Raw genomic sequence first — 144,179 nt, 5'->3', positions numbered from 1 at the left:
CTGCGGCTGGCCGGAGCACGCCGTCCCCGTCTTCGACGTGCACTCGCGGAGCCTCACCCTCGGCCCTCGCCCCCACAGCCGGACGTGCCCGCACACCCCAATCTACATGCCGGTCGGCCGCAACGTGGTCTCCGTGGACGCCGGGTCCTCGACCAAGCTCCTCTACCCTCCCCCGCCGGAGCGCAGCAGCTTCGCGTGGTCGTGGCTGTGTTTTGAATTTGTGCCGAAAAAACGGATTTCGGCCGAATTTCGGCCATCTCGGCCCGGGGCGAAATCTATCTTTCAGCCGAAATTGGTCGAATTTGGTAAATCTTGGTCAATTTTTAGTCAAACTAAAGTCAAACTTTGGTCAAATTTCGGCTGAAATTTTGAAATTTTGAAAATGGCCGAAATTCGGTCATCTCGGTCTGCGGCGAGAAAAATCTCAAACCGAAAATCAAAACGCTGGGTCGTGGGACAAGCTGGCCGACAAGCCGCCGTTCAGGCGCGTCGACGTCACCTGCCACGCGGCGCATCCCGACGGCCGGACGCTGTTCGTCAGCACCGTGAGCAAAGGCGCCCCCGCTACCTTCACCCTCGACACCGGCGCCGAGGACGGCGTCGGCGTGTGGAAGCAGCACGGCAGCTGGAAGCTGCCGTTCAAAGGCCAAGCCCTCTTTGACCCCGCGCTCGATGCCTGGGTTGGCCTCTCCGGGGACAAGGACACCCTCGGCCACCTCTGCTCCTCCGACGTGCCGCCCGTCGACGCCGACGATGCCGGCAGTGAGACGGCCCCCATGTGGCGGCTCAGCAAGGAGAAGCTGTTCTGCAGGGACCCCGGCGAGGAGCACCTTGGTGCAGAGCTCGTCTACATGGGAGGCAGAAGCAAGTTCTGCATCCTGCAGTGCTTCTCCATTGTGTATGATGAAAAGGACGACGACGACGACGAGGGCGACTCTTACCAGGAAGATGACATCGACGACGAGAGCGACCCTTACAAGGAGGAGGTGAATGAGGAGAACCTACCTCGTCGCCATCTGCTCCAGCTTATTACGTTCACCCTCAAGTATGACAAGAACGGAGAACTGACTACTGCCAAGCGCCGCCGGGTTCGATGCTTCGAGCTGCTGCGTCATGCTGATCCGCTTTTTGATGATGTCCGAGCCTTCTGGATATAAAACTAGCCATGACCATTATATGCAAGTTGTATCATGATAATACTATTATGGATGTGAGTTCTTGATACAAGTTAGTACGATCTTATCATCATGTATGAACTACGTACATAGTACCTGCGTGTCCTGGATGCTTTCTTTGAATCTTTGTTTATGATCCACGGTTTCTGTAGATGGAATAAGTTTCTCCCCGTCTAGCCCCCAGTGCTTCTTGCATCGTCAAAGGGTGTGTGAAGGTCTGTCTTCAATGGATCCCGTGGGATTCTGTCGGTGTTTGTCTATCAGTGGTCGTGTGTCTACAGGTTAGATCCTTCCGATCTACACTTCTCTTTATCAGCGGCGGTTGTTGTTATGGTGCGCTGGTCCTATAGGGCTATAGCATGACGACTTCCCGACTGTCTAGTACAACAAAGTTTGCCTGGCTCTGGTGAGGGAGGGGCGATGATGGAGGGTTGTCTTCGACTTGCTCCGGTGCTTGTAGTCATGGCTAGGTTGTCCTCTCGCCAAAAAAAGTATCCTCTAATGTTTTGTTTCTTCACTTTGTACTTTTGACCCTTTTTTCCTGTCATTTTGAAATTAGTGGGCAATTCTCTGATACCTGTGAAATTAGTTATTACTTTCACATCATTTGTGCACAATGATTACAAGTTTTTTGCGTGTGTGGCACAGGAACATCCTTTTGGATTGATGTAAGCATCTTTTTTGTGGTTGGTTGCAAATATAGTGTAGGTGTCATGGAAAAGGGTGTCTTGGTTAAAGATTTAGCAATCCCGCATGGAAAAATAGGGACCTCTGTCTCAGATATTCTCGATTTGATTTTACAAATGTATTCATACAAATCCAAAAACAATGCATTCATATTAGTTGACTGAGAATTAACTAATTCTCGATCGATTTTATATATGTTCATAGATATCTAAAATATTTTTTTGGTGATGCAATAATTTGTTCATCTAGTTTGTTTTCTAGATTTTTAATAATTCAAAAAAATGAAGTTTTGCGCGAATCTCATAGCTAGAACAACGATCATCAGTGTCGTGTTCATTGCTTTTTAGTGCTTTGGAAATAACTTCCGTCAAAACAACTTTCGCCCAAAAGGTACCCAAATTGTAGGAAAACTTAATCCAAATTATGGAATCCTCTGCCTCAAACAAAAATTGGGGACATACAAAAGGAAGGGGCCCCAGTATACATCTAATGCCAGATTTTTAGCGCTAAAAGCCTGACGCCCCCGGGTACATCGGATCCTGACCGTACGCATGACAATTACTCGCCATAACATGGCAATTTTTCTGAGAATTTTACACTATATGACAATTTTCACTTTAGAACGACAAATCCTAGTACACGAGAAGGCAAACTTATCTATTTTCTCATGGCAAATCTGGGCATTCGCTGGAAACGTTAAAAACCTGACTCATATTTTTAACATTCCCGGAAGGAAAACACCCCACCTTTGGAGCGCGCCCTATCCCATGTTTCATTTTAGTAGGTTGACTAGTAAGCATGCACGTGCAACGCACGTCTCGACTAAAATATACTGCATTATGAAACATACTTTCTGCAAAGCTGAAATCTCATACAAAGAGCAGATAATTTGTAAGTCCTTAAAACGACCGAAAAATATCATGCTTTATGAATACATTTCCAAGTCCATTGCGTAACAACTACCAAATATCGTTAACTAATTGATACAAATTCAGTCCATGAAGAAAATTAAATTGTGGCCAAGTATATTTGCATTATGCGCCCCCCGGTACTGCATCTTGGCAACCAACGCCATCACCAACACCTTGCCGGCAACCATGGTACTATATAGATGTTCATGTAATGCAGATATAATTGTTTGTCATATATTGCAGCCATGACCTCTTAAACTGCATAACTGACATAATTCACGTTTTATTATCATTTGATCTAAACTGAATTAAATTTGAGGTACAATATTCCCAACCAAAGAAAAATATTTTTTCAATCTTATTTTCTTCTAGCTGGTACCTACAAATGTGCCACTGCCAATAGGTACTGCGAAAAAAGAATATGTAAGTGTGTATATAGAGGCAACGGAAATTAGTAGTTTCCACCGAAGCGGATCAAATGACATAATTCATCAAAGTTCTGAGATACAAGTTTGCGCATCTAAGAAACAAAACATTGCTAGTTCATACAGAAGCAAACCATCAAGTTGTATCAATAAGACATCCTCGCCCCTGCGGTTGTACCAAGCAATGTCAAGAACACGTGAAACCAGTCACAAGAATCGCAACGGACAAATCAGATGCACATGTTGGGTAACGTAGCAGAAATTCAAAATTTTCTACGCATCACCAAGATCAATCTATGGAGTTTACTAGCAACGAAAGGGAAGGAGTGCATCTACATACCCTTGTAGATCGCGAGCGGAAGCGTTCAAGAGAACGGGGTTGATGGAGTCGTACTCGTCGTGATCCAAATCACCGATGATCCTAGCGCCGAACGGACGGCACCTCCGCGTTCAACACACGTACGGAGCAGCAACGTCTCCTCCTTCTTGATCCAGCAAGGGGGGAGGAGAGGTTGATGGAGATCCAGCAGCACGACGGCGTGGTGGTGGAAGTAGCGGGATTCCAACAGGGCTTCACCAAGCGCTGCGGGAGGAGGGAGATGTGTCACGGGAGGGAGAGGGAGGCGCCAGGGCTTAGGTGTTGCTGCCCTCCCTTCCCCCCACTATATATAGGGCCAAGGGAGAGGGGGGGCGCAGCCTTGGCCCTTCCTCCAAGGAAGGGTGCGGCCAGGGAGGAGTCCATCCTCCCCAAGGCACCTCGGAGGTGCCTTCCCCCTTTAGGACTCTTCCTTTCCCTTATCTCCTGGCGCATGGGCCTCTTGGGGCTGGTGCCCTTGGCCCATATAGGCCAAGGCGCACACCCCTACAGCCCATGTGCCCCCCCGGGGCAGGTGGACCCCCTTGGTGGACCCCCGGACCCCTTTCGGCACTCCCGGTACAATACCGATAAAGTGCGAAACTTTTCCGGCGACCAAAATAAGACTTCCCATATATAAATCTTTACCTCCGGACCATTCCGGAACTCCTCGTGACGTCCGGGATCTCATCCGGGACTCCGAACAATTTTCGGGTTACCGCATACTAATATCTCTACAACCCTAGCGTCACCGAACCTTAAGTGTGTAGACCCTACGGGTTCGGGAACCATGCAGACATGACCGAGACGTTCTCCGGCCAATAACCAACAGCGTGATCTGGATACCCATGTTGGCTCCCACATGTTCCACGATAATCTCATCGGATGAACCACGATGTCAGGGATTCAATCAATCCCGTATTCAATTCCCTTTGTCTATCGGTATGTTACTTGCCCGAGATTCGATCGTCGGTATCCCGATACCTTGTTCAATCTCGTTACCGGCAAGTCTCTTTACTCGTTCCGTAACTCACATCATCCCGTGATCAACTCCTTGGTCACATTGTGCACATTATGATGATGTCCTACCGAGTGGGCCCAGAGATACCTCTCCGTTTACACGGAGTGACAAATCCCAGTCTCGATTCGTGCCAACCCAACAGACACTTTCGGAGATACCTGTAGTGCACCTTTATAGCCACCCAGTTACGTTGTGACGTTTGGTACACCCAAAGCATTCCTATGGTATCCGGGAGTTGCACAATCTCATGGTCTAAGGAAATGATACTTGACATTAGAAAAGCTCTGAGCAAACGAACTACACGATCTTGTGCTAGGCTTAGGATTGGGTCTTGTCCATCACATCATTCTCCTAATGATGTGATCCCGTTATCAATGATATCCAATGTCCATGGTCAGGAAACCGTAACCATCTATTGATCAATGAGCTAGTCAACTAGAGGCTTACTAGGGACATGGTGTTGTCTATGTATCCACACATGTATCTGAGTTTCCTATCAATACAATTTTAGCATGGATAATAAACGATTATCATGAACAAGGAAATATAATAATAACCAATTTATTATTGCCTCTAGGGCATATTTCCAACAGTCTCCCACTTGCACTAGAGTCAATAATCTAGTTCACATCACCATGTGATTAACACTCACCGGTCACATCACCATGTGACCAACATCCAAAGAGTTTACTAGAGTCAACAATCTAGTTCACATCACTATGTGATTAACACTCAATGAGTTCTGGTTTGATCATGTTATGCTTGTGAGAGAGGTTATTAGTCAACGGGTCTGAACCTTTCAGATCCGTGTGTGCTTTACGAATATCTATGTCATCTTGTGGATGCTACCACGCGCTATTTGGAGCCATTTCAAATAACTGCTCTACTATACGAATCCGGTTTACTACTCAGAGTCATCCGGATTAGTGTCAAAGTTCGCATCGACGTAACCCTTTACGACGAACTCCTTTTCACCTCCATAATCGAGAAAATTCCTTAGTCCACTAGATACTAAGGATAAGTTCGACCGCTGTCATGTGATCCATTCCCGGATCACTATTGTACCCCTTGACCAACTCATGGCAAGGCACACTTCATGTGTGGTACACAGCATAGCATACTGTAGAGCCTACGTCTAAAGCATAGGGGACGACCTTCGTCCTTTCTGTCTCTTCTATTGTGGTCAGGTCTTGAGTCTTACTCAATACTCACACCTTGTAACACAGCCAAGAACTCCTTCTTTGGTGATCTATTTTGAACTCTTTCAAAATCATGTCAAGGTGTGCGTTCTTTGAAAGTATCATCAGGCGTCTTGATCTATCTCTATAGATCTTGATGCCCAATATGTAAGCAGCTTTATCCAGGTCTTCCTTTGAAAAACTCCTTTCAAACAACCCTTTATGCTTTCCAGAAATTCTACATCATTCCGGATCAACAATATGTCATTCACATATACTCATCAGAAATGTTGTAGCGCTCCCACTCACTTTATTGTAAATACAAGTTTCTAACAAACTTTGTATAAACCCAAAAACATTGATCACTCCATCAAAGCGTATATTCTGACTCCGAGATGCTTGCTCTCCATGGAAGGATCGCTGGAGCTAGCATACCTTTTAGCATCCTTAGGATCGACAAAACCTTTCTGATTGTATCACATACAACCTTTCCTTACGAAAACTGGTAAGGAAACTTGTTTTGACATCCATCTACCAGATTTCATAAATGCAGCTAATGCTAATATGATTCCGACGGACTTAAGCATCGCTACGAATGAGAAAATCTCATCGTAGTCAACTCCTTGAACTTGTGAAAATTCTCTTTGCCACAAGTCGAGCTTCATAGACGGTAACATTACCATCCATGTCCGTCTTCTTCTTAAAGATCCATTTATCTCAATGGCTTGCCGATCATCAGGCAAGTTCACCAAAGTCCATGATTTGTTCTGATACATGGATCCTATCTCGGATTTCATGGCTTCTAACCATTTGTCGGAATATGGGCCCACCATCGCTTCTCCATAGCTCGTAGGTTCATTGTTGTCTAGCAACATGACTTCCAAGACAGGATTACGTACCACTCTGAAGTAGTACGCATCCTTGTCGACCTACGAGGTTTGGTAGTGACTTGATCCGAAGTTTCATGATCAATATCATAAGCTTCCACTTCAATTGGTGTAGGTGCCACAGGAACAACTTCCTATGCCCTGCTACACACTAGTTGAAGTGACGGTTCAATAACCTTATCAAGTCTCCACCATCCTCCCACTCAATTCTTTCGAGAGAAACTTTTCCTCGAGAAAGGACCTGTTTCTAGAAACAAACACCTTGCTTCCGGATCTGAAATAGGAGGTATACCCAACTGTTTTGGGTATTCTATGAAGATGCATTTATCCGCTTTGGGTTCGAGCTTATCAGCCTGAAACATTTTCACATAAGCGTCTCAGCCCCAAACTTTTAAGAAACGACAACTTAGGTTTCTCTAAACGGTGTCGTCTCAACAGAATTGCATGGTGCCCTATTTAAAGTGAATGCGGTTGTCTCTAATGCCTAACCCATAAACGATAGTGGTAAAGAGACATCATGGTATGCACCATATCCAATAGGGTGCAGTTATGATGTTCGAACACACCATCACATTGTGGTGTTCCAGGCGGTATTAATTGTGAAACACTTTCCACAATGTCTTAATTGTGTGCCAAACTCGTAACTCAGATATCTCTATGATCATATCATAGACATTTTATCCTCTTGTCACGACGATCTTCAACTTCACTCTGAAATTACTTGAACCTTTCAATAATTCAGACTTGTGTTTCATCAAGTAAATAATCTCAGCATCTACTCAAATCATCTATGAAGTAAGAACATATCGATATCCACTGCGTGCCTCAGCACTCATTGGACTGTACACATTAAATGTATTACTTCCAACAAGTTGCTCTCTTGTTCCATCTTACTGAAAACGAGGCTTTTCAGTCATCTTGCCCATGTGGTATGATTTGCATGTCTCAAGTGATTCAAAATCAAGTGAGTCCAAACGATCCATCTGCATGGAGTTTCTTCATGCATATATACCAATAGACATGGTTCGCATGTCTCAATCTTTTCAAAAATGAGTGAGTCCAAAGATCCATCTACATGGAGCTTCTTCATGCGTTCTATACCAATATGACTCAAATGGCAGTGCCACAAGTATGTGGTACTATCATCACTACTTTATATCTTTTGGCATGAACATGTGTATCACTGCGATCGAGATTCATTTTAGGTGCAAGACCATTGAAGGTATTATTCAAATAAACAGAGTAACCATTATTCTCCTTAAATGAATAACCGTATTGTGATAAACATAATCCAATCATGTTTATGCTCAACGCAAACACCAAATAACAATTATTTAGGTTTAACACCAATCTCGATGGTAGAGGGAGCATGCGATGCTTGATCACATCAACCTTGGAAACACTTCCAACACATATCGTCATCTCACCTTTAGCTAGTCTCCGTTTATTCCGCAGCTTTTATTTCGAGTTACTAACACTTAGCAACCGAACCGGTATCTAATACCCTGGTGCTGCTAGGAGTACTAGTAAAGTACACATTCATATAATGTATATCCAATATACTTCTGTCGACCTTGCCTGTCTTCTCATCTACCAAGTATCTAGGGTAGTTCTGCTTCAGTGACCGTTCCCCTCATTACAGAAGCACTTAGTCTCGGGTTTGGGTTCAACCTTGGGATTCTTCACTGGAGCAGCAAATGATTTGCTGTTTCATGAAGTATCCCTTCTTCCCTTGCCCTTCTTGAAACTAGTGGTTTTACTAACCATCAACAATTGATGCTCCTTCTTGATTTCTACTTTCGCGGTGTCAAACATCACGAGTTGCTCAAGGATCATCATGTCTATCCCTGATATGTTATAGTTCATCACGAAGCTCTAATAGCTTGGTGGCAGTGACTATGGAGAACCATCACTATCTCATCTGGAAGATTAACTCCCACTCGATTCAAGCGATTGTGGTACTCAGACAATCTGATCACATGCTCAACGATTGAGCTTTTCTCCCTTAGTTTGCAGGCTTAAGAAACTTGTCAGAGGTCTCATACCTCTTGACGTGGGCACTAGTCTGAAATCCCAATTTCAGTCTTCGGAACATCTCATATGTTCTGTGACGTTTCAAAAACGTCTTTGGTGCCACAATTCTAAACCGTTAGCATTACGCACCGAACTATCATGTAGTCATCAAAACGTGTATGCCAGATGTTTCGCAACATCTACAGACGACGCTGAGGTTCAGCACACCAAGCGGTGCATTAAGGACATGAGCCTTCTGTGCAGCAATGAGGACAATCCTCAGTTCACGGACCCAGTCCGCATAATTGCTACTATCAACTTTCAACTAAATTTTCTCTAGGAACATATCTTAAACAGTAGAACTAAAGCGTAAGCTATGACATAATTTGCAAAGACCTTTTGACTATGTTCATGATAATTAAGTTCATCTGATTAATGAACTCCCACTCAGATTGACATCCCTCTAGTCATCTAAGTGATACATGATCCGAGTCAAACTAGGCCGTGTCCGATCATCACGTGAGACGGACTAGTCATCATCGGTGAACATCTCCATGTTGATCGCATCTACTATACGACTCATGTTCGACCTTTCGATCTCTTGTGTTCCGAGGCCATGTCTGTACATGCTAGGCTCGTCAAGTCAACCTAAGTGTTTCGCATGTGTTCCGAGGCCATGTCTATACATGCTAGGCTCGTCAACACCCGTTGTATTCGAACGTTAGAATCTATCACACCCGATCATCACGTGGTGCTTCGAAACAACGGACCTTCGCAACGGTGCACAGTTAGGGGGAACACGTCTCTTGAAATTTTAGTGAGGGATCATCTTATTTATACTACCGTCGTTCTAAGCAAATAAGATGTAAACATGACAAACATCACATGCAAATCATAAAGTGACGTGATATGGCCAATATCATCTTGCGCCTTAGATCTCCATCTTCGAGGCGCGGCATGATCACCTTCGTCACCGGCTCCATCATCATGATCTCCATCATCGTGTCTTCATGAAGTTGTCTCGCCAACTATTACTTCTACTACTATGGCTAACGGTTAGCAATAAAGTAAAGTAATTACATGGCGTTTTCATTGACACGCAGGTCATACAATAAATTAAGACAACTCCTATGGCTCCTGCCGGTTGTCATACTCATCGACATGCAAGTCGTGATTCCTATTACAAGAACATGATCAATCTCATACATCACATATATCATTCATCACATCCTTTTGGCCATATCACATCACATAGCATACCCTGCAAAAACAAGTTAGACGTCCTCTAATTGTTGTTGCATGTTTTGCGTGGCTGCTATGGGTTTCTAGCAAGAACGTTTCTTACCTACGCAAAAGCCACAACGTGATATGCCAATTTCTATTTACCCTTCATAAGGACCCTTTTCATCGAATCCGATCCGACTAAAGTGGGAGAGACAGACACCCGCTAGCCACCTTATGCAACTAGTGCATGTCAGTCGGTGGAACCTGTCTCACGTAAGAGTACGTGTAAGGTCGGTCCGGGCCGCTTCATCCCACGATGCCGCCGAATCAAGATAAGACTAGTAACGGCAAGTAAATTGACAAAATCGACGCCCACAACTACTTTCTGTTCTACTCGTGCATAGAAACTACGCATAGACCTAGCTCATGATGCCACTGTTGGGTAACGTAACAGAAATTCAAAATTTTCTACGCATCACCAAGATCAATCTATGGAGTTTACTAGCAACGAAAGGGAAGGAGTGCATCTACATACCCTTGTAGATCGCGAGCGGAAGCGTTCAAGAGAACGGGGTTGATGGAGACGTACTCGTCGTGATCCAAATCACCGATGATCCTAGCGCCGAACGGACGGCACCTCCGCGTTCAACACACGTACGGAGCAGCAACGTCTCCTCCTTCTTGATCCAGCAAGGGAGGAGGAGAGGTTGATGGAGATCCAGCAGCACGACGGCGTGGTGGTGGAAGTAGCGGGATTCCAACAGGGCTTCGCCAAGCGCTGCGGGAGAAGGGAGATGTGTCACAGGAGGGAGAGGGAGGCGCCAGGGCTTAGGTGTTGCTGCCCTCCCTTCCCCCCACTATATATAGGGCCAAGGCAGAGGGGGGCGCAGCCTTGGCCCTTCCTCCAAGGAAGGGTGCGGCCAGGGAGGAGTCCATCCTCCCCAAGGCACCTCGGAGGTGCCTTCCCCCTTTAGGACTCTTCCTTTCCCTTATCTCCTGGCGCATGGGCCTCTTGGGGCTGGTGCCCTTGGCCCATATAGGCCAAGGCGCACACCCCTACAGCCCATGTGGCCCCCCGGGGCAGGTGGACCCCCGGACCCCTTTCGGCACTCCCGGTACAATACCGATAAAGTGCGAAACTTTTCCGGCGACCAAAATAAGACTTCCCATATATAAATCTTTACCTCCGGACCATTCCGGAACTCCTCGTGACGTCCGGGATCTCATCCGGGACTCCGAACAACTTTCGGGTTACCGCATACTAATACGTCTACAACCCTAGCATCACCGAACCTTAAGTGTGTAGACCCTACGGGTTCGGGAACCATGCAGACATGACCGAGACGTTCTCCGGCCAATAACCAACAGCGGGATCTGGATACCCATGTTGGCTCCCACATGTTCCACGATGATCTCATCGGATGAACCACGATGTCGGGGATTCAATCAATCCCGTATTCAATTCCCTTTGTCTATCGGTATGTTACTTGCCCGAGATTCGATCGTCGGTATCCCGATACCTTGTTCAATCTCGTTACCGGCAAGTCTCTTTACTCGTTCCGTAACTCACATCATCCCGTGATCAACTCCTTGGTCACATTGTGCACATTATGATGATGTAGTCCTACCGAGTGGGCCCAGAGATACCTCTCCGTTTACACGGAGTGACAAATCCCAGTCTCGATTCGTGCCAACCCAACAGACACTTTCGGAGATACCTGTAGTGCACCTTTATAGCCACCCAGTTACGTTGTGACGTTTGGTACACCCAAAGCATTCCTACGGTATCCGGGAGTTGCACAATCTCATGGTCTAAGGAAATGATACTTGACATTAGAAAAGCTCTGAGCAAACGAACTACACGATCTTGTGCTAGGCTTAGGATTGGGTCTTGTCCATCACATCATTCTCCTAATGATGTGATCCCGTTATCAACGACATCCAATGTCCATGGTCAGGAAACCGTAACCATCTATTGATCAATGAGCTAGTCAACTAGAGGCTTACTAGGGACATGGTGTTGTCCATGTATCCACACATGTATCTGAGTTTCCTATCAATACAATTTTAGCATGGATAATAAACGATTATCATGAACAAGGAAATATAATAATAACCAATTTATTATTGCCTCTAGGGCATATTTCCAACAGCACAAACCACTAAAGGTGGGACGACGCTTACTCATAATCTGAAGGTCCTGGCCAATGCAATTCATTTATAGTCATTTAGTGTTAATCCTTCCATGACAAGGTCCAGAGCAACGAAGGTATTTGCAACCTGTTATTTCAAATATTAAGCTTCTCTTGTGAATGTTCACAATAAAGCACATACCCAATTTTTAATAGTTTGGAAAATAACAACAGAACATTGGGATTATAAGTCGAATAACTCTTAGTGAGAAACAACAAAATCCAATAGTAATATGAAACCGAAAAGAAAAACAATAAAAATATCCAAACCATGATGACCTCCTAATTTCAATAATCTCCTCGTTCCCCTAGAATCCCCGTTCTCCCTCTCAAAAAAAATTCCAATTCTCCATCGTGGTAGAATGAGCTCTCAGCGCGTCCCCATCGTCACCAAAGGAGCGGTGGACGCAGAACAACACGTGAAGCCGGAGCCCGAGTGGTCAGCGGCGGACGGGAAACAAAGCAACACGTGCAGAGGGAGCCCTCGCTGTCCGCGGTGGCCGGGATACAAAGCAACACATCGCTAGAGCCCCCCTGGTCGGAGGCGGCCGGGAAACACGTGCAGCCGGAGCCCCCGTGGTCGGCGGCGTCCAGGATACAGGGCAACCAGAGCAACGCGTGCTACATGGCCTCCCCCCCCCCCCCCGCCATGCCAGTCCAAGAGCGTCCTATTCGTCGGCCTCCTCGAGTCGTCGCCCGTGATGAACACCTCGGCATACGCACGCAGCAACCCCATGATCGACGACCTGCACACCCATCTCCATGCTGGTGGTCGGCTGCGCCACGCCATCATTGTCGCTGTTCCGCAACTCCGCCGGCGAGTCCGGTCCGAGGTTGCGGAGCGAGAGCGAGCGTCGTAGACGAAGTAGTCGAAGTAGTCGAAGTATGCGAAAGTAAAATGACACAGAGAGATGGAGGAGACCAGCTTTATTAATCAATGATCAGGGATTACAATGATGGCTCCTCGTTGCTTTATATAGGGGGTATGGGTCAAGGGATAAGTACCTACTTAACGTAAACTGGGGGAAACGGGAGGGGCTAGCCCGTGCGATACGCACGAGGCCGCCGCCACACTCGGTCGCCCCGGTTTCCCAACACTCCCCCTTGGGTAATTATCCGTATATCCATGCCTCAAAACTCCGAAAAACCCAGTCGGAAAAAATGTGGAGAAAGAGCACACAGTATACGTTGTTGTATTGCACGAATTGCCTCGTCAAAAACCTCGTGTGAGAAACATCAGGAAAACTCACTCAAGGGAAAAAGAGTACAATCCACTCAACCATCAAGTTGAGTACTCGATCATCAGGATTGAGATTTTAGCGACGAGTTTGTGAAGTTTCTCCCCCTGAACCTTGCATCTCTCTAAGTCTCATCATACCGATTCCACGCACACACCTATCTAAGGTTGATGCCGGTAATGATTTAGTGAACATATCAGCAAGATTGTCACAGGACTTAGTATGCAAAACTCTCACCTCGTTCAACTGTTGCAGCTCATGCGCATAGAAGAACTTGGGACTAATATGCTTTGTGAGGTTACTCTTCACATAACCCATCTGGACTTGTGCAACACAAGCAGCATTATCTTCATAGATAATGGTAGGGGTTTGTACGGTGTTCAGCCCACATGTCTGCTGAATGTGGCCGATCATCCGCCGAAGCGATACACACTCTTTTGACGCTTTGAATAGTGCCATGATTTCCGAGTGGTTCGTGGAAGTCGACACAAGTGTTTGCTTGGACGATTTCCAGGAAAACGCAGTTCCACCACAAACGAAAACATATCCAGTCTGCGATTTGCAATCATGCGGGTCCGACGGGTACCCAGCATCGGCATAGCCTATAATAGATAGGTCTTGATTCCTCTTATAAAATAGACCAAGATCTTTGGTCCCTTGCAGGTAACGGAAGACGTCCTTGACACTTTTCCAATGTCTTTTGGTAGGTTTAGAACTGTACCGAGCAAGCAAACTGACGGCGAACGCAATGTCTGGCCGTGTACAATTTGCGAGGTACATGAGTGCTCGAACTGCACTCAGGTAAGGAACCTCTGGTCCCAGAGTTTCCTCCCCCTCTTCCTTTGGCCTGAACGGGTCCTTGTCTGGCTGTAAAGATCTTCCGACCATCGGGGTCTTAGAAGGATATGCCTTATCAAATCCAAATCTTTCCAACACCTTCTGGGTGTAGGCCGACTGGTGCACTAGAATCCCATTAGGGGAATGTTCAAGTTGCAGACCTAGACAGAACTTAGTTTTACCCAAATCCTTCATCTCGAATTCCGACATCAGGTAGGAACTCGCTTCCTCAATATCCTCAGGCGTACCGATTATGTTTAAATCGTCCACGTACACCGAGATTATACAGAATTCATCTTGGGATCGCCGTATAAAAACACATGGGCAATCTTTATTGCTCGTGTAGCCCTTCTCATGAAGGAAATCACTTAAACGATTGTACCACATTCTACCAGACTGTCTGAGTCCATACAGTGCCTTTTGAAGTTGAACACTGTATAGACCCCTATTTGCTCTATCATGGTTCGGAACAGGGATACCTTCTGGAACCTTCATGTATATGTTCGAATCCAAGTTACCATATAGGTAAGCAGTGACAACATCCATTAGTTTCATTTTCAAGCCCATGTTTACTGCCATCGAGATCAAGTATCTAAAGGTAACTCCATCCATGACTGGGGAATAAGTCTCCTCAAAATCGACACCTGGTCGTTGAGTGAACCCTTGAGCAACGAGCCTTGCTTTGTATCATACTACCTTATTATTTTCATCTCTCTTTCGAACAAAAACCCACCTATGGCCAACAGGGCGAATGTGGGGAGGAGTTCGACAAACTGGTCCGAACACCTTCCTTTTGTTGAGAGATAATAATTCGGCAGTAATTGCCTGCTGCCAATCTTTCCAATCCAACCTTTTCTTGCAATCAGCGAGCGTGTTAGGCTCAGGGTCAAGATCTATGATTGAGGCAATTTTCGTAGCAAATTTGATGTCGACAATCACCGTTGCTCGGTTCAGGGACTCCCCCGTATAAATATAATTTATGGCAATTTCTTCATGGAGCGCATCAGGCGCAAACACTTGCTCTACCAAATTTCCCATTATGGGAGCAAGGTCCTTTAGATTTCCCGCGCCGATGTGTGCGCTCACATCTCCGCTGGGTGTTTCCCCTATGGGAAAGTTTAAGTCCGGAATTTCGTGCACTGAATTTTCCGTACTTGTGCCAGGTCTCGACTGGCTCCCTGTTTCAATTTGGGGTACTTTGGCGACAGGCTGTGATAAATCTCTCTTATCCTTTTTCGTCGGGCGTCCCCGAGTACTTGGGATTTGAGAAGCCGGATTTCTCGTCCTTTTAGGCCTTTGGACGGGAGCGGGCATACCATCATTTTTCTTCGGTATTTCAACCCTTTCCGGTGCATTGCGCGCGTGCACATGCGATTTTGTCACAGTCTTTAAGTCACTAAAGTGGTCGGGCAGTTGATTTGCTAAAGACTGCAAATCTATTATCTTTTGGACTTCTCTCTCAGTCTCAGCAGTGCGCGGGTCATGAGCGTGGATCCCCGTGGCTTGCCACGTGATTTCTCGACTTTTAGCATCAAGGGGTTGATTCTCTCCCCCTAAAGTCGGGAAAAGATCCTCGTCAAAAATGCAATCAGCAAAACGAGCCGTGTGACAGTCTCCTGTCATGGGGTCCAGATACCTGATTATGGACACAGTCTCATAACCAACGTATATCCCCGACTTACGGAGCGGGCCCATCGCCGATCGCTGAGGGGGTGGTATTGGTACATATACCTGGCAACCGAACCTACGAAGGTGGGAAATTTTCGGTGCCGACCCTTGCGCAAGTTGAACAGGAGAGTGGATGTTGTAGGCCGACGGTCGAAAGTTGATGAGATTAGCCGCGTGTAACACCGCGTGGCCCCAACATGTAGTTGGTAAATTACAACCCTGAAGGAGCGGTCGGGCAATGAATTTAATTCTTTTAATCAATGCCTCGGCAAGTCCATTTTGTGTATGAACATGTGGTACCGAGTGCTCAACTTTGATTCCCATTGCCATGCAATAATCATCGAACGCCTTTGAAGTAAATTCTCCGGCGTTGTCCATTCGAATAGACTTTATACGATAATCCGGGAAATTATTCCGCATTTGTATGATCTGTGAGATCAATTTTGCAAAGGCATGGTTCCTTGTTGACAGCAGGCAAACATTGGACCATTTAGAGGAAGCATTAATGAGCACCATGAAGTACCGAAACGGCCCCGTGAGGGGCTGAATTGGACCGCATATGTCCCCTTGGATACGTTCCAAGAACGCGGGGATTTCATCCCTCACCTTGAGGGGTGATGGCCTAATGACTAACTTCCCCTTAGCGCATGCAGAGCACACGAAATCATCAGGATTCGGGAAGTTCTTCACGTTAACATTATGGCCATGCGAGTTGTTAATTATATTTCTCATCATCCTAAGTCCGGGGTGGCCTAACCTATCGTGCCAGAGGCAGAAGAGTTCAGAGCTTCTAAAGACGGTCTTGAGGGTAGTGTACACGGGCGGTGCTACTATCTTAGTGTAGTATATCCCTGTGTCAAACGAAGGAAGCCTTTCGATAACATGTTTACCACCTGCATCCCGCTTTGCGATGAGTAGGCATTCCTTGCCGTTTTCATCATCGGTCTCAACATGGAAACCATTAGCGCGGATGTCTCTAAAGCTCAATAGAGTACGAGTCGACTCCGGGTACAACAACGCATCATTAATGATCAAAGTTGTTCCCATGGGGAGTATAATAGTGGCTCGTCCGGAGCCAACTATGTGAGAACCGCAGCCGGCGATTGTCATAATACTTCCCGGAGATTTTTTAATGGACTCAAAGTACTTAGTTTCTTGTAAAATGGTATGAGTGGTGGCGCTATCGGCAAGGCACGTTTCCTCCATTCGGGCGCCACACGCGTTCTAAAATATGACATCTAATTAATGTAATGAGGAAGAAAATACATTAAAAATAAATGCACACATCTCAGAACATAACATGCTATCATGTATAAATAATGGAATAAATGAATAAATGTCATCCAATCACCAAAGTAAAGAATAAGTTTATGCTCTCATAGAGCTTACAACCAAATCGAATTTATTCAATTTTATTGTATCAAAGCACGGAATCATGATAACCAAAGAGGTATGCTAAGTGGACTCGGTGAAGAAGCCATTCACTTCCGCCGCAATCTCCATACTAGTGAGCTGATCCTCCTCAAAAATTATCTTGGAGGCAGCATCAATGTCTAGTGGCGGCGCCGCCGAGGCGGCCATGTGGTCAACCTCCATGGCGACGTGGGCGTCGGTAGAGACCGCCAAAGCTGCCGCGATGGGCACCACGGGGGTCGCCTCTATAGGCGCAGCAGGGGGAGTAGCAATCATCACGGGTGCCGCCATGGGCGCCGGTGGAGCTCCCTCCTGAACCAAGGCGAGGTGCGTCTCACGTGCCTTCCGAGCCTTATATGCATCAACGACCTCCGGTGGTGCGCGGCACTGGCGGGAGAAATGCTCCACCGAGCCACAACGGAAGCAGTCCTGAGGCCTTTGCCCTCCCTTGCCCGGCTTGTTCTGCTTAGCCGGGGCGGGGGGGTGAGGGCCCTTCTTCTTGCCCTTCCGGCCCCTCTTCTTCTGTTGAGGCTTGCGGACTTTGAGAGCGTTCACCTCCTGGCGAGAACTCCCCCCAAGTGGTTGCGCGACAAAGTTCTTTTTGAGAACCTCGTCTTGCGCCTCGCCACCTGGAGGACGTCAATCAACTCTGAATACCTCGTGTAGTTCCCCTGGCGGTAGTTCCGTGAGGACTGGACCGCGTCGGGGTGGAAAGTGGATAGGGTTTTCTCAATCTTCTGGGAGTCGGTAATCTCAGTACCACACAACCGAAGAGTCGTACAAATCCGGTGCAGGGCCGAATTGTACTCCCCAACCGTCTTGAAGTCCGCAAACCTCAGACGGATCCACTCTGCCTCTGCACGTGGCTTCACAGTGTACTTCAGCCGTTCAAACCGCTGCTTAAGAGCGGTCCAGAGGCCAGAAGCACTGCTCTCAGCCATATACTCATCTTTCAGAGTAGGTGACAGGTGATGACGGAGAAAGTGCAGAGCCTGCGCATTCTCAGTCTCGAACTTGGGATCAGTAACGGCCAGCTGGGCCCCCTTACCGATCGCCCTCAGGAGGGTTTTGCCCTGGAGAAAGATCTCGCAGTCCGAGGACCATGACAGGTAGTTCAGCCCTGTCTGGGCCAACTCAGGAAACTCCTTGTGGACAATTCCGGCCATCTGCGATTTATGCAAAAATCATGAGATTACAGCAGGTAATCTTTTGCACAAAGCGATGTTGATAAACTTATTCAATAAAATGACATTTCAATATTTAAAACATGCTATTATATGACTTACTAAATGATTAAGAGTGCTAAACAATTAATCTACAGCAGTAAAATCATACAATAATATCATGTTACAAAAAATAGCATGTTAAGCGCATCTAGTATGTGAAAACTAGCCCAAAAATTGAATTCCCGAGGTATTTTTAAGCCCAAATTCGCATTTTCAGCGAAAACAGACAGTTCCAGGGGGTCTACGCGAAATATTGCTGCAGGAATAAAAATCGCGCGAAAACTGAAAACTACAGGGGCTAAACCGCAATTTTTTTACGCGACAGCCGGCGCCCCTCTTCATTTTTTTTATGGAGGGATCCCACGGCCACGGCCCATCCGGCCCAACAGCCAGCGGGCCGGCCCAGGCACTGCGCTCAGCTCTTGCCCGCAGCGACGCTAGGGTTTCCCCTAGCGCCCAGGGTGCGGCGGCGGCCTGGGGCCGGCCAGTTCGCGCGGCGGGGGCTGGCGCCACCCGGCGGCGGCCAAGGCACGCGCCGGCGGCGGCCTGGGGCCGGCCAGCTCGCGCGGCGGGGCCTGGCGCCACCCGACGGCGGCCTGGGGCCGGCCAGCTCGCGCGGCGGGGCCTGGCGCCACCCGACGGCGGCCAAGGCACGCGCCGGCGGCGGCCTAGGGCCGGCCAGCTCGCGCGGCGGGGCCTGCACGCGGGGGCGGCCGGGGCTGGCCATGGCCAGTGGCGCGGCGCGGCCACGGGGCGCGGCACGGCCACGGGACGGCGCGCGGCTACGGCGACGTCCACGGCGGGCAGCACGGCCACGGGACGGCGCGGCCACGGTGCGTGGCGCGCGGCTACGGCGACGTCCACGGCGGGCAGCACAGCGTCATCTGGACGCCGGCCTCGGGATGCGGATCTTCGTCGTGTTCGTCCGGAACTCCGACGGCGCATGGCACAGCTGGTGCTTTTGCGGCGGTACCGTGATCATCTGGGTCGCGATCTGTGCCGACTCCCTATAGTGCAGTCAACAAGTCCCTCGTGGTCCAAGAACATCGACATTGGTCGGCGACATGTTCGTCCGCTCGGTTCTTGGGAGGAAAATCTGCACCATAGGTAGATCAAATCCGAATAATAATCTAATCGCAAAAACGGAATCGTAGTAACGAGAGGAATCCATTTTTGCAAAAAGTGGGGATCGGATCTTATACCTCCGCGGGATCGACGAAAACCTGCGTGATGCAGGCTTGACGCAGGCTTGACGCAGGCTTGACGGAGAGTTGATGGAGCGAAGCGTGCTGATAACGTGTTCCGCAACTCCGCCGGCGAGTCCGGTCCGAGGTTGCGGAGCGAGAGCGAGCGTCGTAGACGAAGTAGTCGATGTAGTCGAAGTATGCGAAAGTAAAATGACACAGAGAGATGGAGGAGACCAGCTTTATTAATCAATGATCAAGGATTACAATGATAGCTCCTCGTTGCTTTATATAGGGGGTAGGGGTCAAGGGATAAGTACCCACTTAACGTAAACTGGGGGAAACGGGAGGGGCTAGCCCGTGCGATACGCACGAGGCCGCCGCCACACTCGGTCGCCCCGGTTTCCCAACAGTCGCACCGCTGCCGGCCGATTAGCTGATAACCGAATTTAGTTTTTCAGACTTGTTAACTGAATTAGCCCATGTAGCCCTTGCTACTTGTACATTTTCAGACTTGATAACTGAAATTACTTTGGGAAAAGAGATTAAGCATTCCATTTCCTTGCACAAATAAATCGACATGAGGTTACCTTGCCATCTGCGGACCTTTTGTTCGTATACCTTTTTCGGACGTCAAAGCCCTTTTGACCACCACAGCTAAGCGAAAATGCCCAAGCTTCATCTGAATTTTTTAATTTCATGCCAATATGAGGTACCAAACTGGACAATATAGCTCTGCAATTGAAAAGTAATCATGAACACAAAAAACTTGTGCAAGTGCCATATTTCAGGACGAGAGAAAAGTAAATGTGAAAGGGAAAGCTTGGTAGCTCATGTTGGATGGTACGATGGTACGATGTGTTAGCCTCTTCTTCCATCTCAATATACAAAATACAACCCCGGCTGATTCTTCTTTTTATAAAAGGGAAAGCTTGATCAAGTTGAAAGCAGTCTTACGATCAAAATTCTGTCAGTTCTAGTGAGCTATTCATAGGAACATGGCATGAGAAAGGGAAACTTCAGACTTACGCACCGGATTGAAAAGGAGAGCAGGTCGTCCTCACCGGCTGCTTCTTCCACGAATAAAAGGCAGAGGTTGATCAAGTTGAAAGCAATCTGATGTTCCTAATTTCAGTTAGCGATTCATGGGGAAGATAGCAGGAGAAAAGCAAACAGACGTACAAGATTGAGCATGTCGTTCACCAGAACGCAATTGAAGAACAGAGTAGGTCATTCTCCAGCGATCCAATCCTTCACCAGAGTGGGCTTACCCTGCGGCTCGACTCTAGGGCCTTCCTCCGGGAGGAGCAGGGCCGGCACCAGAGCTACAGGTCCCATGTGCTCGCCCGCCTAGGCCGCGACTCCCCGGGCCGCCGACGCGATCTCCCGCGCCGACCTGAAGCCGGCCAACACCACGCCGGTCTTTGAGTCGTCGACAACAGAGATACAGGGGCCGTGGTGTCCGGCGCCGGGCAGGGCAGCGGCGAGTACTTCTCGCGCGGCAGCTCTCCATGGTGCTCGGCGGCGGTAGCGACGTCACCTGGCCGCAGTGCCAGCCCTGGGACACCTTATGTAGATCCACTGGCACGTACAGGCCCGCCATCGCCTGCTGCCCTTTCGCCCTGCCATCCATGATCCAGCGGCAGCGCGGGTGAGGGTGGCGTGCCTCTCAAAGCAAAGAAGATAGGGGATTGGTGGCGGGGGGGGGGGGGGGGGGGGGGGGGGGGGCAGGGGCGGCGGTAGGGGTATTCTTGGGTCTTCATGTGAATACCCATGATTTTTACAAAACAGTGTTGATTTTGGCAAAAGAGTGACAATTTTTAAAAAAACAGCAATGATTTTGGCAAAATGAATACACATGATACCCGGTTGCAAATTCCTGAAGCTGCCACTGGTGGGGGCGGACTTGTAGTTGGGTGCGCGCTCGCCGCACCGATGTGCCCTTCGGTGTGTTGGGGCTGCTTTTCTCTTCGGCAGCGACACCTAGGACCTGCGGGGTTCAACCTATCCTTCCACCATCGATTCCTTTTCTGCGGAGGCGCAACCGGCTAGGGTTAGGAGGCTATGTCATTAGGATTCGGGAAGGATGTGAGGGACAGAGCAGGCGGAGTACGAAAAAAACAACGCCTTAGTATTGAATCGTTACTTTTCACTTACTGGTGGCATGGTGGGTAATTTTCTTCAAAGGTGGAGTACGGTCAGTCAATGCAATTTACTAAGTGCACACAGAGTATGACAGATTAACGTTAGCTGTTAGATTAAGTTTAGTGGGCCTAATCATGCGGCGGTAATGGGTCCGTGTACATTTCGTGGGGTGCGTTTAGAAAAGTTCTTGTTTGATTGTTTAATATTATTATTAATTATTAATAGTAGTGAAGTGAAGTGAAGATGAAGATTAATCAGGCGGATGAGATCAACACATGTCGCAGGCTCTCGAATGTCAACAAGTCATCTATCGACGTAGAATGATGCGTGGTCCAAGAACAATCAAGCTGCCTCTCGTTACCGCCGCCGCCCTTCGTCCGTCATTTTGTTCACGGAGGAGCTTGTGGGTCATGAACTCTCTGTCATCAACAAGGCAACCATCGACATAGAAGAGTGCATGGTCCAAGCGCACTCAACGCAGTTAGTTTTTTTTTTTTTTTTGCGTGGTTAGCTGGAAGCAACAACGTGATGGCCATTGGATCGGATTGTACACAGAGCTGATCCGACGCTAAGTTAAATAAAACGATTGTACACAGAGGTCAGTTCTGGTGGCCGATCGGGCGAGGCGTCGGGTCGGTTCGTGCTTCCCACGGAAACAGCGTGGGCTTGGGCCGTCGGATGGTTATTAGTGAGGACCGAGATCGAGTGATCGACGGTCCAGAGGCACATCGAGGGCGACGAAGAATCGGACTGCGGGACTGAGTTGAGTAGAACGCCTTCCCCGGTATATCTCCCGGCCCCGACCCCGGCCAGGGCCTACGAACTCGACGGAAAATCTCCCCCTCGTCCCTGCAATCAATCTCCGGCGTGCCGCCGGCCGAGTTATTTTCGTCCCTGCGTGCGTTTGTTAAGTAATATTGTACGACCGCGCGTGATCTCCAAACCCTCCCCCCTCCCCCGTTGGAACGGCCGCTCCCTGGTCGGTCGACTCGATCGACCCTCGCCGGCCGGCGGCATGAGCCGCGCATCACCGTGGACGCCGACAAACGCCCAGCCAGGTCTCCCTCTCGATCGGACGATCAATGCCCTCGATCGCTACTCTACCTTTCAGGATTATTAATATAATTGCTACCGCCGTACCCAGGCCTCGGGTAACTTCTTGATCGAGTAGGGTTGTCCGCCCGTGTGAGACTAAGCTCTCGATGATGCTTGTCCATTTGATACTCCAACGAATTTCGTACATGTCGTTTGCGTCGCTTGTCACTTGTCAGTACATGCAACGGCTTCAGTTTTATCAAAGCTAGTTCGATTTTGGTATACTAGTTTGTTAGGCCTGAATTGATGTTACATTGATGTTTCTGAACTGAAACATTGTGCATCACTCTCTTTTATTCCAGCAGGTTATCGCGAGGATAAGAAGAGGAGGTTACCCCAAGGACACGCTGGAGAGTTAAGCAGCAGATCAGCACATGAAGATCTGGATGACATGTTTGCATCGCTGTCGATTGATAGCGTCCTCGCCCATGAAAATTCAGGTTGTGCTGCTACTTCCATTTGTCGGCGATCCCATTTATAGCTGTTTAATATCAAATGAATTTTGTCTTCACAAAAGCAAATAATCTTGTCTCGGGCCATCATTGATATGGTGTTCAAATGTTGTCTCTGCTGGTCAAAATTTCTATATCCAGGCTTGATGCTTCGTACGGGAAATCCACATTCTACCGCTCTTATTAGGAGTCACAAATTGCTATTATATTACTGAGCTCTCTATTCCTTTTATCTATTTTTTACCGTAATATTCCTTTTATGTTTGGAACGATAAATCTATTTTGTATTTATTTCAGGAGACCGTCCCAAGGATAGGAAGAGAAAAGCATGCCAACAAAATGCTGGAAATTTGACTAACACTTTACCAGATGATGTTTTCGAAAATATGTTTGCATCGCTTGCAATCGAAGATGCTAGGGTGACTAGTACTGCTTCCACGAGATCGTGGAAACGCGGACCTATTATTCTTGATGACAAAATTCTTGCTGAAGGCAATTCAGATTGCACCACTTCCACTGACTCTAGGAGGCCAAGATCAGAGGTATTCATTGAAAGAGCAAATGAACTGTTGCTGCACCATGATGGAACTGGCGTTCGAGTGTTTCAGGTTCGTTTTGATTTGAACTCCACTCATGCTGCCCACCTTGACAAATGGGTCCAGTTTGCGTCAGAGGTGGGTGCAAAATATCTGAAACTTAGCTTGGGTAAAAACAAGACATCTTGTCCGGAGCATTTGGTGACTGCAAATCGTTATACCTTCCCTTTGCATTGCTCCGGCGATGCACAAAGGACCTCGATACGGAAGCTAGACCTAAGGAATTGCAAATTCACTCCACCGCTGGATTCCAGTGCCTTTTCGTCCATCTTATACCTTTTTCTAATACGTGTCACAATAACCGACTCCGGCATTCAGAACATTTGCTCGTGTTGCCCTTTTCTCAGCTTTTTGAGACTGGGGCGCTGTGACGATTTGGTTAATGTAAGGATTTCCCATGAATTACTGTTTCATTTGGATATATTTCATTGCAACAAGCTGGTGAGTATTGAGATTCACGCCAGCAGACTTCTCGGCTTTGAGTATGATGGACATGAGGTACACATCAATTATGCTAGTACCCCAAATATGAGGTTCTTGGTAAATAAGTTCGGGAACAGAAATTGTTCTCTTCCGAATAATTTAGATGCCATGAAATGGATCAGCAGAATCACCTTGACATTTTTTTCGCCATTGGAGGTCAGTTCAGATCTATTTTTTTTGTTCCTCTATCTTCAAATGTTATGCAATCACTCAGTTGGCAGTTTCAGTGTTGTAGTAATAATCAATTTCCATAACTGTTTCTTTTTTCCCTTAAAAAAATGACTGTTTCATTTGCTCTTCTGCAGGAGCCCGATTTTATGCTTTACGCGGAGAAATTCATGGCATTACAGTCCATCCATCTGTTTATTTTGCCATCTTGGAATAATGTTCTCGCAATAGCTAATCTCCTTAAAGCAACTCCTGATCTTAAAAGACTTCGTCTAGAAGTATGTCCTAAATGCTCTCCTTTTTGTTGTTCTTTGCATAATTTTTTTATTCGAATGCAGATGTTTTTTCATAGATATACAAAAATTAATTATCTTGTTAGCCCTCTGTTTGCAAAAGTACTGGCTTACAAGGTTAGGATAAATGAAACTACTTCATCCAACATACTTGTGATAACAGATCAAATGTACTAGTGGCTTCCACTATGGTTATTTTCCGTTAACACAATGAATTTAGTTGTGGGGTAATTTTTCTTATGTACTCCCTCCGTAAAGAAATATAAAAGCGTTTAGATTACTAAAGTAGTGATCTAAACAGTCTTATATTTCTTTACAGAGGGAGTATACATCAAATCCTTCTTTCGGTCTGTAAACGGCCCGTGTTTTGTTTCCAAGAAAGCACTTATTATGTGGTGTCTTCTCATAGAATAATTTACCAAAAATAGCATGAAGAATTTATATTAAATCACATCCATGCAAGTTATCAAATTTGAATACAGCTCCATGCTGACAAGGATTGAGATGTCAATTTCTTAGACATAACCTGCACTGGTGGCCAAACCAGTGTAGTAGTATTACTTTATATGAGTTGAGGGCAATGCTATACCCAACAGATTGAATCACTTGCTTTTGGATCATGTAGCTTATGCTGGTGGCTGCCACTATGGTTGTTTTTGTAAGTCGAGATTGAAACCCTGCAAAAGGAGCCTGGAAACATTTGCATCTTTCAATCTGTTGCATCACTACATCATGAACTCACCACACCTTGGGCCTTGCATGCAGGCACGCAGCGGAGACCACCATTATCGGGATGACGTCCAACTCCAAGTCAGCTGGCCCGAGGGTATCTCCCTCAAGAGTCTCCGTTTCATCACCGTGGGCGGTTTCACCGCGCAGGCCCCGCTGGTCGAGCTCTTGGTGTTCATGGTGCACGCGAGCACTGGTTCCGGGAGGACATATCTCCAGATCGACCCGCACCACCATCTCTGCAAAGGGCTGGGCAGGTGGGTCAGGGAGGACGTCGGCGACGAGCCGGCGAGGGACCGCGCGAGGAAGGCCGCCAAGGAGATCCTCCACTCTCGGCTCCCGCCGTCCGTGAAGCTCGTCATGAAATGATTCGCTTGGGATCTTCTTGTAGCTGGGAGAAGGGCTTCGTTCAGGATGATGATTTTTCGTGTTCTTTTTCATTCTGTTGGCCTGGCTAGTGTCATGTGCCGGCAACGGTTGGATTCAGATGGTTTGGAAAGCTCAGGACTGACGAGTTGTGTGAAAACATGGGAAATGCACATGCTTACAGTAACAAGACCCTCCTCTTGTCTCTATATATAGTTTATATAGACTGCTGAGACCCTCCTCCTCTTGTCTCTTTTCTTTTTATCTCTAGAATATCAGGACCTGTATATCTGAACCTTAAGCTATCGGGGACAAGTTTCCATCTTGTTTTTACCCTCCACTCAACCGTGTGCAGGTACGCGTCCGTCTATCGAGTTGCGAGATTAAAGGTGTATTTGCTCTATCCGGATATATAGGCCTAATATGTATTTAGAGATTTACATTGACCATTGAGATAAATATTGTATGAGATAGGGCTACAAACAAGTCGAGTTCGAGCGAGTTGGACTTAGCTCAGCTCAACTCATATTAAAATTCGAGCTTTCTCATACTGAGTGAAGCTCAAGGTCAAGTTGTAGAACATAACTCGTGCTCAGCTTGTAACAATCTTAAGTCGATCTCGACCTAGTTTCGAGCTAAATGAAATGATAAAAGTTATAAAATCTACGACTATTATTCCAACTATATAAGGCACAACAAAACATAAAAAAGCATTAGAAAATATTATTCCAATCCAAATATTATTCAAAGATCCTTTGTTTATTTATAAACTATAGTACCAATTAGATGTCGTGAAAGTAAAGAAAAAAGAAAAAAAAAGCTTACTTCAACTAAAGATACATCCATCTCATCATGCTGGGCAAAGAAAAGAAAAACGAAGGTGCATATGTTTGGGAACTTTTGCTAGAAATGATATGATATTTAACACACAGCCGACCACATACCATAATAAGGCCTAAATTTTCTCTACACTTAATTAATCTTCCATGTTTACTGGTAAATAAAAATGAGAAAATCTTGGACGACCTATATGTTAATAAATTATCTTATTTCCATTTAATATATGACATTATCATTTAAAAAATAATGATATTATGTCCAGCTATCGAGCTAAAATCGAGCGAGCCAGTATTGGCTTAAGATCGGCTTGTTTCTTGACCGGGCTACAGAAAATGTTCGTACTCAGGTCGTTTCTTTTCGAGTCGTGTCGAAAACCGAGCCGATCTCGAGCGGCTCACGAGCCTCGAGCTTTTCTTGCAGCCCAAATGAGATGTATGATAAAAAAAAGGTATACCGTCGAATTCATATTTGAAAGAAAATTCCATTGGTCTAATTTTTATATCATACATGTCATATGTTATTTATCTAATGAATGGTCAAACAAAGGGAGTACGAAAGGTAGAAGCTGGGCCTGAAAGATGTCCACCCGTAGTCTTTGCTCAGCTTTGTGGTTTCTCGCATGTCGTCTTCCATCATGATCATGACTAATTCCTTTTTTTTTTGAAATGGCCGCGGGGGGGGGGGGGGGGGGGGGGGGGGGGGAAGGCTCCCCATCTGAATATATTTCAAAAGGCCATAATGCCATGAGATTGATCCAGTTTATAAGGAAAACCGGATCGAAAACCTGAACAAGTTGACCCCGTTTATGAAGAAAACCGAGTCGAAAACCATACAAGAGAAGGTAGAACAAGAAGAGAAACAAAAAGAGAGGACGCCCCAGACAAGGCGCGCCTAGCTAGCAGACCAAGGACAACAGCACGAGAGGCACAAGTAGATGAGGGGAGTCGTCAAGGGATCACAATACCAAGACTTTGCAAGCAGCCTAACGCACCGCACCGGCGTGCGTACCGAACACCACGGCGCAACAGAGGAGCATCCACACTCAACGAGTGACAAGCATGAACCTTGACTGGGAGCTCCGCCATGAAAATTCAGGAACGATTAGCAAGTTGGGGAGGCATCTTGCGACATCATTGAGCAAAAATGAACCGAGATAACACCAAGAGCACGAAGCTCGCCGCACCACAACGGCAGCCATGGGATGTCTTGAGCATGCATAGCAACAGGGACGACACCGAAGAACACCACCATAAACAAGCACATACCACCATCGGCCCATTCGGCCGCACCACCACCACCACCATCCCGCAGCAAGCACCACCGCACGTCACCCAAGCAGACCCCAAGATGATGCCTTCAAGAAGGGTCGCGATGCCAGCTGTGCCGCCATCATCCGCACCAGGAGTACCTGGGCTAGGGGTTTCCCCCAGGATCTCATCTTCCATCTTCATCTGACCAAGCAAGGTGAGCCTTGAACGTTGGCCGTCTGGTCGCCACCCAACAACACCCCGCAAAGGGAAGAGGTGCCGTACAGGAACGAGGTGTTGGGGAACGTAGTAATTTCAAAAAAATTCCTACGCACACGCAAGATCATGGTGATGCATAGCAACGAGAGGGGAGAGTGTTGTCCACGTACCCTCGTAGACCGACAGTGGAAGCGTTATCACAACGCGGTTGATGTAGTCGTACGTCTTCACGATCCGACCGATCAAGTACCGAACGCACGGCACCTCCGAGTTCTACACACGTTCAGCTCGATGACGTCCCTCGAACTCCGATCCAGCCGAGTGTTGGGGGAGAGTTTCGTCAGCACGACGGCGTGGTGACGATGATGATGTTCCACCGACGCAGGGCTTCGCTTAAGCTCCGCAACGGTATTATCGAGGTGTAATATGGTGGAGGGGGGCACCGCACACGGCTAAGAGATCTCAAGGATCAATTGTTGTGTCTCTGGGGTGCCCCCCTGCCCCCGTATATAAAGGAGCAAGGGAGGAGGAGGCCGGCCCTAGGAGGGGGCGCACCAAGTGTGGAGTCCTACTAGGACTCCCTAGTCCTAGTAGGATTCCACCTCCCATATGGAATAGGAAAAGAGGAAGGGAAAAAGAGAAGGAAGGAAGGGGGCGCCCCCCTTCCCTAGTCCAATTCGGACCAGACCAAGGGAAGGGGTGCGGCCACCCTTGAGGCCCTTTTCCTTCTTTCCCGTATGGCCCAATAAGGCCCAATACGTATTCCCGTAACTCTCCGGTACTCCGAAAAATACCCGAATCACTCGGAACCTTTCCGAAGTCCGAATATAGTCGTCCAATATATCGATCTTTACGTCTCGACCATTTCGAGACTCCTCGTCATGTCCCCGATCTCATCCGGGACTCCGAACTCCTTCGGTACATCAAAACTCAATAAAATTGTCATCGTAACGTTAAGCGTGCGGACCCTACGGGTTCGAGAACTATGTAGACATGACCGAGACACCTCTCCGGTCAATAACCAATAGCGGGACCTGGATGCCCATATTGGCTCCCACATATTCTACGAAGATCTTTATCGGTCAGACCGCATAACAACATACGTTGTTCCCTTTGTCATCGGTATGTTACTTGCCCGAGATTCGATCGTCGGTATCTCGATACCTAGTTCAATCTCGTTACTGGCAAGTCTCTTTACTCGTTTCGTAATACATCATCCCGCAACTAACTCATTAGTCACAATGCTTGCAAGGCTTATAGTGATGTGCATTACCGAGTGGGCCCAGAGATACCTCTCCGACAATCGGAGTTACAAATCCTAATCTCGAAATACGCCAACCCAACAAGTACCTTTGGAGACACCTGTACAGCACCTTTATAATCACCCATTTACGTTGTGACGTTTGGTAGCACACAAAGTGTTCCTCCGGTAAACGGGAGTTGCATAATCTCATAGTCATAGGAACATGTATAAGTCATGAAGAAAGCAATAGCAACATACTAAACGATCGGGTGCTAAGCTAACGGAATGGGTCAAGTCAATCACGTCATTCTCCTAATGAGGTGATCCCGTTAATCAAATGACAACTCATGTCTATGGCTAGGAAACATAACCATCTTTGATTAACGAGCTAGTCAAGTAGAGGCATACTAGTGACACTCTGTTTGTCTATGTATTCACACATGTATTATGTTTCCGGTTAATACAATTCTAGCATGAATAATAAACATTTATCATGATATAAGAAAATATATAATACTTTATTATTGCCTCTAGGGCATATTTCCTTCAGTCTCCCACTTGCACTAGAGTCAATAATCTAGTTCACATCGCCATGTGATTTAACATCAATAATTCACATCACCATGTGATTAACACCCATAGTTCACATCTCTATGTGACCAACACTCAAAGGGTTTACTAGAGTCAATAATCTAGTTCACATCGCTATGTGATTAACACCCAAAGAGTACTAAGGTGTGATCATGTTTTGATTCTGAGATAATTTTAGTCAACGGGTCTGTCACATCCAGATCCGTAAGTATTTTGCAAATTTCTATGTCTACAATGCTCTGCACGGAGCTACTCTAGCTAATTGCTCCCACTTTCAATATGTATCTAGACCGAGACTTAGAGTCATCTAGATTTAGTGTCAAAACTTGCATCGACGTAACCCTTTACGACGAACCTTTTGTCACTTCCATAATCGATAAACATATCCTTATTCCACTAAGGATAATTTTGACCGCTGTCCAGTGATCTACTCCTAGATCACTATTGTACTCCCTTGCCAAAATCAGTGTAGGGTATACAATAGATCTGGTACATAGCATGGCATACTTTATAGAACCTATGGCCAAGGCATAGGGAATGACTTTCATTCTCTTTCTATCTTCTGCCGTGGTCGGGCTTTGAGTCTTACTCAATTTCACACCTTGTAACACAGGCAAGAACTCTTTCTTTGACTGTTCTATTTTGAACTACTTCAAAATCTTGTTAAGGTATGTACTCATTGAAAAAACTTATCAAGTGTTTTGATCTATCTCTATAGATCTTGATGCTCAATATGTAAGCAGCTTCACCGAGGTCTATCTTTGAAAAACTTCTTTCAAACACTCCTTTATGCTTTGCAGAATAATTCTACATTATTTCCGATCAACAATATGTCATTCACATATACTTATCAGAAATGCTGTAGTGCTCCCACTCACTTTCTTGTAAATACAGGCTTCACCGCAAGTCTGTATAACACTATATTCTTTGATCAACTTATCAAAGTGTATATTCCAACTCCGAGATGCTTGCACCAGTCCATAGATGGATCGCTGGAGCTTGCATATTTTGTTAGCACCTTTAGGATTGACAAAACCTTCTGGTTGCATCATATACAACTCTTCTTTAATAAATCCATTAAGGAATGTAGTTTTGTTTATCCATTTGCCATATTTCATAAAATGCGGCAATTGCTAACATGATTCAGACAGACTTAAGCATATATACGAGTGAGAAACTCTCATCGTAGTCAACATCTTGAACTTGTCGAAAACCTTTTTGCGACAATTCTAGCTTTGTAGATAGTGACACTACTATCAACATCCGTCTTCCTCTTGAAGATCCATTTATTCTCAATGACTCGCCGATCATTGGGCAAGTCAATCAAAGTCCATACTTTGTTCTTATACATGGATCTCATCTCAGATTTCATGGCCTCAAGCCATTTTGCGGAATCTGGGCTCATCATCGCTTCCTCATAGTTCGTAGGTTCGTCATGGTCTAGTAACATAACCTCCAGAACAGGATTACCGTACCACTCTGGTGCGGATCTTACTCTGGTTTACCTACGAGGTTTGGTAGTAACTTGATCTGAAGTTACATGATCATCATCATTAACTTCCTCAATAATTGGTGTAGGAGTCACAGGAACAGATTTCTGTGATGAACTACTTTCCAATAAGGGAGCAGGTACAGTTACCTCATCAAGTTCTACTTTCCCCCCACCCACTTCTTTCGAGAGAAACTCCTTCTCTAGAAAGGATCCATTCTTAGCAACAAATGTCTTGCCTTCGGATCTGTGATAGAAGGTGTACCCAACTGTCTCCTTTGGGTATCCTATGAAGACACATTTCTCCGATTTGGGTTTTGAGCTTATCAGGATGAAGCTTTTTCACATAAGCATCGCAACCCCAAAATTTTAAGAAACGACAACTTTGGTTTCTTGCCAAACCACAGTTCATAAGGCGTCGTCTCAACGGATTTTGATGGTGCCCTATTTAACGTGAATGTAGCTGTCTCTAATGCATAACCCAAAACGATAGTGGTAAATTGGTAAGAGACATCATAGATTGCACTATATCCAATAAAGTACGGTTATGACGTTCGGACACACCATTACACTGTGGTGTTCCTGGTGGCGTGAGTAGTGAAACTATTTCACATTGTTTTAACTGAAGGCCAAACTCGTAACTCAAATATTTTACCTCTGCGATCATATCGTAGAAACTTTTATTTTCTTGTTACGATGATTCTCCACTTCACTCTGAAATTCTTTGAACTTTTCAAATGTTTCAGACTTTGTGTTTCATCAAGTAGATATACCCATATCTGCTCAAATCATCTGTGAAGGTCAGAAAATAATGATACCTGCTACGAGCCTCAATATTCATCGGACCACATACATCTGTATGTATGATTTCCAACAAATCTGTTGCTCTCTCCATAGTTCCGGAGAACGGCGTTTTAGTCATCTTGCCCATGAGGCACGGTTCGCAAGCATCAAGTGATTCATAATCAAGTGATTCCAAAATCCCATCAGTATGGAGTTTCTTCATGCGCTTTACACCAATATGACCTAAACGGCAGTACCACAAATAAGTTGCACTATCATTATTAACTTTGCATCTTTTGGCTTCAATATTATGAATATGTGTATCACTACGATTGAGATCCAACAAACCATTTTCGTTGGTGTGTATGACCATAAAGGTTTTATTCATGTAAACAGAACAACAATTGTTCTCTAACTTAAATGAATAACCGTATTGCAATAAACATGATCAGATCATATTCATGCTCAACGCAAACACCAAATAACACTTATTTAGTTTCAACACTAATCCCGAAAGTACAGGGAGTGTGCGATGATGATCATATCAATCTTGGAACTACTTCCAACACACATCGTCACCTCGCCTTTTACTAGTCTCTGTTTATTCTGCAACTCCCGTTTTCGAGTTACTACTCTTTAGCAACTGAACCAGTATCAATTACCGAGGGGTTGCTATAAACACTAGTAAAGTACACATCAATAATCTGTATATCAAATATACCTTTGTTCACTTTTCCTAGTCTCTGTTTATTCTGCCACTCCCGTTTCGAGTTACTACTCTTAGCAACTGAACCAGTATCAATTACCGAGGGATTGCTATAAACACTAGTAAAGTACACATCAATAATCTGTATATCAAATATACCTTTGTTCACTTTGCCATCCTTCTTATCCACCAAATAGTTGGGGTAGTTCCGCTTCCAGTGACCAGTCCCTTTGCAGTAGAAGCACTTAGTCTCAGGCTTAGGACCAGACTTAGGCTTCTTCACTTGAGCAGCAACTTGCTTGCCGTTCTTTTTGAAGTTCCCCTTTTTCCCTTTGCCCTTTTCTTGAAACTAGCGGTCTCGTCAACCATCAACACTTGATGTTTTTCTTGATTTCTACCTTCGTCGATTTCAGCATCACGAAGAGCTCGGGAATTACTTTCGTCATCCCTTGCATACCATAGTTCATCACGAAGTTCTACTAACTTGGTGATGGTGACTAGAGAATTCTGTCAATCACTATTTTATCTGGAAGATAAACTCTCACTTGATTCAAGCGATTGTAGTACCCAGACAATCTGACCACATGCTCACTAGTTGAGCGATTCTCCTCCATCTTTTTGCTATAGAACTTGTTGGAGATTTCATATCTCTCAACTCGGGTATTTGCTTGAAATATTAACTTCAACTCCTGGAACATCTCATATGGTCCATGACGTTCAAAACGTCTTCGAAGTCCCGATTCTAAGCCGTTAAGCATGGTGCACTAAACTATCAAGTAGTCATCATATTGAGCTAGCCAAACGTTCATAACGTCTGCATCTGCTCCTGCAATAGGTCTGTCACCTAGCGGTGCATCAAGGACATAATTTTTCTGTGCAGCAATGAGGATAATCCTCAGATCACGGATCCAATCCGCATCTTTGCTACTAACATCTTTCAACATAATTTTTCTCTAGGAACAAAAAATAAACACAGGGAAGCAACAACGCGAGCTATTGATCTACAACATAATTTGCAAAATACTATCAGGACTAAGTTCATGATAAATTTAAGTTTAATTAATTATATTACTTAAGAACTCCCACTTAGATAGACATCTCTCTAATCATCTAAGTGATTACGTGATCCAAAGCAACTAAACCATGTCCGATTAACACGTGAGATGGAGTAGTTTCAATGGTGAACATCACTATGTTGATCATATCTACTATATGATTCACGCTCGACCTTTCGGTCTCTGTGTTCCGATGCCATATCTGTATATGCTAGGCTCGTCAAGTTTAAACTGAGTATTCCGCGTGTGCAACTGTTTTGCACCCGTTGTATTTGAACGTAGAGCCTATCACACCCGATTAACACGTGATGTCTCAGCACAAAGAACTTTTGCAACGGTGCATACTCAGGGAGAACACTTTTATCTTGAAATTTTAGTGAGAGATCATCTTATAATGCTACCGTCAATCAAAGCAAGATAAGATGCATAAAGGATTAATATCACATGCAATCAATATAAGTGATATGTGTTGGGAATCGTAGCATAATTTAAAATTTTCCTACGCTCACCAAGATGCATCTATGGAGTCTACTAGCAACGAGGGGAAAGGAGTGGATCTACATACCCTTGTAGATCGCGAGCGGAAGCGTTCCAATGAACGTGGATGACGGAGTCGTACTCGCCGTGATCCAAATCACCGATGACCGAGTGCCGAACGGACGGCACCTCCGCGTTCAACACACGTACGGTGCAGCGACGTCTCCTCCTTTCTTGATCCAGCAAGGGGGGAGGAGAGGTTGATGGAGATCCAACAGCACGACGGCGTGGTGGTGGATGTAGCGGCTCTCCGGCAAGGCTTCGCTGAGCTTCTGCGCGCGAGAGAGAGGTGTTGCAGGGGAGGAGGGAGGCGCCAAAGGCTGTAGTCTGCTGCCCTCCCTCCCCCCCCCCTTTATATAGGCCCCCAAGGGGGGGTGCGCAGCCCTTGGAGATGGGATCTCCAAGGGGGGGGCGGCGGCCAAGGGGGAAGGGGTTGCCTTGCCCCCCAAGGCAAGGGGAAACTCCCCCCCCTAGGGTTCCCAACCCTAGGCGCATGGGGGGAGGCCCAAAGTGGCGCCCCAGCCCATTAGGGGCTGGTTCCCCTCCACTTTCAGCCCACGGGGCCCTCCGGGACAGGTGGCCCCACCCGGTGGACCCCCGGGACCCTTCCGGTGGTCCCGGTACAATACCGATAACCCCCGAAACTTTCCCGGTGGCCAAAACTGGACTTCCTATATATAATTCTTCACCTCCGGACCATTCCGGAACCTCTCGTGACGTCCAGGATCTCATCCGGGACTCCGAACAACTTTCGGGTTTCCGCATACATATATCTCTACAACCCTAGCGTCACCGGACCTTAAGTGTGTAGACCCTACGGGTTCGGGAGACATGCAGACATGACCGAGACGCCTCTCCGGTCAATAACCAACAGCGGGATCTGGATACCCATGTTGGCTCCCACATGTTCCACGATGATATCATCGGGTGAACCACGGTGTCGAGGATTCAATCAATCCGTATGCAATTCCCTTTGTCAATCGGTATGTTACTTGCCCGAGATTCGATCGTCGGTATCCCAATACCTTGTTCAATCTCGTTACCGGCAAGTCTCTTTACTCGTACCGCAATGCATGATCCCGTGACTAACGCCTTAGTCACATTGAGCTCATTATGATGATGCATTACCGAGTGGGCCCAGAGATACCTCTCCGTTTACACGGAGTGACAAATCCCAGTCTCGATCCGTGCCAACCCAACAGACACTTTCGGAGATACCCGTAATGCACCTTTATAGTCACCCAGTTACGTTGTGACGTTTGGCACACCCAAAGCACTCCTACGGTATCCGGGAGTTGCACGATCTCATGGTCTAAGGAAAAGATACTTGACATTGGAAAAGCTCTAGCAAACAAAACTACACGATCTTTTATGCTATGCTTAAGTTGGGTCTTGTCCATCACATCATTCTCCTAATGATGTGATCCCGTTATCAATGACATCCTATGTCCATAGTCAGGAAACCATGACTATCTGTTGATCAACGAGCTAGTCAACTAGAGGCTTACTAGGGACAGGTTGTGGTCTATGTATTCACACATGTATTACGATTTCCGGACAATACAATTATAGCATGAATAATAGACTATTATCATGAACACAGAAATATAATAATAACCATTTATTATTGCCTCTAGGGCATATTTCCAACAGTCTCCCACTTGCACTAGAGTCAATAATCTAGTTACATTGTGATGAATCGAACACCCATTGCGTCCTGGTGTTGATCATGTTTTGCCCTAGGGAGAGGTTTAGTCAACGGATCTGCTACATTCAGGTCCGTGTGTACTTTACAAATATCTATGTCTCCATTTTGAACACTTTCACGAATGGAGTTGAAGCGACGCTTGATATGCCTGGTCTTCCTGTGAAACCTGGGCTCCTTCGCAAGGGCAATAGCTCCAGTGTTGTCACAGAAGAGAGTCATTGGGCCCGACGCATTGGGAATCACCCCTAGGTCAGACTGCTTCCTGTGCTGCCTCCGAGGCTGCCATGTATTCCGCTTCACATGTAGATCCCGCCACGACGCTTTGCTTGCAACTGCACCAGCTTACTGCTCCTCTATTCAAAATATACACGTATCCGGTCTGTGACTTTGAGTCATCCGGATCTGTGTCGAAGCTAGCGTCGACGTAACCCTTTACGACGAGCTCTTCGTCACCTCCATAGACGAGAAACATATCCTTAGTCCTCTTCAGGTACTTCAGGATATTCTTGACCGCTGTCCAGTGTTCCTTGCCGGGATTACTTTGGTACCTTCCTACCAAACTTACGGCAAGGTTTACATCAGGTTTGGTACACAGCATGGCATACATAATAGACCCTATGGCCGAGGCATAGGGGATGACACTCATCTCTTCTATATCTTCTGCCGTGGTTGGGCATTGAGCCGTGCTCAATTGCACACCTTGCAATACAGGCAAGAACCCCTTCTTGGACTGATCCATACTGAACTTCTTCAATATTTTGTCAAGGTATGTACTCTGTGAAAGACCAATGAGGCGTCTTGATCTATCTCTATAGATCTTGATGCCTAATATATAAGCAGCTTCTCCAAGGTCCTTCATTGAAAAACATTTATTCAAATAGGCCTTTATACTTTCCAAGAATTCTATATCATTTCCCATCAATAATATGTCATCCACATATAATATGAGAAATGCTACAGAGCTCCCACTCACTTTCTTGTAAACACAGGCTTCTCCATAAGTCTGTGTAAACCCAAACGCTTTGATCATCTCATCAAAGCGAACGTTCCAACTCCGAGATGCTTGCACCAGCCCATAGATTGAGCGCTGGAGCTTGCATACTTTGTTAGCATTCTTAGGATCGACAAAACCTTCCGGCTGCATCATATACAACTCTTCCTTAAGGAAGCCGTTAAGGAATGCCGTTTTGACGTCCATCTGCCATATCTCATAATCATAGTATGCGGCAATTGCTAACATGATTCGGACGGACTTCAGCTTCGCTACGGGTGAGAAAGTCTCATCGTAGTCAACCCCTTGAACTTGTCGATAACCCTTAGCGACAAGTCGAGCTTTGTAGATGGTCACATTACCATCTGCGTCCGTCTTCTTCTTAAAGATCCATTTGTTTTCTATGGCTCGCCGCTCATCGGGCAAGTCAGTCAAAGTCCATACTTTGTTTTCATACATGGATTCTATCTCAGATTTCATGGCTTCTAGCCATTTGTCGGAATCCGGGCCCGCCATTGCTTCTTCATAGTTCGAAGGTTCACCGTTGTCTAACAACATGATTTCCAGGACAGGGTTGCCGTACCACTCTGGTGCGGAACGTGTCCTTGTGGACCTACGAAGTTCAGTAACTTGATCTGAAGCTTCATGATCATCATCATTAACTTCCTCCCCAGTCGGTGTAGGCACCACAGGAACATTTTCCCGCGCTGCGCTACTTTCCGGTTCGGAAGGGGTGACTATCACCTCATCAAGTTCCACTTTCCTCCCACTCAATTCTTTCGAGAGAAACTCCTTCTCTAGAAAGGACCCGTTCTTGGCAACGAAGATCTTGCCTTCGGATCTGAGGTAGAAGGTATACCCAATAGTTTCCTTAGGGTATCCTATGAAGACGCATTTTTCCGATTTGGGTTCGAGCTTTTCAGGTTGAAGTTTCTTGACATAAGCATCGCATCCCCAAACTTTTAGAAACGACAGCTTAGGTTTCTTCCCAAACCATAATTCATACGGTGTCGTCTCAACGGATTTAGACGGTGCCCTATTTAAAGTGAATGCGGCAGTCTCTAAAGCATAACCCCAAAATGAGAGCGGTAAATCGGTAAGAGACATCATAGATCGCACCATATCCAATAGAGTGCGATTACGACGTTCGGACACACCATTTCTCTGAGGTGTTCCAGGCGGCGTGAGTTGTGAAACTATTCCACATTTCCTTAAGTGTGTACCAAATTCGTGACTTAAATATTCTCCACCACGATCTGATCGTAAGAATTTTATTTTCCTGTCACGTTGATTCTCGACTTCACTCTGAAATTCCTTGAACTTTTCAAAGGTTTCAGACTTGTGTTTCATTAGGTAGACATACCCATATCTACTTAAATCATCAGTGAGAGTGAGAACATAACGATATCCTCCGCGAGCCTCAACGCTTATTGGACCGCACACATCGGTATGTATGATTTCCAATAAGTTGGTCGCTCGCTCCATTGTTCCGGAGAACGGAGTCTTGGTCATCTTACCCATGAGGCATGGTTCGCACGTGTCAAATGATTCGTAATCAAGAGACTCCAAAAGTCCATCTGCATGGAGCTTCTTCATGCGCTTGACACCAATGTGACCAAGGCGGCAGTGCCACAAGTATGTGGGACTATCGTTATCAACTTTACATCTTTTGGTATTCACACTATGAACATGTGTAGCATCACGTTCGAGATTCATCAAGAATAAACCATTGACCAGCGGGGCATGACCATAAAACATATCTCTCAAATAAATAGAACAACCATTATTCTCAGATTTAAATGAGTAGCCATCTCGAATTAAACGAGATCCAGATACAATGTTCATGCTCAAAGCTGGCACTAAATAACAATTATTGAGGTTTATAACTAATCCCGTGGGTAGATGCAGAGGTAGCGTGCCGACGGCGATCACATCGACCTTGGAACCATTCCCGACGCGCATCGTCACCTCGTCTTTTGCCAGTCTCCGTTTATTCCGTAGTTCCTGATTTGAGTTACAAATATGAGCAATCGCACCGGTATCAAATACCCAGGAGCTACTGCGAGTACTGGTAAGGTACACATCAATTACTTGTATATCACATATACCTTGGGTGTTGCCGGCCTTCTTCTTGTCCGCTAAATATTTGGGGCAGTTCCGCTTCCAGTGACCACTTCCCTTGCAATAAAAGCACTCAGTCTCGGGCTTGGGTCCATTCTTTGACTTCTTCCCGGTAACTGGCTTACCGGGCGCGGCAACTCCCTTGCCGTCCTTCTTGAAGTTCTTCTTACCCTTGCCCTTCTTGAACTTAGTGGTTTTATTCACCATCAACACTTGATGTTCTTTTCTGATCTCTACCTCAGCTGATTTCAGCATTGAATACACCTCGGGAATGGTCTTTTCCATCCCCTGCATATTGTAGTTCATCACAAAGCTCTTGTAGCTTGGTGGAAGCGACTGGAGGATTCTGTCAATGACCGCGTCATCCGGGAGATTAACTCCCAGCTGAGACAACCGGTTGTGCAACCCAGACATTCTGAGTATGTGCTCACTAAGAGAACTGTTCTCCTCCATTTTACAGCTGAAGAACTTGTCGGAGACATCATATCTCTCGACCCGGGCATGAGCTTGAAAAACCAGTTTCAGCTCCTCGAACATCTCATATGCTCCATGTTTCTCAAAACGCTTTTGGAGACCCGGTTCTAAGCTGTAAAGCATGCCGCACTGAACGAGGGAGTAATCATCAGCACGCTGCTGCCAAGCGTTCATAACGTCTTGGTTCTCAGGGATTGGTGCTTCACCTAGCGGTGCTTCTAAGACATAATCTTTCTTGGCTGCTATGAGGATGATCCTCAGGTTTCGGACCCAGTCCGTATAGTTGCTGCCATCATCTTTCAGCTTGGTTTTCTCTAGGAACGCGTTGAAATTGAGGACAACATGGGCCATTTGATCTACAATACATAGTGTAAAGATTTAGACTAAGTTCATGATAATTAAGTTCATATAATCAAATTATTTAATGAACTCCCACTCAGATAGACATCCCTCTAGTTATCTAAGTGAAACATGATCCGAACTCAACTAGGCCGTGTCCGATCATCACGTGAGACGGACTAGTCAAGATCGGTGAACATCTCCATGTTGATCGTATCTTCTATACGACTCATGCTCGACCTTTCGGTCCTCCGTGTTCCGAGGCCATGTCTGTACATGCTAGGCTCGTCAAGTCAACCTAAGTGTATTGCGTGTGTTCCGAGGCCATGTCTGTACATGCTAGGCTCGTCAACACCCGTTGTATGCGAACGTAAGAATCTATCACACCCGATCATCACGTGGTGCTTCGAAACGACGAACCTTCGCAACGGTGCACAGTTAGGGTGAACACTTTCTTGAAATTATTATAAGGGATCATCCTACTTGCTACCGTCGTTCTAAGCAAATAAGATGCAAAAACATGATAAACATCACATGCAATCGAATAGTGACATGATATGGCCAATATCATCATGCTCCTTTGATCTCCATCTTCGGGGCACCATGATCATCTTCGTCACCGGCATGACACCATGATCTCCATCATCATGATCTCCATCATTGTGTCTTCATGAAGTTGTCACGCCAACGATTACTTCTACTTCTATGGCTAACCGTTTAGCAACAAAGTAAAGTAAATTACATGGCGTTATTCAAATGACACGCAGGTCATGCAAAATAATAAAGACAACTCCTATGGCTCCTGCCGGTTGTCATACTCATCGACATGCAAGTCGTGATTCCTATTACAAGAATATGATCAATCTCATACATCACATATATCATTCATCACATCTTCTGGCCATATCATATCACATATATCACTTGCTGCAAAAACAAGTTAGACGTCCTCTAATTGTTGTTGCAAGTTTTTTACGTGGTTTGTAGGTTTCTAGCAAGAACGATTTCTTACCTACGTATGACCACAACGTGATTTGCCAATTTCTATTTACCCTTCATAAGGACCCTTTTCATCGAATCCGTTCCGACTAAAGTAGGAGAGACAGACACCCGCTAGCCACCTTATGCAACTAGTGCATGTCAGTCGGTGGAACCTGTCTCACGTAAGCGTACGTGTAAGGTCGGTCCGGGCCGCTTCATCCTACAATGCCGCCGAAACAAGAAACGACTAGTAGCGGCAAGAAGAATTGGCAACATCAACGCCCACAACTTCTTTGTGTTCTACTCGTGCATAGTAACTACGCATAGGACTGGCTCTGATACCACTGTTGGGAATCGTAGCATAATTTAAAATTTTCCTACGCTCACCAAGATGCATCTATGGAGTCTACTAGCAACGAGGGGAAAGGAGTGGATCTACATACCCTTGTAGATCGCGAGCGGAAGCGTTCCAATGAACGTGGATGACGGAGTCGTACTCGCCGTGATCCAAATCACCGATGACCGAGTGCCGAACGGACGGCACCTCCGCGTTCAACACACGTACGGTGCAGCGACGTCTCCTCCTTTCTTGATCCAGCAAGGGGGGAGGAGAGGTTGATGGAGATCCAACAGCACGACGGCGTGGTGGTGGATGTAGCGGCTCTCCGGCAAGGCTTCGCCGAGCTTCTGCGCGCGAGAGAGAGGTGTTGCAGGGGAGGAGGGAGGCGCCAAAGGCTGTAGTCTGCTGCCCTCCCTCCCCCCCCCTTTATATAGGCCCCCAAGGGGGGTGCGCAGCCCTTGGAGATGGGATCTCCAAGGGGGGGGCGGCGGCCAAGGGGGAAGGGGTTGCCTTGCCCCCCAAGGCAAGGGGAAACTCCCCCCCCCTAGGGTTCCCAACCCTAGGCGCATGGGGGGGAGGCCCAAAGTGGCGCCCCAGCCCATTAGGGGCTGGTTCCCCTCCACTTTCAGCCCACGGGGCCCTCCGGGACAGGTGGCCCCACCCGGTGGACCCCCGGGACCCTTCCGGTGGTCCCGGTACAATACCGATAACCCCCGAAACTTTCCCGGTGGCCAAAACTGGACTTCCTATATATAATTCTTCACCTCCGGACCATTCCGGAACCTCTCGTGACGTCCGGGATCTCATCCGGGACTCCGAACAACTTTCGGGTTTCCGCATACATATATCTCTACAACCCTAGCGTCACCGGACCTTAAGTGTGTAGACCCTACGGGTTCGGGAGACATGCAGACATGACCGAGACGCCTCTCCGGTCAATAACCAACAGCGGGATCTGGATACCCATGTTGGCTCCCACATGTTCCACGATGATATCATCGGGTGAACCACGGTGTCGAGGATTCAATCAATCCGTATGCAATTCCCTTTGTCAATCGGTATGTTACTTGCCCGAGATTCGATCGTCGGTATCCCAATACCTTGTTCAATCTCGTTACCGGCAAGTCTCTTTACTCGTACCGCAATGCATGATCCCGTGACTAACGCCTTAGTCACATTGAGCTCATTATGATGATGCATTACCGAGTGGGCCCAGAGATACCTCTCCGTTTACACGGAGTGACAAATCCCAGTCTCGATCCGTGCCAACCCAACAGACACTTTCGGAGATACCCGTAATGCACCTTTATAGTCACCCAGTTACGTTGTGACGTTTGGCACACCCAAAGCACTCCTACGGTATCCGGGAGTTGCACGATCTCATGGTCTAAGGAAAAGATACTTGACATTGGAAAAGCTCTAGCAAACAAAACTACACGATCTTTTATGCTATGCTTAAGTTGGGTCTTGTCCATCACATCATTCTCCTAATGATGTGATCCCGTTATCAATGACATCCTATGTCCATAGTCAGGAAACCATGACTATCTGTTGATCAACGAGCTAGTCAACTAGAGGCTTACTAGGGACAGGTTGTGGTCTATGTATTCACACATGTATTACGATTTCCGGACAATACAATTATAGCATGAATAATAGACTATTATCATGAACACAGAAATATAATAATAACCATTTATTATTGCCTCTAGGGCATATTTCCAACAATATGATATGGCCATCATCATCTTGTGCTTGTGATCTCCATCTCCGAAGCACCGTGCTTGTGATCTCCATCTCCGAAGCACCGTCATGATCACCATCGTCATCGGCGCGACACCTTCATCTCCATCGTAGCATCGTTGTCGTCTCGCCAACTTATTGCTTTTACGACTATCGCTACCGCTTAGTGATAAAGTAAAACTATTACATGGCGATTGCATCTCATACAATAAAGCGACAACCATATGGCTCCTGCCAGTTGTCGAGAACTCGGTTACAAAACATGATCATCTCATACAACACATTATATCACATCATGTCTTGACCATATCACATCACAACATGCCCTGCAAAAACAAGTTAGACGTCCTCTACTTTGTTGTTGCAAATTTTACGTGGCTGCTACGGGCTTAGCAAGAACCGTTCTTACCTACGCATCAAAACCACAACGATAGTTTGTCAAGTTGGTGTTGTTTTAACCTTCGCAAGGACCGGGCGTAGCCACACTCGGTTCAACTAAAGTGAGAGAGACAGACACCCGCCAGTCACCTTTAAGCAACGAGTGCTCCAAACGGTGAAACCAGTCTCGCGTAAGCGTACGCGTAATGTCGGTCCGGGCCGCTTCATCTCACAATACTGCTGAACCAAAGTATGACATGCTGGTAAGCAGTATGACTTATATCGCCCACAACTCACTTGTGTTCTACTCGTGCATAGCATCAACGCATAAAACCTGGCTTTGATACCACTGTTGGGGAACGTAGTAATTTCAAAAAAATTCCTACGCACACGCAAGATCATGGTGATGCATAGCAACGAGAGGGGAGAGTGTTGTCCACGTACCCTCGTAGACCGACAGCGGAAGCGTTATCACAACGCGGTTGATGTAGTCGTGCGTCTTCACGATCCGACCGATCAAGTACCGAACGCACGGCACCTCCGAGTTCTACACACGTTCAACTCGATGACGTCCCTTGAACTCCGATCCATCCGAGTGTTGGGGGAGAGTTTCGTCAGCACGACGGCGTGGTGACGATGATGATGTTCCACCGACGCAGGGCTTCGCTTAAGCTCCGCAACGGTATTATCGAGGTGTAATATGGTGGAGGGGGGCACCGCACACGGCTAAGAGATCTCAAGGATCAATTGTTGTGTCTCTGGGGTGCCCTCCTGCCCCCGTATATAAAGGAGCAAGGGAGGAGGAGGCCGGCCCTAGGAGGGGGCGCACCAAATGTGGAGTCCTACTAGGACTCCCTAGTCCTAGTAGGATTCCACCTCCCATATGGAATAGGAAAAGAGGAAGGGAAAAAGAGAAGGAAGGAAGGGGGCGCCCCCCTTCCCTAGTCCAATTCGGACCAGACCAAGGGAAGGGGTGCGGCCACCCTTGAGGCCCTTTTCCTTCTTTCCCGTATGGCCCAATAAGGCCCAATACGTATTCCCGTAACATTCCGGTACTCCAAAAATACCCGAATCACTCGGAACCTTTCCGAAGTCCGAATATAGTCGTCCAATATATCGATCTTTATGTCTCGACCATTTCGAGACTCCTCGTCATGTCCCCGATCTCATCCGGGACTCCGAACTCCTTCGGTACATCAAAACTCAATAAAACTGTCATCGTAACGTTAAGCGTGCGGACCCTACGGGTTCGAGAACTATGTAGACATGACCGAGACACCTCTCCGGTCAATAACCAATAGCGGGACCTGGATGCCCATATTGGCTCCCACATATTCTACGAAGATCTTTATCGGTCAGGCCGCATAACAACATACGTTGTTCCCTTTGTCATCGGTATGTTACTTGCCCAAGATTCGATCGTCGGTATCTCGATACCTAGTTCAATCTCGTTACTGGCAAGTCTCTTTACTCGTTCCGTAATACATCATCCCGCAACTAACTCATTAGTCACAATGCTTGCAAGGCTTATAGTGATGTGCATTACCGAGTGGGCCCAGAGATACCTCTCCGACAATCGGAGTGACAAATCCTAATCTCGAAATACGCCAACCCAACAAGTACCTTTGGAGACACCTGTACAGCACCTTTATAATCACTCATTTATGTTGTGACGTTTGGTAGCACACAAAGTGTTCCTCCGGTAAACGGGAGTTGCATAATCTCATAGTCATAGGAACATGTATAAGTCATGAAGAAAGCAATAGCAACATACTAAACGATCGGGTGCTAAGCTAACGGAATGGGTCAAGTCAATCACGTCATTCTCCTAATGAGGTGATCCCGTTAATCAAATGACAACTCATGTCTATGGCTAGGAAACATAACCATCTTTGATTAACGAGCTAGTCAAGTAGAGGCATAGTAGTGACACTCTGTTTGTCTATGTATTCACACATGTATTATGTTTCCGGTTAATACAATTCTAGCATGAATAATAAACATTTATCATGATATAAGGAAATATATAATACTTTATTATTGCCTCTAGGGCATATTTCCTTCACGAGGTGGTCCAGGGAGGATCACACCCCGCTAACCCGGCTTCGGATGGAAGAATCGGAACCACTCCAAGGAGTGGCCGAGCCAAGATGACGCCACCGTCGACCCCAGCCAGCCGCAAGACCACCATCAACAACCCCGCAGTGAGCAGCCACCAAACGAATCCACCGTGTCGACGCCTTCAAGAAGGAATGCGACGCGAAACGCGGCGCCATCGACCGTTCTGGGCGGACCAAGAACAAGGGCTTCCCCTGGTGCCTCGAAGGTGAAGTCACCATGGCAGCGATGCCTCCAAGGAGGTAAGCGGCACCCGTGGGAGTCACCATCGCTGGCTCCGGCCGGAGCATAGGCTTTCGCCGATGTGAGCCGACCACCTTCGAGAGGCACTGGTAGACCGTGAATTGTTGCTCCCTGCACCACCACATAACAAGGGCCACTGCAGCCCGCCGCCGCACGTGACCAGATCCGGGCCACCGCAGACCAGACCCGATGGATCCAGCCTGCCCACGCCGCCCTCCTCCGCCAGATTCGTGCCAAGCCGTAGCCGGCAGGCACGTCTATCACCTGTGCGTGCCAGCAGGCAGCAGCACCAGCAGACACGCCGCAGGGGAGGTGGAGGGCGAGCACCACCATGCGCGCCTCGCAGAGGCCACCCCCACCGGTAAGATCCAATCTGGCGCGAAGCAGCCCACCCCGACGCCCGCAGCAGGGAGGCGGCACCGAAACGAAGGAGGCCACCGGCAGGGAGCTACGAGCGCATCCTCACCACCGTCCCCGACCACCACCCGCAGAACCGCCGCGCGCCGGAGTCACGCATGCCGGCCGCCGCCACACGGAGCTCCCCCAGCTTGTGAGCGCATCCCACGAGGAACGAGTGCCCGCCGCCGCCAGAACCGCGCGGGCTTCGCCCGGTGGTGGCTATTGGCGGCGGCGGGGGAGGGAGTACAATGGGGAGGGTAGGTTTAGCTGGGGGAGGGGGCGCCGCCGCCCGAGCCGCCCTGGGGAGGACCATGACTAATTCCTTCAAGTATCTTCTTATGAAATTCTCCCACCGATTTCTTTTGACATCATGTGCGGACTTTATTTTTCCGCTATGCACCAATGCTTCTGGAGTCTATGTTGTATGAGCTCAAACCATCTCAGACGCTAGCTGTTGGACATGTCATTTTTTAGTTGGCAAACATTCCTTGCCGTACAACATCGCAGGTCGATCGTCGTCCAATAGAACTTGCATTTTGGTTTTTATGGCACCAGAAGCTCGGCACCACTTGACACATCCGACTTTGATTCGATGACTAAAATCTTCATTGATATTAGAACGTTATAAAATGCGTTCATATTATCTTAGTTGGCTGGGAATTAACCAATTCCGATTGATTTTACATCTATTCATATACATATCTAAAATAACGTTTGCCGTAACGCAATAACTCGCTCACAAAGTGACTTTTTTTAGTTTCTCCTTCGTCAACAAGGAAGCTATTAACGTAGAACGCTGCATGGTCCAAGAAGAATCAAGTTACCACCAGTTCCAACCACCGATCGGTGTGCCTCGTCATCATCCCCGCCCTTCATTTGTCATGATGCCTAAAGAGATTGTTCACGAATGATCTTGATGTGGGCCGCAAGCTTTGCGTCGTCGACAAAGGCAATCGTTGACTTACAAGAGTGACTGGTGCAAGCAGTGTTCTTTTTCTTGTGAAAATGGTGCAAGAAATTTCCCTACTTGCCACCATGCCACCTACTTGCTGCTGCATCCAACAATGGCTACTTCTGCATGGCACAACTGTTGATGCCATTCTCGTCATCTCGTGTTGCTACTGTGTTGTGCGCCATGCACTAAACTCCGCCATTGGTCATGAGTAAACCAACTTTCCTCCCAGCCCAAATTAATACAATGACACACTCTCAGCCTCTCATGCTTGTCTCTCCCTTCCCCAAATCGATTGGAACTGCATCTCTCTTTCGGTGACTTGCCTCCATGCCACCTACTTGCTGCTGCATCCAACAATGGCTACTTCTGCATGCCACAACTGTTGATGCCATTCGCGTCAGCTCGTGTGCTACTGTGTTGTGCGCCACCGATCATCAGTGGCGGCTTGCTACTGCATCCATATGTCACCGCTACTGCTGCCCTTCTCATGTTGTTGCATCTGCACCGCCCAATACGATGACAGTCGATGAGCTGGGCAGTAAAGTGCCGCTGAAGAACTAAAGATGCAAAGCAACATATATATATGCTTCAAATTCAGTTAAGAAAATAGATTCAGAGATGTTCAGATGGTCAGAAGGTGTGTAAATTTTGATTGCCATGTAAACTTGATGCACAAGGTTAACCCATTAAGTCATGTTTTGATTGTACACATGCATGTAACTAGCTGGATGCCCATAAAAACATATCATATGCAGTAAACGAAGGCAGGAAGCTTGGCTAGCTAGAAGCAATAACGAGCGTGTTTGGTTGGTCACATTGATTTTGCATGCATTGCATACTTGTGTCGATTGGGTGTGGTTGAGAAAAAATAGGCTAAAACCAACATTTGCACATTGTTTGGTTGTCTGCATGTCACAGCCCAGGCTCCTGAGAATGTAGCCGTGCAGATCCTTGTGCGTCGAGGGCGCGGGGAGGTTAGGGTTTGGGGATAACCGGAGGCAAGCCTCCTCTTTTCTTCTCTATTGATTCTTTTATGTCCACGTACTAGGCCTAGGTCCCTTTATATATAGGGCTGGTTGATTACAAACTCAACTTAACTTTCCAACTAACACAATATTTATCTATGGAAATAATTAACTAACTTGATATGCAAGCAAACTAAAGATAAAGCCTATCTCTAAGCAGATTTGGGACCCTCCTTGTTCCTGCGCCTGAAGTGGTGGCCCCACATGACATCACTCCCCCCCTCGACAAGCAACTCGTCCTCGACCTGGAATTCTGGATAGCGAGCTCGAAAGTCAGTGACATCCACCCAAGAGGTGTCAGAAGCTACAGTCCCTGTCCACTGTACCAGGAGCTGACGCACACCACGGCATAGACGGGCCTTCAGAACTTGATGTGGAGTCGGGAACACTCTGCCTTGGTGGATTGCTGGTAAAACTGGAGGTTCAGTCAGTGGTTCACCATGGAAGATCTTCAACTGGCTGACATGGAAAACATTGTGGAGTCGAGCCTTTGGTGGAAGCTGGAGACGGTAAGCTACATCACCAATGCACTCAAGAATCTTGTATGGTTGTAGAAGCGAGGAGCCAGCTTACCACGAGTAACGCCAGGGAGGGAAGTTGTAGGCCTATGGTGGAGACGGTGCCATACCCATTGGTTGACACCAAAATTGACCTCCCTGTGCTTGGCATCATAGAAACGCCCGTCGCGTTGTTGAGCTTGGAGCAGCCGGTCACGAACATTAGCAAGGAACTCGTCGCGGGACTTGGCAAGAGCACCCACTGCCTGGACTCGTGCGTACCAGGGTTATAGGAGTGCAATGAAGGAGGGTCACGGCCGTAGACCACCCTGAATGGAGTTTCTTTTAAAGTTGTTTGGAAGGAGGTGTTGTAGCAAAACTCAGCCCAAGGAAGCCACTGGAGCCAATTGTGTGGCCGGTCACCAGTGAGACACCGCAGGTACATGCCAATGATGCAGTTGACAGATTCTGTCTGGCCATCAGACTGCGGGTGGAATGCTGAGTTCATGTGAGAAGAGGTCAAAATAATTATTTGTAGGACAACGGTTTGGCTGTATGCACGGACCTATTCTGCTCACCCCTATCAAATGTGGTGGCCTTACCACCCAAATGTAGCACAAGAATAGCATGCATCACAATCACATAAGAACACACTACACAATTAGCATGAAGACACAAGAACAACATGCATCATATAAGAACATACTACACAATTAACAACACATGACACAAGAAAAACAGCTAAACAATGCATAATACCTTAAGACGAAGCATAATTTTAAGACCGTAGGGGCATGGGATGCCCTTGCGCGACCCTAGGGTACTGATCTCTGGGTAAAATATACAGTTCAACGCAAGTTCGAACAACTATGCCAAACTGACTAAACCCAGAGGGCACGCTGGATGTCGCCCTGGCAACAGTGCCTCTGGCCCCTCACCCCTGCACATGATAGAGTTGTTGTTATTGTAGATCTGGACCTTGATCGAAGTCAAGGCCGGAGAGGTGCGGGACGAGGAGGTCGCTGGGGACGATCCTGTGATGGCGACAAAAGTACTGCCAGCCCCTCCGGAGGACCATCTGCCCAATTGTTAGATCATAGCACTGCTCAAGTGCAATTGCCACTTATCAATGGCGGTCACAAATGATTAGTGCTATGATCTGATCATAGCACTGCCCAAGTGCAACTGCCACTGATCGGTGATGTCACATCCCTAGTTCTGGTTTGCTCTAGGCTAGCTAGTCATGTGTGCATCATGTTTAAGTTTCAAATGAATTTGAAATGGGGATTGCCTAAACCCTAGCATTAAAGGAATTCACTAGGTTCAACTAAAATATTCTCAGTGACTCCAAATGGCTTTCAAAAATGTTCATCATTTCTGGGAAATGCTGGAAGCAATAACCAGACGTGTTGCACATTTTTCCATGACATATTTGGGCTCTGAATTAAATCATATAGTATTTGCATTTGGGCATTTAAATGCTATTAAATATTTTAAATGCTCAAATAATCATGAACTAAAATGTTTGCTGTTGGTTATATTCCAAAAAGTGGCATTGAGCAGTTTGATGATTTTTGGATCTGTCTAAGTATTTTTAATAAAGCCCTAAAGACTACAGAACAATAGAAAACAGAAACTAAATTAGGAAAGAGAGAGAGAGAAGTACCTGGCCACTTACCTGGCACAGCCCACCAGATAGCCCAACACTGTGCGGCCCAACCCAGCTGGCCGACGCCAGTCGTCGTCTCCACCGCGCCAGAAGGACGCCGAGCGTGTGCTCGCCGCGCGCGCCCACGCGCCGAGCCACCTCCTGCTTCCGCCGCTTCTGGACGCCTCCACGAGTGCCACGGCACCTCCCCGACCCCCTCTCACTTCTCCCTCGCTCTCTGGACCCCTCCTCCTCCTCTGGTTCTCTCCCCTGCACCGCCCGAACGCCGCTCGCCGTCGCCGTAGCTACTGCCCTCGTCGAGCCCCGTTGCCGTGTCCCACTGGTCCGCCGTCGATCACCGCTTCACCAAGCCGAAGGACGCACCCGCGGGACGCCTGAAACGACGCCACCGTCTTCGTTTCCACCGCCGGCCGCCGGAGATCCCCTCGATGCTCTGCTCGCTCCGGTGCCTCCCCGAGCTCGCCGAGGCCACCGCTGCACCCGCTGTGAGCTTCTGTGTCGTTTCCCCCTCTCCCCTTGCTCGTTTTCTTCCTCTAACATCGATGCCCGTCGGAGCCGAGAGCTCTTCGCCGCCGGCCATGTCGCCGTCGTGGCCACCGTTGCCTAGAGCTGCAACCGAGCACACATGCGTGCTCAGTGCACCCCCAGGAGGCCGTAGCACCCCTCCTTGCCTCCTGCCGTGCTCCCCAACACCGAAACCGAGTGCGCCCGAGCTCCGGCCGCCGCGGTCGAGCTCCTCGCCATCGCCTCCGGCCACCCCAGGCCCGACTGGCGCCACCGCCCGACGCGCGCTGGTCTGGGCTCTCGAACGAGCCCAGCCACGCTGCGAACGGGGCACCACAGCCCACACCCGAGTGCCCCGCCGCGTCTGCTGCCGCCGGCGGCTAAACGCCGGCGTTTTAACCCCGGTTGACCAGGGGGTTTGACCTCCCCTGGCTCACTAACATGCGGGCCCAGCCCGCCTAGTTAACCCAGGTTAGCTTAAGCTAAATGCTAATTAACCCAGTTAGTTAGTTTAGTCACTGACACGCGGGACCCACTGGTCAGGTTTGACCTGGACCGCGCTGTTGACCTGCTGACGTCACAGTGACGCAATGCTGACGCAGTATTACATTTTCTGGATTTATTTTAATCAGGAAATTCCAGAAAATAGTATAAACTTCTAAAAGTCATATAAAATCAACCATAACTCCAAATGAAATAATTTATATATGAAAAATGATCAGAAAAATCCAATCTATCCATTTGTACCATCTCCATACATGTTAGAACAACTTATGACTACTGTTTAGGACAACTCAATTAAATGGCACTTAAGAAATCACATATGGAGTTTGAATTTGAATCTTTGATTCAAGCCAACTCCATTTAACTTGCTGCTAGTTGCATTAGCCCAAACCACAGCATATTGCCATGTCATAGCATGCATCATATTGTGCATTGCATTGATCGTGTTCTTCTCTGTTTGCCGGTATTTGTCCCCTCTCGGTAGACGATGTTCCGGCGTTGTGATCGTTGACACTAATGAAGACTCAATGCTATCTTCAGAAGTGCCAGGCAAGCAAAACCCCCTTGCTCATTCCGATACAATCCCACTCTCTCGCTCCTGCTCTCTTTTACTGCATTAGGACAACAACGATCTATCTGTTACTTGTTGCGGTAGCTGAACCCCTTTATCCTCTGCATGACCTGTCATTGCCACAGTAAATAGATGAAACCCACTAGCATGAGTAGGAATTGTTTGAGCCCTGCTGTGCCTACTCATTCATGCTTGTTTGTCATGCCTGCTATTGCTTAGAGTTGTGTCAGGTCTGATTCATCGGGGATGAATTGGAAAGTGGTGAACATGTCCTACTGTTGAGAGCTAAGTGTGTGAACACGATTTGGTAAAGGTAGCGGTGAGAGGCCATGTAGGAGTACATGGTGGGTTGTCTCATTGAAACCGTCCTCAGGAACTGAGTTCTGTGTTTGTGATCCATGAACAGTTACTACCACACATTGGGCTCCGGGCGCTCCAAGCTCTCTCAACTTATTAATCAACCTAATCTCTGTCCAGGAGTTGCAACTAGTTTCTGGTGTTTGTAGGTAGTGTTAGTAGTCTACCAAGTGGCACCCGGTACAGGTGGGCTTGGGACAGACTAGGCACACGTGGCCTGGTGTACCGAGTGGCACCCGGATGGTGGGCTCGGGAACCCTGCACACATCGTTTGGGGCCGTGAGCGACACCCCGGCCGGATCTCCTTGCGGATGGAACCCGAATAGGCGATAAACCTGGACTAGAGACTTGTGTGGTTAGTCAGGTCGTGGCCGACTCCCTCGCCAGGCCTCCGCTTGAAGGTTGCCGAGGTACACGACGTGTACATGGTGGTAAGTGGCGAGAGCGTGTGTGACGAAGTACACCCCTGCAGGGTTAATATGATCTATTCGAATAGCCGTGTCCGCGGTAAAGGACTTCTGGGTCGCCTGTACAGTTCATAGACAAGTGAAAGTGGATACTCTAAAATGCGCAAGATAAGCGTGAGTGCTATGGATGGCGTTCTCGTAGGGAGACGGGAGCGGATCCATAGTGGTGTATTAATATGGTGAATATGTGGACTCGTGTGCGCCACCTCAAAAGAGTTACTTGCAGTCGTAGTTCAGGATAGCCACCGAGTCAAAGCTGGCTTGCTGCAGTTAAACTCCACCACCCCCTTTGTTGATACCGATGCATATGTAGCTAGTTCTGATGTAAGTCTTGCTGGGTACATTTGTACTCACGTTTGCCTATTTTATGTTTTGCAGAGAGACGTCAGTCTCGCTAGTAGTTCCGTGTGGACTTCGACGTTTAGCTTGATACCTCAGCTACGATCTTGTGCCCTCGGCAGGGTCTGGTAGATAGTCAGGCTTCTCAGCCTTTTTCATTTGTAGATGTCTGTACTCAGACATGTTAAGCTTCCGCATGTGCTTTGACTTGTATGCTCTGAATGTTGGGTCATGAGACCCATGTTTGTAATATCTGGCTCTTCGGAGCCTAATGAATAAATACTCTGAGTCGTAGAGTCTTGTTGTGATGCCATGTTGTATTTGCACATATCGAGCATATTGTGTGTATGATTGAAATGCTTGGTATGTGTGGGATCCGACAATCTAGTTGTCTATCCTTAGCAGCCTCTCTTATGGGGAAATGTAGTCTAGTGCCTCCTTGAGCTATAGTAGTCCGCTACAGCCCGGTTCACCGGAGTCCTGCTAGCCCAGCACTACTGCTCTGGACACTTGACTGGCCGGCATGTGTTTCATATCGTTCCTGTGTCTGTCCCTTCGGGGAAATGTCACGCGGTGACATCCGGAGTCCTGCCTAGCCTGCTACAGCCCGGGTTCCCGGAGTCCTGTTAGCCTAGTGCTACAGCCCGGATTCGCACGCTGCTGACCGACACGTTCGATGTTGATTCATGTATGCCTGTCCCCATACGTTAGTGCCGCTTTGGGTTCACGACTAGCCATGTCGGCCCGGGTTCTCTGTCATATGGATGCTAGCGACATTGTCATATACGTGAGCCAAAAGGCGCAAACGGTCCCGGGCCATGGTAAGGCGACACCCGTGGGAGTACCGTGCGTGAGGCCGCAAAGTGATATGAGGTGTTACAGGCTAGATCGGTGTGACTCGGAATCGGGGTCCCGACAGGTGATGCCCAAAATGATTCAAATTTGGCCTACTCCTATTTGTAGCATGTACATTTATCCTACTAGTATTTTGAGCATGCACATGCATTGTCTTTTTTTTGTGATCATGCAAGCACGTACTACAATCATGCACACATCCTAACTATCAACAACATCAATCTACCACTGTTAATAAACCAAGAACAAGACGAACACCACCAATCTAGCATCAACACCCTAAACAGTAACAATCTTGCATTAACACCACCAATCTAGCATCAAGTCCACCAATCTAGCAATCTACCATTATCACTGTAGCAAGAACAACACTAACATCAATAATCTTGCCTTAACACCCTAAGAACAACATCATCCGTAATTGACTGGATTCGAATCAATTGGATTTGAATTCATTGGATCCAAATCGAATCGAATCGGATCCAATCCAAACCTACCTAGTCAGCAGTAAGAAAAAAACCCCAACTCCAACTACGAGCATGGGGAACAAACTACACGTACCGGTTGCCGTTGGAGCATAGGCCGGCTGCGGAGCAAACCCTGGCGGGAGCAGGGGCTGGCCGAAGAGGATGAGCCATCCAATCCGAGGGCCGTCGCCACTGGGCATGTGGTCCTCGTCATGCACGGGGTGGACGGAGTGGTCGGCCCCTTCTTTGCGTCTGCCCTGCTACCCTCGCCTTGCACTGGAGAAAACCCTCAAATGGGGGTAAAAAAAATTCCGTCCACGGATGCCGTCTTCGCAACCAACGGGGTCCTCGGCGCCGCCGTAGTCGAATCCAGCACGGCTAGCTAGGTCCGGAATCGGAGGCGGAGGCGGGGCGACCGGTTGGGCATTGACCGGTGCCCACGACTTGATGTAGAAGGGGGATGGCGCCTGGATGGTCGCTATGAGGTCAATGCCACTAGAGGAGTGGCCGGTCACCCAACGGTCTTGGATCGGATTGTTGCCGGCGAGGATGAGGGTGAGGGGTGGAACGGCTGCGGGTGTGCCATCGGAGAGCACGAAGGGGCCGTGAGGGAGAGAGAGAGAGAGAGAGAGAGAGAGAGAGAGAGAGTGGTGTGAATGGGCATGGGAGCTGACTGGAGAGAGGAGGGAGTTATAAGTCGTCTCCTCGTGCTTTCAAACGCGTGCAGGCGACCACGCGTGGCTTGAGCGAGTCTGGCCCACCAACACCGGCCGATTTGATCATTCTCCGCATGCAGGCTCAAAGATGTTTTATGTTCCGTGCAGCCCGAGAAGTAGATGCAAACCGGTAACCAAACAAATGGCAACGTTGATCCTCAAAAAAAAGAAAAAATCCGCGCGAGGCTGATTATAATTGGCCTATATACACGGGCAAGCAAACGCGCCTGTACCAACGTGACGGCCATCGGATATTGTACGCACGCACAGCTAGCTCATCGGGTGGCCTAACCACTATGCCGTCTCCGTTGAGGGCGGAGATGGTCTCGGGGCCGAGCAGGCACCGTCGCGTCGGTTCGTGCTTCCCACGGAAACTGCAGCTTGGCTATGTATATATACTACTCCTATATGGATAGGGTTTGGGCCGTTGGATGGGGAGCCGGGGCCGGGATCGACGGCGCAGAGGCGCACCGAGCGCGACAAAGAATCGGAGTGCGGGACGGAATTGAGTTGAGTACAACTTGCCTTCCCCCATATATCCCCCGGCCCCGACCCCGGCCAACGAATCAGACGGAAAATCTGTTGCCATTGCCAATTCCCTCCCCTGCCCAGTGCGATCTCCGGCCGGTGTCGGTGTCGGTGTGTGTGCCGCCTTGTTTCCGCCCCGTCCCCCCCGTCCCCGCGTTTGTATCGTGGTCTCTCCCAAGTCCAAACCCTCCTCCGCCTCCCCCTCGGAACCGCCGCTCCCTGGTCGGCCGGCGGCATGAGCCGCGCATCACCGTGGACGCCGGCGAACCTCCAACCAGGTCTCCCTCTCCCTCTCGATCGCCCGATCAATGCCCTCGACTCGATCGCAACTCTATTTTTAGTACAGTAGGATTATTAATTAAATGCTAATCGAATAGCCACCCAAACACGGTTTGCTTACCCTAGCTTGCCGGGGCCTAGGGTTGTCCGCCGGTGTGAGATTAAGGCAGTCCCCTCGTTCGAATAGATGATGGTTGAGGTAATTTCGCGCATGTCGGTCTCGTGGGTTGTCACTTGTCAGTTAATATAGCACTACAACGATGCTTCTAAGATGTAACTACTAACTACTACTCCCTCCGTTCCTAAATACTTGTCTTTCTAGACATTTCAAATGAATATCACATACGGATGTATGTAGACATATTTTAGAGTGTAGATTCACTCATTTTACTCCGTATGTAGTCACTTGTTGAAATGCCTAGAAAGACAAGTATTTAGGAACGGAGGGAGTAGTTGAATTTGGTGTGCTTAGGCCTGAACTGAAATCACATTATTCATGGTTCTCAACTGAACCAATGCGGATTAATTGCTCTGATTTCAAGCAGATTGTCGCGAGGATAAGAAGAGGAGATTACCCCGAGGTCACACCGGAGAGGTAAACAGCAGCAGATCAGCACATGAAGATCTTGACGACATGTTTGCGTCGCTGTCCATCGACAGCGTCCTCGCTCAAGAAAATTCAGGTTGCGCTGCTACTTCCATTTGCCCGTGATCCCATTTATATATAGCCGTTTAATGTCAAATGAATTGTTTCTTAAAAAGGTAAATAATCGTATATCTTGTGCCATCATAATATTGTGTTCAAAGGTTGTCTCTGCTGGTCAAATTTTCCATATCTAGGCTTATGCCCAATTGATGCTTGGTGCAGGAAATCTAACTCCTACCTCTCTAATTTGGAGTCACAAATATGATACTCGTATTATATTATTATTAGGCTGTCTATTCCTTTGATGTTAGCAATGATAAATCTATTTTATATTTCTTTCAGGAGAGCGTCCCAAGGACAGGAAGAGAAAATCATGCCAAGAAAATGCTGGAAATTTGACTAACGCTTTACCGGATGATGTTTTGGAAAACATGTTTGCGTCGCTTTCGATTGATTCTAGAGTGACAAGTACTGCTTCCATGAGATCGGGGAAAGGATCTTTTATTATTCTTGATGACAATATTCTTGCTGGAGGTAATTCAGATTGCACCACCACTTCCACTGACTCTAGGAGGCCAAGGTCAGAGGTATTCATTGAAAGGGTAAATGACCTGTTGCTGCGCCATGTTGGAACTCGTGTTCGAGTGTTCGAGGTTCGTTTTGATTTGAACTCCACTCATGCTGCCCACCTTGACAAATGGGTCCAGTTTGCGTCAGAGGCGGGTGCACAAGATGTGAAACTTAGCTTGTGTAAAAACACGACATCTTGTCCGGAGCATTTTGTGACTGCAAATCGTTATAACTTCCCTTTGCATTGCTTTGGCGATGGGCGACAAAGATCCTCGATGCGGAAGCTAGACCTGACGAATTGCATATTCACGCCACCGCCGGATTCCGGTGCCTTTTCCTCCCTTGTATGCCTTTATCTAGTACGTGTCACAATAACCGACTCCGGCATCCAGAACATTTGCTCTTGCTGCCCTATTCTCCGCCATTTGAGACTGGCACGATGCGACAATCTGGTTAATGTAAGGATTTCCCATGAAGTGCTGATATGCTTGGATATATTTCGTTGCAAAAAGCTGGTGAGTGTTGAGATTCACGCCACCTGCCTACTCATCTTCGAGTATGATGGACGTGAGGTACACATCAATTATGCTAGTACCCCCAGTATGAGGTTTTTGGTAAATAAGTTCGGGCATCAAAATGGTTATCTTTCGGACGGTGTAGAAGGCATGAAAAGGATCAGAAAAATCACCTTGACATTTCTTTGGCCATCGGAGGTTAGTTCAGATCTACTCCCTCCGTTCGGAATTACTAGTCCAAGAAATGAATTTATCTAGATGTATTTTAGTTGTAGATACATCCATTTTTATTCATTTTTGTGACAAGTAATTCCGAACGGAGGGAGTATGTGTTTTGTTCCCCTATCTTCAAATGTTATGTAGTCACTCAGTTAGCAGTTTCTAACTCTTGTTGTAATAATGAATTTGCATAACTGCTTCATTTGCTCTTGTGCAGAAGCCCAGTTATACACTCTACGCGATCAAATTCACAGCAATACAGTTCATCAACCTATTTATTTTGCCATCTTGGAATAATGTTCGTGGAGTAGCTTATCTCGTCAAGGCAACTCCTTATCTTAAAAGACTCCGGCTAGAAGTATGTCCTAAATGCTCTCCTTGTTGTTCTTCTTCAGATAAATTATTAGAATGTAATTTTCCTTTTTACATACAGATAAAAGAATGAATTATCTTAGTCATCTCTTTGTTACACTAGTTGCCTGCTAGGATACTATAAACGAAACTACTTCATGCAACATACTTGGGCCAACGGATCAAATACTAGCACTTATCATCAGTTTTACATTCTCCATGTTAACACAAAAAAATTAGTGGTGGAGTATGTACATCAGATCCTTCTTTAGGTCTGTATAAACAACCCTTGTTCTGTGTCCAAGTCCTGAAATGAAGTCATCTAAAATTATAAAGCCATGGCATAATTTACTTAAGATGGTATCAAGCATTTGATTCGAAGCCATGTAATTCGTCAAATTTGAAGTGAGCTTCATACTAGGTTGTGCCCCACAATTTCCTACACATACCTATAATATACTGATGCCAAACCAGCGCAGTATAGGTTTATGAGCTGCGGGCAATGCTATGTGGTAGTACAACATATTGAATCATTCACCTGTTTTTTGGACCTTGTAGCTTATGCTAGTGAGTGCCAGAAGAGCTTTGGAATATTTGGATCTTTGAATCTCACATCAGTAACATCATGGACTCACTGTCCTTGGGCCTTCCTTGCATGCAGGCACGCAGCGGAGACCACCATTACCGGGACGACGTCCAGGTCAGCTGGCCTGAGGGCATCTCTCTCAAGAGGCTCCGTTTCATCACCGTGGGCGGTTTCGCCGCCCAGGCCCCGCTGGTCGAGCTCTTGGTGTGCATGGTGCACGCGGGCGCCCGGTCGAGGAGGACGTATCTCCAGATCGACCCGCACCACCATCTCTGCAAAGGGCTGGGCCGGTGGGTCAGGGAGGACGTCGGCGACAAGCCCGCGAGGGACCGCGTGAGGGAGGCCGCCAGGGAGACCCTCCGCTCCAGGCTCCCGCCGTCCGTGAAGCTTGTCATCAAATGATTCGCGTGTGATCTTCCTGTGATTGGTAGAAGCGCGCCTCAGGGTGATGATTTTTCGTGCTCTTTTTCGTTCTGTTGGCCTGGCTAGTGTCGTGTGCCGGCAACAGTTGGATTCAGTTGGCTTGGAAAGCTCAGGACTGACTGACGAATTATGGAGAAACATGGGACGTGCACATTCTTGTCTGTATGGTTTATGTAGACTGCAGAGACTGAATTGAGCTGTGAAATCCGAGGCAGGCGACGGTGCGAACCGCGCGTGTCTTTTTTTTCCATCTCTATATATATAATATCAGGACGTGCATATCTGAAACCTGAAGCTAGCGGATACGAGTTCCCGTCTTAAGCTTGGTCTCACTCGAGCTCAGAGGAAGCTCCATAATACGCAGCTCTACAAGAATGTTGAGACATGAAGAAATTAGCCTAGAACAGAGTAGCTTCTGCCCCTCTATCGAACCGTGTGCAGGTGCGCGCTTGTCTGCCTGTCGAGTTGCAAGATGAAATGTGCACTTCCTCTATCCGGATATATAGGCATAATATGCACTCCCTCCGTACCATAACATAAAATGTTACTACAGCCAATTTATGAGCATATCAACAGAAAGAACATCTTATATTATGGGACAGAGGGAGTATTTTGCAACCCAAGATATATCCTTGATCTTGTCGATGGTCAAACCAAGGGAGTACAAAAGGTAGAAGCTGAGCTTGAAAGAGGTTTTTGGCTCTGTTAGATGTCCGTCCTCACTCTTTGCTCGGCTATGTGGGCTGGTTTCTCGCGTGTCATCATGGATGATAGATTGTTTCCGCACGACGTTTCTCTTTCAGTCGCTGCACCCATCCTTCGGGAACAAGGGAGAGATCTTCCAGTTTTTCAAGCAAGCATGTTACTAGTAGGATTGTCAATATCCCGCAAAAAAAAAAGAGTAGGATTGTCTTATTTATTTATTTATTTATTTGCGGAATAAAGAGTAGGAGTGTCAATAGCTCTGCACATGTGTGTACCAAGCTTTGCTTGCACACTCACTGTGACTGAGAGCTGACTAGAAGTTTTTTTTTTTTTTTAGTGGTAGCTGGCTAGAAGTTCCTTGTGGACAGCCAGTAGGCTGACTGTAATCGTCTGTTAACTTTGTAATCGTGCCGTACGTAAACGTTTCCCAAAAATGAAAGATGCCCACCCTCTCCTGTCCGAAATTTGCGCCAATTTACTGAACCTGTAGCTCCTTTCTTTCATGATTGTTATGCAAATATATCCGTTGATGATCGAGACATAACAGTCAAGGTTTCGTGGTGTAGTTGGTTATCACGTCAGTCTAACACACTGAAGGTCTCCGGTTCGAACCCGGGCGAAGCCAATTTTATTTTTTTTATTTTTTTTGCAAAATCAAAATCTATTTTTATTTTTAGCAATACAAGAGTGATCATGATCTCCGACTCACCAATCTTTGAAGTATAATTGCTCAACTTTGCACTGCAGATTGTCAGTAGCATCGCTTGTTCATCCAACACATATCCACAGTTCCAGACACAGGCAATACCCGTCCTACCACGACGCATGCAAGTGACAAACTGTACAAATTTCAGGAAAACAACGGCACAGCACAAGGAGAGACAAATTGTTCTGCTCAAACACGCGATCGAAGCGCGTCATCTTCATCCAGAAGAAAGCGCCGAGATAGCAACAGGTGAGCAGCAAGTTCCAGGGAATCCGGCATTTTACCAGTTGCGGTAGGCAGGAAAGCTCAGGGGATACGATCCAACGGCCAGTTGCACCGGGCAGGCCCCGGTGAGCAGCATCTGAATCTGGTCGTTGCCAGGAGGACCATGTAACAACAGCAGCGTGCACTTGGCTGGGCTGGGTGCCGTAGACATCAGGCAAAAGCAAGACAGAAACCGCAACCCTTGCATCACCACAGAACCCTCCCCCAGGCTGTGAGCCACAGGAGCGAGGATGCCGAGAGGAACTTTGTCGATAAGCATAACGCCGGAGTGACTGTGCGCACACGCAGCAGCGCTTGCGGGCCGGCACGGCGAAGCGGACAGCTCCGTGGCGGCCCGGCGAGTTCGTTCTTCCCCTGCAGACCAAATCTTGCCACAAAAAGGAAGTGATGGTGTTAAAAGAGTGATGCAACATAGGTAAGAGACCACTGTGGTAGGCAACCTTGATTGATATGTAATACCTTGGCTTTAAAGAAGAGTAAGGTTTGATATCATGATTGTTTTGACCCCTTCTGTTCCTTCCCCCCTGGATCTGGTTGGTTGGATGTTGGCCATTTGACAACAAGAACTTAAACCTTTTCTTTTCCATTCTCTCGAATAAACCAGACGTCTCGGAGACGATAATACCAATAAAACAAAAACAAAGGTAAAGTTTGCCATATAACTATATTTTCGAATGGCTGAACCTAATACTACTATGATTAGTACATTTTTCTATGGAAAGTTATGATTAGTATGTACAGAGGGAGTTGGAGTTAGACACGTACTGATAATATACTTTTCTGACATAAACGGGAGGGAACAGTGTTATCAGCATTTACAAATACTTCTAGTATTTATGTCAGACGCATATTGATCGAGACATATAACAGCTATATGGGTACTATCTGCTGCTCATCATGTTGGTATTTTCAGAAAATTCCAGAAAGATGGCCCATGTGCAGGTTGTCGACACAGTCCATACCCTGTGAATGTCAAGAAAGGGATGGTTAAACCAAGTGGTTCTGAGTTCTCAAGTTATCCACACCTTCACTGATGATGAAATGGACGCGCAACTGTAAAACTTTATGGACAGTGTTGAAAGATGTCAAAACTAGAAAGATTGGCACCAACGCATAGTCTATTATATCACAGATCAGATGAAAACAACTGGTCAGCTTTCATGAGAAAGGTTAAGCTAAAAGAGGATCGCTTTGCATACACTCATCCAGAGTCTTCTTTTTTTGATAAAATGTGAAACGGTATACAACTCTGGTTCCATATACAAGATGAATAATGATAGGCATAAATCGGTGAGTTTTTGTTTTATTTAGGTTGGCTACCGCAAGAGCTTAATAAGCAGTCAAAGAATGATCAGCGCCGATGTGCTGATATGCAGCTCAAGTTATCTAGACATCACAAATGCCATTGAATAAGAAACATGTGTGGATTAGTACAACTTCTTACCAGTTCAAGGTCACTCTAAATTCCATCAGGTGCAGGTGGTTGTCCGGGCCCAGAAATTGGCGCGACAGTACAATCCGGCACTTCCGGTATCTGGCTTTTTGGTGCTACTTGTGGTGTATAAGCATATGGTCCTGCTACCTGCAAAGAATTGAAACCTAAGCTAGGTGAACAAATGAAAGAGGGCTGAGAAGTCCCTTGCACCAAAATTAAGAACATAGGAGAAGTGGTCAGTTTATACCTGAGGTGCCGTTGCCTGCCCACCATCTAGGTGAAGGAAATGGTTACTTGCTGCTTCTCTCAGCTGTATGTTTTGCATCTGGTTTGCAATGTACATAGGGTTCATGGCTGGAGATGGGTTCATAGGGATGTGATTTGACAAGGAATGGTTCATGTATGGCACTCTTGCCATCTGATTTAGACCCTGTGCCGCAGGCATGCATGCCGAGTTCATGCCCACGGCCATCGGCGGCATGAACTGGTGAGAACCAGGAAACATCATTGGCGCCATCCCGGTGGTCATCCACATAATCTGAGGTAGATTTCAGTCTCAATTAGGTACCAATAATTGATGCCGTATTTCTCTCAAACAAAAATTGATGTCATATGGGGTTATGTCTGTGGGTTCAGGTAGAGGAAGCAGTAAACTCCTAACCTGAACTTGCATTTGGAGGGACTTTAAGTACTCGATCGCCTCATCTAATATTGATGCTTTGTCAGCCTGAAATTCAATAATAAAGATTAGAAATGAAAGAAACATATGTAAATGATAAATAAGATATGTCACCATTAACCGACAGAAATGAATCAAACCAAGGACTTGCACCTGATCAGAAAAGATGCATAATACTACTCATTTCTTACCTTGTTGCAGTGGGGTATGAGTTCTTGCAACGACCGCATCTTTTCGTTGATCCGGTCCCTTCGCCTCTGCATCATGAGCACAAATTACATTACACCATAAGAAACAATCCAACAAACAACAAGCCACCTTGCTCAATTGTAATAAGATTACAACACAAGTAGCATCTGACTCTGATCTCACCCTCTCTGACTGGTTATGAACCTCAGCTGCCCTGCTCCTCCGCTTCGACCCGTGCCGCCTCGACGATTTGGTCTCCTCGGTCGCCTCACACTCCACATCCTGCAATTTCCTCTTGAATTCCATTATTCAGTTTCAGCTCAAGCAAATTTTGTACAGGAAAAAAATTGCAACTGAACGATACAGGGACAAACCGGAGCAAGAAACGCACCTCGCTGCGGCTATCGGAGTCGTCTTTGCCCCTCCCCTTCCTCTTGTGGGCATGGCCGCCGCTCTCGCTCGGCAGGCCGGAGCCCCCGAAGTTGCTCCCGGACCCGCCGGACGACGAGGTGCCGGCGCCGCCGTCGCGCGTGCTCGCCCCGCGCGTCCCCTCCGACGGCGGCGCGGCGCTCGCCTCCTCTCTGTCCCCCGCCGGCACCTCCGGGACCAGGTTGCTGCCGCAGAAGGTGGAGCCGATGTCGCCCCCGGTCCAGCTGGAGGCGATGCCGCTCCGCATCGGCGGCGGCGGCAGCTGCGGCGGGGGAGGGTGGGAGCTGGGCCCCGGGAGCGCCGCGCACGCGACCTCCGGGGCGGCGCCCACCGCAATGCTGTTCCAGAGCTGTGCGTAGACGTCGTTCCCCAGCGCGTCGACGTCGTCCTGGAACCACGCGGCCGTCTCCCCGCCACCGCCGGCGAGGCCGCTGGGCGCCGGCCTCGGGTGCGTCTGCGGCTGCGCGACGACCGCCCCGTTGTGCCACAGCAGCTCCACCAGGTCGTTGTCCGCGCTGCGGATGCCATGGCCCATGGATCAATCGATGGATGCCCGGAAGAACTAAAAAGGGGGAAATTTCTGGCAAGAAGAAAAGAGAAAATCCTTACACGAGAGGCTTCTTGTGGCTCGCCGCCGATCTCCCATTGCCGTCCATGCCGCCACGGCCGCTGGGACTGCAAGGAAGATCAACGCTCCATTATCCGTTCATCCAAGAGAGCCGAAGCAAGAAGCTTGGGCGTGGAAAGCCATCCATCAATCCCCGAAAGGAAACAGAAGCCATCCATGGAAAACAAACCTGGAAGATGAGCGGCAAAGCAGACCTTGCCTGGAAGGAAGCAGAAAGGGGAAGGAGCAAGCCAGGCTACCCCGCTCCTTCTTCTAGCTCCAGCCTCAAGGCAGCAGACCCACTGGAGGGATCACTTCCAAAAAGGAATTAATGGAGAAGAGAGAGCACCTCGTGCGTGCGTGCACACGGAGAGAAAGAGAGAGGGAGATAATCAATCCACTGCTCCGAGCTCCTGACCACTGAGCTGACCTCTCGGCTGAGCGCCAGCACCACTGTTCTCCACTCGATCAGGAGGAGCAAACCCAGCGTGCCGAGAGTGAGAACCGAGAAGTGACAAGACAAGTCTCCTCCCCTTCCCCTTTTTCTTGGCGAACGGAAGCAGAGCAGGCGAGCAGCTTTAGACAGTGAGTCGAGGTATATGTACGGAGCACTCGGCTCCTCCCTCACTCGGAAAGGGAGGAGGAAGAAGAGGAGCAGAGCAGCACTGCGGCAGCGGCAGTGGCAGGACCCGTGGGCGACTTGGCTTGGATTTTCCTCGCCGAGAAACCGAGATTTTTTCGCGGGGTTGGATGGCGGAGCGGCAGCGGCGCTCGGCGTCCTTGTCGGGTCTCCTTGGCGCCGGGGGCCAGTGCCGGTCCTCGGAATCGGCGGCTTTGGACTCGAACTGGACCAGAAACCAACCCCGATGGATGTACCGCCGGATTCGATGGATCTTTTCCTTGCTTCTTTACGCGAACTTCATTCATGCGTTTGGGGTACGAATCTTCTTCTGACCACTACACGGGCAAGTAGGTGATGTCGCATGTGCCGCGGGTTAGCTGAATGGTCTTTCTTAATCCAGTGGACTGCTAGGCAGTTCAGTTGGGAAAAAAAGTATATTAGGTAAAAGCATCCACAGCCAACTCCTCAAACACCATTGTATGTTGCGGCGGACGGCCTGATCAGTGACCGGTCAATCAATAAATCACGAATCGGCTGCATCCCTTATATTGGCCCTCCGAGCTAACCGGCATCCTTTATATCCTGATCATATCTGGGACGAAACATCCGCCACGTCAAATCCGGACGCATGGGGCCACCTAGACCCCAAATACATTCGTTCATATCAGCATCCGGGACCAAACCCTAGCGACTCCACTCCGTTCCCAACCTCTTGTCCGGCCTTCTCTGACATGACATGCAGCGGATCCGACTCTGAGATCTCTTTATCCGTCGAGTGGGACCTCATCCCGTGCGGGAACGTGGAGGAGTTGGTCGTCCAGATGGGTCTCCGTCGGTCTCGGGAGAAAATCCTAGCTCTACGGTCCGAGTCGCTTCGGTGCAAATCCACTACGTCCGCACGAATGGCGCTTGGACTACCACCCAAAGAGAAGAAGGAGGAAGCCAGTGACGGATCAGACGGCTTTGATAGTGAGCAGATTCGGCTCAATCCATTTTGCATCTTCGACCGCTGCTTTGGCAACAAAGACAGCAACGATAGGGGCAAGGGCAGCCTTGGCTGAACTTTCTCCATAGCTCTAATATTTAGAACATGCCAGTCTTGGCAGTTTGATGGCATGTATGATGAAGCAGGTGTATGCTACGTGTGTGTTCGATATGTAGTAGTACGTGAATTTAGTTTACGCTGCATGATATTGTATGGATTAAGAATATACTAATGAGGTATCCGGTTGTGGACGCGGACATTTGTGGGGTTACGGATCACTGCCAAAGAATGTGTTCCGTGAATGTTCGGAAGGCCGGATTTGCAAGGTCCGACTGTAACGCCCGTAAAGGTCCAGACCACATGGTCAGGACACTTTTTTGTCGTCCAATAAGGGATCTCAAACGTCCACGGTTCAGTTCACATGTCCAAATTTCACTAAATGAGAAGCAAACTTAGGAAGCTTTACAGGAGTCCGGACACCATACGAGAGTTGCGAGGGTTTCACTTGGTCCAATGTTAGTTAAACCACATGTCCTTGTACCATTTGTTTTGTATTCTAGATTCGCCTGGCCTACCCCTGCTATCCGGATTTGATGCACACCGTTGGATGACCGGCATTTATATTTGCGTCTGTGGATGGATAGTGGGTCCGATATAAGGGTCGGAGATGCCCTTAGTACAGTGGACAGTCATGTCATCGTCGGATAACATTTTGTGAGAAGATCGTTAACCGGTGGTTTGGGGCGTTCCTGTCCTTTGGAACCTGAAAATGATGGTATTTGGTGCTTGATGGGCGCCATGCCGAGCGGTGCGCACCACACACACACAGAGCACCGCCGCGCCCGACACGCATCCTTGCGGTTGCGGACCGGGAATGCTCGCACATGATTCTTCCTTGGGCAGCTCAGACTGTTCAACTGCGGTGCAAGTGCGACATGATTCCTACTTGGCCAGCTCGGACTGCTCGGCTGCAGTCTGAGTGTCACACTTGGTTAGTTGGTAATAACAGTCCTAATCGAATTAATGGAAACTAGGTGAGAACATGCAGCGTGGACTCCGTGGCCCAATGGATTAGGCGCTGGTCTACCAAGCCAGAGATTCTGGGTTCCGTCCCCAGCGGAGTCGTATTTTTTTGGTGTTTATGTGATTGAAGGAATGCAGATTAGTGAGCTCGTGTTTTTTCTTTTCCTTGTGCAAAACAGGCACACAACTTCATCTGGAGATGAACTGTCGTGGCCATTTCTCACTTCGAATAAATTCTACTCCCTCAGATTCAAATTGATTTCTATTTTTGTTACGACAAAATAGTCGTTTCTTTCCATTTCATTGAGATGGGGAAAACCAGAGGGTGTATAAATGGTGATTTAAACACCAAAGAGAGGAAAACGATGGCTCGTTGACGCAAGGTGTCCTCATGCGTCCTCGGCCCTTTTCAACGACTTAGGCTTTCGTCTAGAAACTACATTCGACTACCCCACCTAACCTTGGGGAAGAGCTCGACCACACCAGCATCCACCAACGGCCGCCCCAAATTTGACTAGACACGGTCCATGTAGAGGAATTACTATTCGACCGTGTTTCCAAAATAAAGAAAACGTCTAAGAGTGTCATCATTGCAGGCATCGACCTCCGTCTTCACATAGAACCCTATTCCTTCCTACCTATCCGGAGAAATGTTTTGGTTTTGTTAAGTTGCAATTGTAATCGAGAGGAAACTATCCTCTCTCTTTTTTGTCGGGAAGGGAAAGCCCTCTGGCGCACTTTATTGCATAGTTCCTTCACTACCAAGGAAATGGACTAATGCCATGATTTCTCTCTAGAGATGAGTACTTCTGAGAAGATGTCAGTTTATCGTTTTTGGTTGAGTTTTTTTTGACTATTTACTATAGAGCAACAGCCCCACAGTCCTTTTTATTTCAGAAAAAATTTCCCAGGCCTGTTTAAATCCGCTCCCACCGGGAGTCGAACCCAGGACCTCGGGTGCTACTAAGGTCGCCGCAACCATATCATCGTCGGATAACATTTTGTGAGAAGATCGTTAACCGGTGGTTTGGGTCGTTCCTGTCCTTGTCATGCAGACCTTTGGAACAGTCCGAGGGGAAGGGAATAGTGTGGCTTTTCTCTTTCTTTCTTCTTCCTTCTTTTAGGAGTGGAACGCATTTTTGAGATGGAATGGAAGCGGGATGCATTAGAGGTAGCTAGCATGAAAATGATGGTGCTTGATGGGCGCCCGGCGGAGCGCCGCGCAACACACACACACAAAGTATATATTAGGTAAAAGCATCTACAGCCAGACTCCTCAAACATCACTGTATGTTCTGATGGATGGCCTGATCAGTGACCGGTCAAGAAATCACGAATCAGCCGCATCTCTTGTATTGGCCCGTCTGAGCTGACCGACATCATTCATATATAGACTATATATGGGGTGGATGTTCGGACGCATCCGCCACGTCGGATCTGGCACACCAAACCATAGCGATTCCACTCTGTTCTGAAGCTCTTGTCTAGCCTTCTCGGACATGACAGGCAGCGGATCTGACTCTGAGATCTCTTGATCTGTCGAATAGGACCTCATCCCATGCGGGGACGAGGAGGAGTTTGTCGTCCAAATGGGTCTTCGCTGGTCTCGGGAGAAAATCCGAGCTCAATGGCCGGAGTCGCTTCAGTGCAAATCCATTGTGTCCGTGCATATGGCGCTTGGACTGCCCCCCAAAGAGGAGAAAGAGGAAGCCAGTGACGGACCAGACAGCTTCGACAGTGAGCAGATTCAGCTCAATCCATTTTGCATCTTTGACCGCTACTTCCGCAATAACGACGGCAACACCAAGGGCAAGGCCAGCCTTGGCTCAACTTTCTCCATAGCTCTAGTATTTAGAACATGTCAATCTTTCATAGCCTGATGACATGTACGATGAAGTAGCTATATGCTATGTGTGCAATCGATATGTAGTGTGTGAGTTTAGTTTACGTTGTATGGATTTAAGGATATACTAATAAGGTACCCTGTCGTGGACACGGACATTTGAGGGATGACCGTCACTGCCCATAAATGCGTTCCATGAACGTTTAGAAGGCCGGATTTGCCAGGTCTGGCAGTAACGCTCGTAAAGGAGACCATGTTGGAATATTAGGCAAGTTCATGATTAATTCCAGTAAATAATTCATGACTAGAAAAGATACTAGCATGCAATAATCTAGCAAACTAAAAGAACAGCAAGACATGCATAACAGCAGCAAACACGTAACAATAGCTGTAGAAACAGACATGAACAGAGGATGTTGGACGTACTGATCGTTAGCTATTATGGGTGCGATAGTGTTGATGACGATGTTGGCGACGATCTGCTGCTGACGGCGATGAATACGACGATGAGTAGCACCACCCGACTTGGACGGAAGACGACCCGTGATGACGAATTTGAGCAGTCGCGCACAGCGCTTCCCAAAAACCTAATTCGTCCTCCCCCGGTGCAGGATCGCAAAGACGAACGGTTCCGGAGACCTGCTCTCCCACGCGCCGATGCACGCCGGCGTTTGGGATGGAGTAGTCTACGATGGCGGCGCAAGTTGTGAATGAGGCAAAACCCTAGGTGTTTTTCGGTGTGTGCCTGGCCGCAGCCGGTAGCTGTATATATATTAGGACCAGAGGCGGTATTGTGTCGCGACCACAATCCCAAACCGACTCGGTTTCTAATTCGTATACTTACCGGACAAGAAATCAAAAACTTGTCTGCCAAGACATAAAAATAAAACGGCAAAAGGAAGCTGCGCTCCTGCAAGGAGACGGACCAGATTTCGGTGGACCATTCACGCGTGTGGTTTTCCCTTTCTCTTCTCACACACCACTTAGAGTGGTGGAGAGAACCCACTATATAAAGAGGTCAAACTCTTCTTCAACTTCCGGTGTGGGACTAAACTTAGCATCACCACTTGCCATTTTACACATGGGCTTTAAGATTTCAGAAATTGCTATGGGCCTAGCCCATTAATTCTAACAGACCATGTGGTCCGGACAAATTTTATCTTCATACAAGGGGCCCCAAATGTCCACAAAGCAGTGTGCATGTCCAAATTTTACTAAATTAGGAGTAAACTTGGGGAGTTTTGCGGGAGTCCGGGCACCATGCAAGGGTTGCGGGATTCCGCTTGGTCCACTGTTAGTTGTACCACATGTCCTCATGATCCATGTGCTTTATCCTCTAGATTCGCTTGGCCCATCCCTGGTATCTGAATTTGATGCACATGGTTGGATGATCGGCTTTTAAATTTGTGTCTCCGGACACATCCAAAAGTGTCCGCGGATGGATAGTGAGTCCGTTTTAAAGGACGCCGTGTTGGAGATGCCCTGAATACATTGGACAGTCATATCATCGTTGGGTAACATTTTGTGAGAAGATCGTTAACTGGTGATTTGGAGCGTTCCTGTCCTTGTCCTGCAGGCCTTTGGAACCGCCCGAGGGGAATAGTGTGGCTTTTCTCTTTCTTTCTTTCTTCTTTCTTCTTCCTTCTTTTAGAAGTGGAACACATTTTTTGAGATGGAAGCGGGATGCATTTGGGGTAGCATGAGAATGATGGTATTTGGTGCTTGATGGGCGCCCGGTCGAGCGCTGCGCAACACACACACACATACGGAGCACCGCCGCGCCCGACACGCATCCTTGCGGTTGCGGACCGGGAATTCTCGCACATGATTCTTACTTGGGCAGCTCAGACTGTTGAACCGCAGTCTGAGTGTCACGCTTGGTTGGTACTAATAACAATAGCTGGGGAGTTAATCGACTCTAGGTGAGACCATTCGTCAAGGACTCCGTGGCCCAATGGATAAGGCGCTGGTCTACGAAACCAGAGATTTTGGGTTCGATCCCCAGCGGAGTCGTTTTTTTTTTGTGTTTACGTGATCGAAGGAATTACTATTCGACCGTGTTTTTCTTTTCGTTGTGCAAAACTGTCGTGGCTGTTTTTTACTTCGAATAAATAAATGTTTCTCCCTCCAATTCAAATTGATTTCGATTTTTCTTTTACAGCAAAATTTGACTAGCCACGATCCATGTGGAGGAATTACTATTCAACCGTATTTCCAAAGTAAAGAAAAACGTCTAAGAGTGTCATCATTGTAGGTATCGTCCTCCGTCTTCGCCCAGAACCCTATGCCTTCCTACCTATCTGGAGAAATGTTTCGGTTTTGTTAAGTTGCATTTGTATTAGAGAGGAAACTGTCCTCTCTCTCTCTCTCTCTCTCTCTCTCTCTCTCTCTCTCTCTCTCTCTCTCTCTCTCTCTCTCTCTCTCGTCGAGAAAGCCCTCTGGCGCACTTTATTGCAATGCGGTGATTTCTCTCTAGAGATGAGTACTTTAGAGAAGATGTCAGTTATCATTTTCTGTTGAGTTGGAATAGATAGATGGAAGATTATCTTTGTTAGGTACAAAAAATATCTCCTCACAATTTTTCTAAGTGTCTATCCCGTAAGAGGTTATTTGTCTTCCATTCTAGATAGGGGCGGATGCAAAATAGGCCAAGCCCCAAGGAGGATATATTCTCGTAAATTTATTTGTTTGCATTAAATCATGTGGTCCTTTGATCCCAAGCCCATGGTTATGGTAGGCTTTGGTGTACATCTGAATATGTAAAAAAAAATGTCATCTCTTCATCATATATTTTCCAAGTAAATTAATTATCATACTTTTTGTTTATTGCGTGTAATTAGTGCGAAGTAGATCCCTCAATAATCCATAATGTCAAACTTTTGCATTTTCTTCTATATCTGACATGAGAGACATACCAGCAGACTTTCCTATAATTCTACCCTAAATAATATAGCATTTTTTATAGCATAGGCGACTGCTTTCCGTGGCCTCTTCACTCTCAAGGAAATGGACTAATGACGTGATTTCTCTCTACAGATGAGTACTTCATAGAATATGCCACGCGTCGTTTTCTGCCGATTCGGAAACAGATAGATGGAAGATTATCTTTGCCTGTTGAAAGAATATCTCCTCACTCTTTTTTTTAAGTGTCTATATCCCTTCACACATGAGAAGCTACTTGTCTTCCAGTCTAGAAAGGGCGGATCCAAACTAGGCCCAAGCCCAAGGAGGACATATTTCTCATAAATGTATTTATCTCCATCAAATCATGTGGTCCTTTGATCCCAAGCCCATGGTTATGGTCCTGTTAAACCTAGACTTTGGTTATGTTAAAAAAACCTAGACTTTGGTCTGCATCTGTTTATGTAACAAAAAGATGTCATCTCTTCATCATATGTTTTGTAATTTATTTATTTTGCGGGTATTTTGTAATTTAAATTAATTGTTGTTATTTTGTTTCATGTGAGAAATTAGTGCCAAATAAAAAGCTACAAAACCCATTATGCAACAGTTTTAATTATGTTCTATATGTGACATGAGGGACATACCAACAAACTATCCTATAATCTTATCCTAAATAATATAGCATTATCTATAGCCACTAGTAGAAAACTGGGCTTTGGTCACAGGGCAATATTCAAATTAGTCCCGGTTCAGTCACGAACCGGGACTAATGTGAGCATTGGTCCCGGTTCGTGCGGCCAGGGGCCTGCCGGGCCTCGTGGGGGCATTGGTCCCGGTTCGTCCGGCCCCTTTCATCCCGGTTGGTGGGACAAACCGGGACCAACGGGCCTCGCTCCTGGCCCACCACCATTGGTCCCGGTTGGTGGCTTGAACCGGGACCAGAGGCTCACCCTTTAGTCCTGGTTCATACCACAAACCGGGACTAAAGGATTGGTCCTAGTTGCGGTCAGAGTTTAATCCCACCTCGCCAACCGAAGGGCGCTCACACCAGTTTATAAGCCCGTCCCTCTCTGCCTTGTTGAGCTCCTCTCAAAGTGAAAATAGATGCCCTTATACAGGGAATTTGACCTAAATACAGAGTAAATTTCTTTGAATTTCATAGAAATTTATTATGAATTTAGGTTGAATTTTCTCTATAGGCGCATCTATGTTCATTTTTTATAGTAAATAAAATAAATAAACCTTAATAAACTAAATAAAAATAAATAAACCTTAATAAAATTAAATAAAATAAACTATAGTAAATAAAATAAATAAACCTTAATAAAATAAATAAAAATAGCAACAGTAAAATAAATAAAAATAGCAGCAGTAAAATAAATAAAAATAAAATAAGTAAAGTAAAATACATAAGTAATTAGAAACAAAATGGAATAAAATAAATAATTTTTTTGTTGTAAGTAGAAACAAAACAAAATAAATAAAGCAAAAGAGAAAACAAAAAACAGGGGAAAAATTATGCCACCTACTGGGCCACCAAGGCCTCAATACGACTTGAAACCCATCCATGGGCCAGGATTCAGGCTCGCAGAAGGCCCAGTAGGCCCCACAGGCAAAGAGAACGGTTAGGCCCGAAAGCCTGCAGTTGAGAGGAGCTCGAGAGGGTGGGCGCAGCAGTGCTTATAAACCACTCTCGAGCTCTCTCAACTAGCGAGGTGGGACTAAACTTTTGACGCGGGGCAGCACAAGGACTTTGGTCCCGGTTGGTGCCACCAACCGGGACTAAAGGGGGCATTGGTCCCGGTTCGTGGCACAAACCGGGACCAAAGGCCTTTAGTCCCGGTTGGTGCCACGAACCGGGACCAATGAGTTGCCTATATATACCCCATCGCCACAGCAGAGCACTCCACGGTGCTCTGTTTTTTCTGGCCGGCGAGGGGAGGGCATTTGGGTGCTCTAGCTCACCTCCTATGCACATGAGGTGTTCGATGAAATGTCTGAGCCACACTAGTTAATCTTTCTCCTCTCGAAACTCGACCTCCGAGCTCCATTTTCCCCGAGATTTGTCTAGGTTTAGCGGTCCGTCACGTCCCGTCCCCGTCTTCACCGCCGTCGATCGCCCGCTCCGATCTCGTCGCCAACACCACCGTGGTGAGCCTCTTGTTCTTATCTTCTTTCTGAAAGAAAAAAATTCTTACTTTAGATAGATACTTGTCTAATTTTGTTACTTTTATTATTCCTTCTTATTACATAGTGCGATGGTTTTGGTATCCGCCCCCGTCGGCCCTCGTCCTGTCTATGATTCGGATGTGGTATATATTATCTTTTTATAACTATTTGGTTCATTTATTGTTTATGACAAATATGCCGACCAACGTGACATAGATTTTATTTATCTAGGAGGTGGTTGAACCGGAAATTCTAACCGACCCTATTGTCAAGAGGTTAAATTTAGTTGAAGAAGAAAACAATTACTTGAAGAAAAAATAAAAAAAATTGAGGAGGAGAAGATGATATTGGAGTTGCATGTTGCGGATGTCGTCGATGATCACAAGATCAAGATGGATGCAATGCGCTTGAAGATTAGAAAGATTAGAAAATATGCCATTCATACCGAGGCTTGGTATCATTATGCCGTTGGATCAATTGATACCTTGGTTGCGATTATGATCGCATTTGTTTTCGCATTGAAATGTTTTACATAGTTTCAATGTATGGTTTAATTAATTAGATGCTCTGGAGAGCTATATATATGTTGTTAGATGAGAACTATGTATGTACTTTGGTTTTAATGTGATGATGAATTTCTATTAATTTGGTCACTTAATTATCTATTCATGATGTTCTGTAATGGTTTTTGACACACTTAATTATATATAATGCACGCAGATGAACCGGCAATGGATGTACGGTGACAGACACACCTCCGAGTACATTAAGGGCGTGCATGATTTTCTCGAAGTGGCTGAGGCAAACAAGCAGAATGGTTTTATGTGTTGTCCATGCCCTATATGTGGGAATACGAAGTCTTACTCTGACCGGAAAATCCTTCACACCCACCTGCTTTACAAGGGTTTCATGCCACACTATAATGTTTGGACGAGGCACGGAGAAATAGGGGTTATGATGGAAGACGGCGAAGAAGAAGAGGACGATGACAACTATGTGCCCCCTGAATACGGTGATGCTGCAACGGGGGAAGCTGCTGAAGATCAAGAGGAACCAGACGATGTGCCCAATGATGCTGCAAGGGGGGAAGCTGCTGAAGATCAAGAGGAACCAGTGCCCGATGATGATGATCTCCGCCGGGTCATTGTCGATGCAAGGACGCAATGCGAAAGTCAAAAGGAGAAGCTGAAGTTCGATCGCATGTTAAAGGATCACAAAAAAGGGTTGTACCCCAATTGCGAAGATGGCAACACAAAGCTCGGTACCGTACTGGAATTGCTGCAGTGGAAGGCAGAGAATGCTGTGCCTGACAAAGGATTTGAGAAGCTATTGAAAATATTGAAGAAGAAGCTTCGAAAGGATAACGAATTGCCCGACAGTACATACGCAGCAAAGAAGGTCGTATGCCCTCTAGGATTGGAGGTGCAGAAGATACATGCATGCCCTAATGACTGCATCCTCTACCGCGGTGCGTACAAGGATCTGAACGCATGCCCGGTATGTGGTGCATTGCGGTATAAGATCAGACGAGATGACCCTGGTGATGTTGACGGCGAGCCCCCCAGGAAGAGGGTTCCTGCGAAGGTGATGTGGTATGCTCCTATAATACCACGGTTGAAACGTCTGTTCAGAAACGAAGAGCATGCCAAGTTGATGCGATGGCACAGTGAGGACCGTAAGAAAGACGGGAAGTTGAGAGCACCCGCTGACGGGTCGCAGTGGAGAAAAATCCAGAGAAAGTACTGGGCTGAGTTTGCAGCTGACCCAAGGAACGTATGGTTTGGTTTAAGCGCGGATGGCATTAATCCTTTCGGGGAGCAGAGCAGCAATCACAACACCTGGCCCGTGACTCTATGTGTGTATAACCTTCCTCCTTGGATGTGCATGAAGCGGAAGTTCATTATGATGCCAGTTCTCATCCAAGGCCCTAAGCAACCCGGCAACGACATTGATGTGTACCTAAGGCCATTAGTTGAAGAACTTTTACAACTGTGGAATGGAAACGGTGTACGTACGTGGGATGAGCACAAATAGGAGGAATTTAACCTGCACGCGTTGCTGTTTGTAACCATCAATGATTGGCCCGCTCTCAGTAACCTTTCAGGACAGACAAATAAGGGATACCACGCATGCACGCACTGTTTAGATGACACTGAAAGTATATACCTGGACAAATGCAGGAAGAATGTGTACCTGGGCCATCGTTGATTTCTTCCGACCAACCATCAATGTCGAAAGAAAGGCAAGCATTTCAAAGGCGAGGCAGATCACCGGAAGAAGCCCGCCATGCGTACCGGTGATCACGTACTTGCTATGGTCAATGATTTACACGTAATCTTTGGAAAGGGTCCCGACGGACTAGCTGTTCCGAATGACGCTGAGGGACACGCACCCATGTGGAAGAAGAAATCTATATTTTGGGACCTACCCTACTGGAAAGAGCTAGAGGTCCGCTCTTCAATCGACGTGATGCACATGACGAAGAACCTTTGCGTGAACCTGCTAGGCTTCTTGGGCGTGTATGGGAAGACAAAAGATACACCTGAGGCACGGGAGGACCTGCAACGTTTGCACGAAAAAGACGGCATGCCTCCGAAGCAGTATGAAGGTCCTGCCAGCTACGCTCTTACGAAAGAAGAGAAAGAAATCTTCTTTGAATGCCTGCTCAGTATGAAGGTCCCGACTGGCTTCTCGTCGAATATAAAGGGAATAATAAATATGCCAGAGAAAAAGTTCCAGAACCTAAAGTCTCATGACTGCCACGTGATTATGACGCAACTGCTTCCGGTTGCATTGAGGGGGCTTCTACCGGAAAACGTCCGATTAGCCATTGTGAAGCTATGTGCATTCCTCAATGCAATCTCTCAGAAGGTGATCGATCCCGAAATCATACCAAGGCTAAGGAGTGATGTGGCGCAATGTCTTGTCAGTTTCGAGCTGGTGTTCCCACCATCCTTCTTCAATATCATGACGCACGTCCTAGTTCATCTAGTCGACGAGATTGTCATTGTGGGGCCCGTATTTCTATACAATATGTTCCCCTTTGAGAGGTTCATGGGAGTCCTAAAGAAATATGTCCGTAACCGCGCTAGGCCAGAAGGAAGCATCTCCATGGGCCATCAAACAGAGGATGTCATTGGGTTTTGTGTTGACTTCATTCCTGGCCTTAAGAAGATAGGTCTCCCTAAATCGCGGTATGAGGGGAGACTGACTAGAAAAGGCACGCTTGGAGGGGACTCAATAATATGCAGGGACGGATATTCTTGGTCTCAAGCACACTACACAGTTCTACAGAACTCTACCTTGGTGACCCCGTATGTCATGAACACAAGAACAGTCTGCGCTCCAAACACCCGGAGCAGTGTGACGACTGGATTACATGTGAACACATCAGGACTTTCAGCAGTTGGTTGGAAACACGTCTCAGAAGTGACACCACTGTTTGTGATGAGTTGTACTCGTTGTCCAGGGGACCATCTTCGACTGTATTGATTTACAAAGGATACGAGATAAATGGGAATACACTTTACACGATCGCCCAAGATCAAAAGAGCACCAACCAAAACAGCGGTGTCCGCTTTGATGCAGCAACCGAGAGGGGAAAGGACACATATTATGGTTACATAATGGACATATGGGAACTTGACTACGGACATGATTTTAAGGTCCCTTTGTTTAAGTGTAAATGGGTCAATCTGTCAGGAGGCGGGGTACAGGTAGACCCACACTACGGAATGACAACAGTGGATCTGAACAATCTTGGGTACACTGACGAACCGTTCGTCCTAGCCAATGATGTGGCACAGGTTATCTATGTGAAGGACATGTCTACCAGACCGAGAAAAAGAAAAGATAAGGAAGCGAATACATCATACGATGAGCCAAAGCGCCACATAGTTCTTTCAGTAAAAAGGGACATTGTGGGAGTGGAGGGCAAGACAGACATGTCTAAAGATTATGAAAAGTTTCATGAAATTCCTCCCTTCAAAGTCAAGGCTGACCCAAGCATCCTGATAAACGATGAAGATTATCCATGGTTACGGCGCAATAAGCAAATGACACAAGCGAAGAAAAAGTGAAGACTTTCTCCCGCAACTATTATGATGATACCATGCCAACTTTGTAACAGACGAGTATGATACCATTGTCCGTTTTGTACACGAAGTGCATCTAGTTTTTGCCGTAACCCTCTCAACTTTCTTGCACATGCTATGTGGATGAAATGATGATACCATGCCAACTTTCAACCTTTTCAGAGTTTATTTGAAATGCTTTTCAATTTTAGGGTCTTATAGCTCAAAATAATTAGTAAATGCATAAAAAATAACAAATGAAGTCAGAAAGGGTTGAAAATTGATGATGTGGCTTTGAATGGTGCATTTTGAACACACAAAAAGTCAGGAGTTCAAATAAGTTTTAAAAAATGAAATCCCTTTGTAACAGACGAGTTTCCGTATGAAATCCTGATACTTCGAAAGAGATTGTCCGTTTTGTACACGAAGTGCATCCAGTTTTTGCCGTAACCCTCTCAACTTTCTTGCACATGATATGTGGATGAAATGATGATACCATGCCAACTTTCAACCTTTTCAGAGTTCATTTAAAATGCTTTTCAATTTTAGGGTCTTATAGCTCAAAATAATCAGTAAATGCATGAAAAATGGTGCATGAAAAATAACAAATAAAATAAATAAGTAATTAGAAACAAAATAATATAAACTTTAATAAAATATATAAGTAGAAACAAAATAAAATAAACTTTAATAACATAAATAAAATTTATGAAACTAAAATTATCAAAGCATTTTCTGTTCAAAACATTATAAGCAACCTCTAGTATTATTGAAACAAAAATTATATAAAATTGATGCAACTAAAATTATCGAAGTATTTTCTGTTCAAAATCATTGAAAGCAAAAATAATTTTCATAAAGAACTTTGGACCCGGTTGGTGGCACGAACCGGTGACGGTGAAATTGAAAATCACTACAAAATGAATAGCAGAAAATAAATAATGCAGAAAAGAAAAAAAAACTATATAATTTTTTTTATTTTCACAAAGAAACTAAATACAGCAAAAAAAATTAGTCGGAAATAAATAGAAGAAAATTATATAAAAAATTGTTGGGGCGCTGCCCGCTGGGCCTGCCAACTCTAGGGTTTGCAAATACAAGCCCAGAAGGGCTAGAAGGCTCAACGGGCAGCGCGCCAAAGTTAGGCCCAGAAGCCTGCTATAGAGAGGAGTTCGAGACAGCAGCCGCGCCGGGGCTTTTAAACTGGTGCGGGCGCCCCTCGGCTAGCGAGGTGGGACTAAACTTGCCCGCACCGCTCCTGCGCCAGCGCACACCTTTAGTCCCGGTTCGTGGCACCAACCGGGACTAAATGGGGGCCTTTAGTCCCGGTTGGTGCCACCAACCGGGACCAAAGGCCGCCGCTTCCCGCCCTTTGTGCTGCTGAAAAGAGGCCTTTGGTCCCGGTTGGTGGCACCAACCGGGACTAAAGGGGGGCATTGGTCCTGGTTGGTGCCACGAACCGGTACCAATGCTCTCAGTATATAAGAAAGCACTCAGCGTTTTTCAGATTCATCTCTGCATCAGTTCCCCCGCCCTAACGACGCCGCCAGGCTGCCCGAGCTCGCCCCGTCGACGCCGTCGCCGCCCTCTGCTGCCTCGTCGACGCGCAGCCGCCCCTTCCCCGAGCACGCCGCCGGCGGCCCGCCCCGACCACGCCTCGCGCCCCAGCCCCGACCACGTCGTCGTCGCCCCAGCTGCCCCGACCACGCCGCCGTCGCCTCTGCCTCGCCCTGCCCCGACCACGCTGCCGTCACCTCTGCCCCTGCCCCGACCACGCCGCCGTCGCCTCTACCCCGACGCGCGTCGTGCCTCTGCCCCTACCCCGACCACGCCGCACCTCTCATCCTTTGGTCAGGGCCGGCACTGCCCCCTTCCTCCCTGTTTTTTCTGCACATATATATGATGTTTTTTCCTGATTATATGTATATGTATGAGTATATGTATGTGTGTATATCTGTTTATATGTCCTTTTTTAGATCTTTTTTTTGCATTTTTATAAAAATGTATATATGTATGTATATATGTTCTTTGTGTATATATATGTTCATGTATATATGCAACAGATAGATTTTTAGAAAAGTTAGGATTTTTTCTGTTCATAGATTTTTTTGGTGATATTAATTATTGTAGAATATGCAAATGTTTGTATATTCATATGAACAATGCATTAGGCAAAACCTTTACTTTTTTCGAAATTTTCTATTTGAACATTTTTTTATGAATGAGAGGAAAAAGAAAAATAAGAAGAGGAAGAAAGGAGAAGAAGAGGAGAGGAAGAAGAGGAGAAATAAATAAGAAGAGGAAAAAAGAAGAAAAAGAAGAGGAGAAGAAGAAAGGAATAAAGGCTTTGCTATATAAGTTCAAGTGAGTGTTACTGTCTTGTGCATATACCCCTCTCCCGATAACTTCAACACGAGGGGGGGTCGATATACCCTCTCCCCGATAATATTATTTTCCCATGTACGTATGTCGTCGTTGTTGATATAACCCTCCCGATAACTTCAACACGTGGGGGGGGGGGGGGGGGGTCGACCAAAACTCTCGAGGACACCCAAACCCTAGAAAAAAACGATGTCGGTCTCCTACCCCCTCCCGCCGCGCCCCTACCCTTGAAGCGTTGCCGAGGCCACCCCAAACCCGGAATAAGCTAGATCTATGTTTGCACTAATATATCCACCTGCTGTCATGTTTGTGTTATAATTGCCATGTTGTAATATTTGCAGAAACAATGGAGCACGGACGAGACGAGCAAGCAGAAGAGGTGTTGGGGGACATAATCTTAGCCGGAGGTGATATCTTGTCGTATCTTAACGACAATGATGGTCTGGAAGAACAGGGTGAAGAAGCAGGCTACGGTGATCGAAGAGTGGAGGAGGAAAGACATGATTATGATGGCTCCGGTGACCCAATGCTGGTGCAAGAAGGAGCCCGTGGTGACGGCTCCGGTGACCGAACAGAGTCCGGCCAGGTAAATATATTAGTTAAGCCTGTGCTGACTAGCTAATTGATGCATTCATTGTTTTGATATGTACACGGTAGAAAAACATGCCAAAGAAGCCGAGGCCAACTTGCTACGATCGTTGGTATTAAATCAAAACAAAGATATAATACTCTTTCCTTACAACTTCAAGTGAGTGTTACTGTCTTGTGCATATTCGGTTTCCCTTATTAGTCCAGGTTATGGTAATGTAATTGATGACTTATGCATGCATGCGCAACTTCCACTATATTCTCCTAGAGATTAAGTTTGAGCAGGGAGTAGTAACCGTCTTAGACTCGAGACGAAAAGATCCCCAGGACTACGCGAACATGACTCAAATGCTCGAGAAGTAAGTTAAATCGATCATTATCCACCATATCAGCAACTTTGTTCATTTCCTGATATCAAGTAATTGCTTTCTTTGTCTGGCAGGGTTTGGAGAAAATTCACCACAAAAGCTCCGGGACTGCCGAAGAAGCTGCAATTTAGACACCCGAAAGTAAGTACTATAGTAGCATGTTCCGCACATCTCCTAGTGATTCAAGCGCTAGTTTCATCAATACCATTTAGCATGCTTGCTTATTAGTTAGATTGACCTCTATTTCTTGTAAAGTGGTTGTGGCAGGAACAAGGGAATGATTTCTGTGGATACTGCGTTTGCGAGTCTATCCGCCACACGACCTGTGAGCGGGGCTACTCCGACGAACAATATGAAGTGCGTAAGCAATAATATTCACAATTTTATTTTATTACCATCATTTGTGTCGAGTTTTATTTATTCATATATATATGTATGGACCCCCTTCTTCAAATTAGATCTTTCGGATGCGTGATGAACTCCTAGCACCAGATCGTATGCGAGCAATTCAAGAGGAATTGGCGGCATTCTTCCTTGACCACGTGATCACTGAAAACGGAGAATACTATGTGGACCCTGTGTTCTTACAATTTAATTAGGAGATTATATTGTAAGAGATAATTATTGTATATATGTAGCCGGTAGTGTCAGATAGATATACGAGAACTTGTTGTTCGACCAATCTCTCGGAGAAGGAGAGGTGGTCGATATCACTTCTCTCTGTATGCATATGTTCATGACGATCTTCTGTTTCCTTCATTTGCTTACTAGCTAGCGTGTCTAGTCCTCTCCATACGTATATAGTACGTAGCGTCGACCAAGCACGGAGATAAGAGATGACACTTCTCTCTATTAATTAGCTAGCTAACACAATATATGAAACACCTAAATTAACCCCCAAAACCCCCCAACCCCTGAAATGCTGACGCGTGGATGCCTATTGGTCCCGGTTGGTGACACCAACCGGGACAAAAGGCCGTGCCTATTGGTCCCGATTTGTGGCACCAACCGGGACCAAAGGCCCCCCTGCCTGGGCTGGCAGCAGCGGCCACGTGGAGGACCTTCTGTCCCGGTTCGTGTAAGAACCGGGACTAAAGGGTTAGGGCTTTAGTAACGACCCTTTAGTCTCGGTTCGAAAACCGGGACAAAAGGCCCTTACAAACCGGGGTAAAAGCCCCTTTTCCTACTAGTGAGCGTAGGTGGCTGCCTTTCTTTTCAGTAAAGCCGTGCCAACTTCAACCTCGCATGTCCACCAACTAGTACGAGGTGGATGCACCAAGGCGGTAACGAAGAAGATCTTGCATGAGTAACTGAGGTAGCGGGAGAAGCCGCCAGCGATGGGCAGCGAAGCCTTCGACAACCATCGAACATGATGAGATGGAGGTGGTGAAGACATGATTGCGGGACATCAATGGAGGCAAGGCTGGATTGAGAGAACAACATGATTGATGTAGAAAAAGAAAGATGTATCCAGCAGCCCACATGATCGATTTTGATTTTGGAAAAACAAGTAAGCGTCCGTGTCACGGGAGGTCTAAAACCATAAGCATTTTGGTTGCTTGATTCGACCTTTTCACATTTATATGTATTCTTATCAAAATAATTTGGATGTGCGCATTGTAAATGTCTCGATGGGTTCTCGTCATTGTGTTGCCACGCAAGCCATAATCAAATCATGACAAGAATTATGGAACGAGGGAGTAATATATTTATCGTTTTGTTGTTTATATTATAAAAAGAAAGAATTAAAAAGGCTGAATAATTTCGATGAAAGACGTGCTATGCTTGTGGCCCGACCGAGATATTTCAGCTTTGATTGATGAAAGGGAAACGTGCCCAATTATCCAATCGGAGCAGCCGAAGCGAAAGCAACCGACGGATGTGAGCTATGATGGGTAACTCGCTTCTTCCCCTAGACTAGAGAAAACCCAGCTTCTTCTCGATCGTTCTGTTCTGGCGTCTTCCCCCTGCTCTGTTCCTTTCTGTACGTTGTCCAGCTCGATGCGGGAAAACGTCTGTGCGCGCGGCACGCCGTACGCTGTGATCTTGAGCCAGGTGGGTTTGCACCAATGGGGGCGCAGATGCAGATTACCACGCCAGCGCCTTCTCATCCACGACCAGGCCGAGGCGCTCGATTGGATAGTTGGATTGGACTCTGCCGACGGCGACGCCGCATCTTTGTTTGGTGGTTGGTCGCTCGGATTTTACCCATCTTCTCATCCACTTACCATCAAGTAGCAAACTGAACCTCCGGATCTCTGTAAAGTGCCGTAAACATGAAAAACTCCGCGCGTGCATATGGTTAGGACAACTCTAACCGATCCCCTATTAGAATCCGGCCGAGTAAAATTTAGTGGAGTATGTTTACTCCATTAACTTTCCATTTAGTAAAAACTGCGCACGTTCATATAGCTAGAGCATCTCCAACCGTTGCCCCCCCCCCCCCCCCCCCCCCGGCATAAAAATCGCCGCCTAGGGGTGAGGCGGCGGTAGAATCGGCGCTGGCATCATGGCCGCTTTTCGGCCCACTTTCGGCAAAAATGGCCCGATCTTAGCGAGAAACGGCCCATATTCGGCGTGGTTCGGCGTTGAATTCTCAACATAAATAATGTTTTATCACATAATTCATCACACAAAATCAAATAGTTCAACAAAATAGTGCAACAACAAATAATTCAATACAAATTATATAGTTTAACAAATAAAAACTCATATTTCATCACACGTCGAGCTAGGCGTCGCCCTTGATCCTCCATAGGTGCTCCACCAGATCCTGCTGCGATTGAGATAGTCTTCACAAATATCGACCGTCTCGGATAGATGCCATCAGCTAGGTAGTACCCCTTGTTGTAGTGCCGCCCATTGACCTCGAAATTCACCGGAGGAGAATGACGTTCAACAAGCTTGGCAAAGACAGGGGAGCACTGCAGCACGTTGATGTCATTGTGAGTTCCTGGCATACCAAAGAAGGAGTGCCAAATTCAGAGGCCCTGTGTGGCCACCGCCTCAAGTACCACACTGCAACCGCCTTTGGCGCCTTTGTACATCACCTGCCAAGCAAATGGGCAGTTCTTCCATTTTCAATGCATGCAGTCGATGCTTCCAAGCATCCCAGGAAATCCTCTTGCTGCATTCTATGTTAGGATCCGAGCAGTGTCTTTCGCATTGGGTGTTCGCAAGTATTGTGGTCCAAACACTGCCACCACTGCCCGACAGAACTTGTAGAAACACTCAATGGTGGTGGACTCGGCCATGCGCCCATAGTCGTCGAGTGAATCATCGGGAGCTCCGTATGCAAGCATCTTCATCGCTGTCGTGCACTTCTGGATTGAGGTGAATCCAAGTTTGCCGGTGCAATCCTTCTTGCACTTGAAGTAGCTGTCGAACTCCCGGATGGAATTCACAATCCTGAGGAAAAGCTTTCGGCTCATCCAATAACGGCGCCGAAATACTTTGTCACCGTGCAGTGGAGCGTTCGCGAAGTAGTCAGAGTAGAGCATGCAGTAGCCTTCAAGACGATGCCGGTTCTTTTCTTTGATCCGCCCTGGCGCCGAGCCATCTCGCCGCAGTTTTTCATTGCTCGCCAGCAGGCTGGCGAGGGCGGCAAGGACCATGAGATGTTCCTCTTCCTGGACGTCGGCCTCGGCTTCCTCCTCCAGCAGCGCGGCGGGCGCCTCCTCGTCGTCCGAGTCCATTGCCGAGGCAGGCAAATCGCCAAACACCTTGCAGGCGCGGTGGGCGCGCACCGGCCGCTACACTGCCCCTCCGCGGCCGGAACGCCGGAAATATCGCCGAGCCGGTGGTGGAGAGGCTGCCTCGGCGAAACCTCTGCTCTTTTTCCGGCGGGGAATGGGCAATCAAGCGGTGATGGGCGGTGGGTGGCGCCGGGATCAGCCGGTTGGCGGCCGAGCGCGCGGGGGTGGGAGGCGAATCTGGAAGATATGCTTGACTTTTTGCCTAACGGTGTGGGCCAGACGTGCTTTTCTCTTGCGCCGGAGCCCCCGAGCGCCCCCAGTGCGCCGGGTTCGGCCTGCGATCGCCGGGCCAAAAACAGGCCGAGCCGGCGGATTTCAGTGTCCTGGAGGCGCGACTGGGGCGTTTTTTCGGCGCCGGTGCGGAAAAAGTCGCCAGCGGGGAGGGGGGGGGGTGTTGGGGGCGCGGCTGAAGATGGGGCATCTAAAACGTGGTGGGCAAGCACTTAGCTCCAACAGTGTAGGGTGAGACCGTGAGACTCTAGACAGACTCTTACGTATAAAATTTCCATTTTTGTTTTTCTGAAGCGTCTAAGCAGACGCATTGTGTTGGATATGGCCTTACACATCAAGAAATAGCATGACGACAATATGTTTCTCCTTTAAAAAAACTCCACCCATAAATTAATTAACTAACAAGATTCTTACAATTATTGATTACATAGTTTGTCACGCCCAGCGAAACACTATTACAGAACGCCCCTCAGACCTGCTATCAGAACTAAATTTCACAATCTAATGCTCCATCCTATTAGCCTGCCTATCAATCTTCATGATCTTGAAATCCTCAATAGACTTTGAGATGCTCAACGACTCCTTTTTTCAGATCCACAAGAGGAGACATGTCAATTGATTCTTTTGCCAGAAAAGATGCAACAAATGAGCAGTCAATTTCTAACATAATTGGTTTGTGAAGTGCAATACCAATGTATAATCCGGCGTGGCACACACGGAGTTCCGGTTCATCCACACAGGTATACGAACGGATAAAATCCCATGAACAAACCAAGACCTCACCAAGATGATTTCTAGCGACAACCCAAACACTATCTCATGTTGTCCACAAAACTAGCATCAATGTTTATCATAATATACTCAGGATCCGGAGGCTTCCAAAGAGCACGACCATTCACGGGCGGAATAATGTACCTCCAATTATCTATCATCCGCTTGCCTTTGTTGCTTAAGTCGACCTGCACATAGGTGTTAGCTGACGAGAAGGTTTTTCAATAATTTTCCACAAAAAAATAACAGAGGTGGACAAAGATTCCCCCCCCCCCCCTCCAAAAATCAAATTATTTCTCATATGCCAAGCTCTCCAGAATATGAATAAAAATTGCTCGCGGTGTCCCCAGATGGTCAAGCAGAATAAGAAGCCAGTCCAGCCCCATAAATCTGAAAAACTCCTCGCCTGGGATATTCGACACTTCCCCCGTGGCGAAACAGAAAGCACGCGCCTTAGGACAAGTCACAAGGGCATGGAAAATACGTTCATCCTCAACACCACATATAGAGCACAAACCTGACACCGTTTGGTGATGAGATACTCTACTTACCTGGACCGCCAAACTGTTGGACGTAGCTCGCGAGGCAAAATTCTTATTCTTTGCGAAACGTTGGCCTTCCAAATAACATCTCACAACCTTCTTTCCTCATTAACGGCACTACTGGACATTCCTGTGTCGCCCTTGCAATCTTTTAGGTTTAAGGCCAGTCTGTACATACTTTTAACAGAGAACATACCATTTTTCTCAAAGTGGCAAGCAATTAGACCCCCCTCTCCCACAGACTAAATACGTAACTTTAGGGCAAAAGACATAAATTTGACCTCAGGGCGAAACTATTTCACAAACTAAACTATGTTTGAAAGTATTTCACCCAGCTACACTTTATTATGCAGCGCCTAACACATAGGCGCCACACTGTGTAGTGCCTAACTGTAAGGAGTTGCACTACACTGTGCAGCGCCTAGCTGTAAGAAGTTGCACAGTAGAGTGCAGCGCGTTACTGTTGGGAGCTGCACAAAAGGGTCAGCGGTGTGAAATATTTTCAAAAATAGTTTAGTTTGTGAAATACTTTCGCTTTGAGGTCAAATTTGTCAATTCTGCCTAACTTTAGGGTCTCCTCGGCATCATGGTGATAGAACAAGTGCCCAATCAAATTTTTATCCCATCATCTTGTCCCGCTCATGAATAATTCAGAGACCCATTTTAGTCTAGTTCAATTCTTTTTGGCTATAACTTTTAGGCCTGGATTTCTAGGTAGCCAGTTATCTCTCTAGATATTAACATTTTGGCCATCAACCACTCTCCAGATGACCCCCTTTTTTAGCATATCCAGGCCATGCATAATACCTTGCCAACTCACCGACGTCGCTTCGCGACTTTAGACGGCCAGTTTGATCCGCCGGGGTAATGCTCGGCTTTGGGCTCGAAGCTAGATACGAGGTGTAATTCGCGTTGTGGTCCTGATCCGAGGTTGAATCTGAGATCGGCATGGAGGCGTTAGCGTGGTATTCAGCCTGGTCTGACACCTAGCCCGAAAACGCAAGCTCGCCGCGGGCATCCGCAACATACTCCAGGTTTCCAAACCTGATGGTATGCCTTGGAGCAAAGTTTTTGATTTGGCCGAGGTGGCCAGTCGAATCGGCGTAAAGTGTGACCATACCAAAGACAAAAAGTTGTCCGGGGAAGAAATTCCTCCCACAGTCAATCCTGTCGTCGAGCCAAAGGTGATCCATCGTGCCATCTTGACCACATAGAGGGACCTACATGGGCCAGCAATGACAGAGCTAAATCCGGCAGATCTCGGGTAGGGAGTCCCAAGCTGGTGATCTTAGCCAGATGGTAACAGACAAAAAAGATGTTGGAAATATGCACTAGAGGCAATAATATTGTAGTATTATATTTCCATGTTCAAAATTAAGAGTATATATTCTATGCTATAACTGTTATGATCCTAGAATATGAAATTTAGTGGAAAACTCATATGCACGTGTGGAATTATAAATGGCAAAATAAGATTCCTAGTCTTGCCTCTAAGACTAGCTCAAGTGTTGTTTGTGATCATGTTTTCCGGATTTTAGGAAATCGTTAGGTGTAATGATAGTCCTAAAACAACTTTGAGAGATGACGTTGGTAGAATGATCATATTGAATCGACCAAAGTTGTTTGTTATACTTTGAGATAATATCGCATGAAATCAATTGTATAACATAGAGTGTTAACATGTGTTTTAGTTCCTTAGACCATGAGAGTATCGTATTCACTTCTTACCGTACGGTGGACTTTGTGCTTGCTCAAACATCATCTGTAAAATGGTGATCATAACGACAACTTACACGTTCCTCGGAAAGTTTGATAAGAGACTAGGTAGCTTAATAGTGGAATTTGCTCCTCCGACGATGAAGAGATATTCTTAGGGCCCTCTCGATGTGACGACATCAATCATCGTCTAGCCAGACACAAGTGACTATGTCACAAGGATGCCGGAACACTTCAACGAGAAAGAAGAACAAAACCGGTAACGTGGATAACGGTATAGTGCGTATGTGGATGGCTCGAGAGGATACCGACACTCCTCGGGTTCTGTAAAGTATCATGAATCAAAGGTAACATCACATGATAATCAAAGGTTCACTCGAATGTCATTCGTGTAATCATAGGGATCGATATGGACATCTATGGTTCCGCTATCGGTCATTGAACGAAGGGGTTTCGTTCATGTCTATGTTTTACCGAACCTACAGGGTCACAAGCTTAAGGTAATCATGATTTGCTGAGTGCTACTAGGACGGGAGTATCGAGTATTTATTTGTGAAATCGTTTCGTTAATAATTGAAATAGTTTCGAGAGGAACCGGAGCATTTCGGGGTCATAGGAAGGGTTTTGGAGTTTATCGGGCAATACTGGGTATCACCGATAAATAATATATATGTGGAAAATGTTTTCGGAGATGTTAAATTAATAATAAAAGTATCTAGTAATAGTTAGGAGGCTTTTATATTTAATTTAATATCAACGGATCTTAAAAGACCAAGTGGTGGAACGCTACTTGGGCCACTTGGGCCCAAGTGGAGGTGGCACCCTCCTTCCCACTTGGGAAGGGAGGCGAGGCCGAATTGGAGGGGGAACTCCCCTCCTCTTGGCCGGCCAAGGAGGGGAGTCCTATCCCTCCTTGTGGCGCCCCTCCATCTCCCCTCCAACCTATATTTAAGAGAGGCTTTTGGCACTTTTAGACACAAGTTTTGGAACCTCCTCTTGTTCTCTAGTTCTAGTTGATCCTAGTTGATCAATTAGAGCTTGATCTCGATTCTCTAATCCTCATACTATGAAGCCCAGGGTGGTTCTAATCTCCTTCGTCTAATTCTCCGGCGGCGATTAGCTTTGGACGGCGAAGCGCTGCCGGATGGTGAAGACCGTACGCTTGCAACTCTAGAGAGGTCGTGCTTTCGGTCTTATGTTCGAGGGACTATTCGTGGGCGGTTCGCGGGATTGTTCATCTATGGTTCGAGGGACTCCAAGTACGATCTATGCGGACTCGTCTACTTCCGCTGCAACTCGGAGTCGGTAATGATCTGAACCTAACCGTTCATCGTATCTTCATAGTGTTCCAGGTTGATCGTAGGGCGATTTTTTTTTGTTTTCTACTACATTTCCCAACAGAAGAGGCAATATTTATCAAGGTTCGGGCCCTCTCGAAGAGATAAAATCCTATGTCCTGTTTTTATTGTATTGATTATGGATGGGATACGAAGTACATGTTGATCTACCTTGAGATCACATGTGTGAATGAATCTAGCTCTATGGTCTAAACCCCTCGGCAAATATACACGAGGGGTACCTAGGGTTATACCTAGGTCGGTTACATCGGAGGATAAACATGTCGATGATCACATCTTGTCTTGGAGCATGCCTCAAGTCTTCTCACGATTCCATCTTGAGTACGCCGTGGAGCCTAGCAGGTATGGCCCAGCCCATGCTTGGGGGCTGTCGTGATTACCACCCCCCTATGTAGGACACCATAATCGACCCATTCTTCCCACGAGTTGTTTTTCCTTTTTCCTCTTCGATTTTTAGTCTCTTTTTGAAAAGAAAGCATCTTGTTATTTTCTAGGAGTTAGATATTCAAATCCCTACTAAAAATGGAAACATATATTTTATAAAAAAATCAACATGTGTTTATAAAAAAGTTCAGTGTATATACCGTGTAGTAAAAAACTATTCAATTTGTATTAAAAAATGTTTGATGTATACTATTAAAATGTTCATCATATATTAATTTTTTAGATGCATACAACAAAGATGTTCATTGTATATAATAAACAAAGTTTAGTGTATATTAAAAAATAGTTCACTGTGTATTACAAACTATTCAATTTTCATTAAAAAAAGTTCAATGTATACAACAAAAACTTCATCGTATATCATAAAAAATGTCCAGTCTGTATATGTGAAATGTTCACCATAGACTAAATAAGTTCATTGTATGGTTAAAAAACATTCACCATACATTACAGAAGGTATAAAAATGGAAAAGTGAAAAAAGTCAAAAAGGAAAAAAAGAAATGAAATGAAATGAAAAATATAAGCTGGAAAAAGAGAAAAATAGAAAGAAAAACCGGATCAGAAGGAAAAATAGAAAAATGAAAACAGAAAAAAAAGAAAACAAACAGCGAAGGAAGGACACTTGGGCCAGCCTATTCGTTGCTGCGCTTAAGCCACGGCCGACAAATAGCATCGGCTCAGCAGCAGCATGGTGTTGGCATTTTCTATTTAGTGTTTCAGGCGCCGGCCCATTCCCTCTTTTTTTTTTCTGGTTTAATACGTCGGAGAGATTCGACCTCGCGACCTCCATCTTAATTCTAACTAGCCAACCAGACAGAAACCAACCACACAGACCACATATTGTGATAATGTATTTCTGGACCGATTTTCGTGGTGGACTTTTTCTGGACCGGTTTTTGTTTTGGTTTTCTCACTCTTTCTCTGTTTTCTTTTCTTTCATCTTTGTTCCTTTTTATTATTTATTTTAGTTTTTTCAAAATTCACAAAAATGTTTCAAATTTGATTAAAAATTTTAAAGTTGTTGCACTTTTTTGAAATTTTGATGCACTTATTTTTCAAATTCATTGAAATTTTCTTTCCAAATCGATCGAATTTTTTCCAAATCTGATGAACTTTTTCAAATTTGATGAAGTTTCTCAAAATCGATGATTTTTTTGGCAAAACCGATAAGCTTTTTTCAGAGTTGATGAACTTTTTTGAAATTTGATGATTTTTTCAAATACAATGAAACGTTTTTTCAAAATCGATGAACTTTTTCTTCAAAATTGGTGGAAAATTCCAAATTTATGTACATTTTTTTGAACTTTGTAACTTTTTTTTGGAATTTTATGAACTTTTTTCATGAACTTTTGTGAAATTTTATGTATAAGTCAACAATCAACAACTTGGCCAGTGGTCTACTTGAGCTGAAGCAAACACCTGGATACGCCTCCTTATCTCATGAATGATAGCAGCAGAAGATCCCAAATATGCCTCCTTAATGTGCTTTACATCGACTACATTACCTCAGTGGCGGCATGTGTGGCTCATTGATAGACCAGAAATTATTTGTATTCTTCAAAACATTTGCAACTAATAAAGGTCTATCAATCCTAAAAAAAAAACTTGGCCAGTGGTCCAAGCTTGTTGTCAAGGTCAACCAACAACTTTTTTTAGACAAGTCAACCAGCAATCAGGGGGATGAAGCGCCAAGTGACCTACTACATTGAAGGGGCGTATGTGAGCGTTGTTTCCCTTTACGAGCGCAGAAACACGCGGAATAGGAGCTCCGCACGGCATTGACGATGGTCGTGTTGGGAAATCCCTATTTGCCGATCATTGCAGCAAGTTGTCGAGGCGACGCACAGGGAGATTGAAGATCACTCGGCATGTGCCGGAGGGTTCAGCGATTACGGTTTTGGGAACCTTCTATGTGGTTCGCAGTTGGGTTTTTCTAGTGCGGAACTTTCTAGAAGGTTTCCAAGCCGTTTCCGCCCTTGTTTTTCCTCTATCTTTTTTGTTTTCTTCTTTCCTTCCTTTCACTCCTTTTCCTTTTTTCTGATTTTTTTCTTTTCTTTCATTTCTCATTTTTATTTTTGAGTTTATTCTTGCTTTTTCAAGAAATGTTCATAAATTTTTTAAAAATCATTTTTCCATAAAAGATGTTTCTGTTTTCATATTTTGGTCAGAAATTTCAAAAACGTTTAGCATTCCCGAATTTGTTCACTTATTTTCAAAAAATGTTCTTCAAAGAAAGATAAATATTCCAGAAAATTAAAGTTTGAAGTTTTGTTCACAAATTCAAGAAAAATGTTCGTGAATTACAAAAAATGTTCCTGTTTTTAAAAATTGTACATAAATTCAAAAATAATTATTTTCTAAAAATGTATTCGGAAATGAAAAAATGTTTGCGCAATTTCATAAAATGTTTGTGTTTTTAAAAAAATGTTCATGTTTTCAAAATTTGTTCTCTAATTCAAAAATGCTCATATTTCTATAATTTTTTCACAAGCTAAAAAATGTTTGGGGAATTTCATAAAATTTTTGGGTTACCCTTTTTTGTTCCTATTTTGCGGAAAATGTTCACATTTTCAAAAAGTTATTCATAGTTTCAAAAAATGTAGTTGTTTTCAATTTTGTTCCTTCTTTTTCAATTTTTTTTGAGATTCCCAAAAAAATGGTTGAGTCTTTACCAATTTTGTTCGATTTTCTAAAAGTATTGACTTATGTGTAAAAGCAAAATTCTGTTTATATTTCCAAAAAAAATTAAATCATTCGCTGCCTATAGTTTATGTAAACTGAGCTTCCAGATTTAGACAACAAAATTTACATATTGCGGTGGGTAGGGGCGTGGTTCACTCACTATAGATCGTGTGTTTGATCGTACTCACGCACACTCTTTTGGGTGTTGTTCTTTAAGTTTTGCTGTTGTTGTTTGTTTCTTTAATGATCGCCTTATTATATTTGCACGAAAGTAACCGTGTTGCATAGGCTAGCAGCTTTAGCTTTCCTGATGCAGGTCTCGGGTTGGGTTCCCACCTGTGGCGTAAATTTTTGTTCATTTTAATCGCGGCAGCCAAGAATGGGCCAGCCCAGATTAGCTGTCCCCTGTGTTCCCTATTCGAAACCCCAGCATCCTGACGCAGAACGCGTCACATAGGACCTCCCGTCATGTTGTGTCAGTGCCACCGTAGCTGCCCCCTCACCCTGACCCTGCACATACTGGTAGCCTGGCTGGGCCGCTGGCCCATTAGCGTGGGGCTGTAGAGATTCTGTAGCGAGGGCTAACAATAGCGGTGTTTTTTAAAACGCAAACAGTTTTGAAAAAAGTAAACATTTTGAGACGCGAACTTTAAAAATTTGGAAACATTGAAAATACGAACAAATTTTGCTACAGTAGGCGGTTGTGGTCTGGCCGAGTAGCTATTCGTCAGGCCGATGCCACGATGATCACGCGTCTTTTTTCCGTTTCTATTTTGTCTATATCTCAAAAAATAGTAAATACATATATTTCAAAAAAATCTAATTAAATGGTTAAAGAGTTCATTGCACATTTTAAAAATGTTCATCCAGTGCAAAATAATGTTTGGTCAACTTACAGGAAATGATTGTACCATACCAAAAAAATGTAAGACCGTGATATTTTAAAAAAATGTTTATACAAGTAAAAAAATCGTGTAATAGAAAAATCGTACCATTCGAAAAATGTATGTATTGTTGATAAACTGCTAAGTGTTGCAAAAATATGTTCATGACATTTTTAGAAATGTTTATGAAAATGTAAAAAATGTTATCATAGTTTAAAAGCCCTTTTTGTACCATTCAAAAACATGTTTCAACATGTATTTGCAAAATGTTCAAAACATATACACAAAAGTTCAAAATATGCAGCGGAGAAAATGTGAAACATGTATAAAACATATTTTAGATGTATACCCAAAATGTACAATATGTATGAGAAAATAGACATCAAAACAAGTGATTGAAAAAAAATATGTTAGTCATGTATTCGAATTTTTTAAAAATGTTTAAAATAATGTTCCTGATGTAAAAGAACATTGTACAATGTGTAGGGAAATGTATACATGTTTTAAAAAACATTAAAAAGGAAAACCAAATACAAAACCATTGAGAAACTGATGAAAACTGAGAAGAAACGAAGAAAACTGAAAAAAGAAATAATAAAAAGAAAAATAAAAACAGAATAAAAACCAAAAAGCAAAAAAATGCTACATACAGTGAGAAAACCAATAAGAAAAACCAGAGGGATAAAACTCGCGCGCCACAGCTACAGTAGATGGTCTGCTTAATAGCGCGCCGATAATGCTCCATCTACAAAGGAAGCTTCGTAAAGTAACGTAACCTTCCCCCCCCCCCCCCCCCCCTGATTTTCAGGGGAGTGGGCCCCTCAATCCTCTTTAGTCCAATCCCACTTGTCCACGTTGGCTATTACGTAAGGTACGTAACAAATTTTACGTAAGTGTAGCATTGCCCATAGCGCGCTCGCCCGTGGCGAGACAGAGCTATGTCCCGTAGCGGTCGAGACATAGCTCCTCCATTGCAAAAGCCGTGTGTTCTGCTGTCCCGCTAACCAAGCTTGCCTACAAATGGTTGACTCTCCCATCATATATATGTATACTCACGTAAAAAGTTATGTACCCTAAAAAGACATGACAAAATATATAGTTATAAAAGAACTTAACAAACATATTCTTGTAAGTTCTAAAAAACTTCACACACTTTTAGAAGTGCTCACACGTATTTTAAAATACGTAGGTGTTGCGAACTGAGTGTGACTCAGATGATTAGTTTCCTTGTAGTGGAACTAGCTAATCAGGGTTGAGGTTCTGCACTTGACACTGTTGTTGACATTTTTCTGGATTTATTTCAGACATTCTGGCGATGTTCATTCAATGGGAGGATACTTTTCCGTCAACTACGAAGCGTCTATGGTGACTTCATCAATCTCAGTGTCGGCTAAGTATCTCAAAGGTGCTCACAGGGATAGAGGGTGCATGCGTGCATACATAGGGGTGAGTGTATATGACCATCTGTGTTTGTTTTTGTGAGGGAAAAATATTTTCCAAAAAATAAAAATAAAAACACAACATTAATTTTGGAATAATAATAAAAAAGTAGATTGAGGTAAAAAAAGAACCATAAAGGGAAACAAAAAAAATAAAGGAAAACAAAAGAAGCCAAGAAAAAACCAAAAAAACTGATAAAGAAAGGAAAATAAGCATAAAAACACATTTGAGCTCGCAGACCATTAGTAGCGGGTGTAGGCGATTCTCCTGCAGCTCGCTACAGTTAGTAACAGCATTTCTGGAAAACACACCCCTTAGGCCTCGTTTGGCAGAGCTGGATTTCCAGCCCCAAAGGGGGTGGGGATTTAAGAGGATTTATTGATCCCTCTCTTCCACCTAATCCCCTCAGATGCCCAAATCTTCCTCCAGCCAGAATCCCCTTTGTATAAAACTTTTGTTTGGAAAGTAGGGTTTGCCATATTGAGATAAGATGGTGCAAAACATCTAAAAATCCAACCTTTACAAATAAAACAACATCAATGACCAACGGGAACATGTACAACGCAAGTTATACAGAATGTTTGTAAAGAACCATTCATCGAACCGAACATGTGCAACTGAATAAGAATCTGATAATTTCACTGTGCCAACATAACCGTCTACCGATGCCATTCAACTTCTACGTACCCGAGAATCTGTAGAGCAAAACTGGATTAGCTTTGCCCTTCGATGCTTTCATCAGCAGGAACCAATTGAAATGAGAGAATGTGTTCAGTCCTAGACTATTGTGAGATAATCAGTACTACCTATGTAAAGAAATATAAGACTTTCTTTATTTCTTTACACAATATGAGAATCGTCATTGTAAACCAACATAGTATTACTCCAACATTGCTTCGAATAAACCACAGTTTAGCCTTTTCGCAAAAAGAAAAATCCCACATCTTAGCTAGTTTTTTTGGCACACTTTGCGTGCACTTAAATGTTGCACAACTGAATGTTAAGAAGAAACTTATCAGCTATTCGTGTTGAGTAATCTTGGATATTAACTGGTGGTCAAACTGACTATTGTCGTCTCGGGGCTACCTTCTAATACAAAAGACATACTTTTAGTTGGATGATCCAGACCTGAACTAGAAACATATGATGGTTAAGCATTTTTTTTTTGGAGAAAAGGCTTATCGCCCAACTTTATAAATAATTCCCAACATAGCCAATACCACAAACAAAGAGGTTCGAGAATAAAGCAGGGGCAACCAACCAAGGTCACAGAAGTACGTTACAGCCACTAGGGCAAACAACACGCAGGCCAGAGACTACAAAAAGGAAGAGGATAAACTAAGGCACTTGGGTAGCTTGAGGAGGCACGGATTGATGACTAAGGCTGATGGCAGCCGCGCGGATCTTGGAGATAAGGGAGTTGAAGGCATCCACGTCGCAAGCTTTAAACAGAGGCGCCCACAGCTGTAAGAAGGCAACCATTTTAAACAGGCAATTAGAAGGCTTGTTAGGAAAAGAATGCTCAATAGTAAACTTATTCCTAGTCGTCCAGAGACACCAACAAAAGGCCGCACAGACCACCTAGAAGACCCGGCGTGGTTGCCCTGACAAGTTGTGCGTAAGGTCGAACAAGTCGGTGAGGGTTCCAAGTGCAGTTTAACCAAGAGCGAACGCAACTCCAACCAAACTGGGCCATGGAGCGTTTGAAAATAATGTGCTCAGTGTCTTCCACCTCTCCACAAAGAGTGTAAGCCGGATTTGCATTATCATGCCGTTTAACAATCTGGTCGCTAGCAGGGAGTTTACGTCTAATAGCTTGCCAAAGAAAAATCCTGATTTTAAGAGGAATACGGGCCTGCCATAGCCCCTTAAAGCGATCATCAATCCTACCAGGAATAAGTTTATCATAAAGAGGTTTGACAAAGAATCGGCCAGAAGCCGAATGATGCCAGACCAGTTCATCGGGGGACTCGGAGAGCGAGGGTAACAGGGCAATAAGCTCTTGCCAAGAGGCCAACTCTGCAGGAGTCAGGGTCCGACGGAAGGCAAAGTCCCAGTTCACCGCCACAAGCGAGGCCACAGAGACATTCAGATAAGAAATGTAAGCGAACAGAGTAGGGAAAGAAGCTGCAAGGGGGCCGTTCCCGGTCCACCAATCAAGCCAAAAGTGGGTATAGGCCCCATCTCCTACCCTGAAACGGACCAGGCTCCTAAAGACGTCCCAGAGTTTGATCAATGACATCCAAAATTGAGAGCCCGTCCTGACAGACGACATGGGGGCGGGGCAATTGGGGAAGTATTTGGCTTTCAGAATCTTGATCCAGACAGAGTTGGAAGGTTCAGAGTAAAGACGCCACCATCATTTCAACATGAGGCATTAACAGAGATGTTAGTAATGCCAAGCCCGCCTAGCTACTTAGGTCAGCACATCAGTTTCCATTTCACCATTCTATATTTCTTCTTGTTCTCAGCCGTGTTCCAGAAAAAGGCGCTACGATCTTTATCAAAGGAAGCATGTTTGCTTGCAAAGATACCATAAAAACCCATGATGAAGGTCGGTAGAGAGGAAAGGCTAGAGTTAGTAAGAACCACTTTACCAAAAGTAGACTGGTAGCAACCCCTCCAAGGCGCTACCCGTCCTCCAACTTTCTTTTCTAAAGGAAGCCGACGGGGAGAGGCCGGGACGCCAAGGTAAGTCGTCGGGAAGGCGCCCAGAGAACAATTAAGGAGGTTAGTGATGGTGTCCTGGACTAGGGGGTACTCATCACGTCGTCTCCTGATCAGTTGGATTGGACCGAGGACCCCCATGTCCATATACTCATGGGCCAGTTCGGACAGCTGCCGCATACAAGGAAGATTCCACAAGACTTGGTGATCAAGACAAGGACTCCTCCCCACCGGCGTATTCGGCTAGGACTCTTGTTATCCTAGGCCTCTGGTGCATTATATAAACCGAGGCCAGACTAGTCGATAGATGAGATACAACAATCACAATCATAATCATAGGCTAGCTTCTAGGGTTTAGCCTCTACGATCTCGTGGTAGATCAACTCTTGTAATACTCATATCATCAAGATCAATCAAGCAGGAAGTAGGGTATTACCTCCATCGAGAGGGCCCGAACCTGGGTAAACATTGTGTCCTCCGCCTCCTGTTACCATTAGCCTTAGACGCACAGTTCGGGACCCCCTACCCGAGATCCGCCGGTTTTGACACCGACATTGGTGCTTTCATTGAGAGTTCCGCTGTGTGATCGGCAAAGGGATCAATGGCTCGACTGCAGATCAACTGCGACGTCGGCTTCTTCGTCACCGGCTCGGCTGGTCACCTTGGCTGGACTGAGGACTGCGGCCTACCTCCGATCGTCATGTTCGGATGAGGGCCTTCATCAACATCAACTCCGATCTCTATCAAGATCATGGAGGAATCATCCAGGGAGCCTGGGGGCTCAACGTCAACATTGCCCTCGGGCGACCGTGCTGTTTTTCTGGACATCGAACTTGTATCCGCCGCCACCGCCTCCTCAAGTGTCATTTTAACGATTGCTTCAGTGGAATTGTGCGGAATTGAGTCTACAACAACCCTGGAAAATTTCGTCGAGTTCCGATGGAGGAATCTCTGGCAATCCGCGATATACCGGAGCCCTGTCAAATCTGGACGGGAATCTGGACGAGTTTAGGGCGTGGTGTCCAGCTTCTAGCTTGGACGTCCTTTGGAAGATCCAACCGTTGATCGGCTGCGGAATTCCTATATCTACCACCCCTCAAAATTTTAGCTCGATCCGACCGTCCAAACTTCGGGAACCTTCCGATTAGTGCATCACTTTTCTGATCTGTTTTCTGCGCGAAAACGAACCCGACCCGAGTTCGTCTTTTTTATGAACGGGATTTTGGACATCCTTTTTGAAGGAAGTTTTGTATGGGGTATTGTCTTTTGTTCCCGAACACATCCCACTACTTTAAAATCTTTTGAACATGATTTTCACCATCATGCTGGTGTCAAACCAGTCCGGCAGTATTGCTCCACGGCTGCCGACCTGCGCTAGACACGTCGTCACTTTGTTGAGCCGAGCTCAACTTCTTCGAATCATCATCTCGGCGAGCCGAACAGGATCACCAACATCGCCGCCCCATGGATTACACGGAGCGGGCACGCCGGCATCGCCGCACGGTCACTTCATCAAGCCGGCATTGACCACGTCACGAGTCACGACCTACATCGGCAGGGCCGCACTGTTTCTTTTTCAAGCTGATGTCCATCACGCTGACCTACTTCGACTCATCAGCTGACATCGAGGCTTCAACACCTCGGCTGGACCGGGGGCTTCGCCATCTCTTCATCAACCTACTCCAGAGACTTCGGCGTCACCAGTCAACCAGCTTCGTCACGTTAGCTGGACCGGGGGCTTTGCCTCGCCGAGCCAACCTTTACCAGCATCGCCATGCCGTCGCTTCACCGCCCATCAGGCAATGAGAATGCGTATCGAGTCCCAATTTTGGGAGTCACTTTTCTTTGGATTGCTACAACAAATAAACCAGGTGCTATTAAACCTAGTATTTTTTGCTTGTTTGGGTTTATTTTTCCCAAGGAATTATTACTCTGATTTGTCCATCATCTGTACACAGGTCTATCAAATGATGGCCGCATTAACGACGGTCTCGTGGTGGTTCGGTCAGTTTCCGTACATAGTCCGGCGAACGCCGCATCTGGAACTCGGACCGACCTGTGAATTCAGGCTTTGCCACACCTTTACTGCATCACGCCGACGCCCTGCATCGACATTGACTTCGGCGCCAGGCCATATTCCTTTTATTACTCACTTTGCATAAATTATTTATTATGCAACATTTTTTAATTTATCATCATTATTATTATCTCCGGTTTGCACTATTTTTTGTGCACAGGTAAATGATTCGGGTCGGGCAGTGTTGTCACGGCGTACTGACATACCACGTCACCTCGGCTGGATGGGGGGCTTCGTCAACACCTCATTAACCCATGCCGGGGACTTCGACGACCTGCATTGGTCGCGCTATGTCACCACTTCGGAGTGCCGAGCTCTTCGCTCCGCCACCTCGGGACCGGCTTGGGGGATGGAATCTTGTCCCGCATCAAGCTCGGACCGCGTCATCAATGCCGAACACATTAACCAGCTAAGTCGCTTTCATGCTCAAAGTTTTACAATTTTTAACTTGTGTTCGGTTCGACCAAGCATTATACTTTTTTGACAAAAAGTTGTTTGTGAAAAAATTCCTTGTCATAACTTTGTTTGTGACACACAAATTCAAATACCCAGTTCACTTGGGGGCTTCCTATTCATGAAGCCTTTCCTCTTGCATATGATTATACTTGTACGGCTTCGTTCCTTGTTCGTGTATTACGCCACAATATGCACCATATTGACTTAAGAGATTTGCAAGCTGGGTTGCCTCGCTCCTGTGTTTACCCCTACGTTCCCGATTGTTCGGCTAGGGAGTAAAGGGAGCACCTCTGCGATTGTCACAATCGGGTCATCCGAGCCGGACCTCAGATTGGGTGAAGCCGAAAGCTAGCGCTCTTATTGTTTTCAATTATGGTCGGCACACAACGGAACTCATGAGTACAAAAACTCTATTGCACAAGTCTCATAGTAACAATGAGCACCGAAGAAAGGTATCGGTGGGGGTACTATTTTCTTCGAAGATGCTTCTTACACTTCGTCAGTAATATAGCATAAGTTCCCTGAGCGCGCTTTGTCTGTTATAGCCTTATGGCCTGATTGCCTGGTTATCGGAAACACCGTTGATATTCTCGACAGGTGGAGTACATAACACTTTTCGGCCCTTGACCGAAGAGGGAGAAGCCGACGGTCGGTTAAGACGCGTTTAAAGTTCGGGTGAACACAAATATGATATAAGTACTTCGGTACATACAATCATTATACATAAAATTCTTTTACCCAAGTCACTTGGGGGCTCTTAAATTTGCATGAGCCGTTTCACAATAAATTTTTCTTCTCAGTCACTGCAAAGTCTTTTTCTATCACTCCTTTTTCGACGCGAGTGTGTGGTCAATAGCCGGGTAGCCTGATTTCTCTCTCAAGCCGCTCGAGTTTTAGTTCGCTAAACCGGCCTAACGAGAAACACCCCGCCTTCGGGATAGGGAGGTTGAAGCCGAAGGCTGACCCGCTTGAAGTCTTGAGATAGGATGTGTCATGTTAAAGCACGACAGAAGCACTGTTTTTCTCTAAGACCAATTTTTTGGATTGGCACCGAACACTTGATCTAGTTCGGACGTCAAGTTTTTCCTGAGGTTTTTTGGTTTTCCAAGCCTATGGCACTTTTAAACAATTTGTGTGTTTCCAGCATAAGTCTCGCAGTGCAATGCCGAACACCTTTAGAGATTTGGCAAAAACATTCTCGGATATTGCTATATATGCATCGGTTTCAAATTGTGTCTTCGGTCAATAGTTGGGTTGCCCGGCTCCTGCGCTTGCCGCCTACGTTCCGCTTTGTTCGGCTAGGTGTGCAAAAGGAGAACCACTGTGATTGTGCTTCCAGCTCGCATGGTTAAGCGCCTCAGTGGAGAAAGCCGAAAACTGACTATCATAATAAGCGTAAACTGGTCAGTGATCCGATGACTGTGTTAAATGACGGGCCATTCATAATATTGGCCGAAGTGTTTACGGCTTGACCTCGACTGTCGCCGAACACTAACCGGAGGCTAGTAACTGGCCTTCCAACTTTAAGCTCCTATGACTAAGTGAAAGTTATAAAGCCCGCATATCTGATTGCCTCGTTTCTGCTAACACAACCACCTCCGGGCACCGAGACGTCGGCTAAGGGTTGTTTTGTTAGTGCGGAAACACCCTGCGTAGTATCTACCAAGGGGTAGAAGCCGACGATGGGCCACTTTCAACTGATAAACGGTCGCAATGGAGTCAAAATGATGATGTAAAGTACTTGGATACATAGAATCATTACACATAATCTGTGATTTTACTCTGGATATCGATCCTTAATTCGGCCACCCGTGCCCACATTAAGGCTCGGGGGCTACTGGGCTTCGTGCTCATTATTTATAAATATTAAAGGGCACATCGATCCCCTGATCTGGTGTTGCCACCCGACCAGTGTCTCGGGGGCTACTGCATTGCCTATTCAATGCAGAAAATCCAAAGGGCTCAGTGTTCGGCTTGATCGAACTATGGGAGCGCGTCCTCGGACAACAATAAGTACCTCCGGACCTATCTGGCATCAAGCTAATATATCACGACGACTTCTCACGACCCTCTCTCAGGGGCCCGTCCGCTGATCTTTATTATATATTACACTGCGTTTCTATTCCTACGTATGCTGCCGAGCTAGGAGTTGATCCTCAGGCCGATTTCGCAAATCGACCTGAGTCTCAGGGGCTACTAGGATCAGCAGTTTTATGTTTTCCTTCAGGTGCATCTCGGGTTTTAGACCGACACACACCTTGAGGGCTACTGGATATACATATACTGGCTATATATCTCGGCAGAGAATAAATTGCACCAATCAAAAATATTCGCAAAAAATCAGCCCGCGGTCGGGGTGGTGCACCACCTTGGAAGCAGTCCGACATAAAGCTCGGGCGCCAGAGGCTGGCTCCATAGAGGGCATTTCCGGCATTAGGCACAGCTAAACTCCTTCAACTTTTTAGAACCAAGGTGGTCTATGACACCTCGGATACATTCCGGCGTTGGAGCTTGGATATAGTCCGGCGTTGGGGCTCGGATACAGCTCGGTGTTGGTGCTCGGCTGCAAAATATACCTCGAATACAGTCCGGCGTTGGGGCTTGGACGCAAGAGGACACTGCCGCCCGGAAACAACTTCAAACCCGAGGTGTGGCATAAAAATAACAAGGCATTGATAAAGGCCGGAAACTTAAAGGGGCTCCTCGGATACCCGACGTGTAAACTCGTCGAATGCATTTCGGCGATCCTCAAGATCGAAGATGAGAAGATTTGTTGAACCAGTTTTCAAGACCGACAACCGAAGATGAAGAACAGTTCGGAAGAATCAAGGAGCATCCCCAACTTAAAGACCGGTTCAGGGGGCTACTGACGGTGTCCTGGACTAGGGGGTACTCATCACGTCGTCTCCTGATCAGTTGGATTGGACCGAGGACCCCCATGTCCATATACTCATGGGCCAGTTCGGACAGCTGCCGCATACAAGGAAGATTCCACAAGACTTGGTGATCAAGACAAGGACTCCTCCCCACCGGCGTATTCGGCTAGGACTCTTGTTATCCTAGGCCTCTGGTGCTTTATATAAACCGAGGCCAGGCTAGTCGATAGATGAGATACAACAATCACAATCATAATCATAGGCTAGCTTCTAGGGTTTAGCCTCTACGATCTCGTGGTAGATCAACTCTTGTAATACTCATATCATCAAGATCAATCAAGCAGGAAGTAGGGTATTACCTCCATCGAGAGGGCCCGAACCTGGGTAAACATTGTGTCCCCTGCCTCCTGTTACCATTAGCCTTAGACGCACAGTTCGGGACCCCCTACCCGAGATCCGCCGGTTTTGACACCGACAGTTAGCAACTCGCTGTTTCTCAAGGGCATCACAGCCAATGACGAAGGCCTCACTTTTGCTAAGATTGATCTTGAGCCCGGCATGGATTCGAAAAAAAGAAGGATAAACTTAAGGTTGGCCAGCTGGAGATCATCTTTCTCGACCAAAATGATTGTGTCATCGACGTACTGCAAGTGGGATATGCCATTCGGAAAGAGATTGGAGTGTGGCCACAAGCCGCAGTGGAATCAAGCATTTTGGCTAGGCCATCAACGACAAAGTTGAACAGGAGAGGGGAGCTGGGGTATCCTTGCTGAAGGCCCCTACCATTCTTAAAAAATGGGCCAACAACCCCGTTGATCGTGATTCAAGTAGGGCCACCAGAAACTAGCCGCATGACCCGCATGACAAAGGAGCTCTCAAAACCCCTGGCAAGAAGGATCTCTTGGAGAAAAGACCAACGCACACTGGTCCCCTAACCATGCATTAGAGGCAAAGCTGATACCAGGATCCGGGCGGCCACTAAGCAGAGTCATAGATGTGTCTGGATATAACTTGAATGTCAGAGCAGGGAAGGCCATCAATGATCAAATTAGAGATGTTGCCGCGACGGTTGATAATCCCCAAGTGCAGGGAATCATCGTAGCAATTTCCAAAGGTGGAAGTGATAAGTATGGAATGTCGAACCCACAAGGAGCTAAAGGTAAGATCAATATTCTCTCAAGCCCTATCTGCCACTGATACGACTCTACGTGCACCGAACGTTTGCTTCCAACTAGAAACAAGAAATAAAATTACGTTGTGGGTATGAAGAGGATAACTTTGCATGGTATCGGAGAGCTAAAATATAAAGTAGGTGCTGTTATCATAAAGTTAGAATATATTACTAAATAGTATAAATAGCGAGTGTGGAATAATGGTGGATCGGTGTGCGGAATTGTCCTAGGAAATTGTTAACAAGACCGATAGTCGTCATTGCAATTTCATATGAGGGAGAGGCATAAGCTAACATACCTTCTCTACTTGGATCATATGCACTTATGATTGGAACTCTAGCAAGCATCCGCAACAACTAAAGATCATTAAGGTAAAATCCAACCATAGCATTAACATATCAAGTCCCCTTTATCCCATACGCAACAACCCCCTTACTCGGGTTTATGCTTCTGTCACTCAAGCAACCCACTATAAGCGAATCATGAACGTATTGCAACACCCTACAGCGGGAATCCCTCACGCTTGCACGACACGGAGGGCACAATAGGACAGCACCAAAATAAAACATACAAGTCGTACCAATCTAGATCATCAATCAACCCAAAGACAAAAGATATCTACTCAAAACATCATAGGATGGCAACACATCATTGGATCATAATATGTGGCATAAAGCACCATGTTCGAGTAGGGATTACAGCGGGGCGCGGGAGAGTGGACCGTGTAAAATAGATGAGGATGGTGATGTTGATGAAGACGATCACCGTGGCGATGATTCCCCTCCCGAGGGCACTCCGGCGCCACCAAGAGAGAGGAGGAGAGGTTCTCCCCCTTGTGCTTCCTCCTCCATGGCCTCCCCCCTAGATGGGGAAAGGTTCTCCCTCTGGTCCTTGGCCTTCATGGCGATGATGGCCTCTCCGGGATACTCCTCCATGGCCACCGGTGATGATGGCCCCCTCCGACAGGGTGCCGGAGAGGGCCTAGATTGATTTCTCGTGGCTACAAAGGCTTGCGGCGGTGGAATTTTCCGAGGTTTCTGTATTTATAGGAATTTTTGGCGTCGGTGTCACGTCAAGGAGGTGCCCGAGCTGTCCACGAGGCAGGCCCACGCGCCCAGGGGGGTGGGCGCGCCCCCACCCTCGTGGGCAGCCCGGGACTCTTCTGGGTCAACTTCGATGCTCCGTGGTCTTCTTTTGGTCCATAAAAAATCATCAAAAATTGGCACGTCAATTGGACTCCGTTTGGTATTCCTTTTCTGCAAAACTCAAAAACAAGGAGAAAATAGAAACTGGCACTGGGCTCTAGGTTAATAGGTTAGTACCAAAAATCATATAAAACAACATATAAAAGCCCATTAAACATCCAAGATAGATAATATAACAGCATGAATACTTCATAAATTATAGATACGTTGGAGACGTATCAACGGTGCCGGCCGTTGGCAAGAGCCTGAAAATACGTTGTGTGCACGCCCGTTTCAGAATCCACGTGATGTTGCACCTACGTTTCCAATACACCTCATCCGCATGGTGAAGATTTACTAGTTGGGATTCAAGGGAGTAACGACTCTCCCAGCCGGTGGAATCGAGGCCCGTGAAATCGGCCAAGGAGTCGAGGAGCTTGATCTGGGAGGTTAAAGAGGCCTTAGAACGAAGGGCCTCAGCATGAAGATTGGCGCTCCATCCATGAAGGAATTGGCGCAGCCTCTGTGAGCAGTACCGCTAGACATCGAGAGGGCCAAAGGATCTAACACAGTTATGTTCAAGCGCAGCCCATCTACTTGCTAAAAGAGGCTTAAAGTCCTCATTAAGAAACCAGCTAGTCTCAAAATGGAACCGGGAGGTGCTGCCTCTGGCCCTAACGCCCCCATCAACCACCAGAGGCGTGTGATCCGAGCCAATGCTAGGGCACGTAGAGAGAGAGACCATGGGTAAGTGGCTTTCCCAGTTCGTCGACATAAAAACTCTATCGAGGACACAACGCACAGGGTTAAGTTGTCTATTGGACCAAGTGTATCGAGCCCCAATTCTAGGGATCTCACGCAAATCAGCAAGGTTAATGCAATCATTGAAGACGTGGGCAAGACTCTAATTGAAATGGGAGTTGTTCTTGTTAGCCGGGTCACGGAGTAGGTTAAAGTCACCACCAACCAACACAGGTGTGCTACATCTCGCAATCATGGAATAAAGCTCATCAAGGAAAACCAGGGAGAGGGAGTGGTCAGCCAGTCCGTAAACGCCCATCAACTCCCAGGAAAAGTTATCGAGCTTGTTATGTATGGTCGCACTAATAAAGAACCGAACAAGGGAGGAGGAAAGCAGTTCTCACGTATCATTGCAAGTCCCAATCAACATACCCCCAGACAAACCTAGAGGTGGAGACCAAACCCAGGAGAAGAGATCAAAGGATAGCAAATCCAGTTCTTGGGGTCAAAAACTAGTTTTAATGATCTCTCGAAGACAGATAATGTCAGGTTTAACGACACGAAGAAGATCTCTAAGTTGATCTCGACGCCCCGAGCGCCAAAACCACGAATGTTCTAGAAGAGAACTTTCATCTACAAGAAAGGTTTTTGATGCGCAGACTTGATCTGCAAGAGAGAAGTCCAGACGCAAGACGACAATTTTTGCGAGGCACAATGGCCGGACGACCACAAATGTCCGACACCTGGTCGGAGGGTGCCACCACACCATGGTCCATGCCAGCGGTCACTGGAGGGGGTGTTAGAAACAGCAGCCTTGGCAGCTGCCAAAGACGCCTGGGCCAGCTCATTGGAACGAATAATAGACATGAATTTGGAGGGAGAGACCGGAGCAGTGTTCGCTGGGTTAAAACGGATATGAGTCCTGGGCGCAACAGGTGATCATCGGGAAGCTTGTCAACAATAGTAAAGGCGGGGGAAAGGCAGTACCTGGAGGGTCGAGGTTTTTGGCGGCCGCCACCCTCTCTGCCCACTATATCGCAGTCTCATCTGAGTGCTGAATGGGCGAAGTCTTGCGGGCGGTGGAGGCGGGGGTCGTGATCTTCTGGATGGGCGACGAGAAGAGACAGGTACATCATCAGCATCCTCAATGGACTCATCCAATTGATCAATCTTCTCCTTGAGCTTGTCCGCCGAGAACTCCCAGCGTGGAGGGCTCACCCATCCAACCTCAGCCCTGGATCAGGGAGACAGATTGTGGGCCTTGAAGGAATCGACTGACGCCCGGAAAGGGGAGCCCTCATGATCGCGCTCCGGTGAATCAACAATGCCAGAGAGGGAGGGGGAGGTCATCTGTGTCGGCATATTAGAACAAACCAAGATGTACCCATCCACAGAGGCACCCAATGGCTCTTGTCCGCCCTCCAAAGCATCATTATGATCACCCCCTTGGGGGCCGGCTTGCGGTTGGGGTAGAGCCCCCTGGCAACTAAGCCCGATTGTTCCACGTCGATTCAGAGAAGGGGGAAGCAAAGGCCACACCTTCACACGGACGGGACTAGGACGACCAGGGACTCCACGTCCACCTACATGGGTTTACCGATGAGCTCAGCAAAGGCCAGCATGGAAGGAGCATTATGGAGCAGAGGGGGCACATCGTCTAGGAGCACCCAGGGATCAGAGAGGTTATTGAAGCCTTTGGGCTCTGAAGAGGCAGCCACAACTTTAACAGATATGTTGTTGATGGCCAGAGTGAAATTGGCTCCGCGGGAGCACCAGGTTAGGCTTTCAGCCGAAGGGAAGATGAGGGAGAATTCTTTGGGACCCGTTTGCTCGAGGTGCCAGTCCCAGCCATCGGCGTCCCATGCCTTGAGCTCGTCTTGGATGAGCTGGATAGGAACCTCATCAGAGAGCACCCTCATGACAACAACATTCAGAGGAGCGACAGGAGGACCAAGGTCATCGATCGACCCGACCATGCCAAAGAAGTCACACCCAGAGAGGGCATACCCGAACATCTTGAAGGAGGGGGAGCGACGCGGTTAGGGCACTCGACAGTAAGATGGCCTTCAGAACGACAGATCAAGCAGAAGGGGGGGGGGATTTGCACCCCGCCTGGAAGTGGCCGGGGCGGTGACAGGTGAAACACGTCATCCTCGACTATGCTGAAGGCGGGTCAAAGCCCGACGTGGATTTGGAAGCAGGGAGGGAAGGATCAAAAACCCCCGAGCTCTGTTCCCTATCACGTGGAAGATCATGAGGACGAGATTTACGCGACATAGGATTGTTACCAGACTGATTGCCAAAGCCGCCGTTGTTGTTGTAGGCGCGGGTGGGACCACCAGATCTGGCAGCATCACCGTAGCCCCGATACGAATTCGAGCCCGAAGGAGTGAAGCGGCGGTTGTCGTTGGGACCTTGAAAAGAAGCAGCAGGGAAGGTAGGGATGGCCGGCCCCGGAGGCGTGTGAAGCAGAGGCAGAGGACTGGAGAAGAAGGCGTTGGCATTGGGGTAGCCGGGTGGGTGGTCATCCAAGCCAGGGCCCGACGAGGCCACACCAGATCCGCCCGCACCAGGGCTGTGTAACACCCCAAAATTTTGACCTTGTTTTTATTAATTAAAATTTTGCCAGGAAATTTAATTTTTATTTTCTGGATTTATCTTTTGATTTCCGAACCTCTCTTTTCTTTGATCTTGTGGAGTTTTTACCCCAAGTGAAAACTTTCCAAAAAAATATTATTGGACTTGTATACCCTCTCAAGAAAACATTTCTTTTATCAGTGGATTTATTTGCATAATTGTTTTTCCTGAGCTTTATTCTTTTAAAAATGATCTTTCATAAGTTTCAGAGCTCTATTTGCACTACAACCCTTTCAGAAAATTCTTGAAAATTTCAACCAAAATTTGGGGATGTCATGTGATGTTTCCACATCACTTTTATGCAAAAATATCTTTTGGTCATTGGAGATTTTGAGCTCTACACCAAATTTTCAAATCTGGTCCAGTTGGTAATTTTGCACTACAACCTATTTAAATATTTCTTTAAAAATTCTTCCAAGTGTGTGGAGATGTCAGTAGATGCATATAATTCAACTCTATGCAAAAACCCATGAGTGTTCTTTGAGAAATTTGAGCAAAACATCCTCTTTTGCTCTCTGGCTCAGTTTGGTATATTCTACTGCAACCATATTTTAATTTGCCCTTTTGCCCTTGATTCTTTCTCCTGCTTATAGTCCTCCCTGCAAAACCCTTAAGTCCAGGAGAGTGGACCCATTAGAGTATTTTTGGGTCATGCAATTACAGCCTTTAGTTTCTGTCCAGATTTGGTTTTCTCAAAAACTTGCACTAACAAGTTTTTGATTTTGACAAACTAACCTTGCCGCCCTCTTTATCATCCAAAGAGACTATGATCTGGAGTTTTTGGCCACCCCAAGAGTTGCTTAGATGCCCATGGCATTCTGTCGAGCACCTTGTGTTCATGGACAACTTTGGCATAGTTTTATGTTTGCACTGTGATCTTGCCCCTCTGGACAAACCAGCATGTCCACTAGTCTCCTAGCCACCACTAACCTAGACCTGTTATCTTCCAGCCTCATTCAAGCCCTCTAGCACGCGTTGGCATTTCGTCGAGCATCTGGCGTGCGTGCTCTGGGCGCGGCCAGAGCGCGCGTTTTGCACGTGCGTGCACCCGAGCCGCCGCGTCTTGCCCCTGGCCTTTGCTCACCCCCAGGGCCACGCCCTGTCCTCACACGCTTGCCAGAACCCTCCAAGCCACCCCTGGCGCCCTACAGCGCCGCCGTCAGAGCTCTCTTGGCGGCACGCCGGCGTCCGCAGCAGGCTCCTGCCATGGACGGTGCCGCCCGAGCCACTCCAGCGCGCCAGCTCGCCCCTGAACAGCCCGAGCTCATCCACGAGCGCGTCCGCTAGCGCCCGTCGCCGCCACGTCGCCCTGCTAGCAACAGACGGCGGTTCGCCGGCGTTCTTATCCGCAGCCGCGGGAACCGACCTCGACCGCCTATAAAAGGAGCCCCCGAGCTCGTCCAGACCCTCAGGCGACCTCAGGCCATCTCCCTAGTGCTCCCATAGCCAACAATCGACGGAGGGAGGCTGTCTACCTCGTCTCCGGCCAGTTCGACCGCCGCCACACTCCGGTGAAATCCGGCCAAGACCGAGGCCCTAACCCCCTCCCGTGCTCCCATCCTACTCCCCTCGACCGTACGGAGCCACCCAACACCTCAGCCTCGACCGGGAGCCACCGTAGCCCAAGCCCCCAATTGCTCCCGAAACCACCGTCCGCCGCGGAGCTCGCCGCCGGTGATCCCTCCACCCCCGCCAGCCTATCAACCACTGGGAGGACCGCCCTGGACCAGCGGATCCATCCCCGCCCTCAGAATCCCGCGGGGAGCCGCCGTTCGTCGACGGCGATCGCCGGAGCCCCGCCACCGCTCGGCCAGAGGAGAAGGAGGCGCGGGCGACTAGTCAAACCTGACCAGTGGGCCCAAGGGACCCACTGTCAGTGACCCACGAGTCGACCCACGCTGTCTTAAGTGGAAACGTATTCCACCGGATACGCCTTCGCTAGGGGAAAGCGTAAGCCCCCGAACCGTTTCCTTTTTCTGATTTTTATTAAAAGCAGAACTTTGACTGGCTATAACTTTTTAAATATAAGTCCAATTGATTTGATTCTTTTTCTGTTGTTTCTCAAATTTTGTCTAGTTTATTTTCATACTTATTTGAAAATTTTCCGAACAACTTTTTTGTACTGTTTTAAAATTATGTGTTAATTTAAATTTCCTCAAAATAGGATTTTGGAGAGAGAAGAAAACTTTCAAAAAGTTTTTGGGATGCACCCTGCCTCTCCACAACTTGAAGGCAAGCATTCTGAACCCTGGCATAATATTTTTGTGTGTTGTTTGATACGGTTACAACACCACCTTGACATGGAGCATTCGTTATTTTATGTGACGATACGATCATACGCATGAGTTCATAATGAAGATTCTTTGCTGTTAGAAATGGATATGCTTGTGATAGTAATCATCTTCGTATGACTTTCATGCCTACCGGAAGGAAGCCGGGAAAATCTCTGTCTTGGGTAGACACGAGCTTGTCTCTAGTTCCTCGTCAGGACGGTTGTGTCCGGTATGGCATGATGAGGTATGATGAGTGTTGATTCTGTCTGTTGGTTGAAATATATTTGTTATGCGAATCATGCAGGAAATACTTAAACCTCCTGAGTCGACCATAGATCGAGTCTTGTTCCAGTAACCCCCATACTTGTTTCGTACTACCACTTGTCCCTGCCATAGGTAGGGTACGGTTCAGTAAGCTGTCAACCCCTTACCTAGCACACACCGTACAGAGAGGCCATGGTGGAAGATACCGGAGGCATCCGATAGGCATGCCACCTGGTCCGGGGGCATGGGTGTTTCGGTTGTAGCCGAAGGGGTAGCTCCCCTAGTTTGCGCGCGGTATAAATTTTGTGATCCCATGCTAAGTCGAGGTTGTAGCCTCCCCACTTAGAGTTTTGCTTAATGGGTGTCGTGGGTAATTCCAGACACCGGTAAGTTAGGCTGGTGTGTGCGGTCAGGTGTGTTTTCAATTAAAAGACCGTAGACGGAATTAGTCCCGATGGACTAAAGAAATCCGTTACTCGTGGGTAAAGAGTACACCCTCTGCAGAGATTAAACACCTATTCGAATAGCCATGTCCATGGTTAAGGACTACAGTCTGGGATGGGTCAAGTGTCGGTCTTAGTGTCGGTCTTCGGAGGAAAAGTTGCTAAACCAGAACATGGATCATGACTTGTGACTCATGATGATTATGATCACTAATATTATGGACTAACCATTTACATTATTTGAATTATTGAGTATCCCTGGGACAGTTCTACCTCCTGGATATTCACTGTGATTATTCTTATATAAGCCCTTTATGTGGTGTCGCTCAGACGCCCGACTGTGGCATGCTTGTTATTTAAATTATTTATAAGCCCTTTATGTGGTGTCGCACAGACGCCCGACTGTGGCATGCTTATTATTTAAATTATTTATAAGCCCTTTATGTGGTGTCGCTCAGACGCCCGACTGTGGCATGCTTGTTATTTAAATTATTTATAAGCCCTTTATGTGGTGTCGCACAGACGCCCGACTGTGGCATGCTTGTTATTTCTATTATTTATAAGCCCTTTATGTGGTGTCGCATAGACGCCCGACTGTGGCATGCTTGTTATTTCTTTTATTTGTAAGCCCTTTATGTGGTGTCGCTCAGACGCCCGACTGAGGCATGATTTATCTTATTATCCTTTCGAGGCGTCGCTTCAGACACCCGATCGGTGCATTCTATTTCTACTCTCTGATTGCATATTCATGTTTTATATAAACAACCTGCTTGCGTGCATCATGGATTTTTATTTCGTGACCGACGTTATGATCATAGAATATTTCAGAGCATGATTATCATTCGTTGTATTATACCCGTGTTCATAATGTTTGCGAGTACATTCAAAAGTACTCACTGGCTTGTCCCTGGCTATTGTCTTGGCCAGATTTCTTGCTTGGAGAGGAGCGTTGTGATGACAGCCCCGGAACCTAAGCAACGGTGATAGCAGCCTCACGAAGATAGGAGTTATCCAGGTCAGCTGTTCCTGTGGGAAATGGAGTCCCATAGACGCAGATGAACCACAAACCGCTTCCGCCATCAGCCACTAGAAACCAATTGTTGTACTCATAGGCCAGAATGGTCTTGTACTACACATTTTGTATTTTGCTTGGAATTTCTATATCAAGTTGGTGCGTCATTAGCTAACAGTAATCCTGGGGCTGGTGAGCACAAGGGCCATTTTCTGGGAAATTGATATCCCGAAAATCCGGTCCTGACAGGCTGCGCCAGCCACCTGGGAACCCCAGCCGCCCTCTTCGATGAACCACGACGGCGGCGTCCCCCAGTGCTCCTGCTCCCGTGCCTCCAAATCGCGCTGATGTTTGGCCCGGCCACTACAGGAAACAGCTATTTTGCCGTCTGCCACGGCGGACGGCAAAGGCTCGAACGGCGGACGGCAAAAGGCTCCGGCAAAGTAGGCTACGGTAAACAGCTGCGTTGCCGTCCGCTTCCTGGCGGCTGACGGCAAAGGCCCTCTGCCGTCTGCCGCGGACGGCAAAGAGAGCGGACGGCAATAATTGCGCTGTCAGTCCGTTAAGTGGCTAACGGCAAAATTTCTATGGTCTTTGCCGTCCGCCGTATGATGTCATCTACACGTCACTAGATGGCGGCGGCGGTCCGCGGGCGGCGCCGATTCACACGCCTGGCCTCCTGCGCCCTTGACAGCTCGGCATTAATCGCCGGCGCCGATTCGCACGCCGCCGCCTGGCCTTCTGCGCCCTTGATAGCTCGGCATTAATCTCCGGCGCCGATTCGCACGCCGCCGCCTGGCCTTCTACGCCCTTGACCGCTCGGCTGGCCCGGCATTGATCACCGGCACCCACCCCCGCCCACCACGCCGATAAAAAGCGCCTCGCCCCGTCGTGGCTCTCACACCGCCCCTCGCCTTCCCTCTCCTTCTCCCCCTGCCGCCGGCATCGCCCCTCTTGCGCCCTACCTCTCCCTCTCGCCGGCGATGGCCCGCTCCACCTTGACCCTCGAGGAGGCGGAGGAGCTCGCCCACTTCGTCATCCCTGCCGCTCCCGACGTGCGCCTCCCGGCGAGGTGGCGCCTGAGCGTCGACGGCATGCCAGTGGCGCCGGTGCCCGAGGTCGGCACCCACCTCTTCGCCCGCGCCGTCGGCCTGTTCAGGGCGCGCCTCTCGCCGGAGGAACTCGCCGACCCCCAGTACGCCCGCAACAACCCCGGCTGGGCGGACCGCCTCGCCGACGACCACCTGCGCCGCCTCCACGCGTACGCCGGCCCGCGCTCGCCGACGAAACACAACCGCGCGCGGCGGCATCAGCTCTGGGACGGGCGCACCTTCGAGGAGGTCGTCGCGCCGTACCGCGTGCAGGCTCGGTCCACCCGCGGAACCGGCGGCGCGCGCATGAACGTCGGCCCGCGCCCGGCGCCGCGCTGGCCCCTCGACGGTGACCGCGGCGCTGACCGCCTCGGCAGCAGTGACCGTCGCAAACGCGCGCGAGACGGCGCCGGGTCGTCCAGCTGCGCCCCTCCGCCAGAGCCGGCGCCGGAACCTGAGCCGCCGTTGCTGGCCGAGTACAGGCGGCTGGCGGCGGAGGCCGGCGACCCGGAGGACATGCCGGGCTACCTGACGGCGATCCGGGAGTCGGAGAACGCGCCGATGCCGCCACCCCTCGTGCAGGAGTACATGCAGCTCGCCCCGGTCGCCGTCCACCCAGAGGACCCGCCGGACTTCCCCGGCTACCACGCCGCTGTGGCCGACTCGATGGCTGCGCCGGTGGTGGACTTGGACGATAGCAGCAGCGACAACGGCGACGACAGCGACGGGCTCTACGACGAGATGGACTTTGGCGGCGTCGAGGACGAGTAGTTTAGTTTAGGTTATTTTCGAAATAACGTTTAGTAATGTTTAATTATTTTCCTAATGTTGTTTAGTTTAGTTTAGTTTAATTTCTAGTATTATGTAAAATATTTATGAAAACTATGATGAAATATCGAGTGTGTTTGCGTGGTTTTAAATTATTGTTTGCAAATTGAATTTTTGAATTAATACTATTATGTTTGCAAATTTTTTTTGAGAATTAGGATAGAAAAAAACAGAAAAAAAACAGAAAAAAACAGAAAAAAGGGGGGCTCACCTGGGGGGTGGAGGAGGCCGGTGAAGGAGGGGGGCGGGGCGGTGAAGGAGGCGGCGCGGGGCGGCGGGGGGACGGGGCGGGGGGGGGGGGGGGGCGACGGGGCTGTGGGGGCGACGGGGCCCCGGGGCGGCGGGGGCGGCGGGGGGGGGGGGGCGGGCCCGGGCGGTGGGGCGCGGGGCGGCGGGGGGCCGGGGGGGGCGACGGGGCGGTGGGGGCGACGGGGCGGGGGGCGGCGGCGGGGTGGGAGGAGAGAAACGACGAGGGAGAGAAGAAGTGAGTAACGGGCGGGGGTACGGGCCGTTAGGTAGTGAGCTCTTTGCCGTCCGCCCCTCTTTGCCGTCCGCTTTTTTGCCTCTTTGCCGTCTGCCAGCGGACGGCAAAGAGGTGGCCCGTTAAGTTTTTTCCCAAACGGGCGGGGGGTGGGGGCCTCCTCACTCTTTGCCGTCCGCCAGCGGACGGCAAAGAGCTGGCAGATGGCAAAGAGCTTCTTTGCCGTCTGCCCTTTCTTTGCCGTCCGCTTTTGGGTAGCTGATGGCAAAGCGCTTCTTTGCCATCAGCTAGCAGACGGCAAAGAGCTGGCAGATGGCAAATTAGCTGATTCCAGTAGTGCGGAGCTCAGCCTCGTAGCGCATCTCGGCCTGCGAGGCCGACCCCTGCTCCATTGGCCGCTTGCCATTGGCATTGTGGTCCACCCATGGCTCGCGAGACATGACAGCCGTAGCGAAGGAGAGGGAGAGCAGGGGAGGAGGAAGGGAGGGGGTCACGGCTCTGGCAAGGTGGACGAAGTGACGGGTTTGGGAAAGAGAGGCTGGAAACCCTAGGATTAGTTCACAGGCGCCCTTCGGCACCCATATATATCCACGCGGGGTAGGCCGCGGCCCAGGGCGAGGCGGAGGGGATGGGCCGGGCTGGGCCAGGCCCAAGGAAGGGGGGTAGGGGGGAAAGCGTCAGACAGAGGGGCCAAGGGCGGAGGGGCCTGCGGCTGGGCTTGGTGGGCCGGTCGCGGCCCAGCGGGCGGAGATGGCCCATAGATCAGCCCAGACCCCCGCGCAGCCGCGTCCACCCACGCGGGTAGGGTTCCATCCGCCTGAGGAGGCCTCGCCGCCGGCGACCTAGACGGCTAAGGAGGAGAGAGGGGCGGCGCGCCAGACGAGCAGGATCCGATGACGGGAGGCAGGAGGTGACCGAAAGAAGCCATCGGTCCTGAGAGCCGATGCAGAGGAGACACGGCCTTGCGGCGGCGTCGCCGCCCCACCTGCACCCATGGCCGATCTCTCGAGATCTGAGGCAGAGGCAGACGAAAACCCACCTGGGGATCACGAGAGCAAGGTCGGAGAGAGGGAGGGGATCTAGACAGCCGCAACACAGCAACTCTCCCCGCGGATCCCCCAAGATCCAGAGGAGGCAAAGGCTCATCGTCGTCGAACGAGTCCTCGTCGGGTGAAGATACTAGAGACCAGAAGCGATTAGAGACTGCAGGGCTAGGGAGACAGCACGGGGGTAGCATCGGCGAGGTGAACCATGGCGACCCAGAGGGAAGCCAGGGGGGCGAAGGAGGGGACATAAACGAGAGCAGGCGGGAGGGAGGCGCGACCACCCCAGATCCAGTGGACCCGCCCACCTGGCTCGGCGGGGAAGAAGGAGAGGACTACGACAGGGGAAGGAGCCGCGAGGTGAAGGAGGAGGCCACCGGCACCGGGCGGGGTAGGGGTGAAGGGGAGGAGGGAGCTAGGGAGGAGAGGGGCGCCGCCACCGCGGCTCCAGCAGGGTCGCCCCCGTAGGGGAGCGGGGAAGGGAAGGGGAAGGGGAAGAGAGAGCCATCCTCATAATGGTTAAGCATTACCTGTGTCCCCATGGGTAATTGCTCTATTAGGTGACGGGATGTGCTAACTTTAATGCCCACGGGGAAGCTGGTGGGTCAAATACCTTATCCAGCGCACAAGAAGGGGATGAGGATGTGATAGCATTACCAGTGCCTGTTACCCATCTTACCGGTGAAGGCCTTACACATGGGCTCTAAAGTTAGTGGATCCTAGGTAATTGTCACCCATACCCTCCCAATTTACACCCATCACGTCTCTTTGGCCCAAAAAGCCCAAAGAAAACCCTAACCTAGTGACAACATATTATTTATTGTGTAAATGTTGCTTTTCTTTTACTAAAATGCTAACAAAGGTTCACTACTAGGGAAAACCCTAGTAGTAGCGCGGGTTTTGAGGCTATCAGCAGCGCGGGCAGCCGCGCTACTAATAAGGCGCTATAGCTAACTGTTAGTAGTAGTGTAGTCTGTACCCGCGCTACTACTATTGACTATATTAGCAGCGCTTTTCCAGAACACGCTACTATTAGTTAGCTGTAGCGCTTTCCTAGCCCCGCGCTACTGCTATGTGTTTCATCATTTCCCCCCAGCTTCCTACCCAGTTTCAGTTTCAATAAACTGCAATTTCCAGATACTAGGTACTACTAGATATCAATTTCATAAAGCATTATAGGTATTAGGTAGTACTACCTCCGTTCCAAATTACTCGTCGTGGTTTTAGTTCAAATTTGAACTAAAACCACGACAAGTAATTTGGAATGGAGGGAGTACTAGATAACAATTTCATATATAGTCAACATGCATCCTCAAGCAGTACAAGGTGATATCAAGGACGATCATCATATGTAGTTCTAGATGATATCGATGACGATCATCATATGTAGTTCTACATGATATTGACGACGATCATCATATGTAGTTCTAGATGATATAGCCACACACACATATGTAGTTCTAGATGATATCGACGACGATCATCATCCTCAAGCCTGGGCGGTGGGTGTTCCTGATAGTAATTAGGATGGCCCGTCCAACACGAAGATTCTTGCCAACGAGGAATCTCTTCCACCCAACCGAGTTTAAGTGTGTGCGACCGTCTGTGTCCATGCAGTAAGTACAGGTGGTGACGGAGCCCCTTGCGGTAAGGCGTAGTCCAGCTGAGCCTTCTTCATCAGGCTCGATACCAGAACTCACAGATAGGTTCTTTGGCAATTTCTGAATAAGAAAAACATATCAATTAATAAATAGCCTCGCACATACTCTTGCAAATATATTTCTATTAAGTATAGATTTCTACACTATCAAAAGACACAGTACTACACATTTGTACTAATTAAGCATTAATTCTACTAGTAAGTATATATGGATTATCTACACTATTAATAGTTCCTTGGATACTACACTAATAAGCATGTGATCAGACTCTACACTAAAGCATATCATCGACTAGATTCCACAAAGCATATCATTGGACTCTACACTAAGCATATCATCGTATTCACTAAGCATATCATCGGATAGTTTGCATTTGTAAGTATAACAATAAAGCATATATATATATATATCATCAAATTACTACAATCAGTATAACATACCATTTCATGCCGATCGACCATGGTACTTGTCAGGCGGGTCACGAATGGCACCTCGACAAATTCATCACGTGGCGGAATTATGTCCCATAGGTTGCACACCTCCTCCTTGCTCAGCCTCATTCTTTGAGCTACGATGGTTTCATGAAGTGGGTTTTCGTCATCTTCATCGAGTGGGTCCTCATTATCTTCATCATCTTCGTCATCTTCATCATCTTTCACCATCTTCCACCAGGTTGATATAAATGACAGCCAGCTTGGGTCTTTCTGCTCTGAAGGAGAAGCTGATCAACTCACCAATAGTAAGACGCATGCAGGCGAGGAAACGGGCCCATCCATCTCCTCCAATCTGCGACATATTGCGTCCTTTCTCGACCTCCATAGTGTATGCCCCCCTAGGAGCCTCAAATGTCACAGTGTCTCCTGTCAGCTTGTTGGATTTCAACCTCACATTGCATGGGACGATCTGTGTAAAAAAAGCAAAATGACACAATGCAGTAATGCCAACACTAAAAATAAAATAGTTGTTACATTTCATCTAATTTCTTACCGTCGCATGACGAAAACTCGGCTGGAAGTAGATGCCGAACAGCTTGCCAGTTGCAAGGCTGCTGGTGCACCTTGACTTGCACAGTCGACATGGTGGTGGTGGTGGTGGCGCCATTTTCCTAAAGCAATATGAGCAAAGGATTAACGATCCACTTCACAGGAAAGAAAAACAGTAGCATGTGATATTTTTGTTTCTTCCGCGGGAAGCAATTTGATGGACAATTATAATCCTAAGATCTAGTAACATATTAGATGACAAGGTACCACCTACCAAAGCATTTCGGTGGCACCTATTGCCGAAAAAACTTTTCACAAATATCTACCAAATGAGGGTACCACCTACCAAGACATTTCATCTAATTTGGCCCCTATTGCCTAAGATAATTGATTAAAAAAACAAGTGACAAATTTAACTAAATTGGCACCTACACTTTGCCAAAAAATAAGTTATTACAGAAAAACAAAAGCATCTAGCTATCCATGTACAGAAAAAATGGTGCATACTAAATCAACTAAATCAACAAGCCTACTAAATCAAGTAAATCAACTAGCCTACTAAATCAACTAGCATACTAAATCAACTAAAATGTTATAAATCAACTAGCCTACTAAATAAACTAAATCATATCAACTAAATCAAAATGTTGCATATGAACTAGCCTACTAAATCAAAATGTACCAGGAAGAAATTCGTAAGCCCTCGCTGCATCTAGGTAGGGCAGCCCTCGGGGGGTGCTGTCGAGCGGAGGGGGGATGGCATGGTTGTTCGGGATCGTAGCAGAATTTTAAATTTTTTTACGCATCACCAAGATCCATCTATGGAGTCTACTAGCAACGAGAGGGAAGGAGTGCATCTACATACCCTTGTAGATCGCGAGCGGAAGCGTTCTAGTGAACGGGGTTGATGGAGTCGTACTCGTCGTGATCCAAATCACCGATGACCGAGTGCCGAACGGACGGCACCTCCGCGTTCAACACACGTACGGAGCAGCGATGTCTCCTCCTTCTTGATCCAGCAAGGGGGAAGGAGAGGTTGATGGAGATCCAGCAGCACCACGGCGTGGTGGTGGAAGTAGCGGGATCCCGGCAGGGCTTCGCCAAGCACTAGCGGGAGGGAGAGGGAGGCGCCAGGGGCTGTGGTGTTGCTGCCCTCCCTCCCCCCCACTATTTATAGGGGTCCTGGGGGGGGCGCCGGCCACCCTGGAGATCCCATCTGAGGGGGGGCGGCGGCCAAGGGGGTGGCTTGCCCCCCAAGGCAAGTGGGGCGCCCCCACCCCTAGGGTTTCCAACCCTAGGTGCAGGGGGAGGCCCAAGGGGGGCGCCCCAGGCCACTAAGGGCTGGTTCCCTTCCCACTTCAGCCCATGGGCCCCTCCGGGATAGGTGGCCCCACCCGGTGGACCCCCGGGACCCTTTCGGTGGTCCCGGTACAATACCGATAACCCCCAAAACTTTCCCGGTGGCCGAAACTGGACTTCCTATATATAATTCTTCACCTCCAGACCATTCCAGAACTCCTCGTGACGTCCGGGATCTCATCCCGGACTCCGAACAACTTTCGGATTTCCGCATACTAATATCTCTACAACCCTAGCGTCACCGAACCTTAAGTGTGTAGACCCTACGGGTTCGGGAGACATGTAGACATGACCGAGACGCCTCTCCGGTCAATAACCAACAGCGGGATCTGGATACCCATGTTGGCTCCCACATGTTCCACGATGATCTCATCGGATGAACCACGATGTCGAGGATTCAATCAATCCCGTACTCAATTCCCTTTGTCAATCGGTATGTTACTTGCCCGAGATTCGATCGTCGGTATCCCAATACCTTGTTCAATCTCGTTACCGGCAAGTCTCTTTACTCGTACCGTAATGCATGATCCCGTGGCTAACTCCTTAGTCACATTGAGCTCATTATGATGATGCATTACTGAGTGGGCCCAGAGATACCTCTCCGTCATAAGGAGTGACAAATCCCAGTCTCGATCCGTGCCAACCCAATAGACACTTTCGGAGATACCCGTAGTGCACCTTTATAGTCACCCAGTTACGTTGTGACGTTTGGCACACCCAAAGCACTCCTACGGCATCCGGGAGTTGCACGATCTCATGGTCTAAGGAAATGATACTTGACATTGGAAAAGCTCTAGCAAACGAACTACACGATCTTTTGTGCTATGCTTAGGATTGGGTCTTGTCCATCACATCATTCTCCTAATGATGTGATCCCGTTATCAACGACATCCAATGTCCATAGTCAGGAAACCATGACTATCTGTTGATCAACGAGCTAGTCAACTAGAGGCTTACTAGGGACACGTTATGGTCTATGTATTCACACATGTATTACGGTTTCCGGATAATACAATTATAGCATGAACAATAGACAATTATCATGAACAAAGAAATATAATAATAACCATTTATTATTGCCTCTAGGGCATATTTCCAACAGTCTCCCACTTGCACTAGAGTCAATAATCTAGTTACATTGTGATGAATCGAACACCCATAGCGTTCTGGTGTTGATCATGTTTTGCTCTAGGGAGAGGTTTAGTCAACGGATCTGCTACATTCAGGTCCGTATGTACTTTACAAATATCTATGTCTCCATTCCGAACACTTTCACGAATGGAGTTGAAGCGACGCTTGATATGCCTGGTCTTCCTGTGAAACCTGGGCTCCTTGGCAAGGGCAATAGCTCCAGTGTTGTCACAGAAGAGAGTCATCGGGCCCGACGCATTGGGAATCACCCCTAGGTCGGTGATGAACTCCTTTATCCAGACTGCTTCCTGTGCTGCCTCTGAGGCTGCCATGTACTTCGCTTCACATGTAGATCCCGCCACGACGCTTTGCTTGCAACTGCACCAGCTTACTGCCCCTCCATTCAAAATATACACGTATCCGGTTTGTGACTTCGAGTCATCCAGATCTGTGTCGAAGCTAGCGTCGACGTAACCCTTTACGACGAGCTCTTCGTCACCTCCATATACGAGAAACATATCCTTAGTCCTTTTCAGGTACTTCAGGATATTCTTGACCGCTGTCCAGTGTTCCATGCCGGGATTACTTTGGTACCTTCCTACCAAACTTACGGCAAGGTTTACATCAGGTCTGGTACACAGCATGGCATACATAATAGACCCTATGGCCGAGGCATAGGGGATGACACTCATCTTTTCTCTATCTTCTGCCGTGGTCGGGCATTGAGCCGTGCTCAATTGCACACCTTGCAATACAGGCAAGAACCCCTTCTTGGACTGATCCATATTGAACTTCTTCAATATCTTGTCAAGGTACGTACTCTGTGAAAGACCAATGAGGCGTCTTGATCTATCTCTATAGATCTTGATGCCTAATATATAAGCAGCTTCTCCAAGGTCCTTCATTGAAAAACACTTATTCAAGTAGGCCTTTATACTTTCCAAGAATTCTATATCATTTCCCATCAATAGTATGTCATCCACATATAATATGAGAAATGCTACAGACCTCCCACTCACTTTCTTGTAAACACAGGCTTCTCCATAAGTCTGTGTAAATCCAAACGCTTTGATCATCTCATCAAATCGAATGTTCCAACTCCGAGATGCTTGCACCAGCCCATAGATGGAGCGCTGGAGCTTGCATACCTTGTTAGCATTCTTAGGATCGACAAAACCTTCCGGCTGCATCATATAGAATTCTTCCTTAAGAAAGCCGTTAAGGAATGCCGTTTTGACGTCCATCTGCCATATCTCATAATCATAGTATGCGGCAATTGCTAACATGATTCGGACGGACTTCAGCTTCGCTACGGGTGAGAAAGTCTCATCGTAGTCAACCCCTTGAACTTGTCGATAACCCTTAGCGACAAGTCGAGCCTTGTAGATGGTTACATTACCATCCGCGTCTGTCTTCTTCCTAAAGATCCATTTATTTTCTATGGCTCGCCGATCATCGGGCAAGTCAGTCAAAGTCCATACTTCGTTTTCATACATGGATCCTATCTCGGATTTCATGGCTTCTAGCCATTTGTCGGAATCCGGGCCCGCCATCGCTTCTTCATAGTTCGAAGGTTCATCGTTGTCTAACAACATGATTTCCAGGACAAGGTTGCCGTACCACTCTGGTGCGGAACGTGTCCTTGTGGACCTACGAAGTTCAGCAGTAACTTGATCCGAAGCTTCATGATCATCATCATTAACTTCCTCCCCAGTCGGTGTAGGCACCACAGGAACATCTTCCCGCGCCGTGCTACTTTGCGGTTCGGAAGGGGTGACTATCACCTCATCAAGTTCCACTTTCCTCCCACTTAATTCTTTCGAGAGAAACTCTTTCTCCAGAAAGGACCCGTTCTTGGCAACAAAGATCTTGCCGATCTGAGGTAGAAGGTATACCCAATGGTTTCCTTAGGGTATCCTATGAAGACGCATTTTTCCGACTTGGGTTCGAGCTTTTCAGGTTGAAGTTTCTTGACATAAGCATCGCATCCCCAAACTTTTAGAAACGACAGCTTAGGTTTCTTCCCAAACCATAATTCATACGGTGTCGTCTCAACGGATTTCGACGGAGCCCTATTTAAAGTGAATGCGGCAGTCTGTAAAGCATAGCCCCAAAATGAGAGCGGTAGATCGGTAAGAGACATCATAGATCGCACCATATCCAATAGAGTGCGATTACGACGTTCGGACACACCATTTCGCTGAGGTGTTCCAGGCGGCGTGAGTTGTGAAACTATTCCACATTTCCTTAAGTGTGTGCCAAACTCGTGACTTAAATATTCCCCTCCACGATCTGATCGTAGGAACTTTATTTTCCTGTCACGTTGATTCTCAACCTCACTCTGAAATACCTTGAACTTTTCAAAGGTCCCAGACTTGTGTTTCATTAGGTAGACATACCCATATCTACTTAAGTCATCAGTGAGAGTGAGAACATAACGATAGCCACCGCGAGCCTCAACACTCATTGGACCGCACACATCGGTATGTATGATTTCCAATAAGTTGGTTGCTCGCTCCATTGTTCCGGAGAACGGAATCTTGGTCATCTTACCCATGAGGCATGGTTCGCACATGTCAAATAATTCGTAATCAAGAGACTCCAAAAGTCCATCTGCATGGAGCTTCTTCATGCGCTTGACACCAATGTGACCAAGGCGGCAGTGCCACAAGTATGTGGGACTATCGTTATCAACTTTACATCTTTTGGTATTCACACTATGAATATGTGTAACATCACGTTCGAGATTCATCAAGAATAAACCATTGACCAGCGGGGCATGACCATAAAACATATCTCTCATATAAATAGAACAACCATTATTCTCGGATTTAAATGAGTAGCCATCTCGCATTAAACGAGATCCAGATACAATGTTCATGCTCAAAGCTGGCACTAAATAATAATTATTGAGGTTTAAAACTAATCCCGTAGGTAAATGTAGAGGTAGCGTGCCGACGGCGATCACATCGACCTTGGAACCATTCCCGACGCGCATCGTCACCTCGTCCTTCGCCAGTCTCCGTTTATTCCGCAGCTAATGTTTTGAGTTACAAATATGAGCAACCGCACCGGTATCAAATACCCAGGAGCTACTACGAGTACTGGTAAGGTACACATCAATTACATGTATATCACATATACCTTTGGTGTTACCGGCCTTCTTGTCCGCTAAATATTTCGGGCAGTTCCGCTTCCAGTGACCACTTCCCTTGCAATAAAAGCACTCAGTCTCAGGCTTGGGTCCATTCCTTGGCTTCTTCCCGACAACTGGTTTACCGGGCGCGGCAACTCCCTTGCCGTCTTTCTTGAAGTTCTTCTTACCCTTGCCTTTCTTGAACTTAGTGGTTTTATTCACCATCAACACTTGATGTTCCTTTTTGATTTCCACCTCCGCTGATTTCAGCATTGAATATACCTCAGGAATGGTCTTTTCCATCCCCTGCATATTGAAGTTCATCACAAAGCTCTTGTAGCTTGGTGGAAGCGACTGAAGGATTCTGTTAATGACCGCGTCATCCGGGAGATTCACTCCCAGCTGAGACTGAGTAATTTACATGGCGTTATTCAATGACACGCAGGTCATACAAAAAATAAAGACAACTCCTATGGCTCCTGCCGGTTGTCATACTCATCGACATGCAAGTCGTGATTCCTATTACAAGAACATGATCAATCTCATACATCACATATATCATTCATCACATCTTCTGGCCATATCACATCACAAGGCACATGCTGCAAAAACAAGTTAGACGTCCTCTAATTGTTGTTGCAAGTTTTTACGTGGCTTCTATAGGTTTCTAGCAAGAACGTTTCTTACCTACGTAAAACCACAACGTGATATGCCAATTTCTATTTACCCTTCATAAGGAACCTTTTCATCGAATCCGTTCCGACTAAAGTGGGAGAGATAGACACCCGCTAGCCACCTTATGCAACTAGTGCATGTCAGTCGGTGGAACCTGTCTCACGTAAGCGTACGTGTAAGGTCGGTCCGGGCCGCTTCATCCCACAATACCGCCGAAACAAGATAAGACTAGTAGTGGCAAGAAAAATTGACAACATCTACGCCCACAACTGCTTTGTGTTCTACTCGTGCATAGTAACTACGCATAGACCTGGCTCTGATACCACTGTTGGGGATCGTAGCAGAATTTTAAATTTTTTTACGCATCACCAAGATCCATCTATGGAGTCTACTACCAACGAGAGGGAAGGAGTGCATCTACATACCCTTGTAGATCGCGAGCGGAAGCGATCTAGTGAACGGGGTTGATGGAGTCGTACTCGTCGTGATCCAAATCACCGATGACCGAGTGCCGAACAGACGGCACCTCCGCGTTCAACACACGTACGGAGCAGCGACGTCTCCTCCTTCTTGATCCAGCAAGGGGGAAGGAGAGGTTGATGGAGATCCAACAGCACGACAGCGTGGTGGTGGAAGTAGCGGGATCCCGGCACGGCTTCGCCAAGCACTAGCGGGAGGGAGAGGTGTTGCAGGGGGAGAGGGAGGCGCTAGGGGCTGTGGTGTTGCTGCCCTCCCTCCCCCCACTATTTATAGGGGTCCTGCGGGGGCGCCGGCCACCCTGGAGATCCCATCTGAGGGGGGGCGGCGGCCAAGGGGGTGGCTTGCCCCCCAAGGCAAGTGGGGCGCCCCCCACCCCTAGGGTTTCCAACCCTAGGCGCAGGGGGAGGCCCAAGGGGGCGCCCCAGCCCACTAAGGGCTGGTTCCCTTCCCACTTCAGCCCATGGGGCCCTCCGGGATAGGTGGCCCCACCCAGTGGACCCCCGGGACCCTTCCGGTGGACCCGGTACAATACCGATAACCCCCGAAACTTTCCCGGTGGCCGAAACTGGACTTCCTATATATAATTCTTCACCTCCGGACCATTCCGGAACTCCTCGTGACGTCCGGGATCTCATCCGGGACTCCGAACAACTTTCGGATTTCCGCATACTAATATCTCTACAACCCTAGCGTCACCGAACCTTAAGTGCGTAGACCCTACGGGTTCGGGAGACATGCAGACATGACCGAGACGCCTTTCCCGTCAATAACCAACAGTGGGATCGGGATACCCATGTTGGCTCCCACATGTTCCACGATGATCTCATCGGATGAACCACGATGTCGAGGATTCAATAAATCCCGTATTCAATTCCCTTTGTCAATCGGTATCTTACTTGCCCGAGATTCGATCGTCGGTATCCCAATACCTTGTTCAATCTCGTTACTAGCAAGTCTCTTTACTCGTATCGTAATGCATGATCCCGCGGCTAACTCCTTAGTCACATTGAGCTCATTATGATGATGCATTACCGAGTGGGCCCAGAGATACCTCTCCGTCATACGGAGTGACAAATCCCAGTCTCGATCCGTGCCAACCCAACAGACACTTTCGAAGATACCCGTAGTGCACCTTTATAGTCACCCAGTTACGTTGTGACGTTTGGCACACCCAAAGAACTCCTACGGCATCCGGGAGTTGCACGATCTCATGGTCTAAGGAAATGATACTTGACATTGGAAAAGCTCTAGCAAACGAACTACACGATCTTTTGTGCTATGCTTAGGATTGGGTCTTGTCCATCACATCATTCTCCAAATGATGTGATCCCATTATCAATGACATCCAATGTCCATAGTCAGGAAACCATGACTATCTGTTGATCAACGAGCTAGTCAACTAGAGGCTTACTAGGAACACGTTATGGTCTATGTATTCACACATGTATTACGATTTCCGGATAATACAATTATAGCATGAACAATAGACAATTATCATGAACAAAGAAATATAATAATAACCATTTATTATTGCCTCTAGGGCATATTTCCAACAATGGTGACCTCGGTCGGGGGTGCTGACGAGGGGAAGGCCGGTGACTTTCCTACGAGAGGGGGTGACGACAGCGGCCGGCGAGGGGATCGAGGGCGGTCGGCCAAAGGCGCCTGGCCAGAGCTCGCGGCCAGCGACAGAGTGGGCGGCAAGATGGTGGAGGAGCAGCGGAGGGGCGGCGAGAGGGGGGAGGAGCATTACCTGCGGCGGCGGTGGCGGAGGAGAAACCCTAACCACAGCTGCCGGCGTCGGGCGGAGGGGGACGATTGAGAGACGACCGTGCGGGGGGCCGGCCGGGCCGCGTGTTTTGTTTTGCTTTAGCAGTAGCGCGGGTACAGGGAGCGCGCTACTGCTAAGCCCAATATCAGTAGCGCTTTGTCCTAAAAAAACGCTACTGCTAAGTCTAAGCAATGTAAAAACATCAAAAATATACATTGGTCATCGTTGATCTTTTTGTGTAGAATCTAAATAGTCAACATGAATCCTCACCGTACCTGTATAGGTACAGGTGAGGATTCATATTGCAGCCACAAATCCTACACATATAGTTCAATGAAGACCAAGTGCTCGAGATAGTTTGAGAAGTAACATATTTAAGGTGGTAAACACCTTGTTCGCTTAGCAGTATGGGACTAAACTTAATTAGTTGCAAGGAGGGTGATACTTAGCAGCAACGAGTTTTGAAGAAAAACGCTACTACTAAGTACTTTAGCAGTAGCGCGTCCAGAAGAAGGGCGCTACTACTATATCTAGCCTGGAGGCAACATCGTGGCAATTATAGTAGTAGCGTTTCATCTAGAGCGCTACTGCTACTGGGCTATTAGTAGCACGGTTTCCTGAAACTCGCTACTGATAATTAGCAGTAGCATTTGTTTATAAACAACGCTGCTGCTAAGTTTTTGTGTATAAGGTTTTCCCTAGTAGTGGTTGTTATTGATTGCGTATATGGTTCTCCCCACTGGGATGAGGATGTGAAACTTTTTATCCTCGCGGGGGGTGCGGGGATGGTAACGGGTATGGTGCGACTGTCGCGGGGATGGGGATGAGAGTCCAATACCCGTCTGGGTAATCTCCATTGTCAGCTTGAATTTTTGTAGATGAGCAATAATAACAGAATACACGACGACACACATAATCACAATGGGAGAAAATGTAAAAAATCACGTACTTTACTTGATACGCGGTACATACATGTGGAGCAAACTCTTATCTGTCTAATGACTCTAGTTTAGACTAAAAACGCTTGGAAATTATTTGTTCATACAAATTCCAAACCAATAATTAAGCCCCCCTTTCCGTGGGAACCACCAGACCATGTGAACCAAGGAGGCTTGAGTCAATAGATTTGTTCTCTGTGGCCACGCCACCACCTTGACCTGATTCATACATAGATTCGCATGGATAAGTAAGCAAATGAATGAATGTATACCATGCAAATGGTGAGTAAATTGACATGAACGAAGTAGAGGGAAAGTAGGACGGACCAGAAGTAATCCCATCGCGGGTGGATCTTGGACATGCGGCCGCCGTAGGCGTACTCGGCGCGTCGGGCGTTGCGGAAGGCGCAGCAGCCGCAGGAGCAGACGGCGATGAGCAGCAGCAGCAGCACGGCGTTGACGATGGTGACGTTGTGCCAGTGGCGGCGCAGCTGCTCCATCACGCCGGCCCTGCACGAGTCGCAGCCGTAGCAGAGCACCGCCGGGTCGTTCTGCCACCGGAAGCAGTCCTCGTCCTGCACCGCCACCACCGCCGGGCCCTGCCCCGTCAGCCCGTCGCCGCCGTAGACGCAGGACGTGGGCGGCTTGCAGCATCCGGACTGGACGGGCGTGAGGTCGCGGCGCATGTAGTCGTCGGGCGTCCATCCGGCCACCTTGGGGCACGCCCTGGAGCTGGCCACGCACGCCAGCGCCGTGCGCCAGTAGCGGTCGGCGGACACGTGGCCCCGCAGCCACGGCGAGTAGTCCCGCATCCGGTACTCGCGGTACGGCCTCCCGGGGACCGTCCGCCCCCCGCCGCCCGCCGTGACGGCGAGGCCGAACACGGTGGCGCCGAGGAGGAAGAGCACGAGGAGGAGGACGGCGACCAGGTAGAGCCAGAGCGCCCAGGAGACGTGGTAGCGCGCGCCGACGAAGCCCGGGAGCGAGACTAGGAAGGCCACGAAGCCGACGGCGAGGAGCGGGGCCTGCAGCGCGGACTGGCACGTGGGGCCCGGGGCAGCGGAGGCGGCGTGCGCCAGCCAGAGGCCGGCGCCGATGATGGGGATGGAGGCGAGCAGCGTGAGCAGGTTGAGGTAGCCGATCACCGTGTTGCTCAGGTGGTACGCCTGCTGCTGCCCGTGATTCATCCTGAATTCTTGATGGAGTGCAATGCAGGTTTGCTCGAGCTGCCGCTGCCGCTGCTGCTGCTCAGTGCATATCACTCCTCCCTACCAACGGCCTCTGGCTAGGCTCAAAGCTTACATAGCCAAGCTACCAACTTGCTTCTCTTTTTCCTTTTCTCTGTTTTGACTGCTTTTAGCTTGTGTGGATCCGTGTGTGTATGATCTGGCACTCCATCTTTTTTTGTGTTTCTCAAACTTTCACCTTTTCCGAATTATTCGTCGCATTCATATTTGCCCGCGTTTCCTTTTCTACTTTTTCTCCCGCAAAGTAATTAAAAACCGCAAAGTATTGCATTTCATGTTTTATTTTCTCAGAGCCATTCTGTGCACCTTTTTTTACATGGATTTTTATATGGTTCTTCAACTGTCAAGAGCACTCCCACTGAATCACATTTCAGTTGCAACGCTAAATCTTCATATCATAGTATTATGTTAGTTATATCATCACCAACTCTGAAAGTGTTATGTTAATTATATCATCACAAACTCTGAAAACCTGCAATGCCGCCTCCTGAACACAATTTTGACACATGGTTTTGAGAATGCCAGGCCTCAGAATGTCACTTCTTTTCACCATCCCACGGTTGCAGCAATGTCATGGAGCCTTAGGCGTGTACTCCTACATGGTAGTGCTTAATGATTAAGGTAATGCAGAGCTGGATCTGACGGGCATATAAGAATAGAGGGGCCGACAAAAGCACCCCAAGCAAGCATGCAGCCACATTTGTTTAACAGAATCGGGCGCCGGTAAAGGAGACGGATTTGGTCCATGCCACGCCCTGTTGCTTTACCTCATGCTGCTTTAGTTACCCACTCGCTTTCCTGCAGCAGTAAACACAAAAGTGCTAGCGGCATATATGGGATGTGGCCTCCCTGTAATCAGGTTCTTCTTGATGCGTTCAAATGCCGCCTTTTACACGCAATTTCTTTCTTTCGTGCGTGTGTATGGATGAATGATGGATCGGATCGGATCGGCTTACGTGCGTTGCATACATCGTTCATTCCAAGTGCTTTCCATTGACAAGGACTCGGCACCTTGTTACGAGCAAATTGCATTCCACCATATCTGTATGTCCGCCTTTTCGTCGGATCCTGCAACGATATTGCGTGGCGGTGATGATGCGACTGACCCATGACAGCTCCAGCTGAGGAATTTGGCATTATGGTCATAGGTTAAAGTTGATGGAACTTGTCTAACAACTTGGTAGTAGCTAGGCGGGTTTATCCCTTGTCCAACAGTGAGCTTTTGGATTTATATCAACGGTCCGGATGTTGTTACACTTGTACAGTTTCACTCTGTTTCTTTTTTATAACGTTTCGGTCCAACCGAGATGGACGAATCGGTCCCATCGAGTTTGCCTGACCAACTCTTCTGTTTGTCTATTACCAAAATCGGTCTCACCGAGTTTGTGTAATCGGTTTCACCGAGATTACGTTATGCCCTAACCCTAACGAAATCGGTCTCACCGAGTTGACGTGTCGGTCCCACCGAAAACCCTAACGGTCACATTATGAACCAAATCGGTCTGACCGAGTTCTCTGAATCGGTCCCATCGAGTTTGGTGATTTGTGTGTAACGGTTAGATTTTGTGTGGAGGCTATATATACCCCACTACCCATTCTTCATTCGTGGAGAGAGCCATCAGAACATGCCTACACTTCCAACACATATTTTCTGAGAGAGAACCACCTACACTTGTGTTGAGGTCAAGATATCCTATTTCAACCACATAAATCTTGATCTCTAGCCTTCCCAAGTTGCTTTCCACTCAAATCTTCTTTCCACCAAATCCAAATCCTGTGAGAGAGAGTTGAGTGTTGGGGAGACTATCATTTGAAGCACAAGAGCAAGGAGTTCATCATCAACACACCATTTGTTACTTCTTAGAGAGTGGTGTCTCCTAGATTGGCTAGGTGTCACTTGGGAGCCTCCGTCAAGATTGTGGAGTTGAACCAAGGAGTTTGTAAGGGTAAGGAGATCGCCTACTTCGTGAAGATCTACCCTAGTGAGGCAAGTCCTTCGTGGGTGACGGCCATGGTGGGATAGACAAGGTTGCTTCTTCGTGGGCCCTTCGTGGGTGGAGCCCTCCGTGGACTCGCGCAACCGTTACCCTTCGTGGGTTGAAGTCTCCATCAACGTGGATGTACGATAGCACCACCTATCGAAACCACGGATAAAAAATCTCCGTGTCAACATTGCGTTTGCTCCCTTAAACTCCTCCCTTTACCTTCATATGCAATTGTTTTACATTCCGCTGTTATACTCTTAGAATTGCATGTGTAGGTTGATCGCTTGACTTGTGCTAAGTTGCTAAAATCTGCCAAAAACTAAAATTGAGAAAAGGCTAGATTTTTATTTGGTCAAGTAGTATAATCACCCCCCTCTAGACATACTTTCGATACTACATGCCTGCTCCGCCGGCGGCGTGGATGCAGACTACGGAATCGGAGGCGCGCGTCACCCGCGCGAAAGGCAGAGGGCATGGGAGATGGGGGCCGCGTCGGAGCGGCTACGCAGTCCTCCTGCCGCCGCCGCCGCGTGATGCAGGCGGTGCCCGACGCGGATGAGCGTCTCCTCCGGTGGGTGTACCGCCAGTCACTTACGACAGTGGAGACGAACGCCCGGCGGCTCCGGAGGATCAACGCCAAGGCGCTTGGGCTCGACATTGAGCAGTCCGAGTGGGAGGCGGTGAGGGTGGCCAAGCTCAAGCACAAGCAAGATTGCATCGTCCGACGCTTGAAGGGCTTCATCTTCATCTTCGATTCCTCCTCCGATGACGGGTCCGACTCCGACGGCTCCAATATCGACCCACCTCCACCCGCGGAATCCTACAGCAGCGCCAGCAACCGGGAGGGCAAAGGGCCGGCGAAGAAGTGGTGAAGCCCCGCCCTCTCATATAATATGGCTCCTAGTATAGAGTTAGAATTTGCCAGATGTTTGAACTATGTGAACTATGACCCGTTTGATGATATTTTGGTGATGTTATATATGTGAATTATGCCCATTTACTATCGGTTTATATGTCCGTTTCCAGTCGATTTTGTCCATCTGGTGATCTATGTACTATGTTGCATGATTTTATATGAATATAGGGTGCCCGATATGAGATACGCGGCCGTGGATGCGCGGATTTGAGGACTGCACGATGAATGTCCGCGGACGCGTTCGGACGGGCCCGCGGGCGTATAGGTTCCGGCTGTAGATGCTCTTCACTTACGTAAATGGCTGCACAAGATTCCAATTACATAACATGCAGTCTGAAATTTATGCACTAAGATTACACCCATTGCTAAGAAACCCAAAAGAGCCACAATTCTTAATGCTACGACATACTTAGGGAGAGGCTGCCAAGTCCAACCAATATTTTACATCAAGAACGAGTTCGCCCAGCAGAATAAGCATAGCAATTAACCAATGCAAAATAAGACATAGCAAGCAAGAAGATACAATATCACTCTTCACTCAAAGAACGGACCCCAACGATAATTCGGCGTCCTGTAACCTCTTGGAAGGATAGCCAGCCTTGTTATGAATTCATCATCAAACCGCGCAGGAGGGATGGCACTCCACTTGACCTCTACTTCCAGTTTGTGGGAAAGGTTCTCCCACACAGCCTTACTCATCAAAGGGTATTTGAGAGTGACAATATTGTTACGGTCTTCCACTTCGTCGCATTCTTCTTGGCCTTCTTGTTCGTCGAGCACACCAATGTCATCATCATCCACATCCTCTTCGTCGGCACTGATATAATCCTCTTCCTCAGGACTAGTATAATCCTCATCCTCAATCTCAGAACCCGCGTCAAGAAAACAAACATAGTGTCATCTGTTCATCTTCCTCGAATGCGGTGTCATATACAGGACCCTGGACAGCCACCAGATTACGATCCAGGGCTAGGCAGATTGCCATCATAAACAACCATATGCTGTCTATAATTTCTGCTAGTCCCAACTGTTATTTTCCCATCAAAGTGGGCAACAGCATCACCAGGCTGTTTTTTCACAACATTGACTTCGACGCTAGCTGCGACCGGAGCCGCCACATGTTGCAATACCAACTTCACCGTGCTCTCGAAACTCGGTAGCTGCTCGATGATGCGCTTGTTATACGGGTTATGATAGTACGCTATTACGCCTTTGCTAAACTGTGCATCCTCATCTGGCTCACCCTTGCCCTTGATCTTCAAATCAAACTCAAAAAACAACAAGCCCATAGTAACCAATGCTCGGCACGGACCTGTCAGAGCTAGCACATCCTGCTCAGAGTTGATCAGCTGGGCATTGTCCCTTTCACGATCGAACAGAGAGACGCATTTGTAGTCGACCTCATCCCTCGCAATGATTTTACCGTAAACCTCGACCGGGAAACCGGGACCGGCTTTGACAACCCTCACGCAGATGACATTGATGGATGAAGCGGCCATCTTACATGCATCAGATTCTTCATAAGGCGGCCCAAGAAGCGGACTTTCGACATCTCATCGAGGTCGAAGTTGGCAAGGTGGAAGCTGCAGAAGCGGCTCGGGACTTCGTCTTTCCTCTTGGGGTCGTAAACCATGAGCGCCTTGACTTTCTCCGCGTGCATCTCAGCCAAATTCAACTTGTCCATGCGATCGACCAGTTCAAGGAACGCGAGCTGCTCATCAACCTGGGGGGTCGGACTGGCATGGCTAGCCACCACTACCATAGGGCTCTGCTCATCCTGCTTGATCGAATCGAGATTCTTCTCCGGCTCCTTGTCCACGCCCGACTTCTTGCCGACGAAGAAGGGGTGAGCTTTCGTTGTTTCTTGCCGACGACGAAGAAAAGTACCGTGCTGAGGATCCAAGTGCTGCCGACGCCGCGGAGAGGGCTAGGAACTCTGCCGAGGATCCGAGTGCCGCCGACTCCGCAGAGGGGATTTGAACCTTGCCGAGGATCCGATTGCCACCGGCGCCGACGCCGCGGGAGCAGAGGTTAGGGTTTCAGTTGGAATTTTTTTTAGGGCTGGCTTTCCTTCCGTTTTTTTTTCTGTGAAAAAACGATTCCGCAAACTGGACGCGTCTTTTGCTAATTTGTGTTACGTCGAAAACGTGTTTTGGTCGGCGTCGACCACGGCGTACGGCACTATGATAGCTCGGTGCCATTGTATTTGTCTCCGTCAGACCGTCAGCCTGTCTGTTCTCCGTGGCAACCAGGGACCCAGAGTTGACTCGTATACAAACTTGATCTCCTTTCATACAGTAGTAAGAAGAACGTGGCTAGCTTGTTGTAAATTTCAGATATATTGGCGTAATCTATACCTAATTCTTTTTTACTAACAAAGCAAGGTGTGTTTCTTCGATTTTTTTTCATCCTTTCATCGTCAAAAAGTTTTTTTCCCTATCCGAGATGGTACTAAATTTTTGTGCGTCCGTTTGCTAGAAAAGAATAGACAATTTTCGTACATGGACTGTCCACGTTGTGGCCCGTCGAAGCCAGCCCACTTATTTCCCTGCGCACACAGCAGGGAAAACCTGATTTACCGGACACGGCGACAAATAGTCTGACCTTCGCACAGGGCGCAAGGCTGTACCGGTCCGGTTTTTATTTTCTGTCTTTTATTTCTATTTTACTTTTTGTTCATTTCTCTATTTCTTTTTTGTTTTTTAACTACAAACTTTACACTTTTTTTATTTTTTCTTAAATATTTTTTCAGAAATACGAAATTTCAGTTTGTGTTTTCAATTTTTAGAAAACAATTCCGAATTCCAATTTTTTTCCTGTTTTAAAAAAGTTCGAAACTTGAAATTTTTGTTCTCATTCCAAATTTGTTCAAAATTAACAAAACAATTCAAAAAAACTAAAACATTCTTTTTTACCAATAAAAATCTAGATATTCAAAATAAATTTGCACTTTAGAAAATTTTCCATTTTTTCTAAAAAAATGTGTTCTCCAAAACAAATTGGGATTTTCAAAATAAAATTGGATTTTAAAATATGTTCCAGATTCTATAAATATTCTTGTTTAATGAAATGTTCACAATTTCAAAATAATGATTGTGGTTAAAAAATTTCAAAAATTATTATAAATGTTCAATACATGTTCCTGTTTTAAAAAATTGTTCCCAAATTCAAAAAAAAATTAGTGTTTTTTCAAAGGTTCATGTTTTTAGTAAATGTTTGTGAATTTTAAAAACATCTCCCTATTTCAAATGTTGTTCATCTTTTTCGAAAATGAACGAAACTTTCAAAAAACTTTTCGGGATTTTTTTTTCATGTTTAAAAAATATTTTGCAATTCATAAATATTAATTTATCTTTGGAAAGTTAAAAAGAAAAGGTTTTGAATATGGTGATGCAGTATGTTCTTAAACGTTCCGCTGGTCATTGGTAAGTAGGACCCGTTTATTCGAGTGGCCAACGCCCAGTGGTCGAGTTTTTAGGTCGTGAGTTCAATCCTTCAACGTGTCATTTTGTTGGATTTATACTCGTGCCTTACAAACACATGTCCTTTTGGTGCCTGCCAATGGGCTGGCCTAGACGCGAACTATTGGGCGTCCCATGCGCTATCTGATGATAAAAGAGTATGTTTTTTTGGCTATAATTGAAAAAAAAATATGGGCACAAGCCAATAAAAGAGGATATGTTGAATTGGCTCTAATGAAAAGAACTGTAGGGACGTGACCGCTAAAATAATCAAAGAGAATAAACACTGATAAAGAATGGACTGTCTGATTATGCGTGGATTATGCTAATGAAACTTAGTTTATGCACTGTAATTAGTAATCCATCCTGTTACATAGTAACAGGAGAGAGTGGCGAAGCAACCATGCCCTGAAGGTCGCCACACGGTCACCAAATGAGGCCATAACCCCGACACGAGGGCAAACCCAAAGGAAAAAAGGCACGAGTTGGTTGGTCGTCGCCACGTCGACTAACCGCATCACTATTAAGATCTCGCAGGCCAAACATGATCCGAATGAAGACCACAACTCCTTGCTCTGTCGCCTCACTGTTGTGCATACCGTTTTTGGTGCACACATCAATTATCTCTCCCGTTGCTTCTCAAAAGAATATCTCTACCGTTGCAACGCAGGGGCATATGTGTTAGTTGTAACATGCAGGAATATCACATACATTTAACGGGCAGCCTCAACAATCAAAACAAACTAGTAATATATGCGCCGACGTAAAAGAGAATATCAACAGACATTTACACGTGGCATGTACTACATCGCGGAAACAAATACTCTGCCGTGGCAACCGAGCGATCTAGCATCACTGCAACATGAAGAGCGTCCAACCGTCGACACGGACAACGCACCACCACCGTAGGCGTGGAGATGTGCCTATGCAGAGGGGGGCGGCGCCAAGAACGGCGTAGGTACGTTGATGCTCGGGATAGCAGGTATCTGCGGCATCGTCACCTTGGGAACAACAATGGCGGGCATCGGTGGCATCATCACCTTGGGTACGGCGATTGTGGGCATCGGCGCCATGGTCACGTTGGGCACGACGATGGCGGGCATCGGTGGCATCATCACCTTGGGCACGGAAGGAACGGCACCCATAGGCGGCAATGTCACCTGCGGCACGCTGGGCATGGTGACCACGTGCACGGTCGGCACACGGTCGGCATGGTCACGGCCGGCATCGGTGGCACTGCCGGGAGGCCAGGGGTCGTGTCAGCCAAGTTGCGTGCACCGTGGCTCGTGCTGCTGGAGAGGAGCGCGCACGCCAAGATGATCACGGCCAACAAGCTCGCGTTGGAAGCCATAGCTAGCTAGCTCCTATAGTTTCTCTGGGATGGCTTACTCACTGTCGTGTATGTAAACTGAAAGCAGCAGCAAGATGCTTTTTCTCTGTTGCGATGGAAGAACACGAGTCAACAACAGGTAGTATATAGCCCCAGACCATGTGATTAGATTGGTTGTTGGCCAGACTCGTCATGGATGCATGGTGGTTGGTGGCCAACACAGGTTTCTCTAAGGTGTGGATGGATGCACCTGCATTTGAATGGCTCAAATTTTCTGCGTCTAGGTGTGGAGCTGGTGCTGCTGCTCTTCTGTTCTGTTCCTTCGTTGCCAACTGCTATTTCCAGCTGAAAACGTTTATACAGCCAGCTGAGCCGTATCGTTTACCCGTGCCGTGCTAATTTCCTGCTGGAAAATGTGAGTGAAATGTTATTGTCGACCGCGATATTCGTCAGACCTCCCCTGCCCCTGTATTTATTTTAGTACCTATATGAATTATGCTTCTCTCCGTTACTCTGTTCTCCGCTGCAATTAGCGATCAAAGAGAAACAGTTCATATTGATTGGGGGTCACCTCAGATAGGTTAAAATACTTGGGAAATTGCTAATGGAGCTCGGACTCCATGAAGCCCAAATTTTAAAAATTCCAAAAAATATTTTTTTTAGTTTTAAAAAAATATTTTTTGTAAGTTTTAAAAATTATCGGAAAGACATTACACAGGTACATAGGGATATACTACATGTCTGTTTCAAGATGAAATACATTTTGATGTGGGCAACACTAGCACATGTACTATTCACTATAAAACTTCATTTATTATTATTATTTGTGTAGCTCACATAAATATATATTTCATCATGAAATTAACAGACATGAATAATACATCCCTATGTGCATGCGCATTTGATTTCAAAAATGTACAGACTTAAAAAGTTGGTTTTTTTTATTTTTGCAGGAGCCTATGAGCCAAAAATCCTCACTCCACCAAAAAAAAAGTTAAAATAAGAGAAAAGTATGTTTTTGGTCCCTCAAGTTCCCACAAAGTATAGACATGATCTCTCAAAAAAATTTGGTATACATTTGGTCCCTCAAGTCTCAAAACCGGATAAGCTTGGTCCTAAACCAGATTTTGAGCATGTTGACCGGGTTTGACCGCCACAAAACCGCCCGATGAATAGTAAATTTGAAAAAAAACTTCAAAAAAATGACAAAATTTTTGCAAGAGCCCGTCCGATCTCATTTCAGGACAAAATTTTCATCGCACCTTGCGCACTTAAGCATATTGGACCCCAAAAAATTTCATAATTTTTTGATTTTGTTTTGATTTTTTTCGAATTTACTATTCATCAGGCAGATATTTTTGTTTTCTTTTTGCCACGAGCTCCTCGCGTGCCGAAAGAGCCTGAAATTTTTTCGCATCTTGCGCATGTAAGCATATTCGACCCCAAAAAATTTCAGATTTTTTTGAAGTTTTTTTTTCAAATTTACTGTTCATCGGGCGGTTTTGTGGCGGTCAAAACTGGTCAATATACTCAAAATTTGGTTTAGGACCAAACTTATCCGGTTTTTGAGACTTGAGGGACCAAATGTATACCAAAAAATCTTGAGGGACCAAGCCTATACTTTGTGGGAACTTGAGGGACCAAAAACATACTTTTCTCTTAAAATAAACCCAAATGATAAGTGCCACACGTGTGGAACAAAGCAATCCGCCCATGACATCTTTTACAAATAAAGTTGCCATTTGAAAACTAAAAACTGAAACTTGTCATCCGAAAAAAATTGTCATGCTTGACAACTAAAGTTGCCATCCTTGCGTCCCTAAACTTGCCATGAAAAACGTTCGGAGTTGTCATGTGTTTGTGCGGCACATGTGGCACTTATCAGGGTCCAATATATATACTCTATTCGTCTAAGGATATAAAGGTCTTTAATTGTGCATGCAGTCAACTTTTAGGAATTTTGACCACTAGTAAGTATGTAAACATATGGATTCGGCATCTAAGAATAATGTTGATTTTTTTTTTGTGTGTTAAAAATATATTGTTGTGTTTATCTTGCAAAATTTTATGTTATACACTGCATACATCCCTAAATGTATGTCCTATGTGAATGGCTTTTAAGTCAAACTTTTTTAACTTTGACTAAATTTATAGAAAATATACCAGCAACTAAAATACCAATAGATACATCATGAACTATATTTTCAAAGTAAACTGTGACGTCCCCGATTCAATCGTACAATAATCATACACGCAAACATGTACGGTCAAGATCAGGGACTCACGGGAAGATATCACAACACAACTCTAAAAATAAAATAAGTCATACAAGCATCATAATACAAGCCAGGGGCCTCAAGGGCTCGAATACAAGTGCTCGATCATAGACGAATCAGCGAAAGCAACAATATCTGAGTACAGACATAAGTTAAACAAGTTTGCCTTAAGAAGGCTAGCACAAACTGGGATACAGATCGAAAGAGACGCAGGCCTCCTGCCTGGGATCCTCCTAACTACTCCTGGTCGTCGTCAGCGGGCTGCACGTAGTAGTAGGCACCTCCTGTGTAGTAGGAGTCATCGTCGACGGTGGCGTCTGGCTCCTGGGCTCCAGCATCTGGTTGCGACAACCAGGAAGAAAGGAAAGGGGGGAAAGGGGGGAAGCAACCGTGAGTACTCATCCAAAGTACTCACAAGCAAGGATCTACACTACATATGCATGGGTATCTGTGTAAAGGGGCTATATCGGTGGAATGAACTGCAGAATGCCAGAATAAGAGGGGGATAGCTAATCCTGTCGAAGACTACGCTTCTGGCAGCCTCCATCTTGCAGCATGTAGAAGAGATTAGATTGAAGTTCACCAAGTAGCATCGTATAGCATACTCCTACCCGGCGATCCTCTCCTCGTCGCCCTGTTAGCGAGCGACCACCGGGTTGTATCTGGCACTTGGAAGGGTGTGTTTTATTAAGTATCCGGTTCTAGTTGTCATAAGGTCAAGGTACAACTCCGGGTCGTCCTTTTACCGAGGGACACGGCTATTCGAATAGATAAACTTCCCTGCAGGGGTGCACCACATAACCCAACATGCCCGATCCCATTTGGCCGGACACACTTTCCTGGGTCATGCCCGGCCTCGGAAGATCAACACGTCACAGCTCCACCTAGGCACAACAGAGCGGTCAGCACGCCGGTCTAAATCCTATGGCGCAGGGGTCTGGGCCCATCGCCCATTGCACACCTGCACGTTGCGTGGGCGGCCGGAAGCAGACCTAGCCTAGCAGGCGTTACAGTCCAATCCGGCGCGCGTCGCTCAGTCGCTGTCGGGTGGTAGGTGCGACATATGCCAACGGGTGGCTTATCATTGTGGGAGCCAGTAAGACATCGCCGGTGCCTGGAAACGGGATAAGGCGAAGACATGCACGCCGGCGGATCTTACCCAGGTTCGGGGCTCTCCGTGGAGATAACACCCATAGTCCTGCTCTGCGGGATCTCTGCATGATCACTAGATCAATACAAGTAGCTACAAGTGCTCCTTGAGCTGTTTGGCTAGGGGAAGAAGAAGGGCAAGGCTAGCTCTCCTCTTCTCTCTATGTGGTGTGTGAAACTCTATGAGATCAACCCTTTGCATGGGTGTCCCGGGGGGTTTATATAGGCCTACCCCCCAGGGGTACAATGGTAATCCGGCTGGGCGCGGGTCCCAGCCGTCAGTGTCTGCGCTCGCCGGCTTCTCCGCCGGCCATTGGGGCCCGCCGGCTGCCGGCCTCTTGGCCGACAGGCCGGCCCCACCGCTTGGGGGCCTTGTCGGCAGCTGGTTACTGTTGCCTTGCCTCTAATGACGAGGGCTTTGTCGAGGTAAGCGTGGCTACAGTGCCGCCGCCTTGCGGGCTCTCACTATAGCCTCACCTCATCTTGTCTCCTTAATGATGCACATGTTTCGAGGGAGGGGGGTAGCCGGCTATTGGGAGCCGGCTACGCCCCTGGCCGACTAGGGGAGGCCGGGCCGCCTTCGAGCATCTCTCTGGCTAAAGGGGCCCGCCGCCCACGGGCCGTACTAGCGCCTGTCGTGGGTGACATCGAGGTCAACATGGCTACAGTGCCGCGCCGGACGGGAGATGGCTGACCCGTACGGCGCCCTGTGGCCATGCCTGTTCCGGGATTCGGGGGTAGTGGGCTGTACTGCAGCCACGCCCCGTCTTATCACCGTTATGTGGATGCAGTCTTGGTGGGTGCAGTCTTGGCCGGCTTCTGGGAGTCGGCTCTCTTCATGTCCGGCTTCTGGGAGTCAGTCCTCTTGGGGCCGGCTTCCTAGAGTCGGTCATCTTATAGCTTTCTTCGGGAAGGTTTTTGAGGCCGGGTCGCCTTCTGGTAGTCGGCCCTGGGGATAGCCGGCCGGAGGAAGGCGGCCCCATGCTCTGGATACTTGAAGGCTCGAATGGCCTGATAATTTTTTGAAGAGCCAGGGGGAGTTGGTTAGGCTACCCGTGGACATTTACTCCGACAGTAGTCCCTGAACTGGTTGGGCTTCGAGGCTGAGAGGACGTCGAGAAGCTCGGTCAGCTTCTTATCTTGACGAGCCAGCAGCTGGGAGCCGGCTTCGGTTGGGCGCGCCGTCTTGGCGAAATTTCTAAAGTCTGAAGGCGGGAGTCAGTCGGCGCGCGCGCCGGGCTGCGGGCCGGCCGCTCGCCGCCCGCGAACCACGTGGCATCCTCCGGCTGAAAAAAGCCTGCCAACCCACGCACGCGACAGGACATCGCCGCAGGCCGGGGGTCCACCACTCCTATGCCTAGGCCCAGGTGCGGATTCTCTGTGGCCCAAAGCTGTCCGCACGCCTTCCGGCGGCGGTTTCCGCACACCGTTAGGGCGCAATAATCGCGGGATGTGGGGGAGTGGGCGCAGTTAATCCCACGTCCCCCCACGCCTTGCCTCCTCGGCTTCGCCGCATGAGGCTATAAGTAGGGGGAGGAGGGGAAGCGGCAGATGCTCGCACGCTCCTCTTCTCTCCGCCATCTTCTTCCTCCTGCTTTCCATCGCAGCAGCGCCTCGCCGCCGTGCCGTCCCACCAATCTTCACTCCACCTTGCAGCTTTGCCACCGCAGGGCCGTGCTTTCTCCGCCGCCGCACCCTTCCTCGTTAGCTTCTCGCCACCATGCAGTACGGCGGGGACTGGGACGGCTCCAACGTCCATATGGACCACATCGACTTCCTCCGCAAGACGCGGCGGTTGCCCGGCAAGGACCAGGTGCGCGTCCGTCTCGCGCCGGAGAAGGAGATCACGCCGGCGCCGGAGGAAGGCGAGCGGGTAATCTTCCGCTCGCACTTCCTGCGTGGCCTCGGCCTGCCGGCGAGCGCTTTCTTCCGCTCCTTCCTCGACTTCTATCAACTCCAGCTGCACCACCTCACCCGAACACGGTGGTGCTGCTGTCCGCCTTCGTCACTCTGTGCGAAGGCTTTCTTGGTGTTCTCCCCACCCTCGAGCTCTGGGGGGGATTCTTCCAAACCAAGCTCGGCACCCGCATGCAGGGCGTGCCAGCTCAGAGCGGCGCCTTCATCGCGATGCGATGGCCGGCAGCCGGCAACCCCTTCCCCGTCATCACGCTGATCCAGTCGGTGAAGCGCTGGCAGAAGTCGTACTTCTACGTGAAGAACGTCGCCCCGCAAGGCGACTACGTCAACTTGCCGGCTTACGTAGCCGGCCCGCCGGCTGGGAGGCGGCCCCAGTGGTCCTATCGGGCCGTGACGCTGTCGCCGGCTGGAGCCGCGGCCGTCGCCCGACTCCGGGTAATGATCCAGTCGGAGGGCCTGACTGGTCCGACTTGCTGGCCGCCTTCGTCGTGCGCCGGGTGCTTCCGCTTCAAAGCCGCCCTCATATGATCTGTCAGATGAGCGGCCAACTTGATCCGAGTCGGATGTGCACCAAGGATATGCCGCACGACGAGGTGGCTCATATGGTGAATTATCTTGCAAACTGCAAGCTCTCCGCAGAGTGGCGGTTTGGCAAGGAGCCGTACTCCCGTGCTCATCCCCCGCCTACGGTATGTTCTCTTTATCCTTTCTTCTATTAGTTTTGTCGCCGAGTTTTTCTTGGCCGACTCTGACCAGTCGGCATGTCTTGGCAGAGCCCTCTCCTTCGACCTGCGGCCGGGTCGGGGGCGGATCGCTGATTTCTCCCCGACCGGGCGGAGCATGACTTGGAGGACCACGACTTGGGGCGGCCGCCATGGAGGACAACACCGAGGCGGGAGGCGGCGAAGCAGGCGGCTCCGGGCTTGGAGCCAGCTTCGACGACTGGCCGGATGACGACGAGGCGGAAATCGTCCCACGCCGCCAGCCGGCGTCCGGCCATGGCGCGGGTTCCTCCGCCGCGCCGCCTGCTCGGGGCGGCAGGCAGAAGCGCCGGCCGCGTCGGGCTTGTTCGGCAGTCAGCCGAAGAAGCCCAAGGGCGGGGCGGCGGCGACCAGGCGGGGTGAGGCGACCGCGAAGGCGGCCCGCTTCCGCAA

At 47.5% G+C, this 144,179-nt stretch overlaps 4 protein-coding genes, 2 non-coding genes and 1 pseudogene across 7 annotated transcripts; 3 read left to right on the top strand and 4 right to left on the bottom strand.

The window, feature by feature from the left end:
• Positions 1-17,266: 17,266 nt before the first annotated feature.
• On the bottom strand, positions 17,267-18,390 carry LOC141023072 (uncharacterized). Its single transcript, XM_073499381.1, has 2 exons — positions 18,006-18,390; positions 17,267-17,853 (listed from the first exon to the last, which is right to left on the bottom strand). The coding sequence occupies exons 1-2, from the start codon at positions 18,388-18,390 to the stop codon at positions 17,267-17,269; spliced, it is 972 nt and encodes a 323-aa protein (XP_073355482.1).
• A 37,638-nt stretch (positions 18,391-56,028) lies between these two features.
• Positions 56,029-59,732, top strand: LOC120964112 (uncharacterized). The gene is made up of 5 exons (XM_040388554.2): positions 56,029-56,238; positions 56,785-56,922; positions 57,228-58,168; positions 58,407-58,547; positions 59,202-59,732. Exons 1-5 carry the CDS (start codon positions 56,196-56,198, stop codon positions 59,526-59,528), a joined length of 1,590 nt encoding a protein of 529 aa, XP_040244488.1. The 5' UTR covers positions 56,029-56,195; the 3' UTR covers positions 59,529-59,732.
• Positions 59,733-60,805: 1,073 nt separating this feature from the next.
• TRNAV-AAC (transfer RNA valine (anticodon AAC)) lies at positions 60,806-60,879 on the top strand. Its single transcript has one exon. It is a non-coding gene; the product is annotated as a tRNA-Val (tRNA).
• Positions 60,880-60,968: 89 nt separating this feature from the next.
• On the bottom strand, positions 60,969-65,519 carry LOC109739506 (transcription factor PHYTOCHROME INTERACTING FACTOR-LIKE 13). 2 transcript variants are annotated; one of them, XM_073498276.1, is made up of 11 exons: positions 64,876-65,388; positions 64,775-64,829; positions 64,587-64,652; positions 63,940-64,492; positions 63,732-63,830; positions 63,551-63,616; positions 63,342-63,407; positions 62,928-63,218; positions 62,690-62,827; positions 61,705-62,208; positions 60,969-61,612 (listed from the first exon to the last, which is right to left on the bottom strand). In XM_073498276.1, the coding sequence occupies exons 3-9, from the start codon at positions 64,631-64,633 to the stop codon at positions 62,705-62,707; spliced, it is 1,245 nt and encodes a 414-aa protein (XP_073354377.1). In that variant the 5' UTR covers positions 64,634-64,652; positions 64,775-64,829; positions 64,876-65,388; the 3' UTR covers positions 60,969-61,612; positions 61,705-62,208; positions 62,690-62,704. The 2 variants fall into 2 exon arrangements, with proteins under 2 accessions (XP_073354377.1, XP_020154183.3); XM_020298594.4 differs by having other exon boundaries at positions 64,775-65,519.
• Positions 65,520-70,997: 5,478 nt separating this feature from the next.
• On the top strand, positions 70,998-71,070 carry TRNAR-ACG (transfer RNA arginine (anticodon ACG)). Its single transcript has one exon. It is a non-coding gene; the product is annotated as a tRNA-Arg (tRNA).
• A 57,574-nt stretch (positions 71,071-128,644) lies between these two features.
• Positions 128,645-130,054, bottom strand: LOC109777194 (tetraspanin-6). The gene is made up of 2 exons (XM_020335837.4): positions 129,072-130,054; positions 128,645-128,963 (listed from the first exon to the last, which is right to left on the bottom strand). The coding sequence occupies exons 1-2, from the start codon at positions 129,929-129,931 to the stop codon at positions 128,924-128,926; spliced, it is 900 nt and encodes a 299-aa protein (XP_020191426.1). The 5' UTR covers positions 129,932-130,054; the 3' UTR covers positions 128,645-128,923.
• Positions 130,055-136,785: 6,731 nt separating this feature from the next.
• Positions 136,786-137,783, bottom strand: LOC109777195 (uncharacterized; annotated as a pseudogene).
• Between the last annotated feature and the right edge of the window lie 6,396 nt (positions 137,784-144,179).

This window comes from Aegilops tauschii, chromosome 5 (genome assembly GCF_002575655.3).
Source record: "Aegilops tauschii subsp. strangulata cultivar AL8/78 chromosome 5, Aet v6.0, whole genome shotgun sequence".
Taxonomy (NCBI): Eukaryota; Viridiplantae; Streptophyta; class Magnoliopsida; order Poales; family Poaceae; genus Aegilops; species Aegilops tauschii.
Note: the sequence above shows the minus strand (reverse complement) of the source record. Positions and strands in the feature narration are given on the sequence as shown.

What these genes read in the sequence shown, in the direction of transcription:
- LOC109739506 (XM_020298594.4), bottom strand. Translation starts at nt 64,633, where the DNA reads ATGGACGGCAATGGGAGATCGGCGGCGAGCCACAAGAAGCCTCTCGT. An exon ending in TTCATAACCAGTCAGAGAGG is followed by an intron (nt 63,617 to 63,731) that starts GTGAGATCAGAG and finishes CTCATGATGCAG; the next exon opens with AGGCGAAGGGACCGGATCAA. An exon ending in GGCAGGCAACGGCACCTCAG is followed by an intron (nt 62,828 to 62,927) that starts GTATAAACTGAC and finishes AATTCTTTGCAG; the next exon opens with GTAGCAGGACCATATGCTTA.
- LOC109777194 (XM_020335837.4), bottom strand. Translation starts at nt 129,931, where the DNA reads ATGAATCACGGGCAGCAGCAGGCGTACCACCTGAGCAACACGGTGATC. An exon ending in CCGCGATGGGATTACTTCTG is followed by an intron (nt 128,964 to 129,071) that starts GTCCGTCCTACT and finishes TGTATGAATCAG; the next exon opens with GTCAAGGTGGTGGCGTGGCC.
- LOC141023072 (XM_073499381.1), bottom strand. Translation starts at nt 18,390, where the DNA reads ATGGCCGGAATTGTCCACAAGGAGTTTCCTGAGTTGGCCCAGACAGGG. An exon ending in TTCGGCCCTGCACCGGATTT is followed by an intron (nt 17,854 to 18,005) that starts GTACGACTCTTC and finishes GACGTCCTCCAG; the next exon opens with GTGGCGAGGCGCAAGACGAG.
- LOC120964112 (XM_040388554.2), top strand. Translation starts at nt 56,196, where the DNA reads ATGAGCCGCGCATCACCGTGGACGCCGGCGAACCTCCAACCAG. An exon ending in CCTCGCTCAAGAAAATTCAG is followed by an intron (nt 56,923 to 57,227) that starts GTTGCGCTGCTA and finishes TATTTCTTTCAG; the next exon opens with GAGAGCGTCCCAAGGACAGG. An exon ending in TTAAAAGACTCCGGCTAGAA is followed by an intron (nt 58,548 to 59,201) that starts GTATGTCCTAAA and finishes CCTTGCATGCAG; the next exon opens with GCACGCAGCGGAGACCACCA.